This window comes from Hesperophylax consimilis, chromosome 17, assembly GCF_061612785.1.
Source record: "Hesperophylax consimilis isolate HC1 chromosome 17, BYU_Hcon_1.0, whole genome shotgun sequence".
NCBI lineage: Eukaryota > Metazoa > Arthropoda > Insecta > Trichoptera > Limnephilidae > Hesperophylax > Hesperophylax consimilis.
In genome coordinates, this window is record NC_142852.1 from 21,383,479 (window position 1) to 21,524,476 (window position 140,998).

Here is a 140,998-nt window from a genome sequence, read left to right on the forward strand (position 1 = left end):
TACCTTGTTACCCTTCTTTTTAACTTACTGAATTTATTATAAATAGGTATCTAACTAAATAAAGATTTTAACAATTAAGTATGGGTTTTATTTTTTAAATATTGAGTCCGGCCCGCTTACACACGCCAAATTTTATAAACGGCCCTTAAGAATATCCAGTTTGACACCCCTGTTCTAGAGAGATGGGAAGGCTGACAGAGATATTGAAAGAAGGGTAAATGCAGGTAACTCCACTAATGGAGGACTGAACGCAGTTGGCGCTAACAAAAAATTGTCCAAAGAAGCGAAGTTAGCAGTCCACAATGAAGTGCTGGTACCTACCCTGATGTATGGAAGTGAGGCATGGAACTGGCAAAGAAAGGATGAAAGTAGACTGAATGCTGTTGAAATGAGATCCCTGAGGCGTATGTGTGGTAAAACCATGTATGATCGTGTGAGGAATGTGGAGATCTGCAAAGAGTGCAAGGCTGATGTAAGCGTAATGAGTAAGATCAAGAAAGGGACGCTTAGATGGTTTGGGCATGTAGAGCGAATGAGCGAAGAAAGGAGTGTAAGGAGAATATACGATGCAAATGTGAATGGTAGCAGAAGTCGGGGACGCCCGAGGAAGACATGGCACGATCAAGTGAATCAGATACTAGAGTCGGGCCATGTCAAGAGTCAGAACAACAGAAGAGTATGTATGAGACGATGTATGAATGTGAATGAGGCAAGGAGTGTGTGCCAAGACCGAGTTGTTTGGCGGTCCGAAACGGCGTGATGGTTAGTTAGTTAGTTAGTTGGTTAAAAATTCTGGGACTAACTACCATATACATTCTTCATAGCCCAGAATACTTATGAAGGTAAATAATTATACGGAGTCAGTGAACATCTTTAATTTATTACTTAACAAATTCAGAGGATTTTACTGGGGCAGTTTAGTTATGTATCATAAATATGTATTTGTATGTGAGGCTGGGACAAACAAGCGTAATTACAATAATGTATCGCCAGATAACTCATTTAGCGTTGCCATTCGGCACAAACGGGACTTTTATATGAAACCGAATGCAGAGTAAATTACGCCACTCGCAACTTACAAAATTACGCTTGTTTTCCCTCATCGTAAAAGCCCCTAAAAATGATGTTAATAAATAAATTCATTTTATTCATATAATCGGCATATAACTTTTCTAACGTGAGTGATTTATCTATGTGTCTAACTAATCGACATGACAAGTCAAATCATACATTTTTCATTAAATAAAATGACTAAATTATTATTGATTAGACAAGTCAACTAGGTAAAGTCCATTTATATCGATTATATTATCAAAATAAACGTTTTTGACCTAAACCTTGTTTGACTCTTGACAGACCAAGATGCCAAACAAAACGTCTGTAACCAAGTGGGTCTTCCGATGACCCCATGCATTTTTCTGTCTTATGGGCTTCAAAACTATGAAATCCGAATTATTCAGTCAATTATTAATGGTAACTTATGTATTTGTCAAGTATTAATAAGGAGGATAATAATTTTTGGTACTACCTACTCCCCCACTTGGCTGCGTGATAGTTTACCTCCTGTGAATGATGTAAATATATTTATTTTACAGAAATAGAAGCTATGGAAGTCGATAAGCAGTTGCAGATGGAAGAGGCGCAGAAACAACAAATGATGCGTATCCTTCTAGAATCCTCGGAGCAGTGTCCAGAGAACTTTCTGGATGCTGAGCCACATCCGAGTAACCATACCTTGGTAACTTTTGCAAACCTTATTTACACCAAGAAAATCGCTAAAGAACTGGACGCGGCTTACGGAGAAAGGATTGTATTGTTGGGTAAGCTGGAAGGATGGAGAATTCTTATCACCGCCACCAATACAGCTAGATTAAATGGCTACTTTGGCGCGTCTTTTGTGAACACCAGCTCGCAGCAAGTAGTGGTGGCACATCGCGGGACTGATCCCTCGTGCTTTGGAGCTTTGTTCACAGACACAAAAGGAATCTTTGGCACGCAATACACTCCCTGTATGAATTCCGCTGTAACGTTTGTGGAATACATACGTCAAGCCATTAAATCAGCGAACGATCAACACAGGAGATACACGCTTGCGATCACGGGCCATTCCCTGGGGGCTTGGCTTTCCCAAATAACTACGTTTTCTGTCCACTATTTGGCCATTGATAATGGTCGCTTAGTAAAAAACTCCGATGACGGCATACACGCGAAGACCGTTGGCTTTGATAGTCCCGGTGCCCGTGATATGTTAGATCAAGTACTGGACGATTATTATGACAGATATGCAAAGGAAGTGTTGTTAGATGGACTCGATATTACTGCCTACTTGTCGGTACCCAACCTTATCAACACGTGCGGTGTACATCTGGGAGCGATTTATCACGTTTTTATTGACGTATCTTGCTTCTCCTGGATTAATTATACCATTTCATATACATTGGCAACTCACGCAATGACTAATTTTGTCGGTGTCTTTAAAGATGAAAATAAGAAATTTGGTGAAATTTTGGATTGGGCGAAAAATATAATAGAATATAAAAATCTTTTCGAAAAACGTGACGATAAAGATGAAAATGAATATCTTATTGAAAAAATTTATCGGCAAAATATATTAATGAATGAACCGGAAAAACCTGAAATTTCAAATTGTTCTTTTAGAGCTTTTTCAAAGGATGAATTGCGAATACTTAACATGTTATATGAGTTACAGAAACGGGAAAGCGAAATGATTATTCTGAATGAATTTGCCAAGAAGAATCTTAAATTATCGGAGATTAACACACTGTTTGCCAATTTTGAAATTGATCCTCGTAAGCGAATGATTACACACAAGCTTGGAGAATCGTTGGATGTATTCTGCAAGCGCTTGAAACAGCTGATGCGGTGGAAGAAAGCGCAGTTCACCCAGGCCGTGGAAAATCAAATTATGGTCTTATCGCATGCTGCAGATTTCATCTTCTACTCGGAGGGACAGTGTTATCTCGACTCTTTACCCAAGAGTTGCCTGGACTTCGAGGATTCTATGCGTTTCCGGGATTTCCTGGACTCCATTAAGGAACGAGTTCTCTTTGTAGTCTCACAGAATAAAGACAGCACATTCCAGATGACCAGACTTCGAAATATCCTTCATCAGATCCAAAGAAGCGCTGACTCCCGTGACTGCCACATCAAAAAATATATAAATGATAGACATTATACGTTTATAGACTGGACCCAGCTGCAAAAAAATTATAAAATTTACAAATGGCCCATTAATAAAGAATACTTGATAGTGGTAGACAGTACGTTTTCATCCTTTATTGATATACAAGACTGCGCCATGTTGATCGACCAAATATGTTCTAACTCGATTTTTAAACTTGTTTTTATAACTACACAAATCGCACACTCAAATCTTGTTGAAATTTTATTCGAATCAGTTCATTTAATTAAAACCATAAAATCAGACGGTATTGTTCAACTCGAGGATTTAACTCTCGACTCCCAAACGAAAATATTAGCACGAAATAATGTCATAATTACTGGGGATAAAGCGTATGGCTTCTCAGAGTTCTTAGAAGAGGACTTTTCTGGTGATAGTATTATCATCAATCAGATCTTAAGTTCAGAAGACTTGAAACATTTTGCGACTATCGAAAATTATACAATTAACATACAAGATACACGACCCACCCTCGCTGATTTACAGATGCCATTCTTTAAATTGCATATTAAAACTAGTAAGGCGTTTATTCTGAGTCGTATCGAGTTCGAGAACGTCCTCATGGTGATAAGCGGGTTGAGTCACGAGGAACTGGAGACTTGGGCTAGCTCTGATCAGCGATTACGGAACTCGTTGGGGAACAAAATTATCCTCGCCGATGGAGATACAGAATTCGCATTTAAAGAAACCTGCAAGAAGAACCTACATAAAATTGTTTACCTGCTTGGTATGTCCGGTGAGGAAATATACTGTAAACATATATTTGATGAAGGTTTCTATTTACCAAGGAAGTTTTTCCATCGAGTTTGTATCGACAACCAAGCGTTTGGTTCCATGCTTACTGAAGACCTATTTGTAATTTGCAATGAGGAAGAAAAGACATTACTCTCAGGATTGATAGAGAACCAAATGACTAGAGAAGCATTCTTTAAGAATGTACGGATTGCGGCCACTGTTAAAGAAGAAAAAGATATTATTCAGAATTCAATAGATAAAAATATTCATTTTATAAGATTTGATCAAAGCGAGAAAAACCATAAAGTAGAGTGGCGATATTCCCACGGGTCTATAGATGTGCTACGCCGTTGGGCGTCTACGGACTCTTTTGAGCCGATTACCGAACAAACCTTGAGCCAAACAGATCGCAGCTTGGTGATTCTATCTGACGAACCCGGGATGGGGAAATCTACAGCGCTAGCAATGTTGTCGAGAAACGTGACATCACCATTTATCATTCACATCGAAATAAAACAATTCAAACAACATATAGCTAGAATACCAGAGGTACTCACTGATCAAAACGTTGCAAGATTTTTACTAAGTGAGTGTTGTAGTCAGGCTGGTGGCAGTTCGGTTCACAAGTTATTGGAGCATTTTCTAGAAAGTACGAAGGAATCCAAACGAATCATTTTAATGATTGATGGATTTGATGAGCTGGATGATTTTGTCGATGATAAAGATTGTGCCATAGAAAAAATTACCAAACTTCTTATTTTTTTGAAAAATAAGTCAGCGGTTCAAATATTCTTAACAGTGCGAAAATATTTAAAAGAATCTTTAGAAAAGAAACTAAATTTATTCTCTACAAGTTTTGATGAAATCGTCGAAGAAAAACAGGTGGAGTTTTTAGTTAAGTTTTGGAAATCCTGTCTGCCCCTCGAGCTGAAAGGTCCTAGAGGAGAGAAACAGATGGAACCACTTAGAACACGTGCAAAGATACTGCTGCAACAAGCAAAGAGAGTGCTCCAAATAGATGTGAGTTCCTTCTTAGGAGTCCCTCTGCAACTGAGGATGATGGCTGAAGTCTTCAGGCCGCAAAGAAATACTTCAGCCTCATCTCAAGACCTTTCGTTATTTAAACAAATGGATGTTAATAGTACACCCAAACTGTATAAAAGATTTATTAAATTAAAATATGACGTTTATCTCCATGAAAAAACATTGCCAGGACCGGAGATGGATAAAATGACGGAAGAAGATATTTTGGATTGTATTAATAAAACACACGGCAAACTCGCTTTCAAAGGCTTCTTTAATGTCTTTTTTAATAATTTTTTCAAAGATATTCCGGATAAATCGCTGGATTCAATGAACAGACAAGGCTTGCTAGAATACAAGAAAAATAGTGGAGAATTTCAATTTGTTCACCGCACATATGCAGAATACTTCTGCGCGCAAGCAGTCGTCCAATGGCTGAAGAAACAAGGTCGCCCCTACAAATACCCGCTGTTAAAGGAAGTACTTCTGCCTGAAATTCTGCTCCTTCCCAACTTTAAGATAATACGCTTGTTTATGAATGACGCTTTACAAGATATTGATTTGAAAGAGCCCGTACAGAGAGAGAACGCTGAGCACATTAGTAAACTGTTGCTCGAACGCAGCATCGTGCTCGGGAATTCAAGACGTGAAACTGCTTTGCACATTGCGGTCCAAGAGGGGAACGAATATATTATCAAATTCCTCCTTTGCCGTATAAACACAGTTTCAGCAGATGCACAGGAAGCATTCGTCTCCTACATTATACAGTCCGACAATAATCATGAGACTGCGCTAAATGTGGTTGACGGATGCTTGTCAAATCAATATGTTGATAAGGGGTTATTCCAGGGCAGTATGAATTACAATTATTACGTAACACATAATCCGATAAAACGTAAGTCGGATGCAACAGAGTATAATACAGCAGTATTTAACAGAATCATGGAAAGCATTTTCTGGAGCATCGAGGCGTGTTCCGAAGATCTCAAGAAAAGGGTCGTCTTTGCAAGTTTACTGAACCGAGATTTGTTCAAATCACAAATTTCAAAGTTTTTACAGGAATCAGCCGATCAATCGAACGCAAAGCTGCTCCAGACAGTCACTAAAGTGCTATCAGAAGTGAGTGCGCAACTCTTCAAAGCCGTGGGAAATCAAGACTACATTCAGATAGAAACCTTATGCGATAAACTCAACCCGACTGAACTCCAGCACGTATTTCTGGTGAAGGATGTGCTGGCCAAGAAGCTAAATTACCCCACCGTCCTGCATTGGGCTGCGCACTGCGGTAATCTCAAAGTCGTTAAATTGCTCGAGAACAGGACCGTGGTCCCCTTCGCCCAGCTGATGGTCGAAACCGATGGCCAGTTCCGGACACCTCTGCATATTGCGGCTGGCCGTGGTGCTCTCGACGTCGTTCAGCACTTTGTAGATTGCGGGGCAGACATCAATGTGCGCGATTCTAACGACAAGTCCGCTCTCATGTATGCAGTGGAGAAGGGACACCATTCCATCCTGGAGTACCTCTTAGCCCATGAAGCTGACGTACGCGCGCTAGACAAAAGCGGACACTTTGCCCTGCTGATGGCTGCGGAACTTGGCAACTTACCGGTGGTGAAGTATCTCGTTGAGCACGAAGCCAACGTCAACTGTGTAGATAACACTGGCCAGTCGGCCCTGCAGGTAGCGGCGATGTCAGGCCATCTGCCGGTAGTCGAATATCTCGCAGAACACGGCGCCGTCATCGACCACCTGGGTAAAGCCCACCAGTCGGCGCTGCAAATAGCGGGGCAAATGGGCCATCTGGCAGTAGTCCAGTACCTTGTGGACAGCGGCGCAGAAGTGAACTATGTAAGTACAGTAGATTCATCAGCACCGCGCTCTATAACCAGCCCCCACTACACTGCCCTGCAATTGGCTGCAGCAAGAGGCAAACTGCCTGTAGTGGAATACCTCATGTCGCATGGAGCTTTGTTGGACTCTTTTGATTTCATGAGACGCACCGCGCTGTGTAGGGCGGCCGCGGAAGGTCACCTACAGACAGTACAACACCTCCTTCACATTGGCGCTGACGTCAACTTTGTGGATAAAAATGGTATCTCCGCATTGCACAGGGCTGCGGAAGAAGGCCAGGTAGCAATAGTTCAAATCCTTATCCAGCATGGCGCTTTAGTCAATGCTGTTGATAGAGACGAGTTGACTGCCCTTCACAAGGCAGCACAAAACGGTTACCTGGTGATAGTTCAACACCTCATCGACCATAGCGCTAACGTTAATGCCATTGATAAAAACGGGGCTTCTGTCCTACACAAAGCTGCGGAAGAAGGTTATCTGGCAACAGTCCAACTCCTCGTCCGGAGTGACGCCAGCATTGATGCCTTGGATGAAGATTTGCTCTCTCCCTTACACAGAGCTGCACGGGAAGGACACTATCGAACTGTAAAGTATCTTGTAGAAAATGGTGCTGATGTCAAATCAATTGCTAAAGATGGCTTGTCAGTATTATACAGAGCTGCACAAAAAGGGATAAAAGCATCAGAGGGAATTACTTTTGATAACGACAACACACACATCAATGAGCCTCTAGTATATTTTTCATTACCTTACAATCACTTTCTAGTAGTCGAATATCTAATTCAAAACGGAGCTGATATAAATTCCGGTAACAACAAGATGCAAATTCTCGCTTTGGCCGATGTTGAACGTAAAGCCAAAGAAGAGGAACTGTTGCCTGAATTGCACAGAGCTGCATCGATAGGTCATTTACCAACGGTAGAATATCTCATGACCCAACAAGATTTTGACATCGAACTAAAAGACGAAACTGGAAAAACTGCCCTTCATAAAGCAGCGGAATCAGGTCACATGTCGGTAATTCAGTTATTGATAGAGAAACGCGCTGATATCAACTCTGCAGACAATACTGGAATGACTGTGCTACAGCTAGCAACTTACGAAGGTAACTTTGAGACGGTTAAGTATCTGCTTGAACAAGGAGCAAACCTTCATAAGGAGAATAATGCCGGAGATACAGCTCTAAGTTTAGGGTCAAAGTTCCATTACTGGAACATAGTACGGCTGCTTGCTGATAATAATGCTGATGTAAACGCACAAGGCGGCATAGCTCTCTCCCGGGCTATAGAGCACGAAGAATGGGAGATAGTGGAGTACTTGGTAGAAAAAGGAGCGTCGGTCTACGAAGATCAAGTTAATGAAAATTTATACCAGTTTAAACTATTGCATCCTAATTATGAATTTAAAAACTAATTTGAAAATACTGAGAATGCAAACACAGTTGGTTTAGCACTGTGAAATAATTCTTTATTGTCAAAACCATAAAAGTTAACATTGATTTAAATTAAAAAAAATAACAATGTTGTTTTTTTCAAATAATTCTGGTATTCACCTTTCTAAGTTGTTCTAGTTGTTTATTTGATATTGTGGAGAGAAGGCAGATGAGTTATATATTCTATGGCAGGTTTCATAATCAAATGGAAGATCGGAGTCGAATTCAGACTTAGAAAAGATAAAATCATGCAAAAACTTTACCTATATTTTATAACTATTTATTTTATTTTATTGTTTCTAGTACAATCATGCAAAAACTATATAGTTTATAAATGTATAGTTTATAACTGTTTATTTTATTGTTTTTAGTATAATCATGCGAAAACTGTATTACTATTAACTGTCTTTACTTGTTTTATAACATTTTGTAATTCCTTAAATTGTTTATTTTTTTATATTTCTTTGTCATTTATAAATATATATTTGTAGGTACAAATACTAAACTTAATGAAACTTTATTAGTCTATAACATATGAATAATTCTGTTTATGCTTAAATGTAGGACTGTTTGTTTCCGAAATAGAATAAATAAATAAATTTTTTAAAATCCACGTATATAATACTTTTTATTGATTAATTTACATGAATTGATATGAAATAAAATCCTAAATTCAGATATTTTCAATACATTGTGCAATACATATTATATATTATATTAATAATAACAAACTTACTTGTCTTGTGTGTATTACCTACTTACATTATTGTACTCTTGTAACTACACTATATTTATATAAACTTATCGAACTCATTGTCCAAATTCCAATAATACCGTAACTATATACTTGAATTGTATCTACTTAACTACCTACCTATATCTGTTATATTTTTCTCAAGTTTATGTATTAGTTTAACCTATGTTCTGTAAAATATTCAACCGACGTACTTTGTACAATAAACTTTGCTTGCTTATGTTTATAAAATAATAACACCATAACAATAACCCTACACATTGTTATGTAAGTTCATACTCAATTTATTATGCTATGTAATTAAAATATTTTATAATGCTACTGAACAACAAAACCCATAACATGTATATGTAAAAGCCTTCTAGGCGTTAATAAAATAAAAATAAAAATAAAAATAAAAAAAATACTAAATTTTACGACATAAAAAATATTATTAAAAGATTAGTTGTGTCAGTCTATTTTCTAAAAATCTTCTTTTTTTCTTGAGGAGAAAATAATATACAATGAGGAGTCAACATTGACTGTAAAAATGTGACATTTTTCTTTCAAATTTTCTAGTTGTTCAATTATTATATCTAATATTAAAAATAATATATTTAATTAGTTTGTTTTTTTTTTCAAAATGTTATCATGTTTTTTTTCATAACTTTCTTATTTTTCATGTTCTTCTATATACCGTAAAATAGGGTAACTGTGATCAATTTTTAACTTTGAAATTAAAAAAAACATCTTTCTTTTAAAAATATTTGTCTGAAAGTTTTTTTTCATATTTTAAACTATATTGACACACTGCAAACGGGCGAAAATAGGTCCCGTTAAAGAAAATTGTATTTGAAAATAATAAGTTGATATATTTCAATGATTTTTTTTGAGCCATTTAGTAATGTTTTATGTAATAAATGTATATATTTTATTATATTATAAAAAAATTGGTTTTCTCTTTTATACAAATCTTTACAAAAAATAAGGATTTCCACATCCCCGGTGCCATAATTGTATGGAAGTTAATACCCATTCTACATGTTTAGTTTTAGTATGCTTTTGGTTAGCCCGTAGTTATTAGGAAACCAAACATCATTTTGCATTATAAATGCAGGTGACCAAGTTTTTCCCAGAAAGACAATACATTATTAAAATTTAGATATGTTGATCATGATTTCCTCATCTTCTAATTTGTTGGTTCCCACAAAATATAAAATAAATTAAGCAAAAAAGTATTTAGGTTTGTTATTTGTAGGTTTCGTTGGGGTTACTTCATAAATTTAATGATTTCCTCATCTTCATGTTTAGTTAGCCATAATTTGATGTCTTTTTTAAACTTCTCTATATCCATGATGTTTTTAATTTCAATAGGAAGTGCATTATATAATTTTATAGCATGGAAATAATGATTCTTCTGGCCGAAAGATGTATTTAATTTTTTAATATTTAGTAGATTTGAGGATTTCGTCCTTGTAGTGTAGGTGTGTTGTTCAGCAATGTGTTCATATTTTTCTTTATAATTGAGTAGTGCATTTTTTGAGTACAGTTATAAAATGCAGAACACGTTAAATTTTTTTTAAATTTCTTTTAATGGGGTCCTTATGGGTACTTTAAGGATTATTTTTATTATTACTTTTTGTGTTTTAACGAGCTGCTTCATGTGAAGTTTATGTTCCTTATTCTCTTTAGAATATTTATACTCGATTCAAAGGAAAAAATCCTAAAAAATGACAAACTGCATGATTAATGCCGGAATTATTACAATGACTGTTAAAGTGACGGTGATAAAATTGATATATTGTGTTTTTGGTAATTATTTCTACAAAATGTCAACGTAATCTATCGTTTTACTGTAATTCAATATATTAACTACTTATATGTGTTCTTTATATTATTATTGATAAATATAATTATATTAATAATATCCTTCCAAAATGGGAGAATTGTATGGCAATGTTTACAGATATACATATTTATAGTTGGGACCTGCACCAAAAAATTTGTAAACAATATTGATATAAAATTATCGGACGACTTATTCAAGTATGTCCGGCGTAAAGGAAGAACTACCCTTCCTGTCAGAAGTGCGTTAATAAACCAATTTTTTAAATTGTGCGTGTTTGGGCAGTCAAAAAAAATAAATAATGTGCTAATCAAAATCACCATTTGGTGTGAAACAACTTTGATCTACGATGAAGTTTATAGATAAACCGCGATGATAATAGTCACCCCGATTTAAATGTCACCCCATATTAGCGTACATATAAATGTTTTTATATACACACATTGTAACATACATGTTTTTTTGACGTAAATAAATGATTTAATTCTATTTTATTTCGTATTTTTACTAAAATCTGTCGTAGATCTCCCCAAGTGGAAAACTTTGGCCGGTGACTTAGCAGGAGTGCCCGGGTTTATGTGGTGAGGTTTTTCTAAGTCTTGGAAGCAGATGCATCAGCCCACAGCTGCGTGGCGGGCCGGATCAGGATAGGTCAGTTGAGAGGGACCATTTTACGTCTCACAGTTGGAGAGATGCTTTCACACTGACACCCAGAATCCTACCCACCTCTCATACCTTTTTTCTTCCTCTCCTTCTACTACTTAAAAATATCCTCCACACAGCACTCCCAAAGATGACAAGTTTTGAGGGAATTTATTTTTCTCCGAGACTTTTGGTGGTTTTTGTAGTTGTCGCATAAAATGATCAGTCATTAGCCAAGTGGTCAAAAGCTATTAGTCCCCACTGCAGCAATGCGGATCAATCCGCTAAATAAGTCCTCCATCATTGCACAAGCAACATTACCTCACTGTAATGTTTGGTAGTTCGAAGAATTCAAACATTGTCATATTATAACCTGCTAATGTTTGTCTTTCTTTAAAATAAATAGATTATATAAGAATTTAAGATTCATTTTGAGAAATTTTTGGAAAAAAGCAGTTTCGAATTGATGTTATGTAAAATTTTTGATATTTTTTTGAACACCATTATTAAAATAGAAAAATAAAAAAAAACAGTACGCTGCGATTTCGATGATTGGCTGTGTTCCATTCATTAATATTTTGTTTGGCGGCATTCTATTTTCGAAATAACTTACTTGTTTTTTACAAAATTATGTTTTTGTTAACTGTAATGTCTTACTAGACAATGCGTTTATATATTTATAAAAATAGTACATAATATACCGTAAGTAGTTTCCCCAGAATAGCTGCTTTTATTCTGAGAAATGATTTTTTTGAAATACCCTTAAGGCAATGCCATACGTAGTAATGCAAAATCATGTGTTTTTGGTTTGAAAATTTGGTCGCCTAGAAATGTTTCAGATGCTTAAATTAAATACTACGAGTAGAATACATCTTGGCATTTGAAACAATCGAGTATTTTTTAGATAAGTATTTTTATAAGCACAGAAAAAAATAATGTAAAGGCCTATGAAAACTGTTTTAAAGTTCAAAATCTCCTACTTACGAACCCATTTTCGGTTATGATTTTATTGTATAATGTGGCAAATTAAGTTATTTATAAAATGATCGAAAAAAAAATTTATATTTATGCCTGAACATCCACAAAATAAAATAAAAGGCACTTTTTGGCCATGTTTTTTTTCTTGCATAAATCAAAACAGGCGGATGGTGTTAAGCGGGAATTTAAACCTTATCGCCATCTACGTAAGGGTTGTTATTGATAACGGCTCAATTTAAAATATTACACGACGTAGTGCATCGCCTTAAGGATACGTTGGCACACAAGGCCGGAACCCTGCATTTGCAGTGTTGAAGAACTGTCACAAAGCACTTCAATTGCAGTGTTGACTTTACACATATATTGGATATTACTTCTACTGGGTTTGTTAAAACATAAAATGTCACTTTGTCAAGTAACCACTCGCTTGTCCCGGACTACAAAAGTGGACCTACACGGAAAACCTTTAAAAACAGCACGGTCCTATTTTTGGACTTGCGATATCGTGCAAAAACCGTACGGAGTTATTCTTCTATTTATTTTTTAGCATTTTATATATTATAGCTATAAATATTAAACTTTTTCTCTATGTAATCACGGAATTGGACTTTTTTAATTTAGATTTTAAAGTGATAACAATGAATTTTTACGCATAATTTGAACAATTCATCAAATTTCAAGTTAATTTTCGGGTTCTGTGAAAGTCCTATTCAAGTTCTGTTATTGTAGCATTATAGGTTGGTTGCTTGACAGAACTGAAATAATAACAGAACTGGAAAAAATCTTTCACAGAACTTGAAAATGAACGGTGATTTTTGAAAAATTGTTCAAATTCTTCTAAACAACTCATCTTAAGTGTCAATGTTTAGTGATGTTTTACGGTTATTTTTTAACGATTTGTCAGTACAAATAATATGTCAAATTGTTACTTATTCTTTTCCACTTCTATTACGGCAAAAATATGTTTGTATTTTGTGTAAAATATTAACGAATGTCTTCAGATATAAATGAACCTTGTTTCAGCGCGGTTAGTTGTTTGTTTACATAAAACATCAATAAGTTGATAATTATTCATCTTGTAGTATCAAGATTGTTTCAAAATAGTCTCCTTATTAATTTGATACCAAAAACATAAGAGTTTAATCACTTCCGAGGTCACACTATCAAAAATTACGGTGATCGTATAACTCATCAAAATCACAATTCACCTATAAAAAGTGTTATAAAGCTATGTGAAACAAAAACGAGATTAAATAGGTTTCATATGTAACTCCAAACGATCTAACGAAGTCCTCAACGATTCACAAATGACGTTGTCATTATTTTTAGCAATAAGCGCAAGATTTGAAATAATGCTGGTTTTGTTACAGATCCATTTAAATTAAACGCCATATTATATCCAACTACGTTCGTATCAGTTGAGATTCAAAAAATTGTTTTATAATCTCAAAATGGCAATATGGTGATGGCTAGTTCCATGATAACTCCTCAAAATGACACTTAAACACACCTTTAACCTTTCCCTTACTATGCTAAAAAAATCCACACGTTCCGGTGCTGTGTAGTCAATACACATCTCAAAATAAGATAACGATTTATATTTTGAAAAATATGAATATTCATAGTTAATCGCTTATGTTTATTATATTTTATATCAAAAGTGATAATAATTGTAATTTAATTGCTGAAAACATGAAAAAACCATCGGCAGATGCTAAACAAAGGTGCGAGGAGTCCATATCTAACGACTGGCTGCAGGTGCTGGATGGGCGCTGGACTCACACACACAGCTATGCGGTCGTAGGTATCGATGGTCTAAGTCAAAATACAACTGCGGACGTGTGGATTTCTCATGTTCCCCGCATAGCGAACTAAAGCGGGACATCAATAGCGTGTCATTTCCTCGCACACTCTTCGCGTAGCAGTGTCACACGGTTGATTGTATTGGTGTATTTGTTCTCGATTTTTAACAAAACACTCTGATTTTTAATTGAATTTGAAAACTATGTAAAATATTATTTTTTAATTCAGTGCATAAATGTATAACCGAGGAATACCTAAAATCTGAACCCAGAATTTATTATATTTATAGAGTTATTAAAGTTATTAGAAGCAATGTGTAGTAAATACATACCACAGATGGAACGGTTAAAAGTTTATATAAATTCATTAAAAGTGATGAAACAAAAACTAGGTTAAATAGATTACATATGTAATTAATGAATCACCTTTCAAAGGTGTGTGAATTGTCATTTTGAGGAGTTTTCGTACTCATCCCGACAGAATATATTGTTTGAAAATGCATTTTTTATTTACGTTTGTAAAAATCCCACCACTAACGTCAGCGCCCTTTATACTGTAAATTCGCAAAATACGTTAGGTTTTTGGCTTGAACATAGGAAAATTCGCATTATTTGTCTGAAAATTGCGAATTTCGAGTTACTGCAAACGCAAAACTTTCAAGTGTTTAATTATTGTAAATAAGTTATTATTTTTTAAAATAATGTATATTTATTTGTGTAATAAGATTTTTTATAAGAATACACTGTGTACAAAAATTGTGCTTGTTTCAATACGGTAAAATATATATTATTATAAATTTAAAAATATTTCTTAGTAATATTTAATGTAAAAAAAAACAAATCATTGGTTTCTTAAATATTTTCATATTTCTTCTACAGAATCTCATTTTGTTCCAAAATGCGACTCTTCATGTCATCGTAGGAAATTTGTTTCTGAAAAAATAAATAAATAAAATTAATAAATATTTAGGACGGGTTGTTTCGGAGAATTTGAACAATTCATCAAATTTCAACGTTCATTTTCAAGCTCTGTGAAAGATTTTTTAAAGTTCTGTTTTAATTTCAGTTTTGTCAAGCACTTAGCCTATGATGATATAATAACAGAACTTGAATAAGACTTTCACAGAACCCGGAAATGAATGTTGAAATTTGATGAATTGTTCAAATTCTCCGAAACAACCCGTCCTTAAAATGTGAACACAGCGGAATGCAAATTGGTTTGCCAAGATGAAAACTGAAAGTAACGTTAGGTACACATTTCTAATATACATGGTGTCCGGAAACGAGTGGTACAAGTAGAAAACTGGGGAATCTGCATCATAACGAGAACCTAACCTTTTTTTTCCATTTTATTTGAACCTAACCTAACCTAACCTAACCTTTCTTTTCCATTTTATTTGGCAACTAAAGGAATAAAAAAAAACTTTTAGTGTCATATCTACTGTCTATGCTTTGACGCATTTTAAAACATAGTAAAAAGCTGATATAGTGACTACATTTGTCCGAACAAATTCCGACTTCATTTGTGATTTTCTCGAAAACGAAAGCTCTGACCAAATAAAGTTGTACCAAAGAATCGACTTCAATTGAGCTATAGATTCATCAGTTTCCCATTTGTATCACTAGTTTCCGGACACCATGTATAATGTTATTGGTAGATACTTAGATGCTCGATCGTTTGTCTGGATTTGAAAAGATCACTTTTATAATTTGATCATTTTCTTAGCATGTGCATCAGTTCCAATTTTGAAAATGTTGGTCATACGCACAAGACAACAACATTGTTTAATTGATGGCCGTATTGCTTTTTTGCATTTGAAAGGTCAAAGGAAAATTTTTGTTCACAGGGTTCAATAATAATGATAAATAATAATCTTGAGTTAGCCAATATTTTTAAAAGACAGATGTCGCTGATGAAGCTGTTAAGCTTTGTAAAAATTACAATAGATGTCACTCACGTTCCACATGTCGGCGTCCCATTCGTCAAACATCCTCTTGAAGATGGTGGGTTCGTGTCCCTGCTTAACGTAGACCACAACCACGTTCTCCGGGGTGCGGTCTGAAGGGTCTGTTTTGAGGTATTCCTGAAAAAAAATATTATAGTTCGATTAATTTAATAAAAACATAATTAAATAACTGACTAACTTCTGTTAGGTTTTGATTCACTGCAATGTCTTTGTTATAGTTATTGTAGGTACCGCACAAACGTACCAACTGCTACCAACTGTCCCCAATAGGGTTATGTTGCGAGGCTGATAAGTAGAGGGGATAGGAAGGAGATGGAAAAGTGGAAGAGATGGGAAGACTATTCAGATGTGATCTCCAAAGATCGTTAAAGCCATTTCAAGCAACTTTTCGATTATGAACGGTGGTCTTTCAACTGAGAGTATTTGCCGCTCTGGAACGTGCCATAAATATAAATGCAAAAAATTTCCAAGATGCTATAGAGCAGAGGTTCCCAAAGTGGTCTTTATGGACTCCCAGAGGTGGATATCGGCTTGCTGGAGGTTCATGTCAGCGAGAAAAAAATTTGGGGGTAAACGAGATTCGGTACAAATGAGCGGCCCCCCATTTACATCAACTCATCAACGTTCAGGAGTTCCGTAAATGACACAATACACCTAACACAAATAACACAGTTTAAGTAATACTAATAATATACAGAGAAATTACTTATGTGATATTTGTCTATGTTTCTTTTCCTGTCAGAATTAATATATTGAAGCAAAACATTGCACATTGGAAGCTGCGAATTTTCTTAGTTCCCCAACATGTTTTTGAAAAACGTCCAGGGTAATGACGTTTTGGTCTATGTTCAACATTTAAATGTACTTCACACAGACTTTAAAACTAAGTTTGAGGACATTTTGACTGTGGAAATGGAATGTTGAAGAATCGGATATCATATGACAAGAAGAACTGACCGGAATAACCACTAACAAAGAACTGAAGGGGCAGTTCTAGCTACAGAAGAAATTGCTTGTCCTGATTCATTTTCATTTGGTGTAATACCTAAGAAGGGCGCACCTGTCTGCACAATGTAAAGACCCGGTTGTTGGGCAGGAAAGGGAGGGGAATATTCTTAAGAAAAAAAAAAATGATTATCACATGGGACGTTAATAGTTTTAGGAAAATTCAATATTCGGCAGGCAGAAAAATATTTGGCAAGTGGTCTACGGGGCAAAAAAGTTTGGGAACCTCTGCTATAGACCCACTGGCTTTGTTCAGTGTGGAAGTCACATAAAAATATCAAAAAGTATGTAAGTATTTAATTAATTTATTTGTAAAGGTACTTACGATGATGGCTGTCTGCACAGACTGTCTTTCCCTCTTGGTGGCTTGGTTTCCAAGCCAAGCGTAGATTTCCTCACCGGAATCCATCAGGAATGTGGCATCATCGTCCAGATCCTGGAAACATTTGTATATTCATCAGACTTCCAAAGCATGAATAACATTAATTTCATGATCATTACACTTTCGGAAGCAAGAAAAACTATAATTTCATCATCCTTACACTTTAAAATGAATGAAAAACATTAATTTTACCATCATTACACGTTCAGAAACATGAAAAACATTAATTTCACCATCATTACACGTTCAGAAACATGAAAAACATTAATTTCACTTTAAAATGCATGACAAACATTAATTTCATCATCATTACACTTTCAGAAACATGAAAAACACCAATTTTATCATCATTACACTATGAAAAATACATCAAATTTAAATTTAGTTGAAAAGTGAAATAAATCTAAAAAAAATCCATTTTACATTATTATGGACGGGTTGTTTCAGAGAATTTGACAAATTATTCAAATTTCAAAGTTAATTTTCAAGTTCTGTGAAAGATATTTTGAAGTTCTGTTATTATTTCAATTCTGTCAAGCAACTACTCCATAATGATATAATAACAGAACTTGAATAGGACTTTCACTGAACCTGAAAATGAATGTTGAAATTTGATGAATTGTTCATTGTATCTACTAAATAAAATTTGAATAAAGACGTTTTTTTGACATTATGTATATTGTTAAAATTATAACTTCATAATAGGACATCAAAAAACGTTTGCCAAATAAGTCAATGATTGGCTTATGAGTCACAAAATCAATGTAAGCTATCTAATAGGGTATTGTTAGTTGACTGCGTTTGTACCTCTTGTGTATAGCCTCCAATCTCCTGCAACTTGACTTGATTCCTGAAGTCCACATTGATTTGCACCAGATGTGGTTCTCTTCCTACCCTCAGACGCATCTTCTGTCTGGTTGCAGACGACTCCTTGACTTCGTCGGCCGGCCCTCCTGCAAAAAACAGATCACATTTTTATAATAGAGTCCTTATGTGAAAAAATAGCGTTATGTTTAAAAGTGAGTTTTGCAATACGGGCTGTTAAACATTTCATTCGACTGTGGTCAGCATAAATACATCGAAAGTCTAATTAATTTATATGTAATACGTTCATTCACCTAATAAATAACATGTTTTATGTATTTGAATCAATTAATTCATAAGTTTTGAGTACAATACACGTAAAAGAAAGAAGAAAAAAAACTGACATTTTGACATAAATCTATATTTTTCGTTGTACTACCAAAAATTTCCATAAAATTCACATGATGTTATTATACACGGTGTCCGGAAACTCGTAGTACAAGCGGGAAACTGGAGAATCTACACCACATGGGGAACCCAAAAAAACATAAAGTTTTTTGATTTGAGCATTTTCAAAAAAAAAAAAAAAAAACCAAAAAAAAATATTTTTCGGCTATTTTAGGGTTAAAGTTTTTTCTGGTGTTTAGGGTTGAATAACAGATGTTTTAACCCTGCAGAGCAGAAATATTTTATGATTACACCGGGTTAAATGAAGGGTGATTTCAAAATAATGCTTCAAATCCGAGTTTCTTCATTTGTTTTACTTTCAAATAGTTTTAATTAGTTGGGTACTTTGATCTTCAGTAATAATTTATAAGAATTTGATTAAAAAAAAAAAAAATTAAAAAAAAAAAAATCAACTTCAAACTCGATTTACTCGATAACGAAAGCTCAAATAAAAAAAAAATACACTACAAAATCGACTCCAAATGTGATGTAGATTCACCAGTTTCCCGCTTGTACTACGAGTTTCCGGACACCCTGTATAATCGAGTTTGCCTCAGTCATTTAGAATCCTCAATATCAAACATACATTGATCGTATTGAAAGTATCCAATCCAAATTTATTAAACACCCATCGTATCGCTTTAGCGATCATCGGTTTGACCCTACCGCTTTATATAAACGCAGAAAAATTTCTGATGCTCTATTCTTATACAAAATCGTGAACAGTCTTGTTGGTTCATCATATCTGCTAGAAAAGATTGCATTTCGTTGGCCTGAACACAAGACCAGATCGAAAGACTTATTTAGAACACCACACTGTAAAGCCAGATATGCGCAAAACTCTTTAATAGGACGTATCTGTAAAAGTCACAATGCCTCTAGAGATGTACACATTTTCAAATGTAACTTGAAAACATATAAAATGCAACTTACTAAACTGATAACTTAATTTTTTATTTTGTGGAATAATCCTATCATCTTTGTTTATTTTATTGTTTTTATTATAATCACGCGAAAACTGTATTACAACTAACTGTCTTTAACTCTTTGCACGCGGCCGTATCAACTGTTGTTACGGCAAAAAGTCTATACTCACACGCGGCTGTATCAACAGTTGATACGGCAACTTTGACGGCCGATATTCCAGCTCTCTTTCGTCATAAATGTATTTCTTGCTCACTTGGACATTTGTAGAACTATCACGATGCTGACATCTACAAGAATTTCTCAAAAATAAAATTGTATTTCATAAAAAAAGATCGATAATCAAGTGCGCCTCTTCGCGCCTTTTAGTACTTTAGTTTACATTTTTGTCAACGGATGGCGTTAGTACTAGTATGTCATTCACAACTTTTCATAACTAAGAATGATAAGTGATCATGGTGTCCCACTTGTGTCTATAAACACAGTGGCCTAAGTACACACACACCGAGAGTGGTTTATTTATGACGCCGAGTGAATGGCGGGACCACATTCAAAAGATACGGTACGTCTTTGTATGAAATTTTATGTTTTTGTTTTTATAAACATCTAAGAGTGTTGACACACGAGGATTTGTTTTCATATTGTGGAGAATAATCTGTTCTGTCTATATAGTCCAATAAATCATGCCAGAATGCTATAATTTGACATTTAATTGCATGCATAGGTATTTGAAAATATGTACCGCGTACGGGTATAGATAAAACGGAGCAAATTAACGCGTTCAAAAGGTTAATTGTTTTTATAACATTTTGTAATTCCTTATAATGTTTATTTTTTATATTTCTTTGTCATTTATAAATATATTGTACAGGTGCAAATATTGACAACGACTAGAATTAATGGAAAATTAATGGTCTAATATTGTAAATAATTGCTGTTTATGGTAAATATATAAATGACTGTTTGTTTCCTAAATAAAATAAATATATTAACAAAAAATACAATGCAGATAGAATGTTAACACCATAATCATGATAAATATGCAAAGCGCCGATCGCACAAAGCGTCAGTTTCAAATAAGTAATGGCGGAACTCTATCGGCCGTCATCATATTGCCAATTTGAGATTATAAATCAATTTTTTGAATCTCAACTGATGTGAAGGTAGTTGGATATAATATGGCGCGTAATTTGAATGAATCTGCACAAAAACAGCATTATTTCAATTCTTGGGTTTATTGCTAAGAATAATGACAACGTCATATGTGAATCGTTGAGGAGTTGAGATCGTTTAGAGATTTCTAAATTTTGATACAATATTTTGTTAACAACTCTTTTTAAAATTTTTATTATTATAAAATGTTTGACACAAGTTACGCTATATATAACCTTTCCCTTACTGTGCTAAAATAATCCACGCATTCCGGTGCCGTGTAGTCAATACACATCTCAAAATAAGCGATTTAATATCAGAAAAATATGAATATTCATATTTAATCGCTTGTGTTTATTATATTTTATATCAAAAGTGATAGTAATTGTAATTTAATTGCTAAAAACATGAAAAACCATCGGCAGATGCTAAAAAAACGTGCAAGGGGTCCACATCTAACGACGGTCCGCGACCAACTGTCTGGCGGCTAGCACACATACAGCTATGCGGTCTTAGGTATCGATGGTCCAAATAAAAATACAACTACGGATGTGTGGATATAGCGAACTAAAGCGGGACATCAATAGCGCGTCATTTCCTTGCACACTCTTCGCGTAGCATTGTCACACGGTTGATTGTATTGGTGTATTTGTTTCCGATTTTTAACCAAAATCTCTGATTTTTAATTGAATTTGAAAACTATGTAAAATATTATTTTTTAATTCAGTGCATAAATGTATAACGTAGGAATACCTAAAATCTGAACCCAGAATTTATTATATTTATAGAGTTATTAAAGTTATTAGAACCAATGTGTAGTAAATACCACAGATAGGGAAAGGTTAATAACTCTTTTTTAATATTACAAAATGTCTGACACGAGTAACGCTATATTTAAAGAGTTGACAAAGTAAGTGGGAACAACCTCACCAGGCTGGTAGCAGGTGACTGGCGTCGCTGAGGTATGCCTGCGTATGAATATCCGAGCAGATTTACGGCATTGTCGAGTATCAGATACTCGCGTATCCCTTATTATGCGAGCTATACAAATGGTTGATATTTTACCCAGCGCATTCCAGAACTCCTCGGTTTCCTCTCCTTCCTGTAGGGTTTCCACTTCGCGGTCACCAAACAGGTTTGTGGCAAAGTCTGCAATGGCATCCTTTTCATCCTCGGAAGAGTCCTGAAAATATGAATTGTTTACTTATTAAATTTACGGCAATTGACCTGTCATGTGATAGCCGAGTTGACAAAAGCAAAGGGTCCCCCCTGTGGCATCGCGGGTTCTGTTCTCTGCTGAATAAGTCCTCCACATTGCACAAGCAACATCTTCTGCTTATAATGATCAATCCAGTCTTTCTTCATAAATATATTTTTTCAATGGCAGTTCGTAACGGGGGTATGATCCCTACCAGATATTCCCGACACCCACTGCACTTCGAGTGTGCCAATGCTTGTCAGTTGATTCAAAATGGTGCAAATCCTCATCAAATTCAATAATGTAATGGAGTTTGAAACACTTTATTCACCGTTTTGCTGTAAACATAATAAATAAGAATAAAAGAAAAACACGAATTATGGAAGGATGGAACGCTTACCTTTCCGATCCATGCGTAGATTTGTTCCGGAGTTTCCAGAAGGAAGGCATCATCGTGCGTAAGACTGGAAGATTCTTCCAGAACTTGTTCTGCACGCATATCGTCCTGCTTCTCGCTGCCTTCAATCTAGAATTATTCAAACGTTTTACTATAAAAAAAGAAAGTGGATGACAAATGATGCCATTGAAATTGAGACAAATTGGGTGTGATATATAATGCCAATGGGACAAGTTGGAGATGCTATATGATGCCATTGGCATTGAAACAAATTTGGGGTACCACATGATGCCATTGGGAAGGTTCCATGATAACTCCTCAAAATGACAATTCAACACACCTTTAAAGGGTGATATAAAGTCACTAAAAGTGATGAAACAAAAACTAGGTTAAATAGTTACATATATGTAACCTACTTTTTGTTTTATCACTTTTCATAACTTATAATACTTTTTATAGGTTTGTGCACCCATTGGGATGAATAGCAAATGGTTAATCAGCGCCCTTTTGTCGCTTTTGAAATATGAAAGGTCCCTGTGATATGCCAATTCTAGATCCGTTTCAACTTTTGAACAAATACAACCATCATGTTGTTATACTTGTCAGCTGATAAAAATTTGTTCAAAAGCTGAAACAGACCTAGAATGAGCATTTAACTGGGACCTTTCTCAATTGCAAAAAATACTAAATGCTCACATTTACATATCTTCGCACATTTTCCTTTTTGACTCTTGGTGTGACCTGACTCAAGTATTGGGTACACTTGAACCAAGAAGAATCAAGAAACTACTCGATATGGACAGAAACTCGCTGAGGAAACTGGTAGGACTACTAACGGGACACTGCCATCTCAGGAGACACATGCAGATATTGGGAGTGGAAAACACCAATAGATGCAGGAAATGTGAAGAGGATGAAGAGACTGCAATTCACCTATGGTGCCAATGTCCTGCCCTGGTGGGAACTAGGCTCAGATACCTGGGGAGACATACAGTAGAACCAGAAGACATAGCCACATACCCAATGACAACCCTGGGGTACTTTATAAAAGGGACTGGGTTGTTGTTAAAGGAATGAGGTAAAATGGGAGATAGTACAATGGGCCTACGGCCTAAGTACTCATGGGAACTACGTGAAAACCGTGTACGCCCTAAGAAAAAAAAAAATTTACACTTGATTGTGCTATTACTTCCTCGGGCATCTTTGACGTATTCTACCATTCACTGGTATCATATATTCTCCTTGCACTCTTTTCTTCGTTTATCCGCATTCTTGCTGAGTAAACCGATTCATGTCTTGTCGATTTGTATTCTGCGTTTGTTTACTTCACAAAATGTCAAAATCGAATAAACATTTGGCGCTATTTGCAAAAGTTATAGCGTTTTCCAATAGGGTGATTACTTTTGCCCCACATGTCTTGTCGATTTGTATTCTGCGTTTGTTTACTTCACAAAATGTCAAAATCGAATAAACATCTGGCGCTATTTGCAAAAGTTATAGCGTTTTCCAATAGGGTGATTACTTTTGCCCCACATGTCTTGTCGATTTGTATTCTGCGTTTGTTTACTTCACAAATTTCAAAATGGAATTGACATTTGGCGCCATTTGCAAAATTTATAGCGTTTTCCAATAGGGTGATTACTTTTGCCCCACATGTCTTGTCGATTTGTATTCTGCGTTTGTGTACTTTACAAATGTCAAAACTGAATTGACATTTGGCGCCATTTGCAAAAGTTATAGCGTTTTCCAATAGGGTGATTACTTTTGCCTCACATGTCTTGTCGATTTGTATTCTGCGTTTGTGTACTTTACAAATGTCAAAACCGAATTGACATTTGGCGCCATTTGAAAAAGTTATAGCGTTTTCCAATAGGGTGATTACTTTTGCCACACCCTGTACATCTAAAACCGTCGCTTTCTGAATCTTACTCATTACGCTGGCATCAATCGTGCATTGATTGCAGATCTCCATATTTTTTTACCACACATACGCCTCAAGGATATCATTTCTACAGCATTCAGTCTACAACCCAACATCCCAACCTTACCTTGTACAGCCTGACTCCATCAGTATCGTAGGAATCCTTTTGGTTCAAACTCTTGAAACCCGAGCCATGACCTCCCAGATGAGTGACAAGACGACCTGAAAACAATAAATAATATACATTTATTTTAGGTTATGAAAATTTATCGTTTACATATACAAATAATTCAACACTCCTCACACACCAACACTAAACCAGTCTTTAATTCTGACATACACCAGCACAAAACACGATCACTAAATCAAATACATTTATCGTCATCTACTTACACAACCAAATTTGGAATTAACTCCTTACAATACATTGCACATAAGCAATATAACGCATTACCTAGTAATTTAAAACTTCCGGCAACGAACAAAAAAACATTGGCAAAAGCTCTTAAAAGCTATTTCCTCAGCAGTTTTATTAATGACTAACACAATCTTTCTCTGGAACTCCATAATAACATCTGCGTTTATTTATTTCAATGTATTTTATATATTTGCTTGTCCAAATATCAACATTTTGACGGCTTAAGTTCCGTCCGCAGCATGCTCTATTTAATATTTTGTAAATAATATGAAATTTCACTGAAGTAGAACAACCTAATTGGTTAGTCTAAAAATTTTACCGTTTAGATGAAAATTCTTACAAGATAAACAAAAAATCAACATGAAAATTTGAATATGATATTATGAACATATTTGCTACTAACCTTTGAAGATCTTAAGGAAGTGTTTAGTCTCCTCTCCTTGGGGAACCCTGATCTGTATTGCCGCACCTCCCAACTGCAAATATTCAATAATGTGTTAGAAGAACTGCACTAACGACTCGAGCAATTGGCGTCATAAATTTATCAATTTTAAATCAATCAACATATACAACTCCAATCAAAGTTTTTTTAAGTTGGCCTCTCAGAAGCTGGGCGTACTGTACAGGGCCCGCAGATACTTTAATAGTACACAACTGCTGACCCTGTACAAATCGCAAGTGCGCCCTACTGTCGAATTTGGCAGCCATCTCTGGTCCGTAGCCCCTAAATACCTGAAAAAAACCCTTGACTCTGTGCAAAAACGGGCGGTCCGTTTGATAGATTCCCCAATCTTAACAAACGGACTGCAATCTTTAGAGCACAGGCGTCAGGTAGGTATGCTGTCCTTGTTCTATCGGTATTACAATGGAAGACGCTCTGAGGAACTAGCGTCATTGATCCCTTCGGCACCGGTGCGTAGTCGGGATACACGCCAAACGCGCGCCCAACATTTGTACACGGTTGACATTTGTCACATGAGAACGGGTCGCTTCTACGATTCGTTCTTAATTTCAACAGCTCGGCTGTGGAACGAACTGCCGGCCTCTGTGTTTCCTCCCTCCTACAACATGGGACTCTTCAAGACCCATGTTCACTCCTTCCTCTCCACAAAAGACCCTCCACACAGCATCCCCAAAGATGACATAGGCCCTGAGGGAAATTATTTTCTTCAGGGCCTCCTGTGTGGAGTTAATATAAAAAAAAAAATATAAAAAATAAAAACGAATTTATGAACAGAACCTGCAGTTTGCACAACAAAAACCTTGCAAATATAGACATACATGCTGACATATTCACTGCTAGTTACTATCTTTATAGATGTTCATTATATCACATTTTAGGTATGAACAGCACAAAATCATTATTTAATTTCAGTTGCGAGTCAAAATTCCCTCATCTCTTTCCTCCCAAATCCCGCTACAACGCCAAAACCCTCTCCCTCTCTGTCCGTCCTGTATTCTTATAAACCCATATATTCTTGTATAATGCAATATATAAGTTTATTACATTTGTTCTACTTGTTATTTAGTTAGTTTGGCTTTTAAATTTGTTACTTAACTCTTTGCACGCGTCCGTATCAACTGTTGTTACGGCAAAAAGTCCATACTCACACGCGGCTGTATCAACAGTTGATACGGAAACTTTGAATGCCGATCTTTCGACATAAATTTATTTCCCGCTCACTTGAACATTCGTAGAATTATCACGATGCTGACATCTACAAGAATTTCTCAAAAATAAAATTGTATTTCATTAAAAAACATTGATAATCAAGTGAACCTCTTTGTGCCTTCGAGTGCTATAGTTTACAATTTTGTCAATGGATGGCGTTAGACTAATTTTTTTATTATATTAAGTGACATAAAATTTAAGTGTTCAGTTTTAGAAAAAGTTTTCATAACTAAAAAAGATAAGTGCTCATGGTGTCCCACTTGTGTCTATCACCTAAGTACACACACGCCGAGTGAATGGCGGGACCACATTCAAAAGATACGGTACGTCTTTGTATGAAATTTTATGTTTTTGTTTTTATAAACATCTAAGAGTGTTGACAAACAAGGATTTGTTTTCATATTGTGGAGAATAATCTATTCTGTCTATATAGTCCAATAAATCATGCCAGAATGCTATAATTTGACATTTAATTGCGTGCATAGGTATTTGAAAATATGTACCGCGTACGGGTAAATATAAAATGGAGCAAATTAACGCGTTCAAAAGGTTAATATTTTGTTGTATATTACAAATTCAACCATCTTTGAACATTTATAATTGGTCTGTTTCTTGTCCATCCTCCTTTGTATATTAAATTAATATTATGACTGTTTATGTTCCTTAAAATAAATAATTATATATTTTTACCATATTATTTAATTAATACAATTCCTCAAAAGATTAATAAGGAAACATCTAAAACTGTTTACTGCGGTTGAAAGTCAATAAATCCACCTAAATTTCAACATTTATTTCTTATTTTTAGGTTCTATAAATTTGGCACGTTATGGCAAGCAATGGCTCAAAGCCTTTTTGAAACTTGCCGCAATATGCCAAAAATCGCTAGAGTGGACAATCTAATAATCAACAAAAGATGGGTAATTCAGCATCATTCCAGTAATCAGTTTAATATCTGACCGTAATAAGTACTATAGGGAGTATAAGTGACTTACCTCGTTGTCCAAAGCTACGACTTGCATAGCAGCGGCGGCCTTTTCGTCGATGGTTGAATCCTTTCCCTAAAACAATCACAACAAATCCATTAGCAAGAAGAAAGGAAACTGAACTTGTTACACTTAGAACGGGTTGTTTTGGAGAATTTCAACGTTCTTTTTCGGGTTCTGTGAAAGTCCCATTCAAGTTCTGTTATTATATCATTATAGACTAGCTGCTTGACAAAACGTTTAATTATTGAAGACAATATTAGCGATTCTTAAATAAAAATTTGAAACAGAAAAAGATATGGTCACATCTAGGACTCGAACCCAGGAGACCCTTGCCTTGCCGGGGCACTGCTCTACCAACTGAGCTAATGGGACCCTATCTCCTTCGGTCATATTTAACTGTATCATACTTCGAATAAGAACTACCAACATTAATCTTCATTTTTCTCACTGTAAATTTTTATTGATAGCAAGATTCAACCCGAACTAAATGTATTCTAGACAGTGTCTTAGATAAATATATATAATTTTATTTTAATGTGCGACATCTATTGATTTAAAGTGTTTATTATCACTAGTAATACATAATTTAGATAAAGTAATGGTGTTTGAAAGAGAGAGTACGAAAACAGTGTGCAATATAGTTGTGAATGAGGAATACTTGGAGCAGGTGGATGAGTTTGTGTATTTAGGAAGTATGTTCTAGAGAGATGGGAAGGCTGACTGAGATATTGAAACAAGGGGAAATGCAGGTAACCCCATTAATGGAGGACTGAACGCAGTTGGCGCTAACAAAAAATTGTCCAAAGAAGCGAAGGTAGCAGTCCACAATGGAGTGCTGGTACCTACCCTGACGTATGGAAGTGAGGCATGGAACTGGCAAAGAAAGGATGAAAGTAGATTAAATGCTGTTGAAATGAGATCCCTGAGGCGTATGTGTGGTAAAACCATGTTTGATCGGGTGAGGAATGTGGAGATCCGCAAAGAGTGCAAGGCTGATGTAAGCGTAATGAGTAAGATTAAGAAAGGGACGCTTAGATGGTTTGGGCATATAGAGCGAATGAGCGAAGATAGGACTGTAAGGAGGATATATGATGCAAATGCGAATGGTAGCAGAAGTCGGGGACGCTCGAGGAAGACATGGCACGACTAAGTGAATCAGATACTCGAGTCGGGCCATGTCAAGAGTCAGAATAATAGAAGAATATATATAACTCACCAGCCAATAGTAAAGCACGTATCCGCTGCTGCCTTCCGGTGAGTCGTACTCGTATTTGATGACGTAGGAGTCTCCCTGGTAGAACTGGCCGAACTTGGCTCCGTTCTCATCGCTACGATCAGGCTCCGAGGAGTCACCAACTTCCACCAGCTCCATGTCCTCCACTCTGCAATCATAAACAAGGAAGTCAATCGCCCGCCACTATTTTTGTAATAACTTATCGGTTGTTTGCAAAATTATGTTTTTATAAATTGTGACGTTCTACCAGATAATGTGTCTATATATTTATAAAAAAAATTATACATCTATCCTACGTAGTTTTCCCAGAATAACTACTTACATTCAAGAATTTGTTTTTTTTCTCTTTAATGTTTAACCTTTCCTTATCTGTGGTGTGTATTTACTACACATTGCTTCTAATAACTTTAACAACTCTATAAATATAATAAATTCTGGGTTCAGATTTTAGGTATTCCTCCGTTATACATTTATGCACTGAATTAAAAAAATAAAATTTTACATAGTTTTCAAATTCAATTAAAAATCAGAGATTTTTATTAAAAATTGGAAACAAATACACCAATACAATCAACCGTGTGCCAATGCTACGCGAAGAGTGTGCGAGGAAGTGACACGCTATTGATGTCCCGCTTTAGTTCGCCATGCGGGGAACATGAGAAATCCACACGTCCGCAGTTGTATTTTGATTTAGACCATCGACACCTACGACCGCATAGCTGTGTGTGTGCCAGCCGCCAGCCGAGTGATTTATTTATGCGCAAGCTATTCGGTCGCGGACCGTCGTTAGATGTGGACCCCTCGCACGTTTTTTTAGCATCTGCCGATGGTTTTTTCATGTTTTCAGCAATTAAATTACAATTATTATCATTTTTCAAATAAAATATAATAAACCTAAGCGATTAGCTATGAATATTCATATTTTTCCGATATAAATTGCTTATTTTGAGATGTGTGTTGACTACACAGCACCGGAACGCGTGGATTTTTTTAGCACAGTTAAAGAAAGGTTAAATAAATAAAATATAATGTATTGATGATATGAGAATATTCCTGACATTTATTATTATAATTTACTAAATAATATTAAAATTATTCCTGCATGAAGCCTGCTTCAAAGAACTGTAATTTGATTTGAATTTAAAATTGGAACTGATTGTTTGAAGAATTCACATAAGCCATAGAGTGATATCTACACATAATCAGAAATCATTTTATTTTAATTCATTAATAATTCAGTATTTCTTTTGTTTAAATTTTTGAAAGATTTTTCAAGTTTTTGAACGGTGCTCATTCGAAAAGTAAATTTCTAATTTGTCACTGAAAAAATATAATCTATGCATACAAAAATTAATGTTGCTTTGTTATACCATTCATCTGATTTGGCTGAAAATTTCAAAGTTTGTTCTTATTAGTGCCAGGAGTGTTTAGAGCGTGTTTTGAATGGTAGAAAAAATCGGGGACGCTCGAGAAAGACTTATCTCTACATTAATATGAGATACGGAATGAATGTCGACATAATGTAGTTGTTTAACAGTAACAATGTGGATTTCATGCTCCTACATGAAGTGAACTGTAAAAATAGTTGGGGATGCCTGAAATGAATCAAATAATTGTTATAACATACATACACCCACAGTAACAACACGACAAAATACAAAATTCTACAGCAGCACACATAAGCGTAACTACATTGCCCACTCTCCGATACAACGACTTCACACCATGGGAAATCATTACTTGGGTGATGTTGACATATTCAATACCAACTTGGCAAGTTTTGTGGATCATTTAAAACATTTATTTCAACAATACTCCTAAACACATCATGTAAACCAACAAATAGCTGTAATTTTCTGTTTTTGTTTCTTGTGTTTGTATGACTTGTTGCATAGCTTTTATCAAATGTAATTTTATTCTTATTTTTTTATGTTTCAAAGTATCTGTCAAATTAAAATTATACTACCCACCATGTGAAAGCCCTCTGGGCGTTAAATAAATAAATAATGAGACGTAAGTGATTAACGAAGAAAGAGGTGGAAGGAGAATGTATAACTTGGAAGTTAAAGAGTTAGCGTACACCCGAAGACGAAAGGGCACGATCAAGTGCAAAAACTACTTATTATGTACAGTAAAATTATATTATTTCCACCTTATAAATGTACCCAGTTGTACTAGAAATCAAAACCTAAGAACTGTATAATTCTTCGAGCAACGCAAGGTAATAATAATAATAATTTGGCTAATTTTCGTGAGAAATCACCTCAAGGGCGCTGTACAAATATATTTCTTAAATAGTTAATACTAGAACTACTGACTTAAATCTAGTGACTTACCTCTAAGAGGTAGTTGTATTATTTATTTATTTATTTATTGTACACCCTAGTGGGCTTTTCGTTAAAAAAAAAATACAAGCATTTTGTATCAGAGTAAACACTTAAAAATTAATACAATAAAAAAGAATGTAAACATAATGGCAAAAATGAATCCTCACGCATATAATTGAATTTAAAAGATTCAACAAAACAAAATAGTAGAAGCGGAGAAGTTATATGGGTACATAGGTCTATTTGTGTCTAGAAGAATAAAAGTGATAGAATATACAACATTTATACTGATTAGTTTTCAAATGAAATATATCACCCAGAACAGAAAGACTGTGAAGTCTCGGAATCGGAGAATTTTGGTAAGCTAGTGTCCTGGTGTTATTGAAGTAAAAAGGTAAGAAATGTCGGCATGATTTTTTGGGAACATGGATATTGATACATTGAAGTAATTCGGGACAGTCAATTTTAAAATGTAGTATTCTTTGTAACAGTATTAAATCTGTGCTTATTCTTCTTTCTGAAAGTTTCAATAGAGACATTTTATCCAAGAGGTAATTGTAATTTATGTTTTGTATAGGAGGAATATGCAATTTATAATTTATAAACCTTAGAAACTTCCGTTGAATCTTTTCAATGTTATCTGAATGAATATTGAAAAATGGAGACCATAACGTAGAGTTATACTAAAGTTAACACGTAATACCCGGAGGTTCAAAATAAAACACATGCGGCGATGGTGGGTCCAGATTGACCCGGCTAAAATGATGAAATTAAAAGGCTTTTTAAACAAAGTCACAAACAAAAATCACAATACTAGAAATGTGCCCGAATGGTTGACAACATCTGCGCGGGACTGTGAGAGACAAAGACAGAAGGACAGAGCAAGAGATATGCCATTTCGTCGGCTGCTTGAATTCAACTAATAGAAATGGAATTTTTGCGTGTTTTTATACACAATTATTCTAATAACTTTTTTAAAACGTGTCCGATTTTAATCATTTTTGAGTCGAAATGTGGGTAAATATTTGATGAAAGAATAGACAAAAGGGAATTATCCTAAACGAGATATTTGCGGCAAAATCTTTTATTTAAAAAACACTGGGTCAAATCAGACCCATCACCGGAGTCGAGGTGTTAAATAAAGTAAATTTTCATAAAGTAAATTGACAATAAAGATCTTTCAGATGCACAAATCATAAAACCCTGTGATATTTCACGGGGTTTGTGCTTGTCATGACATAAAAACAAAATCTGTGTAACACTGACCTGAAGACGACGGCGTGACCATCTCCCCTGTCTGGCATGAATCCTCTGGCAGATCCGGACTTGGCCACTCGCTTAATCTTTGCAGCAGCCACCTCCTCGTTTGAAGCGTACATATCCTCGTCTGCAACAAGATGAAATACAACATATTTATGGAGACATCACGTATCCTTGCAAAAACAACTAAACACATTCCATCTTACTAATTAGATTCTTACGCCCACGTTCTGTGGTAAAGCCGTCCTTGAGCCTGATAATAAGTCGAGTTTTTGTGACAATATGAGACAGTCTGAGAATACGAGAAAACTCTTAAATGATAAATACCAAAAAATATGCTTTGGATAAATCGAAGGTTTTCCTATCGTTTTGTTTGAGTAGAATTAAAATAAAAATTGTTAATCTACTAAATAATGTATTTTTCATTAACGCATATAAGAAACATCTTTAAAAAAAATCTATTTTAACCGGTCAGCAACGTAAGCAGATATACACGATAAAATAACGATAGCAGTCAAGTACAATAAGCGTGTTTACACGTCAACGCGTGTGTTTCCACAAAAATCGTCATAACTCCGTTATTCTTCTAGTGACATCCCTAAAACAAAAAGTAGAATATTCGTATTGAATGAAGCTTCACATCTCTATTCAAAGTTATCCATAGAAACCCGTAAAAAGACCTACTCAGTGGAAGCAAATTTTACCCGCCAAATCGTAAAACGACGCCAAGAAAGCCGTTTGACGTGCCGACCCGCCTCGCAAGTTTAATTATTTTTTTTTAAATATATTTTGTATGAAATGGTCAAAAAGTGAAGTGACAGAATTGTTTATTGTACATTTGTACGATGAAATAAGTGTTTTTTTTTTACATTATCCGTGATTTTAGTATCGTTTTTACATAAAACATTACAGGTGAGTCATTTTTACAATTTTTTCATGTTTCCATTCTAAATTTAAATATTTACAAATGTTAATATTTATTTATGATACAACAATTTGAAAGCCTATTTTGTAACCTTTCTAAAACAGTTTTTACTATTCGGCTCCGTTCAGTAATGTTTCATTTATAGAGCTTTGATTGTGAGGCGGTAATAACACAACGTTTTCGTGAAATTGACATTTCGATAAAGACATTTTAGCTTCAAGTTCGCGAAAAGTCGGAGGGGTTAAGGATAGGATTATTTGTGACAGTTTACCTTGAATAACTTTTTTTTCTTTCTTATAAAATTATTCAAAAAGTAATGGTGTTCGAAAGAGAGAGTACGAAAACAGTGTGCAATATAGTTGTGAATGAGGAATATTTGGAGCAGGTGGAGGAGTTTGTGTATTTAGGAAGTATGTTCTAGAGAGATGGGAAGGCTGACAGAGATATTGAAACAAGGGGAAATGCAGGTAGCTCCATTCATGGAGGACTGAACGCAGTTGGCGCTAACAAAACATTGTCCAAAGAAGCGAAGTTACCAGTCCACAATGGAGTGCTGGTACCTACCCTGATGTATGGAAGTGAGGCATGGAACTGGCAGAGAAAGGATGAAAGTAGATTGAATGCTGTTGAAATGAGATCCCTTAGGCGATAAATAAATGTGGAGATCCGCAAAGAGTGCAAGGCTGATGTACGCTCAGATGGTTTGGGCATTTAGAGAGAATGAGCGAAGAAAGGAGTGTAAGGAGAATATACAATGCAAATGTGAATGGTAGCAGAAGTCGGGGACGCCCGAGGAAGACATGGCACGGTCAAGTGAATCAGATACTCTAGTCGGGCCATGTCAAGAGTCAGAATAATAGAAGAGTATGTATGAGACGAGTTGTTTGGCGGTCCGTCCTCTCTGCCTACCCCTGCGCTGTATTTGTAGTGATATAAGGCACACTAAGAATATACATATGTTAGGCTCGTGTATTCCTTAGGAAAGGAGTCTCACCACTTGCGGAACGGATTAGCCTGGAGTGAGAAGCTCCATGGTCCTTCCAGGAAGCGAAGTATTGCTTGAAAGCTGCGGGCTCAGTTCCTTGGGGCACCCGAGTCACGTGCACCTGAAAATACACAAACAAATCATTATTATTGGATAATTTTATATAATTGTTTTATGAGATATCGCGCCGGAGTCTCAATCACCTGGAGAGAGTGAGACGGCCGCATTTATAATTGGGATACAGGAAGGAGACGGAGAAGACGGTGGTGGTATCGAGCTATTCCGATCTGGTCAAAGATTCAAATTTAATGGCAACAGAAATGAACGATGGTGAAGATTAAGATGGGGAAGTATTGGACTGTTCAGATCTGGTCAACAAACATGCTGGCTAAAGCCATTTCAAGCTAAATTTTGATTCTGAGATTTCTGGTTTTTCACCATGGTGATACTGAGAGTATTTACCACCCAGAAAAGTGCTAGAAATATACTATATATTATTTGAAATAATTTTATTTTTGATTTTTGAACGGTCCTGTTCGACGCAGATTCTCGGTCCATTTCGACTTTTGATCAAATTGTGATCAGCTGCGAAGCATAGCGGACATGTTGTTAAGCTTTTCCGCATATCATATTTTGTACAAAAGCTGAAACGGACCGACAATCAGCGTTTTACATAGACCATTAAAATTTCACACCAAAAATACAGTGTGTTTTTAGGTTTTAGATATTATTTTTAATGACAAGAATCTAGTCTGATCTGATCTGATGCCAAGAAAACTTTTTTCTTCCTTTATTCAACCTTCAATTCATATAAATTCCCAAAATGCAGGGCAAACCATGGATGTAAACGCTCTGGTGCTTGAAAATCTTGGGCATTAAAACAAAAAAATATGATATTGTTATGTACTTACCCAATCTGGGTAGTTCTTCTTTTTCAAGTATTCCTGTGCTTTAGACATGACCTCTGCGCGTTCCTATAATTAAATTTTCAAATATTAAAAAAAGGTTGATAAACATAAAAGATGTCGTACCTCAGAAAAGGAATTTGAAACTGCCTTTTTGCTTACGACAGCAGTATATAGTTTTAAGAGTAAGGCGATGCACTACGTAGTAATGCAAAATCATGTGTTTTTGGTTTGAAAAATTGTGAAAAATGTTTCAGATGCTTTAATTAAATACTGCGAGTAGAATTTATCTTGGCCTTTGAAATAATCGAGTATTTTTTAGATAAGTCTTTTTATAAACCCAGAAAAAAATAATGTATAAGACCTATGAAAACTGCTTTAAAGTTCAAAATCTCCTACTTACGAACCCATTTTCATTTTCATTATTAAGAATAAACTGTCGATTTCCCGAAAATGAATAAATAATTAAATAAATGATACTTACCCTAGCGTTGCAAGATTTTCCAACCCAGACATAAATGCCACCGGTAACTGTGTCAAGAACAAAGCAATCCTAGAACAAATATAGTAAAATGTAGTTACAATATATTATCACATTTTACACAATAATAGGTCAATTTAAGAGGAAGCTACAAGCCAAAAATGTGTATATTCTTGGTATGCCTTATATGGCCACGAATATAGGCAAAAGGCATTAAATCGCTTGGCGAACGCAGTCTAAAAACGCTTGATTTCAAGCGCAAAAGTTGTTTTTATTTATTATGTGAACAATTTTATAAGAATTAAAAAAATCTATTCAAGCGAAACTGTCACAGATAATCTCAGCCATAATATGATATTTTTTTAAAGTTCTTTTTTATCTGTTCATACATTTCTATAGAAAAAATTTTTTTTTTACTAGTATATATTTATATTTTTTATTAAGTAATTTATCATTTTATTTTAATTGTACTCAAGGGAGCTATAGGAAATGCTTTAATATCTAAATCATATTTTTGGTATTCATAATGTACACCGATTCTTAATAAAGATTACTCGAAAATAGTGACTTAGCATTAACCTTTCCTTATCTGTGTTGTGTATTTACTACACATTGCTTCTAATAACTTAAATAACTCTATAAATATAATAAATTCTGGGTTCAGATTTTAGGTATTCCTTCGTTATACATTTATGCACTGAATTAAAAAATAAAATTCAATTAAAAATCAGAGATTTTTGTTAAAAATCTGAAACAAATACACAAATACAATCAAATGTGTGATACTGCTACGCAAAGAGTGTGCGAGGAAATGACACGCTATTGATGTCCCGCTTTAGTTTGCTATGCGGGAACATGAGAAATTCACACGTCCGCAGTTGTATTTTGATTTAGACCATCGATACCTGCGACCGCATAGCTGTGTGTGTGCTAGCACTGAAAGCCGCCAGCCAGTCGGTCGCGCACTTACGTTAGATGTGGACCCCTCGCACGATTTTTTAGCATCTGCCGGTGGTTTTTTCATGTTTTCAGCAATTAAATTACAATTATTATCACTTTTGATATAAAATATAATAAACATAAGCGATTAGCTATGAATATTCATATTTTTCCGATATTAAATTGCTTATTTTGAGATGTGTATTGACTACACAGCACCGGAACGCGTGGATTTTTTTTAGCACAGTAAGGGAAAGGTTAAGCTTCGCCTTAATTAAGAATTTAAAGAATTATTCAATAATTATCAGTAACTGGTAAAGATATATTCAGATTATAAGTACTTACATTCTCGTTGAGGTGATCCTGTCTGAACGGTTTCTGTGCGATGGGCTTGGCTTCAAGTGTGCCCGACTCGTCAGTGATGCGGTACAATGAAACGGTTTGCTCTTCTGTCCTCTCGAATTCCTGCAAAACAAATTATTAACAATAATTAGAGATGGCAAAATTTAGGATTAATTTTCAGATTTTTTAGCATTAACAATTGGAAATTTAGCGTTTTATAGCATTTTGAGGCATAATTTAGCGTTTTGTAGCAAAATAGAAAAAAATATATTTCCTGAATGTTTTTAACGCATATTTTAAGTTTTTTTGATAAAATATATGTTTAACCTTCATTTGCAAGTATTTCCATGTGAAAGATTATAAATCATTAATTTGAATATTATATTAATAAGGAAGGAAACTCTAAGTACGGGTCGAACACAAACACAACAAATGCAGATTGCGATTAACATCAATAGGCGTCATTTATTTCGCACAATTTGTGTAATGTCAAAAAGCAATTTTAGCCTTCAGTAAAAAATTATTAAATATTTACACATAAAATAGTAACAAAATCATAAAAAATCGTAATGTAAATATCGATTTTTTGAAATTCTCACATATTATTTTAATACCCGGTATTTTCGAGAAATTTGCGCGTATTTCGCTAAATAGAATAATTTAGCTAAAATACGGCCAAAATCACGTTTTTTGCGTTAATTCGCGAAATAGAAATCACTGGAAACACTTTCAAATGCCTTGAAACGCAAAGAAAACTTATAAATGCCCTATTTTCGAAACATAAATATTTTTTCACGTTTTTAGTTAAAACGAAATTTTGCCATCTCTAACAATAATTCATGTTCTTATTTCTATAAACCCATATTTTCTTTTTACGTACAATTATTATTTTTAGTTACTAGGTTTTATAAGTGGTAAGTAGTAAGTGATAAGTTGTTAGTTACCTGGTCATCTCCACCAGCGCTTTCCTCGGGAACTGTGTCCTTCGATCCGGATCCCAGAGCTGTGAAGAACTTGTCCAAGTCACGTTCACTCGAGAACTCATCTGGAACAATAAAACATACAAATTAATCACACAATAATACTTCCGCTTCTTCTTCTGGTGTTCTCTCCAGTGGCAGTCCATGAATTTTAAGTGAACCAAGACTAAAATTGTTCGAACATTCCCTCGTTCTCTCTGACTCTCTCAGTTCCCTCCAAAAACTTAAATCCAGTCCTCTTCTTCATCCTGATGATCACTTTGTAAGCCTTATTCGAGAGATGATAGACTCCATTCAAAGCTCTGGTAAAACTGTAACTCTGATTTGGATTCCTGGACATGTTGGTATCATGGGTAATGATATTGCGGATACCTTGGCAAAACAAGGAGCGTCCAACCCTGTTGTTACCCTCGTAAACCACATTCCCCTATCTGACATTTTTTCCATCATCAAAGATAGATCCCGCAATGTTTGGTCTGAGTATTGACACATTGCTAGTCAATCCAAGGGAGCCTGCTATGCCTCAATACAAAGGACTATTCCATCAAAACCGTGGTTTCAGCAATTACCTCATTTTTCCAAAAAAGAAATTTCTTCACTCATTTGAATGAGGATCGGACATTGTTCCGTTCCTTCCCATCTTTTTAAAATTCACGTCGTTGACTCCTCAGATTGTTCATTCTGTGGTCTAGAAGTGGGAACTTTAGATCACATATTTTTTGGTTGTCCCTCTCTAAACAAATATCCTCTCTTCTATCAAGCCTTATCTAAAATTGCCTCCCCTCCATTCAACATCTCATCTCTTCTAAGTCTGAACTCGACTCCAATTTTCATTATAATTTTGAAATTTGCCCATTTAAATAAAATTAATATTTAAATTCACCTTTCATTTCTCAATAATTTTAAATGATGGCCAAGAACACCCTTGAAGGGTGAAAGCCAGAAATAATGTTAAAAAAAAAAAAAAAAAAAAATGGTAAAATTGAAATCATTTTCAGCCACAACAACATCAATAAACTTTTATTTTTCAATCTTACCACTGTAACTCACGAAAAGTCTAGAACCTTCTCTGGATTCCTCTCCTATAAGAGGTTGGTTGTCATTAGTGGAATCTTCACCTGTAGGCTATAGCCTGGAATAACGGAGCAGTTTTATGCGCTTCATTAAAATTTTGAAATCTGTGTCTATATCTGCCGTATTTGGGTTACATCTTGTTTAGTGTGAAGAGATTGACTCACCGATGATTTCGATCCTGGCCCTGCCAGAGTGATCCTGGTCGCGGATCTGGTTGGCTGCAGAGATGGCCTTCAGTTTCTCCACGCGTTTGGCCGCCGGTCCCACGTACACGAAGATTTCATGATCCACGTCCAGGATGAAGCAATCTCCCTTGTTCATGGCTGCTACGGATGGTTCTACCTGCAAATACAATTTATCAGGTTGGTTATCGTGATGAATTCGAAGGATTCAATAGCTACTTTATGGTTACACCGGCAACGAACTTAAGAAGCCAATGGCCATTATTAACCGTGGAACTCCTACGAATATAACTGTAGTGATACGCCACTACTCGAGTCGGACGATGTCAAGTACTACTTAGTACACAGTGCCAAACGCTAAGGTACCTAGGCCGTCATAGAACATACTGGAAATTTCGGAAAGTTGCTCAGCGTTACGGGTGGCAATGTTTGTAGCCAAAGCAACTAGAATGTTCGGGAACGTTCCTAGGTGCAACTTGAATAGTGTTGGCACCTTAAATAAGCGACAGCGGGAAGGTACTCAGTCAGTCTACTACGCGCTACGTTTTGACACGCTAATCAAAATAACTTACTCCTTTCGCACGGAGATTACTTAAATAATCCCTGCTGTAATAAATCTATTGTAAAATATTACATGGTTTACTTTCAACACCGAACACATCTTCAACCTTCGCAACATAACTAAGTATTTTAAAGTGTGCAATATAGTAGTGAATGATAAATACTTAGAACAGGTAGATGAGTTTGTGTATTTTGGAAGTATGTTTACCAGAGATGGAAAAGCTGATATTGTGTAAATGCAGGAAAATAAAATATTTCTGAGATCTCTAACTGAGAGAGTATTGCTACTATCCGTGGCTCTATTCTGCTAATTTTCTCTTGGGTATGCTTGGAATGAACAATATCTACGAGTCAGAAGGCATGTACACATTGCTACATATTTTTTCACGCTGATTCGTGGTTGGTCTGAAATCTATCTCTGCTATCGTGGAGAGCATACATTTCTATGTTCCCAATGGTTATCTCCGTCACCCACAGTGTAGACTGTTCTATCTCCCCAGCAATCTTGCTGTTGGACAGAATCACTTCAGAATTGTTATATATTTAACATCAACAGCAGAGAATGATAAAACCTGATTTTATACATGTAATTGTTTTGTTCTCGGTCCACCGATCAATGTTATAGTCAAAAACGAATTAGAATTTTAATTAAGTAATGTTTTTAAAATAATAAAATGATTGAATTAATGGAGTACTGGTTGCCGTAGTTCAAAGAACAAAGAAGCAGGGCTAGCAGTCCATAATGAAGTGCTTATACCAACACTGGCAGAGGAAGGATAAAAGTAGATTAAATGCTAAAGAAATGAGATCCCTAAGGCGTATGTGCTGCAAAAACATGTTTAAACATTGATTTTTATGTGTGGAGATTTGGAAAGAATGCAATACTGAAGAAAGCGTAGTGGACAATATTAAGAAATAGACGATTAAATTCTTTAAACTGTGAACGAGGAGTGCCAGAAGATTACGTGGAAACATTGCACTTCAAATATGTTGACACTTCTTTCTGAAATTTAATCACAATTTAGTCTTCTTTTATGTCTACTATTCAACATATTCTGCACTTCACTGTACACGTACACCCAATGGCATTAGCTAAAAGTCGCTTACAATAATGCTTATCGCAAACTATTCCGCCTACCGAGATACTGCAGCGCTACGGAAATGTGAAAAAGGGACAAGTGCACTCTTTCAGAGCACTTCTACGCCACCACATGGTTAGCTTATGGCGCAGACTACGCCAATCAAATGACACTATCATCACTGCCATGGTTGCCTGGATGGGGTCCCTCTGATGGCCCGACAGGAGACGGGAGATGTTCAAATATCCTCCGTAAACGGCTGCTTGCAGATATTTTTCACTTCTATTCCGCATTGCCTATCTGTGTATTCTTATTAATCTTAATTAGTGGAGCGTTGGTACCAGTAAGACTAGAGATGGTTGTAGTCACAGTTATTATCGACCAATATCTTTTTATCTTCGTTGTCTTATTCTATTTTCATATTTTCATCGAGTGTTGTTAATATTACTGTCAGTGATTTGACAAGTTCATCCTAATATTAAAATAAATCAATGCATTTGACTTGCCTGTCGGACGCGGATGTTCTTCTTGCCCTTCACCTGGAACATTCTCTTGTCGGAGCCGGCGTTGGTCTCAACGTGTGTGAAGCCACTGGAGTGACCTCCGTCCAGATATCTGATGGCTGCAAAGAAAGAAACGTCCAATTAGAAACAGACCACAGACAAAAACAAGAAACGAAAGAAACCGATTGCTCCATAGACATCAAAATTGACGGACTTGCCCTAACATAAATCTGGGTGTCATTTCGATGAACTGGAGACAAGCCACGTGACCATATTTTTGACACCAGGAAGGTTCAAGAATGCTATGAATAAACTACGATATTAGTCGTACATTGAACGCCGAACAGCACACGTTTAAATAAAAAGACGCTGCACAGTAAAGTAAATTTACTAAAGTAAGGCTTGCAGGCAGTTTGTAGTCAACCAAACGCCCTCAAATTGGGTTGCAAAGCGACGCAAAAATGAGTGAGATGGGTAAATTACAATACATTTGTAAAAGTGTCTTAACTAAATAGTGTAACAAAATATCATATTTTGGAAACAAACCTGAACTTTTGTTTACTCGATTTGGGATTTGTATTAAAGTTTTTTTTCGCGGCAATTGTAAAAAGGACTTCGCCCGTATACTGTCAGATTCACTAACTAACTAACCATCAACCATCATGCCGTTTCCACGCAGGGGTAGGCAGAGATAATGGACTGCCAAACAACTCGATCTTGGCACACACTCCTTGTCTCATTCATACTTTTCTATTATTCTGACTCTTGACATGAGCAGACTCAAGTATCTGAGTCACTTGATCGTGCCATGTCTTCCTCGGGCGCCCCCAACTTCTGTTACCATTCGTATTTGCGTCATATATTCTCCTTACACTTCTTTCTTCGCTCATTCGCTCTCAATGCCAAAACCATTACGTATTACGCTTACATCAACATTGCACTCTTTGCGGATCTCCTTATTTCTCACCAAACTTGACATTGATTTAAACGTAAGACACACAAAAAAGATTCATAAAAAAATAGACTTATAAAATATTCTTACATGCCGTCTAAAGTCCCGAAAAGCCTTCTGGAAAAGGACAAAGGCAGAACTAGATGTTCCCCTCTGACCCCAACATACGAAAAAAGATGAAGTATTCTGACTGACCTGGCTTGAAGTACCCCAGGAACAGGGGGGACTCGTGCCCCTGGACCTCCCTGTGCTGCACGGGCCCTCCGCCCAGCTTGTCGTCAAGGGCTACGGTGAGGATGGCGGCAGCTCCGCTCTCATCTTGTGTAGTCTTGCTGCCCAACCAGTAATGGAGGTCCCAGGATAGTTTGCCGCGCGCATCTTCCTTGGACTGGAATCAGAAACAAATACGCTTATCAATGTGATTACCTGATCGCCGGTTCTGATAGTTACATTATCCAGGGCCAGTAAATTGGCTAATGTACAATTCCAGCTTAGATAAGAGAAATAAAATGAAGACACATTATTAGTTACTAAAGCGGAGACGGTATTAGGATAGTTCTCAATTTCTATATTCTATTTAACCTCATTCCTTTCAGATTGTTTGCAGGTGTCTTGAGGGTTCCTGTTTTTTTTTTATTTATCTATCAATATAAAGTTTTTTACGTGTATTTATCGACATCTGTCTCACTAGGGTACACCTGTGTCGAGACAGACGTATTCAGATACTTAAAGAATATTTACATGCATGACTAAATCTTAATCAAAATACAAATTACAAAGTTGTATACATTTTAAACTATGGAGTCAATAGATAGATAATAGAAAGAGTAGGTACAGGTACGACAATATTGTAAATATATATGTAATATAAATGCATGTAGTTGGAGGACGTAGTTACAAAGGGGTTTTTATAAAATTATTGATTCTAATATTTTATTTAGTATTTGAATTGCTGTTATTGTTTACGTGTAATTTGGTTTACAGATGTTTGCGATAGTGGGGCGCCCAATACTTGTTATCCATTTCTTTATTTCATGTTTGAATTTGGTTATTGACTCTGTTTGTCTAATCGTGGCTGGTAGTGTATTGTATAGTTTGCAAGCTGTGTATTTAAAATGATTTTGTCCAAAGGTGGTTCTAGCAAAAGGAGTTTGGAGAAGTTCTTTATTTTTGGCTCGGGTATTGTGTATCGTTTGAGTTGGTTTGTATAGTGTTTTGCTGTTTTGGTGTAAATTAATCAAGTGGATCTTGCAAAGAGCTGTTTTATGTCCATAACGTTGATAATATTGAAGATAGTATCAGTGTTGGTAGAAAGAGGAAGTTTGAGAATTATTTTTATAATTAATTTTTGTGCTTTAATAATAGGGTCGAGGGCACTAGAAGAAGTATTACCCCAAGCTAAAATTCCATATTCTATCTGTGATTGGCATAGTGAGAAATATACTGATTTTAAAAGTTTAACGTCAAGGAAATTACGTGTTTGTTTGAAAAAGTAAATAGATTTACGAATTTTGTTTGTAATGTTATAGACATGTTGTTTCCAATTTAGGCGTGTGTCAAAGGTTAGTCCTAGATATTTGATATTGATTGCTTGTTCTAGGTATGGACAGTCACAATTCCGGTCAAGGGGAGAATTTTTGCAAACCTGTATTTTTAGAGTTAGGTTTGACATTGGGATATTGGTGAGAATAAACTGTTTTGTTAAGACAGTTAAGACTAATTTGTTTTCCCGCCTATGGATCCCCTGGGGGAACCTGTAGCGGTAAGAGTTAACCCATCGGAAATCCAAGAAATTAAGGTAAAGTCTAAATATAGTGAGATGCGGCCCTGTACCACGGAGGCACTGTTCCCCTGAGCTTGGTGGCTAACACCTTGGATTTAAATAGCTATTGCAGGTTGCGTTTCCACTCGCTGAGCCATGGCTTCGCTACACTTCTCTACGCTGAGGAAATACGAAATACGGCAATGTTTACTTGTCGATTATTGCCGATCCATGACAAAACTGCACAAACAAAGCAGTATAACCTAGCCAATAAAAATTATGTATTACATATACTGTTTCATACACCTTTTAGCTATTCTGATTAGTAGTACAAGTTAGTATTTTTTTCACTTGATTTCAAAAGAATCCAGTACAAACTGTGCTGGATGGTGTTTAAATCCATCAATGAAATGGCCCCACCCTACATCTCTGAACTATGCGTCCCGGAAAACACTCCACTCTTAAATAGTCAACTCTTAGATCAGCAACATCATCAGCTGTAGGCAGACTGATGGAACCTAAGCGCAAGCCAAATACTAAGTTTGGTGATCGCGCTTCCGGAGTATCTAGGCAGAAGGCTTTGAATAAACTCCCCCCAGAACTAAGATCCATAACAAGTCCAACAGAATTCAGATCTAAACTAAAAACTTACCTTTTTAAGCTGTCATACCCTTAAATTAAATATACCATTCCTAAGAGAAAGTCCAGTTATATTCAATTTTTCAATTATGTCCTAAATCCTGTATCTAAATTTCGCTAATAAACAATTAGATAATGTTAATTAAGTGTTAATCTCAAGTGACCTACCAGGTAAGTATTGTACTGTATATTATCTCCATAAATAGGTAATAACATAGATCACTGTAGAGATGTATTATAAGTTTGAACAGCGCCCTTGAGGTGATTTTGCACAAAAACGGCGCTATACAAGTCATCCAATTATTATTATTATTATTATGTATTACCATTTACATTCGCGTCATATGTGTATACTCCTTTCTTCGTTCATTCGCTCTACATCGGCATACTAATTTTTATTTGTTACATCTGTGCTAACTTCAGAGTGATTCTTACTGCGCATTGATAAATGATTCTTATTCCATTCTTACTGATTCTTTTTGCACCTCAAACGAAACACTTTTTCTACTTTTATATAGATTTCATAAAAATTGTGATTTTATTATAATCTACACAAGTACGTAGGGTGAGTTTTAGCGGCTCGATATGCCGCTGGGAAAGAAATGCAGCCGCCCAATCTTGGAGGCGGGCGTGCCGATTGGTTAAAGGAAAAGAGGTTCTGGGAAGGAATAAGGTACAAGGGGTGAGTAGTCGAGAGAGTCCTGATGGAAAGGAAAGAGTCTCTCTCAACCGGCATCTTCCAATCCAGTCTGAGTCACAGCTGGTGAGCAGATGCCTCCGCTTCCAAGCCCTAGATAAACCTCACCTCATAAATCACGGCACCTCTGCAAACCTAAACGCAGCAAACCATTTCGAGTGAATTATGACATAGGTGCAGAGATGTGCGAAATGGGTACCCAAAACCATTTGAAATGCAAAATGGAAATGGGTCAAAACTTTTCCATTTGAAAATGCAAAATGGTTTTTAGAAAAGCATTTCAAATGCAAAATGCAAAATACCTATTTTCAAAATGCATTGAAAATACAACATGGTTTCTCAGGTCAAACAATTCAAATAATTGTAGAATGTTTAAACAATTTTGTCATTTAATAATGGACATCAATGTAGAACAAACATATTACATGATGGTAAATCCAAAAACACCACGACTACAGATTATGAAAGCACAAAAAATTTGCGCGGGACTAATATTGCCAATGTGAAAACATAGAAACTATATCTAACATTTAATATTACAGCGTCATGGCCCCATGTTCAGTATTTTTTGTAATGGTATCACTCAATTGCCAGGGCTCCTACCAGGGAGCAACTTGACAAATGTAAATTATCTCTCATAGCGAGGTTGAGGACCGACTGATATTTGGGGCTTATTTTTTTATTATTTTAATATAGATCATATGGGTTACATTAATACATACAAAAAAAGATTTAAAAAAAATACTGCATAGGTGTTGGTTATCCAATAAATGGTTCCCGGTTCCGCGGTACCCATTCCCACCTCCCAAATTCTTAACACACATATGCCTCAAGGATCTCATTTCTAGAGCATTCAGTTTACTTTAATCCTTCCTCTATCAGTTGCATGATTCGCTGCCATACAACAATACAAAGTACCAACACTCCATTGTTGACTGCTAGCTTTGCTTCTTTAGACAATTTGTCGGTAGCGCCAGCAGCATTCAGTCCTACATTAATGGAGTTTCCTGCATTTACCGAGTTAATTAACTCCATTAATGGAGTTTCGAATAACCCGACAATATTTTAAAATCTACTACTACCACCACAGTAAGCGGAGAATTTTGCTTCTGTTGTGATAGAGGACTTAGCCAGCCAAGGAATTGAACACACTACGCCTGGGTGGGACTCAAACGCTACGTCATCTCAGCCACTGACCGTAATATACCATATCTCGTCCACCTGCTCCAAGTATTCCTCATTCTCAACTCTGTAAACTTGCGTAAATTCATCATTGACTCATTCTTCATACATTCTAGGTTCATCACTACCACCACAGTAAGCGGAGAATGTTGCTTCTGTTGTGATTGAGGACTTAGCCAGCCACGGAGTTGAACACATCACGCCTGCGTGGGACTCAAACGCTATGTCAACTCAGCCACCGAGCGTAATATACCATATCTCGTCCACCTGCTCCAAGAATTCCTCATTCTCAACTCTGTAAACTTGCTTATATTCATCATTGACTCATTTTTTATACATTCTAGGTTCATCGCTACCACCACAGTAAGCGGAGAATGTTGCTTCTGTTGTGATGGAGGACTTAGCCAGCCACGGAATTGAACACATCACGCCTGGGTGGGACTCAAACGCTACGTCATCTCAGCCACTGACCGTAATATACCATATCTCGTCCACCTGCTCCAAGTATTCCTCATTCTCAACTCTGTAAACTTGCGTAAATTCATCATTGACTCATTCTTCATACATTCTAGGTTCATCACTACCACCACAGTAAGCGGAGAATGTTGCTTCTGTTGTGATTGAGGACTTAGCCAGCCACGGAATTGAACACATCACGCCTGCGTGGGACTCAAACGCTATGTCAACTCAGCCACCGAGCGTAATATACCATATCTCGTCCACCTGCTCCAAGAATTCCTCATTCTCAACTCTGTAAACTTGCTTATATTCATCATTGACTCATTTTTTATACATTCTAGGTTCATTCTAGACACGAGAGATTGTTGCAGATCTTCGTTACTGTTAGAAATCAACACCGCATCATCAGGCAATAAAACTAATAATGATGAATGACCAGTTAGGTTAGGTTAGGTTAGGTATACTCACGTTGAGGATGATATATGAATCACCGGAGTAGAACTTTCCTACTTCTGCCCTTGGCACCAAAACGGGTTCAAAGTCCTGGAAGAAATGAAAAACAGAATTAATATCACATTGTTTTAAATTCTACTTCAAAGCTCAAATAGACGGATTATTTTGACCAGCTCCAACGAAATTAACAAAATAATCTAAATTAAAAAACGTTTTGTTATCTGCCTTTTTAAATACATATACAGGTTTTCCAATAAGAGGTGTTATTTTGAATAGCCCGCTATTTCGGTAGATGTTACTTTTGAAGCTGTCATTTTTTAACATTTGACAAGTAGAAACTACGTCATTAATAAAAATGGAACGATACACGCTTCAACAACGCATTGAAACTATTAAAATTCACTTGAGCGAATCAAATGCAAATCATCTTGAGTGATGAGGCCCATTTCCACCTTGGTGGCTTTGTCAACAAGTAAAATTGTCGCATCTGGGGCTCGGAAAACCCAAGAGTTATTATTGAAAAGCCTCTCTATTCTCAACGTGTGACTGTTTGGTGCTGTTTATGGTCCGGCGGAGTCATTGGAACTTACTTTTTCGAAAATGAGGGTAGAGCAACAGTTACGGTGAATGGATTGCGCTATCGAGAGATGATTGATGATTTTTTATGGCCGGAATTAGATGGTATTGATCTGGACAACGTTTACTTTCAACAAGACGGCGCTACGTGCCACACAAGCAACGAAACCATTGATATTTTACGATTGAATATCAAAATAACACCTCTTATTGGAAAAACCGTTATTTGAATTTCACTTTTGCTTTCGGTAATAAATGAATGCAAATCTTGAAAGTGGAAATTAACCCACTTCTCTATATTTGATCGAGCTGAAACTCCGCAGATAAACTCGTTGTCGATGACAATGCATTCTTTCAACTTAAATTATTTTTTTATTGTAGTTGATTGGTTTCCGTTTCAGTCTGTATTTGGTGTCAGTATATTTCTATTTCTGATCTCCCTATGTTGTGTATACAGCTTTTCATTTGAGATTTAAATGTTATAAAATTGTTGTGAGTTTTGAATGAGAGTGGGATTTTATTGTACGATTTAGAACCATATGTTCTGAAATTTATAAAAAAATTCTGGTTCTGTTATTTTTAATATGTAATACGTATGTTTCACAGTGTTTCTTTAAATGATACTTTTTCATTTTTCGAGAGATATTTTACTCAATAGTCGTGTATTATTAATTATTTTCAAAACATTAGAAGAATTTTCACTGACTTGGTATTTCAATATAAATTTCTAAATGATTTAGTTTACAGTCCGTTATTGCTAGAATTGATAAGCTTCCGTATTCCACAATGTAATACTAGAAGTCAGGATTTATTTCAGTGCAGAAATTCTGGGACTAACTACCATATGTATTCCTCTTTGCGCAGAATACTAATGGAGGGAAAAAATTATACCAAGTCAGTGAACATCTTCAATTTATCTTTAAACAAATATAAAATATTGATAATGAAGCAATTCAGTTACGTACAATAAATAATGTATATTTCTTAATATTCACATGTAAAATTTTATTTTTTATCTTTCAAAAGGCTATTTTATACTTATGAGAGATAAGGATTTAAAATCTTTATTTCAAGTTTAATAATTGTTATTTTTGTTCCTAATACTTGATCTTCATTGTTGTTATTATTTAAATTTAAATTTGCGAATCTTTTGCGCGGTTTTATTTCGATTACTCTATAATAATGAATAACCATTTAATAAATAAAGATTCGAAATTTTAAAATTGGAAATTCATATGTCATACGGCATATATTCTGGTAATGTGTAATTTCTATCACCTGAGAAATTCTAAAAATATAGTACTATTGGATTCATATGCCTTATACTAATTTATAAATGTGGAAATTCTAACTATAAAATTGTAAATGTTCTCCAAAATGCCCTGGAAAGAATCTCAGACTTGTGATGTCCCGAAAGAAACCATTCATCTGTTCTGAATGCAATTACTAATGTTATCCAAATTGACCCTGGTAATAAATTACATCTTTGCGATTCTTTCAAGGATAAAGAAGCCATCCTGTCACTTTGAATGCAATCAACAATGTTCCCAAAATTTGTTTTGACAGCATCGTCATTCCACTGTAAGAATATTATGTACTAAATACACAATTTGGCTGTCCTGAAACGGGAATCCTTCCCAGTTGGACGGACAAAGGTTCATTTTGTTTGTAATTTATATATATATAAAAATAAAATAAATAAATAAAAGCCCCGAAAAAGGACATTAATTAATAAATAAATAAACATTTGCTTACGCCTATTAAATATAATTGTTTTTTTTTTTTTTCAATATTAACGCGCTACCTCTAAAGCAGCGTGCAATGCAACGTGTAAGGCAACACGAATCGTTAGGATGGTACATTACATTGCACGTTCATATTGCCGTCCAAATGACGAATTCAGTTGCATTGCATGATGCGAATACATTGCACACATCTGGACATGGTAAATGTTTCTTTCAACCCATCTTCTTGTATGGGTTGTACGGGTATGGAGCCTATATCGAACATGATGCTAATAAATCTTTAAGTCTGTATTATTTTTCTAATCTCTGTTTTTCTTTAGAATTACCTCCATCTTACGGATTTTAATAAAAGCTTCTTATCGAAGAATCTCACCAAATTGCACAATTCGATGAAATTAATTTACAGTTATGAAAAACGACCAATAGATGTCTCTACTACAATAGAGTTTAGCCTTTGAGAATAATATTTCGTTTTTTGCAATTTGCAATCATGAATCAAGACTTCACTCGTAAAGAATTAATAATCTGATAACGATTGCTCAATTTTACATAATCACATGAGTCAGAAATGGCTAATCGCAACCACATTGTTTACACAACACGTACATTCATTACGCTGTTGGCTGTCAGGTGTTTGCAATGTCAGGGCTGCGGTAAAAGGAAACGTAGATACCGCCTTCGTGCTGGCACCGGGTGTTTCGAACGTTACGTACAAGCAAGGGCGTAGCTATAGCATTCACATAGGTGGGTTCGAATGTATTTAACATTGTTTAGAGAGATGTTGCGAATAATATTATTTTTATTTTCCAGGGTAGTAATCTTCCAGTACAATTCTAAAAGTGTTTTTTTTCGACATTGGAATTACGTTTTTTGACATTAGACAGATAAATAATAATTCTTTTCAGTTTGCCTCAAATATTTACACTGGGATCCATTAATAAAATCCTAAAATTAGCCAAAATTAATAATTCATATTTCGCGCCGCTATCGTAAAATCGGTTTAACCTAGAAAATTATTTCTTATTTTTTTTATTATTATTAACTAGATAAAAGTGTAGTTACAGTTTTCTTACAAATTCTCCAAACAAAACGAAATATCGAGCTCTCAATTTTTCTACGATTGGGGGAAAAATCAAGTAAAAATGTGGTTAGCGTTTTTGACAACATTTCACACGTTTGATATTAAAATTTTATTATTTTGAAATAGTTATGTTTATTTTAAATGCATACACGGGAAATAAAATTGTATCTAGTTTCTAAAACTGTGTTTGTTTCAACGGAAAATTAAAAAAATAAGATACAGGATTTTCCAATAAGAGGTGTTATTTTGATATTCAATAGTAAAAGATCAATGGTTTCGTTGCTTGTGTGGCACGTAGCGCCGTCTTGTTGAAAGTAAACGTTGTTCAGATCAATACCATCTATTCCGGCCATAAAAAATCATCAATCATCTCTCGATAGCGCAATCCATTCACCGTAACTGTTGCTCCAGCCTCATTTTCGAAAAAGTAAGTTCCAATGACTCCGCCGGACCATAAACCGCACCAAACAGTCACACGTTGATAATAGAGAGGCTTTTCAATAATAACTCTTGGGTTTTCCAAGCCCCAGATGCGACAATTTTGCTTGTTGATGAAGCCACCGAGGTGGAAATGGGCCTCATCACTCAAGATGATTTGCATTTGAATACCTCAAGTGAATTTTAATAATTTCAATGCGTTGTTGAAGCGTGTATAGTTCCATTTTTATTAATGGCGTAGTTTCTACTTGTCAAATGTCAAAAAATGACAGCTTCAAAAGTAACATCTACCGAAATAGCGGGCTATTCAAAATAACACCTCTTATTGGAAAACCCTGTATATATTATATATAGCGCATTTGAAATACACAGAAAACATTGCATACTGAACAAACGTGATGAATACTGAAGGGTTAACGACACACAAAAAGATTATTACGGACATATATTAATAATTTTGCGCAATTAGATAACTACAGACATATATATATATATATATATATATATATATATATATATATATATCCCGCTACATTTGTTGCGTCCGACCCCTAAAAACTCCATAGCATTGTAGCGTCCACCGACTTACAGCGTCCGATATACGGACGCTGCAATGTTTTGACGTCAAAATTGGCCAGAACGATGCTTACCCCATGTAGAATCGTATGGCAAAAATTTTTGTGGAAGCAAAAAATCTCTCAGAATGTCTGAAAACGAATATTGAACGTTTGACATTTTGCCGACAGGTTCGCTACACGATGTATATATTGAGCAGTGTATGTTTTTATTCATTTCTACGATCTTGCCGCGTCCACGAAGTAATATAATTTTCGATACATAACGACGATCATGCTGCGTCTACGCATTACGTCAATAGTATTGCGTCCTCGAGACCGATTACGAGTAGATATTATTTTATATACATATCGACGGTCGTACTGCATCCACACATTACGTCGATAGTATTGCGTCCACGCATTACGTCGATAGTACTGCGTCCCCGTAGCAGCTCATGAGAATATACTATTTTTAACACAAAATGACAATCGTGCTTTTTCTTATTTTTTATTTGTGTTTATTCAGTTTTTTTTATTTGTACATTATTTTCTCTTACTTAGATCTTACAAAACTGATCAATCAGTTTAATTGTAAGAAATCTCTCACTTTTTCTATTTATTAGCTTATAACAATATATTTAATTTCAACTTGATGTCTTGGTACCACAATATTAATTGTTTTTATGTTTGACGGAGGTAGAACGATCTAATTTTCGTTTTTATTTTTGAATGACACGTCTCATTTTTAATATCTTCTGGTAATGAGTTAAACAATTCCGGAATTTTATGTCTTTTTGTTCTATCTCCGTATACATTTTGCGATATTTTAATAATAAACATTTGTGCTTCTCTATGCCTAGTAGGGTAGTTATGGTTTACAGGTTTTTTGAATTCTGTATTCCAGAATTCATCTAGCGTTAGTTGGTAATCTATCCTACTATGTATAGAGAGCACATTACACAAAGAAAACATTTTTTTATAATCGCCTACACATAATTGTATTTTTTTTTGCCTGATATCAATTTTAGGAAACGGATTTGTAATTGTTCTATTTTATTTAAGTACGTTTTATACGTTAATCCGTCACTATTTACTCCGTATCCTATAATTGATTCCGCTAATGCATTATATATACAGTATAATATATTTTTATTGACAAAGTTTTTAGGTGATAAAATTTCCCTAATATGGATCTTAATCTATTACATACATTTTCAATGTGATTTGACCAGTTAAAATTGACATCTATTGTAAGACCAAGGTATGTATATTGGTAAACTTTTTCTATCTTTGGGCATTTACATGGCAGAGATTGGTTTTTTGTGTAAAAACAATCGTATGAATGACTTTTTATATGCAGTTCTTTATCCTGACAACTTGCATATGGAGAGTGTATAAGCATATATTTTGTTTTTTTTGCGTTAATAATAATTCCATTGTCGTGGGACTATTTAATTATGTTATTTAGGTCTGTTTGTAAAAATTCCTCAATTTTCTGTAGATTTCTGTCAGCACATATGATGCAAGTATCATCTGCAAACATGTAACAGTTACAACGTTTTATTACGTTAGGTAAACTGTTTACTTGCATTAAATAACACGTAGGTCCCGATATCGACCCTGTTGCTACTCCAGTGTCTGTTAACATTTCATCACTGCTTCCATGCATCACGTCGATAGTATTGCGTCCCAGTGAACGATCACGAGTAGATATTATTTTGAATATACAACGACGGTCGATATAATTTTCGATACATAACGACGATCGTACTGCGTCTAGGCATTACGTCGATAGTATTGCGTCCCCATAGCCGATCACGCTGAAATACATAACGACGGTTTTGCTGCGTCCACGCATTACTTCGATAGTACTGCGTCCCCGTGGCCATTCGCGAGTGCATTGTTATGTATTATTTGAGCGTTTGGTTGAGTAAATCATCAGATTTGGCAACATTGTGTTAATTTACAACGATGCCGCTTGACACTCAGAACTAAGAAGCGTCCTGCGTGGTTTTTAATGCATAACGACGATCGTGCTGCGTCCACGCATTACTTCGATAGTACTGCGTCCCCGTGGCCATTCGCGAGTACATTGTTGTATATTATTTGAGCGTTTGGTTGAGTAAATCATCAGATTTGGCAACATTGGGTTAATTTGCAACGATGCCGCTTGACACTCAGAACTAAGAAGCATCCTGCGTGGTTTTTAATGCATAACGACGATCGTGCTGCGTTTACGCATTACGTTGGTAGTATTGCGTCCGTTAACGAATAGATATTATTTTTGATACATATCGATGGTAGTGCTGTATCCACGCATTACTTTTTTATTTTTTTTTTATTATTTTAATATAGATAATATGAGTTACATTAATACATACATATTTTGCAAAATATAATATTTAGGATCATAATTGGTCGTGTATACCTTATCAGAAAAGAGGAGCTCTTGCGCCTGATAAGGGAGCCACGATTCTTACTTAGATTCAATGTTATAATATTATGTTTTATGTAAAATGTATAATAATATATATATTTTTTTGTTAATATAAGTTTTTTTGGAAAAAAAGTTTGATTTTATTTATTCGTTCTTGTTGGTTCGTAATACAGCGCAATTCGGAAGGGAGATTATTGTAGTTTTTTATGTTTTCAAGATTGGCGTAATAAATCGACATTACATCGATATATATACATAATTACATCGGTGGCCGATCTAGATCAGGTATTATTTTTAATTAATGAAAACAATACTAGCGAAACTCAATCGAACATCTGAAACGGAAAAATCTGAAAAAGGCACTGTCACATTTGGGACTCGAACCCAGGACCTTTGGTTTTCCAGGCCGTGACTCTACCAACTGAGATAATGTGTCCCTATCCGATTCGGTCATATTTACTGTAATATACTTCGACTGAGAATTATCAACAGAGTGGAAGTTACTCCCAGTATCGCCCTGGTGTAAGACCACCATTCAGAATTGAAACTTTGCTCCAAGTGGCTTTAGCCGTGTTTAGTGACTATATCTGAATAGTCAGGTACTTTACCACCTTTCTCTTCCCCATCGCTTCCCCTTCTCCACTTACCTACAGTCTCACAATATACCTCAATTGGGGATGAGTCCCAACTCCTCCAGACTGGAGGACTTGTGAGGAATTCACTATAAAAATAAAACATAATCTTAATTTTTTGAACGCATATTTTTATTGGCTGCTATCTTTATGTATGATTGCAGGATTCAACTCGAACTAAATGCGTGAGCAGGTACCTAAGCGATTCCTTCAGAAACTTGATCAGGGTGCTTAGGGTGTGAACATCTTGGAATAATTATCGATAATAACATCAAATGGTAAAGTCAAATAAACTCCACAGTAGACAGATTGACAAAACTCATCTTTATATTTTTTAGACTTAGAAATACTGTATCATTAAAAATACATAAAGATATTTATTTTGCACTTGCACATTCTACACTACTACAATATATGGAATCGTGGCTTGTGGGGGGGATGCATATAAATCATGCCTACTTCCATTCGTGACAATTCAAAAAAATATTAATAAAACTTATCTTAAACAAGCCATATATCCAACAATACATATTTTCCAAGGTTTCCCAGTTCTCTTCCCAGAGATTATTATAACATGTGATTATTATAACAGGAGATTATTAAAACAGAAGATTATTATAACATAATGCTACATAATATATGTCATTACATTTTATGCAGTTTGGTACACGTTTAATACATTTTAATTGAGTTTTTATATTTATTTTGGTTACATTGAAGATAGAATCAGAGAGAATGTTATTATACATATGTTGAACATATTCTTTTAAGACAATAATTTTTATTTGAAATGGTTTAACAGTGTTTTTCTTTAAATAGATTACTTGAGCGTGTGTGCCGTGTAGGTACTTTTCAAATCTGTTTAATAAACTCCACATATTATGTTTTTGCTTATCATTCCTAGGTATTATTTATAAATAACCTGTTTTTATTACGTTTATTGTATTTTCTTGTAAGGTTATTAATAGTTTTTGTAATAATATTTGCAATATAAATATATGTAAAAATATATAGTTGTCTTCTCCTAAGCACAAGCATCTGATTTATCAGAAAAGTGATTGAAATATTATGTTGTAAATATTGTAACACTAAAGAGGTAAAGAAATATAAATAAAAATATTTTTATTTTTAACATAATGATAGTAATAAGTTTTAAAACTCATTAATTAAAATATTACAATTTGAGGTTGAAATAATTAAGATAAATATAAAAACAGATATTATTATATTGAATACGTAACGACGGAAGTGCTGCGTCGATGGAATTGTATCCTTGTGACCGATCACGAGTAGATATCATTTTGTATACATAACGACGGCCGTGCTGCGTCCACGCATTACGTCGATAGTATTGCGTCCCCATGGCTGTTTGCGAATTTGTACATTTTTATGTATTGTTTGAGCCCTTGGTGAAGCAAAACGCTAGATTTGGCAACATTTAGCTCATTTACAATGATGCCACGTAGAACTCAGAACTAAAAAGCGCCCTGCGCGGGTGGACATTTTTGTAAGATAGTTTACAGTAGACGGTAAATTGATGTCCCGACCTAAAAAGTTCCGACCGCCCTCTGCAATGAAGCGAACTGGGGCGTTATGAAATGATACATTTTTACTAAGGATATCGTTGCAAAAATGATGCACGCCTGCGCCCAGTAGGTACTTTAGTATACAAGATGCAACAAGCTATTCATTCAAACTTCTTACTACCAATAGACAGTTTGTTGTCATTTCTGGTGTGTTTCTGGATGCCAAAAAAATAAAACATATATATATATACATATATTTTTTTATATACCGCACAAAGCCTCAACCGCTCCCGTCTGGAACAGTGAGACTGTGGCATCCCCAATCTGAGTACTAGGGTGACGGTATTGGGGAGGGGAAGAAAATGGAGAAATGTAGAAAAGTACCTGGTCACCAAACACGGCAAAAGCTTAGAAATAACGTTTCCATTCGGAATGGTGGTCTCACACCCAGGCGATACTGAGAGTATATTTCACTCTGGAACGTGTTGCAAACACACTTTATATTATGTTTAATGTATTTATTGTGAAATAACACAAACAAATAAAAATTTATTTGCGCATGTCGGGTTTGCCTGTCAGATTACGTGTTTCGGATTGCGAGTCGAGAGTCTTACCTCTCAACCACAGATACTGTAATTAATTAATTAATTCACTATGAACATGAAAACTTCACTAGAAGAGTAAGAAATATTTTGTGTTGTTTATTTATTTGTTAATTTATTTATTACACCTAATAGACTTTTACATTCTACTTTAATAGTTGAGTATTGCAGTTATTATAAATTCGTCAAACTTAAAACAATAGAGAAAACAAAGTACAATGAAAAAAAAATGTTACAACAAAAGCGTATAATAAAATAAGATACATTGGTAAAAATGATAAGAAGTCTCACATAAGTAGATATTCAAAATAAACAAAAGATTGCAAAAATTAAAAATGTCTATTTGTCTCGATTTATAAAAGAATTAAAATAAACAATATTTATATTGATTATTTTTAAGGTGAAATATATCTCCCATATCAGAATACGTCATGCAATTCTAAGGGTTTTTATAATATAAGGGGCATAATAACGGCCTAAATGTGCCTTTTGAAACTCTCAAAACAAATCCAAGAGTCTTAAGGGCCTTATATACGGAAGACGTAAAAATGAAATCGACCTTCAAAATGCCATGTAACAAACAAATAATATACACTCGGACGCCAGAATAAATTATTCAGTATGGACGTGAAACCTTTATTAGAATAGTCAGCAATATACGGAAGACGTAACAATTGAATTGGAGTGAACGGACGTGAAACCTATATTAAAAGGAACCTTCAATATATAAAAAATATACACACGGACGTGAGTATGTACGTGACGCTAGAAATGTATGAAAGTGTAATAAACATCAAAACCTGCATTATTGTGAATATTAAAAAAATATGATATTAGCGATTACTGTGAGTAAAACATAGTGCAATATTCACAAAAACAATCTAAAAAAAAGAACTAGAAGTGCTGGACGCCCGAAGACGGATTTACGCACGGACGCAATAAATGTTGTGGGACCTATATATATATATATATATATATATATATATATATCCCGCTACATTTGTTGCGTCCGACCCCTAAAAACTCCATAGCATTGCAGCGTCCACCGACTTACAGCGTCCGATATACGGACGCTGCAATGTTTTGACCTCAAAATTGGCCAGAACGATGCTTACCCCATGTAGAATCGTATGGCAAAAATTTTTGTGGAAGCAAAAAATGTCTCAGAATGTCTGGAAACGAATATTGAACGTTTGACATTTTGCCGACAGGTTCGCTACACGATGTATATATCGAGCAGTGTATGTTTTTATTCATTTCTACGATCTTGCCGCGTCCACGAAGTAATATAATTTTCGATACATAACGACGATCATGCTGCGTCTACGCATTACATCGTTAGTATTGCGTCCTCAAGACCGATTACGAGTAGATATTATTTTATATACATAACGACGGTCGTGCTGCGTCCACGCATTACGTCGATAGTACTGCGTCCCCGTAGCCGCTCATGAGAATATACTATTTTTAACTCATAATGACAATCATTATGCTTCCATGCATCACGTCGATAGTATTGCGTCCCAGTGAACGATCACGAGTAGATATTATTTTGAATATACAACGACGGTCATGCTGCATCCACGCATTACTTTGATAGTATTGCGTCCCCCTGGCCGATCACGTTGAAATATTATTATGAATACATAACGACGGTCTTGCTGCGTCTACGCATTACGTCGATAGTACTGCGTCCTCGTGGCCATTCGGAGTACATTGTTAAATATTATTTGAGCGTTTGGTTGAGTAAATCATCAGATTTGGCAACGTTGGGTTAATTTACAACGATGCCGCTTGACACTAAGAACTAAGAAGCATCCTGCGTAGTTTTTAATGCATAACGACGATCGTGATGCGTTTACGCATTACGTTGGTAGTATTGCGTCCGTTGTTGTTTTTTTTAAAAGAAAAAGCGTTTTTTTTGGGAGCGAAACCCGGTCGGCACAAAGTACAAAAAATAAAAATGGTGTTTACAAAGTTATTGTTTTATTTTAAATTAAATATTGTTTTCAATTAAACAAACAATTTATAAGTTCCCGAATATTATCTGAATATAAAATAAATCTTATAGAATAAAATAAAAACCTCAAGATATGAATTGAAATCTAGCAAGAATATCGTAACACAAATTGTGAGGATTATTATTAATATATTCATAGAATTATAAATATATATTTTATCACACCTTCATAAATGCAATGAAAACTTTAACTTAAATTAAATCAACAAAAAATCAAAATATAGAAGAATACGTATGTGAAACATACAGCGAATGCACTAAAATCTAGAACAATATAATAAATCTACTAACAATCTTGCACTTAAACATAAGGAGTATAATTTGAAACATGGACGAACTTCTGGTATACCTATGTATTTAACATTATGTCCACAACCAGATTTTTCAATACTATCCGAGGCACACTCGCATGCAATACATAAAAATATACCAAGTATTCCAAACTACAAACAATATGTCACAAATTATCACAAAAATAAAAGTAGTGGAATTGTAGTCTATGCTAAAGAAAAATTTACTGATATCAATGTTAACGAAATACCAATCTGTAACGCAAACTGTTTGTCAATTAATGAATCTAAATAATTAGCCAATTAATATAATCGCATGTATCGAATACATAGCTCGTTATACCCTAATAATCCAGTAGGTACCCAAGCGATTCCTTCAGAAACTTGATCAGGGTGCTTAGGCTGTGAACATCTTGGAATAATTATCGATAATAACATCAAATGGAAAAGTCAAATAAACTCCACAGTAGACAGAATGAGAAAACTCATATTTATGTTTTTTAGACTTAGAAATACTGTATCATTAAAAATACTTAAAGTTATTTATTTTGCACTTGCACATTCTACACTACTACAATATGAAATCGTGGTTTGCGGGGGGGGGGTGCGTATAAATCATACCTACGTCCACTTGTGACAATTAAAAAAATATTAATAAAAATCATATTTAAAAAAGCCATATAACTATCCAACAATAAATGTTTTCCAAGGTTTCCCGGTTCCCCTTCTCACAAAAATTTACAAAAAATACTCGAACATTAAGAACTTCAATTACATAAAGATTTATTTGATAAAAATAATATTCCATAATTAATTTTGAGCTAAATAATTATTTATATTGGAGGACTAACCGTACCACTAGTTCGAACTACAACAGCAAAACATCATTATTTATTTAACGGTATAAAATTATTCAATAAATTACTCCTGGATATATCTGAGGAAAATTATGACAGTTACAAAAAAAAACAATTTAAAATTCTCTAATACCACCTAATAAATTTTCTTATTGTTTTAAATTATTTATTTTATTTCAGGGAAATCAACAGTTTACAATGTGGTTCATTTATACACGTGTAATTTACCTAACTGAGAAACCAATTGCAGATTTCCGCAATATTCTATTCTATTATGTATGTAAAAATTTAAAAACTAAACTTACAAGAACTAAACAATATTAAATTTATCGAAGAAAGCAAACACTTATTGGCTTGACATTATACAAAATGAAACAAATACTTTGTTTTAAACCACTTTATTTTTATTTATATTTCGTCGACCGGTTTGGATTGAACCCAAATATTGTATAAAATAAATATAAAGTGGTTTAAAACATTGTATTGTTTCATTTTGTAAAAAATATAACGTTATTCAAGAGGGAGATTATTATAACATGAGATTATTTTAACTGGAGATTATTATAACAGGAGATTATTAAAACAGAAGATTATTATAACGTAATACTACATAATATATGTCATTACATAATATAATAACATTTTATGCAGTTTGGTACACGTTTAATACATTTTTAATATAGTTTTTATATTTATTTTGGTTACATCGAAGATAGAATCAGAGAAAATGTTATTATACATATGTTGAACATATTCTTCTAAGACAAGCATTTTTATTTTACTAGATTACATGAGCGTGTGTGCCGTGTAGGTACTTTCAAATCAATTCTGCTTAATAAACTCCACATATTATGTTTCTGCTTATCATTCCTTGGTATTATTTATAACTAACCTGTTTTTATTACTTTTATTGTATTTTCTTGTAAGGCTATTAATAGTTTTTGTAATAAAATTTGCAATATAAATATGTAAAAATATATTGTTGTCCTCTCCTAAGCACAAGCATCTTACTTATCAGAAAAGTGATTTAAATATTATTTAATATTATGTTGTAAATATTGTAACACTAAAGATGTTAAGAAATAAAAATAAAAAAAATATTTTTATTTTGAACTTAATGGTATTAATAAGTTTAACTCATTAATTAAAATATTGCAATTTGAGGTTGAACTAATTAAGTTAAATATAAAAACAGATATTATTATATTGAATACGTAACGATAGAAGTTCTGCGTCGATGGTATTGTATCCTCGTGACCAATCACGAGTAGATATTATTTTGTATACATAACGACGGCCGTGCTGCGTCCACACATTTCGTCGATAGTATTGCGTCCCCATGGCCGTTGGCGAATTTGTACATTTTTATGTATTGTTTGAGTCCTTGGTGAAGCAAAACCCCAGATTTGGCAACATTCAGTTCATTTACAACGTTGCCACTTAGCACTCAGAACTAAAAAGCGCCTTGCGCGGGTGGACATTTTTGTAAGATGGTTTACAGTGGACGGTAAATTGATATCCCGACCTAAAAATGTCCGACCGCCCTCTGCAATGGAGCGAACTGGCGCGTTATGAAATGATACATTTTTACTAAGGATATCGTTGTAAAAAAAATTGTCACACGCCTGCGCCCAGTAGGTACGTTTGTATACAAGGTGCAACAAGATATTCATTAAAACTTCTCACTATCAATAGACAGTTTGTTGTCAGGTCTGGTGTGTTTCTGGATGTCAAAAAAATAAAACATAAATATATATATACATATATTTTTTTATATACCGCACAAGAGTCTCAACCGCTCCCGTCTGGAACAGCGAGACTGTGGCATCCTCAATCTGAGTACTAGGGTGAAGGTATTGGGGAGGGGAAGAAGATGAGGAAGAGAAATGTAGAAAAGTACCTGGCTATTTATATCTGGTCACCAAACACGGCAAAAGCTTGGAAATAACGTTTCCATTCGGAATGGTGGTCACACACCAGGGCGATACTGAGAGTATATTTCACTCTGGAACGTGCTGCAAACACACTTTATATTATGTTTAATGTATTAATTGTGAAATAACACAAACAAATAAAAATTTATTTGCGCACGCCGGGTTTGACCGTCAGATTACGGGCTTCGGATTGCGAGTCGAGAGTCTTATCTCTCAACCACAGATGCTGTAATTAATTAATTAATTCACTATGAACGTGAAAACTTTACTAGAAAAGTAAGAAATATTTTGTGTTGTTTATTTATTTGTTAATTTATTTATTACACCTAATAGACGTTTACATTCTATTTTAATAGTTGAGTATCGCAGTTATTATAAATTCTTCAAAATTAAAACAATAGAGAAAACAAAATAGAATGAAAAAAAAAATGTTACAACAAAAGCGTATAATAAAATAAGATACATTGGTAAAAATGATAAGAAGTCTCACATAAGTAGATATTCAAAATAAAGAAAAGATTGCAAAAATTATAGATGTCTATTTGTCTCGATATATAAAAGAATTAAAATAAACAATATTTATATTGATTATTTTTAAGGTGAAATATATCTCCCATATCAGAATAAGTCATGTAATCCTAAGGGGTTTAATAATATAAGGGGCATAACAACGGCCTAAATTTACCTTTTGAAACTCTCAAAACAAATCCGAGAGTCTTAAGGGCCGTATATACGGAAGACGTAAAAATTAAATCGACCTTCAAAACGCCATGTAACAAACAAATAATATACACTCGGACGCAAGAATATATTATTCAGTATGGACGTGAAACCTTTATTAGAATAGTCAGCAATATACGGCAGACGTAACAATTAAATTAGAGTGAACGGACGTGAAACCTATATTAAAAGGAACCTTCAATATACAAAAAATATACACCCGGACGTGAGTATGTACGTGACGCTAGAAATGTATGAGAGTGTAATAAACATCAAAACCTGCATTATTATGAATATTAAAAAAATATGATATTAGCGATTATCGTGAGTAAAACATAGTGCAATATTCACAAAAACAATCTAAAAAAAAGAACTAGAAGTGCTGGACGCCCAAAGACGGATTTACGCACGGACGCAATAAATGTTGTGGGACCTATATATATATATATATATATATATATATATATATAAGCTTATATACAGTATTCCGAGCACATATGACTGCGCACATCTAAATCTCTTGATATAATTCCACAATTTTGACAATTTGCAAACAAACAAAAAACTACCCCTGCTAACAGCCGATTCTCGACGCGTTTCAGCGTTTGATCAAAATTTGAAGCCGTCAAGCGTTACGGTCATCAAATTTGAACCAAAATTGACGGGCCGAGAAACGAACAGGAAATTATAAAAAAATATTAAATCAAGCTATAAAATTAATTTTAGACATCATAAACATTGAAATTGAGCGGGGGTAAATTAGAATCATGTAAATAGGTCGTCTAAACGTGGCCTAACCACAGTTTGGAAATGGCCTTGAATTCCGAAACAGCTGTCACAATAATATAAAAAAACTAAAATGCTTGCAGAAATTTATAACAACATTGCTAAATATGATTTACATTTATATACACGGTGTCCGGAAACTCGTAGTACAAGCGGGAAACTGGAGAATCTACACCACATGGGGAACCCAAAAAAACATAAAGTTTTTTGATTTGAGCATTTTAAAAAAAAAAAAAAAACCAAAAAAAAATATTTTTCGGCTATTTTAGGGTTAAAGTTTTTTCCGGTGTTTAGGGTTGAATAACAGATGTTTTAAGCCTGCAGAGCAGAAATATTTTATGATTACACCGGGTTAAATGAAGGGTGATTTCAAAATAATGCTTCAAATCCGAGTTTCTTCATTTGTTTTACTTTCAAATAGTTTTAATTAGTTGGGTACTTTGATCTTCAGTAATAATTTATAAGAATTTGATTAAAAAAAAAAAAAAAAAAAAAAAAAAAATCAACTTCAAACTCGATTTACTCGATAACGAAAGCTCAAATAAAAAAAAAAATATACTACAAAATCGACTCCAAATGTGATGTAGATTCACAAGTTTCCCGCTTGTACTACGAGTTTCCGGACACCCTGTATATAAGTTTTAAAATTAATACTAATATTTATAGACAATATAGACATACACAATCGTTGGCTTTCAAAGCCAAAATTGTGTTTATTCTTGGTATACCTTATATTTTAGGTAATAGGCATTAAAATCGCTTGACAAACTGAGTCTAGAAACGTTCGATTTCAAACACAAAACAGGTTTTTATTTATTTTGTAAATAATTTTATAACAAAGCAAAAAAGTTAATCAAGTGAAACTGTCACAGATAATCTAAGCTATAATACTGTATGTTTTAAAGTTTTTTCCTTTACGCGTTCATACATTTCTATTGAAAAAAAATATTTTTTAGTAGTTTACATTTATATTTTTATTGAGTAATTTATTATTTTATTTGTATTCTACTCAAGCGAAACGATAGGAAAACATTCAATTTATCTAAAGCATATTTTTTGGTATTCATAATATACACCAATTCGTTATAAAGATTAATCAAAATAGTGATTTAGCATTAAGCTTCGCCTTAAGATATATAATTTCGTAGTACATTATTTTGATGTATCTCATAAGGTTTAGCCAGCGTTAACAATGTAATTAAATGTATCAAAAATATTTTTTTACGACTTGTTTACAAAACATCGACTATTCACTACTTTCTATAAATATAATATGCATGTATTATATATGTAAACCTTCCGGAAGAAATTCTCTAAATGATAGTGAAAACTGTATCAAAATCCGTTGCGTAGTTTAGAAGAACTAAGCGCATAAACGAACAGATGCGGATAGCGACTTTATTTATAGTATTTAGAGATTATATATTTGTAGTCTCACTGTAGAAGACAGTGGATGACTGTTGATTCATTTCGCAAACACTACAAACCGGAAAAGAGGCAATCTACATTTTCGCATCAATGAATAGACTTCTGTTTGTGCGCTCAGTTCTTATAAACTGTGCAACGGATTTTGATAGGGTTTTCACTATCATTTAGAGAATTTCTTCCGGAAGGTTTATATATATAATACATGCGTATAATATTTATAGAAAGTAGAGAAAAATCGATGTTTTGTAATAAGTCGAAAAATTATATTCTCGGGCGCTTACATTGCTAAAGCTGGCTAAACCTTATGAGATACATCAAAATAATGTACTACGGAATTGTATATCTTTAAAAGGTCTACACAAAAGTCTAAGATGGTATATGTCTATCTCTTAAGGATAACCCCCAGTAACGCCGGGTACATGACAGCTAGTAGGTATAAAATATAATTTTAAAATGTGGTTCAAAAACCTTGAGGCAATATGATCGCTCAGATATATTAGGTACTAGATAAAATCCCCGGCGTTGTACTCGTTTTACACAGAGTTTTTCAAAATCAGATATGTGGGGTAATTTTCCATTTATTAGTGTGCAAAATTTCGGCAAGAAATATCAAAATTCTGCTTTGTGACGGGGAAAAAGTTTTTTTTTACGTTAAGCCCTTCCTTAAAAATCCCTTAAGGACCTGTGTGATCTTTGGGAATACTGTCTGGAGGGTCTTTTCAAAGAGAGGAAGGAGAACAGACCCGTTAGTAGGAAGGAGGAAACACAGAGGCTGGCAAATAATTTCACAGCCGAGCTGTTTGAGGTGTTTTTTTGGAAATCTCATGTAGTCAGTCAAATTTTTCTTTGATTTGAAGTGTGCAAAATTTCATCATTCTCGGAATAAAACTGTTGATTTATAAATTTTAAGAAGATAGCATAGTACTTAGCTAGTTTATTCAAAGATCTGTAAAAGCTCAAAGGTGTGATAGATCGTTTAGGTTAGGTTAGTTTGTGTTAGGTTTGTGTGAGTATATTTTAGGTTAGGTTAGGTTAGGTTAGTGTATTTTTATTAGGTTAGTTTAGGTTAGTTAAGTATATTTCAGGTTAGTTTATTTCATGTTAGTTAAGATTAGGTAAGGTTTGTTATATTTGTTTCAGGTTAGGTAAGGTTATATATGTTTGTTTCAAGTTGGTTTATTTCAAGTTGGTTTATTTCAGGTTGGTTTAGGTTAGATATGGTTAGTTTTATTTGTTTCAGGTTGGTTTATTTCAGGTTAGTTAAGATTAGGTAAGGTTAGTTATATTTTTTTCAGGTTAGGTAAGGTTATACATGTTTATTTCAAGTTGGTTTATTTCAGGTTGGTTTAGGTTGGGTATGGTTAGTTTTGTTTGTTTCATGTTAGTTTAGATTAGGTAAGGTGAGTTTTGTTTGTTTCAGATTAGTTAAGATTAGGTTATGTTAGTTTTGTTCGCTTCAAGTTAATTTGGGTTATGTAAGGTCAGTTTAGCAACTTTATAAATAGACAGTTTAAAAGGTTATACATATATACGTGCAGAAACATTAAAAAAACAGAAACATTATTATAGTAGCACCGGTAGGTAGCGAAACCTCTCGTATTTCCGCTAGCGATGGTGACCTTGTATTTACGACGCGAATCGCGCACAAGGTCATCGTATTGTTTTGTATTGAGATTTCAAACACAAACATCTCAACCGATTTCAAATAAGACTGATGTTGAAAACGTATAATTTCATAACTCTCGATTCCTGGGCCCCAGACGGGTTCGAATTTCTACAGTCACATAACATACCTTTATCCCTTGAATAAGTTTCAAGCTCTTAAAAATATAAATATGTTACTCGCTGAGTTTGGAGAATGGTTTTGAGTTACAAAATTTTTACGGCCTCCGTGGTTAGGTGGATACGATCTCTGGCTACGCATCCGGAGGTCGCGAGTTAAAATCCTTGCGTGCGCAAGAAAATTTTATTTGTTTAATTTATTTTTATACAATACCTCCACACAGGAATTTTACATACTTCATAATTAAGAATCTAAACTTGGTCAAAAATTGATTTAGACGGTATTTTTGAGACGATCTGAATAGATGAAATTTTAGCTCGCTTCGGAAACGCCCACGGTGTACTTCTAGTTATTACACTCTTCAGTGCGAGAATCTCATTAAAAAAACTCACATAGAATTTGTTTTGAAGCTTTTTTATACAAGACTTAATTTTGAATTTGAGGATAATATACTCAACTACACTGAATATTATATATTTTTAAAATCATAAAAATCTAGTACGGATGTCAGTTATTTTATTTATTTGAAAATAAATAAAATAAAAATGATGAAATCAATATTAATATTCAAAAATCTGTTTCAGAAAAAAATAAGAAAATACACAGATTTAGGAAATGAGATAAAAAGAATTTGGCATTCTCAGACTATAAAAATATTACCATTTGTTATATCGGCTACTGGCATTATACCTAGCTCTCTCATTCTAAATTTAGGCGTATTAGATCTGTGAAAGAATTTATCTATAAAAATGCAAAAATCAGTCATTTTAAATATATGTAGGATTACGAAAGATTTTTTAAATGTATATTGAGGGATCAGTAGGATTTATAGGCCCTGTTAGAAGTTCTACCGAGCCGAACCCTCTGATATGAAAATATCTGGAGTCGGTGAATTATTTTCCCATTTGATCTCTGGTGAGTTGACGTGTTGTTTTTTGTATTTTTTGTATTTATTATGCTTATATAATGCACTTGCATAATGTGGATTGACTAGATGATCATTTGTGGAAAAGTGTGTGGAAGGGTTTAGTTTTACCTGTGGGGAAGATTTAGCCCGGACATAAAGTCGGAAAATATAAAGTATATTTTAAAATCAAGTGTAGAATGTGCGTGCCGCTAAAAGTCAGAAACGAGTGCCGGTACGATCGAGGGAGTAATATGGTGTGGTAGCCCTCTATCCCCCATCCATAAAGAAGGTTCCCGTTTTTACCTAAAGGGCGTGCTTTTGAAGATATAAGGGCTGGAAGTTTCGCCCTATAGAAATTTCTAGAACAGTCCAAAACACTCGAGAGTATTCGAGAGCATTCCAAAACATTCCAGAACATCCCGGAACATTCTGAAATGTTCGAGAATATTCTGGAACGTTTGGGAACAATCCAGATCATAATGAACTAAAAACGGGATTGCAGGCCGTTTACTGATATATTTTGGTATCTCTACATTGTATAAAACAAAGTCACTATCCGCGTCTGTCTGTTTGGGCGCTTAGTTCTTCCAAACTATGCAACGGAGTTTGATAAGGTTTTTACTATCATTTAGAGAACTTCTTCTGGAAGGTTATATTTAAAACATGCATACTATATTTATTAAGGCGATGCACTACGTAGTAATGCAAAATCATGTGTTTTTGGTTTGAAAATTTGGTCGCCTAGAAATGTTTCAGATGCTTTAAGTAAATACTGCGAGTAGAATACATCTTGGCCTTTAAAATAATCGAGTATTTTTTAGATAAGTATTTTTATAAGCCCAGAAAAAATAATGTATAAGGCCTATGAAAACTGCTTTAAAGTTCAAAATCTCCTACTTACGAACCCATTTCGGTTATGGTTTTATTGTATAATGTGGCAAATTAAGTTATTTATAAAATGATCGAAAAACATTTAAATATTTGTGCCTGAACATCCACAAAATAAAATAAAAGGCACTTTTTGGCCATGTTGTTTTCTTGCATAAATCAAAACAGGTGGATGGTGTTAAGCGGGAATTTAAGCCTTATCGCCATCTACGTAAGGTGTGTTATTGATAGCGGCTCGATTAAAAACATTACACGACGTAGTGCATCGCCTTGTAGAGAAAAGTCTAGCAACACCGGGAACACGTCAGCTGGCATATGCATTTTGACAGGCTTAAATTTAAAGATGTAATTACAAACGAACGATTTACATTGGAACACAAATTTGTTATGTAAATATTTTAATTTCTATACAAAATAACGCTTTTTTAACTATGTTTATTTTTTTTATGGCATTACATTGTCAGCATAGTAAGTTGGGCAATATTATTATTTAACAAATGATGTTTTATTCACTTTGGTTGAATAATTTGGCCTCAAATTTAAAGTTATTTTTTAATGAAAAAGACCGCGAACTGTTTCTCTTAAGAACAGTCTAGAAGTATATAATCTTGACGGCTGTAGTAGACAAAATGTTTACGCCGTGGGTACTCTCTCGTGTAAACGGACCAGTAGATCAAAAGCAATTGATTGAAGTTGGAATAACTTTCATTTGCTCGTTGCTCGCCAGAGATATTTACGTCCGTCAAGTTGTTGCAAAATGAGCCTAGTGATACTACTAAAAAATACTGAAATACCGGCCCAAGCGCCCACAAAATAATGGCGTACTTGCGTAAACAGCAATTGCATAATATGGCAATGTTATCAATTTTTTGAGCTGTCAGATTAAGGCGTAGAGATGGTTAGTACCTAAAATGGTTTGTCACTGTTATTTCAGTTACCGGAGACCGATGTGGAACAGGCTCTTTATCCAGTTACTTTTGAAGAATGTTCCTAAAAAAATATGTGGGGTGACTAGAGTTATTCTGAGATGAGATGAGAGAAAATTTTTTGTTGTTTTTTCACAATTTTCGTGAAAAAACAACAAAACAATCATTTTCAATTTTTTAAATATTCTACAAGAACCAGTTTCAAAAATATTCTTACATCGACGGTTCAGGTGACAGCAAAGAAACCGGTTCCATTTAACCGGGACAGTAATATCTACCATCTCTACTCTAACGGGGGGGGCGAAAGATCGCATCCATCTTGTTTTGAATGATGTAATATACTTCGGTGTAATTATTTTATTTTTGTCATTGTAAACACAAACATTTGGATTGGGGTACGAAACATATATTCAATCAATTTCCTTTATATTGTGACAACGCCGAACTAAAAAAATGTCGTATTTTTGTTATGCTTGGACGAACGTTTTCTCCCAGTCTCCCGGGTTTAAAACTCGAGAAAGGCCTTCCAACTAGTTGATTCGACATTTAAGGTTATGTTTGTATTGACGTTTGGCGTTTGTTGACAAATTGCTTGTTTTATTGTTAAAATGGGATATTATATGACTGAGATAATAATATGATATTTAGAAAGATGTTACGAAATGATTTATAACTTATAATCCATTGAATATCGTGATACTGAGAAAGCAATATGCGTCGAGTGCGTAGAACAAGTGCGCACGGGAACATCGTATGCAATACGTTGCGTGCGTGGGCCCTAGTATGTAGTTTAGTCTTTTTCGGTAATTTTGAGATAATTTAGTATCAAAACATGCTTCATATATGTATTCATTACAAGCTTTTATAGTAGATAATTGTATATTTTAAAGACAACACAAAATGAGAAAATTAGTAGTTTTACAAAATATATTTTTTAACTGTGTTTTGCTTTCCTGTAAAGTTCTCAGTCCTCCGACTATAGAAATGTAATTTTACATAACACAGAATAAAAAATTATCAATCTACTTTTTGAAGTGAAACTTCTTTAGCCGCGTCATGCAATTTCGAGAACCGGAGTAAAACCAACTCATGACCGAAACGAAAATGCGGGACCGATTAAAGTTCATTTGATCTAGTGAAAGTTTTGAAGTAAGATATAAATGTTTTTTAGGTAATCTCGACAACTGGCGTTGGTGGTGTAATGGTCAGCGTAGTTGCATTCCAAGCAGTTGATCCGAGTTCGATTCTCGGCCATCGCATATTAATTTTTTTTTTTGGTTGAATGTTAATTTTATAACTCATTGTTTGTAGTCATTGTTCTTTGAAATTTTTAAATTTTTAATCCATTGTAATTTTAAACATTATTTATTTTTCATATTATTTTTTTCGTCATTTAAATTATATTTTGTACTGGGGTGACATCTATCGGCAGAATATTTTTTAATTTTAAATTATATAGTTTATGGGGGTGACATCTATCGGCAGAATATAAATATATATTTTTTAATCTATTTAATTATATTGATTACGGGGGTGACATCTATCGGCAGAATCTTTTAATGTTTTTTGTTTTTAACGCCTTTTTTTTTTCAATGGTTGACCATAATATCAATCCACTAAGTAATATTTTAGGCCTGTAGCATACTTGAAAAGTTAAAGAATGATATAAGATTGTTTATGATGTTAACGATAAAAAAATAAAAAAAACATAAAATAACCATAAAAAATGGGCCAACGGCACGCGGTGTTCCCAAGCGGTCACCCATCCAAGTACTGACCGCGCCCAATGTTGCTTAACTTTGGTGATCGGACGAGAACCGATGTGTTCAACATGGTATGGTCGTTGGCAAACGCTAAACAATATTAATTTCTATTCTACCTGCCAATAAATATATGAAAATTAGTATAAAAAAGCCCTAATAATACTGAAAACATTAGCAAGGTGTGTGCGACGTTGATAAAAATAATCATTACATACGCGCTTGAAAAAGATCGTAATTACATCCATAATTTTGAAGGAATTTTTTTTTTCAATGGTTGACCATAATATCAATCCACTAAGTAATATTTTAGGCCTGTAGCATACTTGAAAAGTTAAAGAATTTTATGATATTATTAATGATAGTAAAGATAAAAAAATAAAAAAAAACATGAAATTACCATAAAAAATGGGCCAACGGCACGCGGTGTTCCCAAGCGGTCACCCATCCAAGTACTGACCGCGCCCAATGTTGCTTAACTTCGGTGATCGGACGAGAACCGGTGTGTTCAACATGGTATGGTCGTTGGCAAACGCTAAACAATATTAATTTCTACTCTACCTGCCAATAAATATATGAAAATTAGTATAAAAAAGCCCTAATAATACTGAAAACATTAGCAAGGTGTATGCGACGTTGATAAAAATAATCATTACATACGCGCTTGAAAAAGATCGTAATTACATCCATAACTTTGCAGGAATTTTTTGAAGTGAAACTTCTTTACGCGCGTCATGCAATTTCGAGGACCGGAGTAAAACCGACTCATGACCGTGACGAAAAAACGGGATCATTTCGCTATAGGAGCCTAGCTAATATTATATACCTAGTTTAGGTCACTCTCCGAACTCAGCTTCGCGGTCTAGAGGCAGAGCGCACGACTGTGGTCGTGAAGAACCGAGGTTCGATCCCCGCTTTAACTAATTTTTTTTTCTTTTTTTATAACTTTTAATTTTTTTTATCACATGCTACTTATAAATATGTCAATAGACAGAAAAAAAGAGAGAATGAAATGAAAAGAGAGAGAGAGAAGAATATTAGAAGTTTCACTTCTGTCTTGCGTAGGCTTGACACACCCATTTTTTTTATCTTGAAAAATGCCTGTCTTTGTAAATGTCTTATCTATGGTTAACTATCTCGTCATCTGACGTTTATAAGTCAAGACCGGCGTCCCGGCTTTGTGCTTCTCTTGCATACTAGTTAACAAAGATAATGTATTGCGTTTAAATCCAGATCATTTGTTTGTAATTGATTGCTTAAAACCCTGTGCTAATAATAAACAATTGTTTATAGTTTTTATAGTAAATTATTGAACAAATGTTTAATATAATGGTCTGCCTTCGAAGTGTCATTCTGCGGATTCGAAATTCGTACAATATTACATTAAACTTGCAATTTAACCATCTGTTGTAGGTATTAACTGGAAGCTGTGATCAATTACAAAATATCTCATCGTAACCTTCAGCTAAAAGCAGTGGCATGGACCTGCCTAAATCAGATAGTGTTTCCATCAAGACGGAACAAAAGGGAGACGAATGTGACATACCGTATACTGACATAGTACCTATAGACATCCAGGATGTGAAGAAGGAATTTTTGGAGTACAGCGAAAATGTTGATCGTACGACAGGTATGAAGCGTATTTAAGGCGATGCACCACGTCGTGTTACATTTGCAATCGGGCCGCTAACAATAACCCTCCTTATGTAGATGTCGTTAAGGCGATGCACTACGTAGTAATGCAAAATCATGTGTTTTTGGTTTGAAAATTTGGTCGCCTAGAAATGTTTCAGATGGTTTAATTAAATACTGCGAGTAGAATACATCTTGGCCTTTAAAACAATCAAGTATTTTTTAGATAACTCTTTTTATAAGCCCAGAAAAAAAATAATGTATAAGGCCTATGAAAACTGCTTTAAAGTTCAAAATCTCCTACTTACGAACCCATTTTCGGTTATGATTTTATTGTATAATGTGGCAAATTAAGTTATTTATAAAATGATCGGAAAAAATACAAATATTTATGCCTGAACATCTACAAAATAAAATAAGTCACTTTTTGGCCATGTTTTTTTCTCCAATAAATCAAAACAGGCGGATGGTGTTAAGCGGAAATTTAAACATTATCGCCATCTACGTAAGGGGTGTTATTGATAGCGGCTCGATTTAAAATATTACACGACGTAGTGCATCGCCAAGGTTTAAATTCACGTTTAACACCATTTTACAATAATTTTCTAAAGAACTTAATTTGCCACATTATACAATGAAACCGTAATCGAAAAGGGGTTCGTAAGTAGAAGATTTTGAACATTAAAGCAGTTTTTATAGGCCTGATAATTGATTTGTTCTGGGCTTAAAAAATACTTGCTTATTTGTATCGCATATTTTTCGTGAGAGCGCTCAACAACTTCATTAATGCATTTAATTTATTCCTTTCACTTAGACTTGTAGAAAAAAAGATTGTTTTGAAGGCCGAGAGGAAGATGTACTCGTACTCTATTCGCAATATTTAATAAAAGCATCTAACATATTTTCAAACCAACAACACATGGTTTTGCATTGCTTCGTAGTGCTTCGCTTTAAAAAAAAATATGTACACTATTCGAGGAAGTTTAAAAAGTTCGCAAAACTGAACATAAATATAATGGTGAGGGTAATTTTTTCTGCCAATTTCGCGTGAGTTCTACCTTTTAATCGTGATACTGTTTGTAAGAAAAGGAGAGAAAGTTCTGGGAAGGAGGGTTTTGTAGGAATCTGGGTGTCAGTTTGCCCAGGAGTGACCTATCAATCCATCTTTCCCATTGCGGTGCAGAGCGTTGGGTCGAGAGACTCCTGCTGGAGAGGTCAAAGGGTTTCTCTTGACCAGCCTCTCCCGATCCGGCCTGCCGCGCAGCTGGTGGGCAGACGCATCCGCCGTCAATTCCTGGATAAACCTCACCCCTGCTAAGTTGCCAAACGTATCCAACCAATTAGCGACCTGTGCAAAGGTTTTGTTTATCCGATGCATGCTTCTCAAGAGGCCAGGCGTTAACTTCTTGGACAGCCTATCTCCTCTCTGTCCATGGTTTGTATTACTCTTTGAGCCTTGTTTGTTAATAATGAATTCAAATCACTAGAAAAAAAGCCAAACAGATCCCATTAAAACTACTGTCAAAACTAAACTGAGAGATATTACGCATTAAAAACGGTTGGCAATATAAGTTATATAATATAATACAAGTTTAAACCCTTTATGTCAGTCCTACAAACTTTTTGAACTTTCTGCGTATTAAGTTTGACACATGTTGCTAAAGGAGTTGAGAAGATTTTGAAATGTGTGTTTCCTAATTTTTTGAATTACGTATTTTGTCAGTATTATTTTATCGATTATGTATACTTCGACTTTAATTACTACAAATGTTAAACAAACCAACTCTATTATTTTTTTTATCTTTTCTCAACAGATCTCATTCAAGAACAGACATCTACTAGAAGGAAATTCAATCCGGCAACTCATAGAGATGATACCATAAAGAAAATGATTTCGGAACCATTATTGTGTTCGGAGTGCGAATATTCTTGTGCTCGTAAACAGGATTTAAAGACACACATGCTGACGCACTCTGGAAAAAAACATTTCACGTGTTCCGAATGCAATAATTCATATTCTTCGAAAACTAATCTAAATAGACACATGCCTACGCACTATGAAATAATTAAAGAGAAACCTTTCATTTGTTCCGAATGCAACTATTCATGTTCTTGGAAAAATAATTTAAAGATTCACATGCTTACACACACTAGAGATAAACCTTTCTCATGTACAGAATGTACGTATACGTGCGCTCATAAACAGAGCTTGAATGCCCACATGCTCAAACACTTCGGCAAAAAACCTTTTACATGTTCAGAATGCAATTACTCGTGTGTTCGTAAATATAATTTAACTAGACACCGGCTAAAGCATTCTGGAGAGAAACCATTCTCATGTTTTGAATGCAACTATTCATGCAGAACGATGACGCAAATGAAGGTTCACGTTCTGAAACATTCCGAGTAGAAAAAGTAACAAAATTTATAATTTTGCGTGACTTAAAAATTCTTATAGCCAGTTACAAAAAGTAATGTTTTAATAAAAGTGTAAACCACAAAGTCAATAAATTATTTATGATTTCAGATTCCTTTATATTTTTCCTCGTATATAAAAATCATTTTTTATCATAGTCTAAAAAAAATATTGTAGATAATATAGATTGCAGAACACGTAAAGGCGTGTATAGTAAATTAACAGTTGCTAAAAAAAATACTTACATAAACAATATAGTAGCAATACTAAAGAAGATAGTCTGTTCAAACAAATATGCAAGAGGTACCATTAGGTATAGTATTGTGATGGTACAATAGAACTAGAGGTTGATATAAAATAGAGTAAGTAGAAGACGATCTTCCATTGAACATAACAGTAAATTAAATAAAAATAGGAAATTAATTAAAAAACTTGAAGAATATTTTATAAACATGAAAGAATTTTTTTTTTTGAAAAACTAATAGGTTATTACGAAAATAAAATCAGCAGGCGCACGGCAACCCACGCCAAACTTTAGCATCGGTTCACTCGTCTGTAAGTGGTTTTCTCCACGGTTAGATAATGCCTTTGGATTATGAAATAGCTGACACGCGTTTTAATAATTACACCGCAGAACTTATTTACAAATAAGCAGTTTAATTTATAGAAAAAAAATATTATTAAATAGAATCACATTCATGCAAATTTCTGAAGAGAAACCATTCCCATGTTCTGAATGCACGTTCAGTTTTAGGCTTCAGACAATAACCGAGAAGGTACGCCTACGAGCTTATGTCACTGGCTAAAAGTTTTGTGAAAATTGGTGTTTGAGTGCGATCAACTGATTATACGCGAGTGGAAGATGCTTTCAGTATCGCCTTGGTGAACGAATAATATCATTCAGAATCGAAAAATTGCTTGAAATAGAACTTTCTACCACCGTCCTCTTTTCCACCTCCTTCTCCTCCCACTACCTTCAGCATGTGCTGAAAAAAATTAAATAAGTTTTAGCATTTTCCAGAAATCATCCCCCTCGCCTTGCGGCCTTAGATTGTTCTCGAATTGCTCCGTCCAGGGCTTTTTAAGTCCATGTTTTAAAGCGCGGTTAGATTGTACTACAATTATTTATGATAAGCACTAGAAATACAGCATGCTTCATTACTAAATCGTATTCTTATGTATTTACTCGTGGTTAAATTACAAAAACAATTTTGATAAGATTAAGGAATTAAGATTGCTCGATAGATTATAAGTTATTGGCGTTACGATGATAACAATCATCAAATAGGGGAATTACACATAATATCATATTAGTTAATAAAATATTGCAACATAATTTTTAACATCTTGTCACAAAACAAATATGAAATCATACAAAGAAACGTTTTGATTCTGATTGATCTCACCAGGGTGATACTGAGAGTACCACGAAGGTTGGTTAGGTTAGGTTAGGTGTAAGGTTATGTTAGGCTAAGTTATTTTAATATCTAGCTATTCAGATCTGGTCAACAAACTAAGCTAAAGCCATTTCGATTCTTAAAATTGGCAATTCGCCGTGCCGATATTGACAATATTGGGAGGATTATGTTAGTTTAGTTTTGGATAGGTTAGGTTAGGTAAAATAATGTCATGTTACATCAGTACAGTATAAGATGTATGTTCAAAATTGTACACGGCATTACGGATTAGTCACCCGAATTAACTTAATGTCATTGAATTTTATATACCTACGATAACTACTCATTCCAAAATTATGTTTAAATGTAACAATACCAAGACTTTTTTACATTAATCCCACAAAGGCGACCCTGGGGAAAATAATTTCATGAATAAAACTCAACCGATGAACCCGGGCACCCCTGCTAATTCACCAAATGTAGCGAACCACTGTTTTAACGAGTGGTTTAATATTGTATTTTATAAAGATAGACAAATATAATGATATCCTCACTGGGATCTCCCATGCAGAGGATTTCATTTAAATATTATTAAAATTTAGTAGTATGGATTATATAAAGTAATGTATTTTTGGTGACCTATGACATGTTTGTTGGTTATCCAATAAATGTTTCCCGGGGCGGCGGTACCAAAACTAGCCTCCCAAATAGTAAAACTGAAGACTGATCATTTCAAACACTCGCTTGTACCTAAATTACACGAAGTTAATAATAGATACGCAGATGTGGAGGATCTTTTCAACTGTACGAAATGTAGGTAAAGAAGGCTATAATATTATCAAATATTTTCAATCAATATTTATTTAAGCCAAAGTTTATTGAAAAAGTTTGCCTTTTCTCTTATTTATATCTCCTTCTGTAGGTTCTGTTAATTTTATTCTTTCTAATAAATAAATAAAATAATCAATTTTATTGGAACAATTTTTCTTTTAATAACTTTTAATGATTGCATCCATCAATGTACTATACATATCATTAAAGAAGAAGATGATACTAATAAATCTATTATAGTCATTTGGACTTTAGGTTACAAACCAATTCCTTGAAACTATGCTATCATTAAAAAAAAGATGGATGGCAAAAATGTGGGAAAAATGTTTGTTAATTCTGAATTTGAGAAAATAATAACTTATGTCTTAGGAGTGGATTAAGAGGTTGTCCCGATAAGAAATAGATCCTAAATTCGATTCCAGTTGAGATCGTAATATTAGTTTATTTTTCTGTGTCTTGTTCTGTTTCATGTTTTGTTTAAATTTGTTACAACTGGTTGTTTTGGATTTCATCAAATTTCAACCTTAATTTTCGGGTTTTTTGAAAGTCGTATTCAAGTTCTGTTATTATATCATTATAGGCTAGTTGCTTGACAGAACTGAAATAATAACAGAACATGAAAAAATCTTTCATATAACTTGATAATTAACTTTAAGAATTGTTCAAATTCTCTTAAACAACACGTTCTTAGTATTAACTTATTTTACAATGAAATAAAAAATCATTTAAAAGAGATTATTGCTTGTGAATTACTAGTGGTTTACTGTATCGAAAAATTATTACGGGGTAAGAGGGGACTGCGTGCAGCTGTTCCAAACTATTCCAACCATCGTGAACCACTATCATTGTGCACAATTACATTCAAATCTATTAATTTCTGTCCACCAAACAACAATAAAAAAATAATTCAAGAAAAGTTATCTTTCAAATTGGAATTTAAAACCGAGAGTCATTATTCTAATAAGATCATAGATAATAATAATTAAAGAAAAGATTTAAAACCCAAATAGACAAAACATGGTTCATAGATTTTAAATAGATAGGTAAGTTAATATAAAAACGACGAATCATAATTTTTATTTACTGTTTTGACGTATTCAATGATTGTTGAGACATTATGTAAACAACATTTACGAGCGAACAGATAATGCAAGGAGAAGATTGAAATAGAGGAAGCAGGGCCGCCGCTAGGGAGTGCGAGAGCAAAAAAAATGCTGTTATTAATTTTAAATACTTGAAAAATGTTTGCATAAAACTTTCGAATTTTATTGACGATTATTATTTTTTTGGTAAACTAATGTTTTTAAGACAAGATTTTTTTATGCATAGCACAAAGGGTAACAATTATTTTACAAGTAATAATTATTCGCCTGAAACACTCATCCACATTGAAAAATCTCCTGATAAAAGATACATGACGCCAACGGGACTCGAACCCGTGTCCCTTCGATTTCCGGTCGACAGCTCTGACCACTGAGCTGAGCTATGTTTACAAAAAAATAATAATTAATATTTGACAAGTTCAAGTATTTCACCTAAAAATGTAGACAATTTGTCTCGACGCCATCTAGTGAGAGAGTTAGCACTTACAATGCCTTTCTCATATAAAATAAAGTTGGTTGTTTTCAGGTGAAAAATGTAACAAGCAGAAATTGTTGAATGAAACACTAGTATATATTGAATAATTTCGCGGGTAGGAGATAAGCCGCCATAGCTCAGTGGTCAGAGCTGTCGACCGGAAATCGAAGGGACACGGGTTCGAGTCCCGTTGGCGTCATGTATCTTTTATCAGGAGATTTTTCAATGTGGATGAGTGTTTCAGGCGAATAATTATTGCTTGTAAAATAATTGTTTATTGACGATATTTGATCAGAAATTAATGCAAAGCATTACACGGAGAAAAATGAGTATTGCTTATGAGATTTATTTAAATCTTACAATATTATTACATTCCTAATAAATCGGAACACTTGTTTATGCATCTGCATTTGTCCTGATAAAATACAATGACGAAATGCGAAAATATTAGAATTTTAATTAAACATTGATGTTTTACTGAAAGTTTATTAGGAAATCTGCGAATTCATTTGTTAAAAACTTGTAATCCCGTTTTTAACTGGGTTACGAATAATTTTAAGAGATTCTTAATAAATTATCAATATTTTTAAAAACAGTAAGTTTTCTCCGTGTATAATTTAAGGCAGTGTAATGAGTAAGATTAAGAAAGGGAAGCTAAGAAGGTTTGGGAATGTAGAACAAATGAACGAAGAAAGTAGTGTAAGGAGAATATATAACGCAGAAGATATGAATCAAAGACTTGAGTGCTCATCTATTGTCGCCTCAAACTAACGCTACATAAACCATCTTAGCGTATTTCTAATATCACATGTATGAAGCAATGAGTATGTGTTAAGACTGAGCTGTTTACCGTTTGCCTTTTTGCCGTTCTAACCTTTCTACCTGCCCTTGTGGGGAAATGGCGTGATTGTTAGTTAATTAGTCAGTTTTATCTTTTCCAGAAAGATTTACGCAATACCTCAACGTACATGCAGGTTATGCAGTAATCTTTGGAGACCCGTACCCGGCGGGCGCTTGTAGCCGGCAACATGTTATCTCTATGATGCCAATTGGCTAAAAGTTATTGCCCATATTTCGAACGCTGATGATTACTGCCAGAGGCCGTGCGGTAGGTCATTTGAAAGAAATGTATGACTAATCTTTATTCATTGTGAAAAATGCCCATATATTATTATCTATATCAATTTGTAGGTAGGTGCGTCACGAGTACGCGACTCAAAATACATATTATGTTAATATGGTTAATTGGAAATAACTACACAATCATCAACATGTGATGTTTGGTAATAAGTTGGGTTTTCAAGCGATAGATGGCACCAGTCATAAAGCTTACTCCAGAGTCCGACAGATGTTGCTAGGTTGTAGCAATTGCCTGTGGGATATTATTGTCAGACAACAAGCTTCTAGAAGAGAGAATTACCAACCCTCGGGTAATGAACAGTGTAGCTAAATCCAGACTTATTTATTGTAACGTAAATAAACGCAATTATATTAAAACAACATTTTAATTTTCACAAGAGTTCCCAGCACTTAATCTGCAAGTAAAGCAGAGATATAAAAGATATTACGTTTTGATGTAGCTGTGCATAGTAAAATAAGAGTTTGAAGACGCCCGTCCGCAGCATCCAAAGATACTGAGTGCGAAGCTAACAGAATGGTGGTTCCGTGGTGCGAAACGACGTGACGTTTATTAATTCCATTTCAATTTAGACTTGTGATTCTATTTGTCAATGATCTTTTACGTTTTTTGTTTTGTTTAATGATTCATCTTTATTTTACATCGACAACAACATAAAGAATTATTCCGAACCTTTCCCAAACTGCAGTTGAAAGAAAACCATGAAAAGCGTGTAAAATGAAAAACCGACATATGTGCTATATTCATCGTGCTGTCTCCATCACGGCAATGACCTAAGCGTCCCTAAGCTTTCTTCGGTACCTATTTTTTACTTAGATGAAAGACATAGTGCCATCTCGTTTATTCTGTGGCGCGCATAGAGACAGAATACAGAAGTCGGGACATTCTTTAAATTGTCCCAGCGAATCGTATGGTCCTGTGAATGAAGCTTCCATTAGAGACAATAGGTGTCACTGCTTGTCACTCGCCGCTGCCGCTCGCAGACCTGCTATTTCGCGGTAAGTTGTTTTGATGCACATAATTTATTATTATTGTTGTGTTATAATTTTGGGGGGTCAAGCACCAATTGATCTAAGGGAAGAACCGCCCCTGATTAATGCATATATAATACTGAATGGGAATATTATGCATGTGGTTCCGGCCGTCTCCAAAATCGGCCGCCCCTGTGCAAATCACACAATGCACGCAAAATGCTGCGCACCTGGCTGTAAGTAATAAGGAGTATTTTTGACGGAATTCGTAGAAAAAAGTGCATCATCTTTTTATTTCTGAGAATTGAGATGATTTTGAAAACATTATCTGTATTCCAAAAATAAAATTCACAACATTAAGGCTGCGTAGTCATCGTTCTAAAAGAAGAAGAAGATGGTTTGAAAGAGAGATATGTAAATACAAATATTAGAGGGAGCGCGCTTTAATTAAAATAAAAAACGATTACAATTTTGCGAATCTTGTGTAAATGTCTAATAAAATACAACTCATAGAGCAAAAACTTCACGATAAATGCCTAAGTTGCATTTAAAGATACACTGTGAATTTTTCATAAGTATAAAATATTAAATAACAGAACAAAATATGTTTTCAATCATTTTGGGGGTACACTAAGGACGTGTTATTTTACAAAATTTGAACAATTCGTCAAATTTTCAAGTTCTGTGAAGGTTCTATTCAAGTTATGTTAATATTTTAGTTTAGTGAAACAGCTGGCAAATAATTATATAAGAACAGAACTTGAAAATCAACTTTGTAATTTGGTAAAATGTTAAAATTTTGTGAAACAACCCGCCCTTAGCTTTTTCTATTGTGGGAATTTCAAATAATTACCGTTTCGGCTCCACAAATTTATTGTATTTATATATATATATTTATTTTTTTCAAAAACAGTTTAAATTACATTTTTTTAGGAACTTATAAAAACTTTATGAGGAAGCCACTAGATAAAAATGTGTATATTCTTGGTATACCTTATATTGTAGGTAATAGGCATTAAAATCGTTTGACAAACGGAGTCTAGAAACGTTCAATTTCAAGCACAAAACTGGTTTTTATTTATTTTGTAAATAATTTTATAAGAAAGCAAAAAAGTTAATCAAGTGAAACTGTCACAGTTAATCTTAGCTATCATACTGTATTTTTTAAAAGTTGTTTTCTTTACGCGTTCATACATTTCTATTGAGAAAAAAAATTAGTAGCTTACATTTATACTTTCTATTGAGTAATTTATTTTTTAATTTGAATTCTACTCAAGCGAAACGATAGGAAAACCTTCAATTTATCTAAAGCATATTTTTTGGTATTCATAATGTACACCAATTCGTTATAAAGATTAATCAAAATAGTAATTTAGCATTAAGCTTCGCCTCAGCCTTGATGTCAGAATAGTGACATCAAGGCTGAGGCCGTCCCGTCTGTACCCGTCTTCAAGAGTATTTTTTTTTATTTTTAATTGCCGATAAGAGTAAAAGATTAATTAAAATGATGATGGAAAAAAAGTTTTCTTGTGTTCTCTATGTGTTCTAGATTCACCAGTTTGCTGCTTGTTAATATTTTTATTAAATTAATGTCATTACATAATGTCAAGTTGTTTCTCGGGTGTCTCTGACTTCTGACACCCTTCATTACTGTATATCACAATGATACTGTTAAAAAAAAACTACATTATATCGACTGTAATTTGACTTCGTATTTCATTACAGTGTAGAGATATTGCGTTAAGTATTATTAGTCGTCTCCGACTTCTGGCACCATTCAAACTCTCTCTAAATACTCCCTGCACTAATAAGAACAAACTTTGAAATTTTTATCGAAATCCGTCGACTACTTTTCGAGTTTTGTGAACACAAACTTACGTAGGCTGAATTTTTATATATATAGACTAGCTGACATGTACGCGGTGTTGCTCGATTTTTCTCTACTTTCTATAAATATAATATGAATGTATTATACAGGGTATATCGGCACGTACCCGACAAACTTTAACCAGCTATTCCTTAGCACATTTGGAGTAAAAAATCTTATGTGCACTTTGCTGTCCGGTAACGTTTTTTTTTAATAAAAAATTTTTTATTCATATTTTCACCACATGTCACCACTGTTTTATCCTTTGTCAAAGTTTGAAAACCCATCTGGCAAACATTTTATTCGAATTCCGTTGAATAATGCATGTGTGTACCTATATTGGCGCACTTTTACAATCACAACGAAATGGCACGGCACCATTCGTCTCATTTTTAACTATTATTATTTAGTGTGTGCGAAAGAACGAAGACGCTTTTTGACATACTTGCTTATAACAGCTGTTGAACACGAAACGCAATGCCAATGACAGTGATGTAGCTAGTAAAAAATGCTACCGGACAGCAAAGTGCCCATAACATTTTTTACTCCAAATGTGCTAAGGAATAGCTGGTTAAAGTTTGTCGGGTTAGTGCCGATACACCCTGTATATATAAACCTTCCGGAAGAAATTCTCTAAATGATACTGAAAACCCTATCAAATTTCGTTGCGTAGTTTAGAAGAACTAAGCGCACATACAGACAGACGCGGATTATGACTATTATGTTTTATACTATTTATAGATATCCAATAATATGGATTCAAGCTAGGTAGCTAGGTATTTCTTTAAATGCTACTATCTGGCTGGAATGTATTTATATATTTAGATCTTTAAACACATGGGAAGTTGACTGAACCAATGCATTGGGAAATTCTTGAAATATGTCAGTCAACGTATGTTTGTGATTATGTATTTGTGTAGGCACCTTTTTCAATTAACGATTAGTAGCCGTTTGGTACAAGGTTATGGTTTCCCACTGTGGCCTATGCGGGTTCAATCGCTTGCTAGCAAAGGTCAATCATTGCACAAGCAAAAATGTACCAGAAGTTTTTTTTTTAAATTTTATTTAGGGAACAAACAGAACAATATAAGCACCTCTCTAAATGGTATAAAAAAGTCACTCTCCGCGTCTGTCTGTTTGTGCGCATGGTTCTTATAAATTACGCAATGAATTTTGAAAGGTATTTTCACTATCATTTAGAGAATTTCTTCCGGAAGGTTTCTATATATAAAACATGTATATTATACTTATAGAAAGTAGAGAAAAGTCCATTATAATTTTCCCGTCTGGAATCCACATTACAATATTCATATACAAGCTATTGAAAGAACCATTCAATATAAATAATAATGGATTGATTAAATAAAGTAGGAGAAAATTATTAAAATAACGGAATGAATTAAATAAAGTAGGAGAAAATTATTAAAATAATGGAATGATTTAAATAAAGTAGGAGAAAATTATTAAAATAATGGAATGAATTAGATTAAGTAAAAGAGAATTATTCAAATAATGGAATGAATTAGATTAAGTAGAAGAGAATTATTAAAATAATGGAATGAATTAGATTAAGTAGAAGAGAATTATTCAAATAATGGAATGAATTAGATTAAGTAGAAGAGAATTATTCAAATAATGGATTGAATTGAATTATTCAAATAATGGAATGAATTAAATAAATTAGGAGAAAATTATAAGAGTCTATTGGAATTTCACTTTTGTTTACGATAATGAATGAATGCAAATCTTGGAAACGGAAATTGACCCACTTCCCGACATCAGATCGAGCTGAAACTCGGCGGATTGACTCGTTGTCGATGACAATGCATTCTATCAACGTTTGGTGTCAATCATTTACAAACACGCGGATATATACGCATATTTCTGATATCAGATTATATTTATTACGAAATAAATCTCGGTCCTACCCGATCGGCATTTGGCGAGGTGGTTAGAGTTTTCAACTCCGGTTCTTAGGTAGGAAGGTTCAATACGTAGTCAAACCAAGAAATGATTTCCCATAGTCTGAAACCGCTGTATCGGAGAATTATCAATTTAGTTTAAAGCGAAGCTTAATGCCAAATCACTACTTTGATCAATCTTTATAACGAAATGGTGTACACTATGAATATCAAAAAATATGATTTAGATAAATTGAAGGTTTTCCTATCGTTTCGCTTGAGTAGAATACAAATAAAAAAATGAATTACTCAATAAAAAATATAAATTAAAACTACTAAAAAAAAATTTGAACTTTGAAATGTATGAACGCGTAAAGGAAACAACTTTAAAAAATACAATATTATAGCTAAGATTATCTGTGACAGTTTCACTTCTTTTTTGTTTTCTTATAAAATTATTTACAAAATAAATAAAAACCATTTTTTTGCTTGAAATCGAACGTTTCTAGACTCCGTTTGTCAAGCGATTCTAATGCCTATTACCTACGATATAAGGTATACCAAGAATATACACATTTTTGGCTTGTAGATTCCTCTTAAAGTATTGTGTAGTGTTGTTCTTATGGGTATGTGTAAGTTTATAAGTAACCGGAGTTCGGAACAGTGTAATTTAGAGTTTAGTATATTAGCAAAGCCAGAACCTGGTCGATGCAATCGTCGACTGTCAGTTTACCGTTGATGGGATATAATTATTATCGTTCAAATGAATAAATTTAATTAATTTCGCAATAAAATTATCGCGAAATTTGAATTATTTATGTCACCTATAAAGCTTTGCAATAAAATAAATGTTTTTTATCTCAAAAATCATAAGCCCACATAATGCACAATTATTTATTCATGATAACGCATAATAAATCATTGGTATTTACTCATCGAAATGTTGCAAATGTTTCCAATTTAGGAGGCAGAGTTGGGTACCACAGCCCTGGGAACCATTGATTGGATAACCAACACCTCTGACATAGGTCACCACCCCAAGTGATTCGCTAATTTTGGTGATTTAGAAGAGGTTCCCGGGTGCATCAGGTGAGGTGTGTTCAGGATGCGCTTTTCCATCAGATGCGTGGAATGCCAGATCGGGAGAGGGCAGTTTGGGAACACAGTTTGAGTCCCAGTAATCCCTAGATTCCTAGCTAACCCTCGTACCGTTTACCTTTCCAGAAATTCCTCTCCTTCCTTTCATTTAAAAAGTCCTTCCACGCAGCATCTCAAAAAAATGACATAGGCCTATGAAAATGTGGGATTAATGGAAAAAAAAGTGGAACGAGACACCGGCATCTGTGTTTCCTCCTTCATATAATGTGTGCCTTTTCAATACCCGCATTTAAATGCCTACAACCCTTCACGACACACCCCAACCGGGAGAGGAAGCTACAAGCAAAAAATGTGAATATTCTTGGTATACCTTATATTGTAATTAATATGCATTAAAATCGCTTGACAAACGGAATTTACAAACGTTCGATTTCAAGCAGAAAACTGTTTTTTTATTTATTTTGTAAATAATTTTATAAGAAAGCAAAAAAATCAATCAAGTGAAACTGTCACAGATAATCTTAGCTATAATACAGTATTTTTAAAAGTTGTTTCCTTTACGCGTTCATACATTTCCATGGAAAAAAAATATTTTTTAGAAGTTTTCATTTATATTTTTTATTGAGTAATTTATTTTTTTATTTGTACTCTAACAAGCGAAGCGATAGGAAAACCTTCAATTTATCTGAAGCATATTTTTTGGTATTCATAATGTACACCAATTCGTTATAAAGATTGATCAAAATAGTAATTTAGCATTAAGTTTCCCCTTAATGGAAATTGCTGACATGTTGATGTTGGTTTCCTTTTAAATTTGACATTTCAATGGCATTTCTACAGAAGCCATTATTTGCGTAGACCCTGATGCCAGCCGCACCCTTTTAAATTTAAAAATAGTCTTCAAATAGGGATAAAAATTAGTCAGTTACATTGATTTTTAAATGACATAATATGTTTATGCGGTTAGATTAGATACGAAAGATGTATGCACAACGAACGTTATATTTAAACTAGTAGTTCTGTCAACAATTGCAGTAAACCTCCAAAAAATAATGATTTTAATTTTCTCTTCTCTAAATACAGGGTTTTCCAATAAGAGGTGTTATTTTGAATAGCCCGCTATTTCAGTAGATGTTACTTTTGAAGCTGTCATTTTTTGACATTTGACAAGAAAAAACTACGCCATTAATAAAAATGGAACGATAAACGCTTCAACAACGCATTGAAATTATTAAAATTCACTTGAGTGAATCAAATGCAAATCATCTTGAGTGATGAGGCCCATTTCCACCTCGGTGGCTTCGTCAACAAGCAAAATTGTCGCATCTGGGTCTCGGAAAACCCAAGAGTTATTGTTGAAAAGTCTCTCTATCCTTAACGTGTCACTGTTTGGTGCGGTTTATGGTCCGGCCGAGTCATTGGACCTTACTTTTTAGAAAATGAGGCTGGAGCAACAGTTACGGTGAATGGATTGCGCTATCGAGAGATGATTCATGATTTTTTATGGCCGGAATTGGATGGTATTGATTTGGACAACGTTTAATTTCAACAAGACGGCGCTACGTGCCACACAAGCAACGAAACCACTGATCTTTTACGATTGAATATCAAAATAACACCTAACACCTAACATCGCCTTGAGGCGATGCCATACGTAGTAATGCAAAATCATGTGTTGTTGGTTTGAAAATTTGGTCGCCTAGAAATGTTTCAGTTGCTTTAATTAAATACTGCGAGTAGAATACATCTTGGCCTTTGAAATAATCGTGTATTTTTTATACAAGTCTTTTTATAAGCCAAAAAAAAATAATGTAAAGGCCTATGAAAACTGCTTTAAAGTTCAAATCTCCTACTTACGAACCCATTTTCGGTTATGATTTTATTGTATAATGTGGCAAATTAAGTTATTTATAAAATGATCGAAAAAAATTAAATATTTATGCCTGAACATCCACAAAATAAAATAAAAGGCACTTTTTGGCAATGTTTTTTTCTTGCATAAATCAAAACAGGCGGATGGTGTTAAGCGGGAATTGAAACCTTATCGCCTTCTACGTAAGGGTTGTTATTGATAGCGGCTCAATTTAAAATATTACACGACGTGGTGCATCGCCTCAACATATTGTAATTGTTGGGTTATGTAATATAATGTGTATTTGTTGGGTTAGCTGGAAGAAATAGGATGTAACCTATAAGCTATACCCTTTGTACTGTGTATTTTTGTGCAATAAATATTTTTTTGAATTTTGAATTTGAATTTTGAAAATGCCCTGAGGATGCCCTGGCGTCTGAAAAGTGTAACAAAATTATTTTATATTCTTGTTATTTATGGCATACACCTGTCCAAAACACCTGTGAATTAATTACGTTGTTTTCTTCGTTAAATCTTTACGAACTAATCTTGATTAGCTTAATTGTACCGTCTACGTTTAATAATGGTGATCAAATAGATTTGTTAATATCTAAAATTAAAAGAACACATCTGGCATTGAATGTTTATTTACACATTTTTAAAATTATCTGTTTTATTACTTCGTTCGAGTTTCAGACCCATTTGTTTTATTAAGCCCACACGTTGGACCAAAGCTTTGGACCAACGTGTGAACACGGGTAGGCGCTAATATACTTTAATGTGTGCACGAAAACCGACAATAACCGGGTTGGCAGCCAACGGTTTTATGATAACTCATCTTTACCAGCGATGAAAAAACTAACCTAACCTGAGTAACCTATTTAGCCTAGTTGTTATCACTTTTTAAATGTGTGTTGAATTGTCATTTTGATGAGCGATTCGGTCAAAACGGTCAATATACACCAAGTGATCCTGTACTTGGTGTACTAGGTTGTTTAATACAAATGTAAAATTTTCATCAAATAACCAATCAGCCCAATTTTGTTTTTATTTTTGTTAGTTGAAAGATCCCCGTTAAGGCGATGCCATACGTAGTAATGCAAAATCATGTGTTTTTGGTTTGAAAATTTGGTCGCCTAGAAATGTTTCAGATGCTTTAATTAAATACTGCGAGTAGAATACATCTTAGAAGAATACAGTAGAATACAGCTTCTACGATTCGTTCTTAAGTTCAACAGCTCGGCTGTGGAACGAACTGCCGGCCTCTGTGTTTCCTCCCTCCTACAACATGGGACTCTTCAAGACCCATGTCCACTCCTTCCTCTCCAAAAAAGACCCTCCACACAGCATCCCCAAAGATGACATAGGCCCCGAGGGAAATTATTTTCTTCAGGGCCTCCTGTGTGGAGTAAATATAAAAAAAAATCTTGACCTTTGAAATAATCGAGTATTTTTTAGATAAGTCTTTTTATAAGCCCAGAAAAAAATAATGTAAAGGCCTATGAAAAATGCTTTAAAGTTCAAAATATCCTATTTACGAACCCATTTTCGGTTATGATTTTATTGTATAATGTGGCAAATTAAGTTATTTATAAAATGATCGAAAAAAAATTATATATTTATGCCTGAACATCCACAAAATAAAATAAAAGGCACTTTTTGGCCATGTTTTTTCCTTCTACGTAAGGGTTGTTATTGATAGCGGTACAATTTAAAATATTACACGACGTAGTGCATCGCCTTAAATTAACTGTACATAAAAACGACGCACATTGTGAATTTAGCACAGGGTATCTAGGCCCATTTCTGCTTTTGAACGAATTCTGATCAGTTAACAAGCTTAAGAGGAAGCTACAAGCCAAAAATGTGTATACTCTTGGTACACCTTATATCGTATGTAATAGGCATTAAAATCGCTTGACAAACGGAGTCTAAAAACGTTCGATTTCAAGCACAAAACTGGTTTTTATTTATTTTGTAAATAATTTTATAAGAAAGCAAAAAAGTAAATCAACTGAAACTGTCACCGATAATCTTAGCTATAATACTGTATTTTTTAAAAGTTGTTTCCTTCACGCGTTCATACATTTCTTTTGAAAAAAAATATTTTTTAGTAGTTTACATTTATATTTTTTATTGAGTAATTTATTTTTTTATTTGTATTCTATTCAAACGAAACGATAGGAAAACCTTCAATTTATCTAAAGCATATTTTTTGGTGTTCATAATGTACACCAATTCGTTATAAAGATTAATCAAAATAGTGATTTAGCACTAAGCTTCGCCTTAGACGCCAATCCTAGGTCCTTTTCAGTTTGTAAACAAATTTTGATTAGCAAAAAATCACAACAGCTGATCATAATTTGTACAAAAGTTATAACGCGCCTAGAATTGGTTTTAAATGAGACCTTTCATATTATGTCAAATAAACAAAATGGGGCTGATTTCGTAGCATTATTTAACGTCACAAATCGGCATTTAGAACAAATTTTAAATTCTCGTCACGTTTATTTTTTGATCTAATCGTCGACAATTATGACAGCTGATCGCAATTGCAATCGATAATCGCAGTTTTAGCAATTTTCGTCTAGGATGAATGAACACTGGATGACTTACCTCGATCCTCCAGATCTCAATTCCCTTGTGGGTGCCCGCCTCTGCGAATGCTGGGTGATCCATTCCTTTTTTCTTAGTGTCCTGAAACATATAAAAATGTTAGATTATGATAAAAGCAGAGACTAAAAAAAGGGGTACAGAAGTTGTAGGTAAATCTAAAAAAAATAATATGAATTGTTAATACATATTGCTAATGCGTAGTGAATATTACAAAAATCTGTAACTATCTAACTAACCATCACGCCGTTTCCCCGCAGGGGTAGGCAGAGGTCTTGACACACACTCCTTGTCTCATTCATACATACTCTTCTATTATTCTGACTATTGACATGGCCCGACTCAAGTATCTGATTCACTTGGTCGTGCCACGTATTCCTCGGGCGTCCCCGACTTCTGCTACCATTCACATTTGCGTCATATATTCTCCTTACACTCCTTTCTTGTCTCATTTGCTCTACATGCACAAACCATCTACGCGTACATCAGCCTTTCACTCTTTGCGGATCTCCACATTTCTCACAGGATTTTACCACACATACGCCTGAGGGATCTCATTTCATTATTTTTCTCTCTTGTAACATAAACGAATTGTCACTTTATTTGAGTACATTTGTCATGATACAATGAATTGTTTGCGATTTATTTTTTACCAAAAGAGCGTGCTTTTGAAGATATAAGGGCTGGAAGTTTTCACTCGAGAATTTTCTAGAACAGTCCAGAAAATTCGAGAGCATTGCACATCATTCCAGAACATCCCAGAACATTCTGGAATAGTCTGAAACGTAAGTGAACATCTCGGAACATAATGAACTATAAATGGGATTACAGGCCGTATCCTGATAAACTTTTATTAAATTCGTAATCGTGACAATACATTGGTATCACTAAATACAGGGTTTTCCAATAAGACGTGTTATTTTGATATTCAATCGTAAAAGATCAATGGTTTCGTTGCTTGTGTGGCACGTAGCGCCGTCTTGTTGAAAGAAAACGTTGTCCAGATCAATACTATCCAATTCCGGCCATAAAAAAATGCCCCAGATGCGACAATTTTACTTGTTGATGAAGCCACCGAGGTGGAAATGGGCCTCATCACTCAAGATGATTTGCATTTGATTCACTCAAGTGAATTTTAATAATTTCAATGCGTTGTTGAAGCGTGTATCGTTCCATTTCTATTAATGGCGTTGTTTCTACTTGTCAAATGTCAAAAAATGATAGCTTCAAAAGTAACATCTACCGAAATAGCGAGCTATTCAAAATAATACCTCTTATTGGAAAACCCTGTATATATTCATTGTTAGTAGGTAGTTATTGTAAAAATAATATATTTAGGTAAGTCGGTACGTTTTCTAATATAAATTAGGTTCTCTATGTACTACAAGCAACATTGATAAGCTGATAGTGGTTTTATCTGTTGTTCCAATCTGCCACAACGTAACTTATCTATATATCTTGAGTTGAACAAACAACCGTGATTTTATTTTATCTGCAAGTGTTCAAATATTGATAAAATGTAACGCAACATTGGGCTTTTACTGAGAATGAATGCAAAACAAAATTTAGATGGTTATTTATAAACTGGCTGACGTGTACCCGGCCTTGTTGGGGATTATCCTTAAGAGATAGACATATACCATTAAGTACTTTTCTGTAGACCTTTTTAAGATATACAATTCCGTAGTACATTATTTTGATGTATCTCATAAGGTTTAGCCAGCGTTAACAATGTAGTGCCCGAAAATATATGTTTAAGTCTTGATTATAAAACATCAACTTTTCTCTACTTTCTATAAATATAATATGCATGTATTATGTATGTAAACATTCCGAAAGAAATTTTCTAAATGATAGTGAAAACTCTATCGTAATCCGTTGCGTAGTTTAGAAGAACTAAGCGCACAAATATTTAGAGATTAGAGTTACGAAACGGAATATATTCAATTTCTATGATATACTAGTGAACCTCGAAATGCTTCCCTATTGCTAATGGCTTTCTCAGACGTCTCCGACTTTTTCCACCATTAACTACTCTATTCCACAATGTTACTGTTAAAAAATTACATTACATCGTCTTTAATTCAACTTCGTAGCTCATTCCGGTTTAGAGATATTGCATTAAGTATTCCTTTGGAGTCCCCGACATCTTATATCATTCAAACTACTATTTAAACACTCCTGACACTAATAAGAACAAATGTTTAAATTTTTAGCGATATTGATCGACTACTTTTCGAGTTTTTCGAGCGCAAACATACGCTGTTTGAAACTATAAATTACAACTACTTGATTAAAATTATTCAAATTTTCTGATAGAAGACTTTGTCCGACTTGACTTTTATTTTCAAAAAATAATGTAATTTTAGACAGCCCTGATTTACTGACCCTAATCACCTTCAACATACCAACTAGAACTGATAACTAAACTTCCTCAATATTTAAAAGAGTAAAAATTATGGCTTCTTCAAAACAGCACTTGAAACTTTTTTTATTTAATTTGATCACTTTATGTTTCTCACAAATTATACACTTAATATTACACTAAGCACTTATAACTTCACTTTACACTATTGTAAACATTTTTTATATAAACAGCTTAGACAAATTGTAATCTTGTTTTTCTTGACCACAGTTTGTTTCTTTCTAGGTACAATAATATAATGTATTTAAATATATTACCCACGCATTTAACGAATTTGTGTAAATTATGAATACCAAAAAATATGCTTCAGATAAATTGAAGGTTTTCCTATCGTTTCGCTTGAATAGAATTCAAATAAAAAAATAAATTACTCAATAAAAAATATAAATGTAAGCTACTAAAAAAATATTTCAACAGAAATGTATGAACGCGTAAAGGAAACAACTTTAAAAAATACAGTATTATAGCTAAGATTATCTGTGACAGTTTTACTTGATTAACTTTTTTGCTTTCTTATAAATTATTTTACAAAATAAATAAAAACCGGTTTTGTGCTTGAAATCGAACGTTTCTAGACTCCGTTTGTCAAGCGATTTTAATGCCTATTACCTACAATAATAAATGCCAAGAATATACACATTTTCGGCTTGTAGCTTTCTCTTAAATATTGTTAGCATAATACTATTCTTTTGCATTGAGTTGCTATATAATTTTAATAGTAAAATTACTTCATTATTACTATTCCACAAAATTATTATGTATATCAAATATTTGTAAAAGCCCGTATGCGCGTAGAGTATAAATAATAATGAATTAGTGCCCTAATTGCCCCACGGTCCTAAGGTACGGGTTTCCTGCCAGTGGACTAGATAAGTCCACCATCATTGCACAAGCAACGTGTCACACCAATTATGATAGGAAAAATTCAAATTTTGTCAAGTTATCAGTTACCCGGGTTTCGTTTTTCCATTTAAAACAATTTTGGCATTTTTTTTTTCTTAATAATCAAAAATTCCGCATTTGTGTGCGGATCTGTTTATCTGTGTTGGTTCAATGAACTCGGATTCGTTTTGACTGAGTCATTTTCAAAATTGGAACTAAGTCAAGAATTCAAAAAAATATTTTATTTTTAAAAGACAAGGTTTTTTCTGCTTAGCACAAAGGATAACAAATAATTTAATACTCAATATATTTGACGGGTTTAGAATAAGCCGACGCGACGTAGCGCAATTGGTAGAGCACCTGACCTACAATCAGAAGGCTGCAGGTTCAAATCCCGTCGGCGGCATTTATTTTTTCTCGGAAGAGTTTTTAAATTTATATAGTTATTTACGACTAATAATTATGGCTTTAAAATGATATGTTTTGTTTTTTTTTTATCTGAAACTGATGTTGAAGGATTCAGATTATCTGGTGATTTACGGGTCTAAGGTATTACATAGATAAAAACTGCAGTAATTTATTAAAAACAATGTTTTCAATATCTACGAAAATTATGCATTCTTTATATAAAAAGAAAAATTAAATATATTAATAATATATTTTATATATAGATTATAACTAACTCTCAAAACTTTAGATTTTTTTTTAAATCTATTAATTATTCGTTTAAAAATAATATAATATACACGGTGTCCGGAAACTCGTAGTACAAGCGGGAAACTGGAGAATCTACACCACATGGGGAACCCAAAAAAACATAAACTTTTTTGATTTGAGCATTTTCAAAAAAAAAAAAATACCAAAAAAAAATATTTTTCGGCTATTTTAGGGTTAAAGTTTTTTCTGGTGTTTAGGGTTGAATAACAGATGTTTTAACCCTGCAGAGCAGAAATATTTTATGATTACACCGGGTTAAATGAAGGGTGATTTCAAAATAATGCTTCAAATCCGAGTTTCTTCATTTGTTTTACTTTCAAATAGTTTTAATTAGTTGGGTACTTTGATCTTCAGTAATAATTTATAAGAATTTGATTAAAAAAAAAAAAAAAATCAACTTCAAACTCGATTTACTCGATAACGAAAGCTCAAATAAAAAAAAAATATACTACAAAATCGACTCCAAATGTGATGTAGATTCACCAGTTTCCCGCTTGTACTACGAGTTTCCGGACACCCTGTATATACCCAGGATCTCTCTCTTATCGGGAAAACGCTCTAACCACTGAGCTATAGAGACATATTTAGAGATTAGTTTCAATTTCGAAAAAACGTGCAAAAATCGTCAGTTTGAAAATATCAAAAAATAAAAATAAAAAACAAAAATTGAACTAGTGTCGCAAAAAATATTCAGTTTACTATTTCTGTACCTGCTAATATTTTTTTAGAAACCTCAGAAAACATTGGTTTTTTTCATTATGTAAGTCACGAGCTTACAAAATACGTGTTTATTGTAACATCGTAAAGATCGTAAGTTGTGCCTGCTGTTATGATTATTTTAGTCTTCGTCGATTTTTATAAACATTTCCAGTTTTATTAACAAAATCAATATTTTATGAGTAAAAATATTAAAACTTATTCGGAACGATTATATTTCATCATTTTAAGAAACGTGGAATGGTCCAAAACTCCTACGGTAACGTTGTGTTACATGGCGGCAAAACGAACGTAGTTATATTGCAAGGCATGGGGAAGGTTAAAATATCGAAAAACCGATGACATATTAAATATGTTACATGGCGGCAAAACGAACGTAGTTATATTGCAAAACATGGGGAAGGTTAAAATATCGAAAAACCGATGACACATTAAATAATATGTCATCGCCGGGTACACGTCTACCCGGTCTACACGTGTACACGTGTACCCGGCGTTACTGGGGGTTATCCTTAAGAGATAGACATATACTATACAGGACTTTTCTGTAGGCCTTTTTAAGACCTACAATTCCGTAGTAAATTATTTTGATGTATCTCATAAGGTTTAGCCAGTGTTAGCAATGTAAACTTCAGATTTTTTTTACGACTTGAATACAAAACATTGACTTTTCTCTACTTTCTATAAATATAATATGCATGTAATATATATGTAAATCTTCCAGAAGAAATTTTCTAAATGATAGTGAAAACCCTATCAAAATCGCTTGCGTAGTTTAGAAGAACTAAGCGCACAAACATACAGACGCGGATAGCGACTTTGTTGTTTACTATTTAGAGATTAGTCACGAATTAATGGTGCATTATTATGTATGTATTCCCTGTTTAAAAATCTTTTTAATTTAATTTTTCTACACCAGTAGAAAAATCAAACAAGTTGTTCCTTTGAGATAAAAAAAACTTACTAATTATTTTAGCATTAATTAAAAAAAAAAATGGTTTGTTTTGTGTTTGCTTTATTTGTTATCGAATCGCATCTATCACAAGGACAAAACGTTAACACGTTTTGACATAACAATGTTATAACTGATGCGGATTATACACGCTAGTGTTAATGTTGTCAATTACAAATTGTCGATCTATTGTTAATATATTAGGTTGTGTGTTACACTTGCGTTCATTATTACACGACGAAAACTTACTGACATGACATACTGTTAATATATTAAAAGTTTTCCTGTTTAAAATGGGACTGCGGGCCTGTAACGAATGAATTGAAAGAGTTGCTAACAAAGAATCAGTCAAAAGCGAATGTTTTGTTAGGACTACGGTAACACGTGTTCATAAAAATACTGAAAAGAACACGCGTTCTCGATACATTCTGTACGACAATATTTTGTAGGGAAGTTGGCATGCTTTCACCTTTTTAACAGGTTCATTTTTTTCCGTGTAAAAACACGTAAAAACCTATGTAAAAATCTATTTACCTGAATTACACACACAGAGTATGTATGAAAAGCAAAAAAAAAGTTAACGTTTCTAATACAAAAAAAATATATAATTTTCGATCTGATAATTTCCATTTTTTTAAACCTATTTTCCATTTATTTCGGCAGCCAAAGGGTTGATAAAAAATTGGAGCCAAGATTGCTCTTCGACATAAAAAAATAAATTCACTAAATAGCTGATATCCCTAGCGACCAATGATTTTCAAATGTGACTTGAAAAAATCCAATTTTTAATTCGATTTAATCGAAGACAAAAGCTCAAATAAAAAAGTGATCACAAAATCGACAAGTGTCAAATTTATTCCACCAATTTTACGCTAGTACTACGATTTTCCATACACCGTGTATAATCAGGTTGTTCGTAACAAAGGAATTTTTGTCGCTTAAAAAACATATTGTGACATCTTCCAATAAAGACGCAATCCGTGTCTGTCTGTTTGTGCGCTTAGTTCTTCTAAACTACGCAACGGATTTTGATAGGGTTTTCACTATCATTTAGACAATTTCTTCCGGAAGGTTTATATATATAATACATCCGCATTATACTTATGCAAAGTAGAGAAAAATCGATGTTTTGTAATAAAGTCGTAAAAAATATATTTTCGGGCGTTTACATTGCTAACACTGGCTAAACCTTATGAGATACATCAAAATAATGTACTACGGAATTGTATATCTTAAAAAGGCCTATAAAAAAGTCAAGGGTAGTATATGTCTATCTTGCCTATTTCCTAAGGGTAACCACCACCAACTCCAGGTACACTTCAGATAGCAATATGTAAAATTTCAGCTTGCGTGTGTTTATGCTCGCAAAACTCGAAAAGTAGTCGAGCGATATCTCTGAAATTTTCAAAGATTGTTCTTATTAGTGTCAGGAGCGTTTAGAGAGCAGTTTGAATGTAAAAGAAGTCGGACACGCCCGAGGAATAGCTTACGCAATATCTCTGCATTGCAATGAGATACAGAGTAGAATTAAAGTTGATGTAATGCAGTTTTTTAACAGTAATATTGTGGTATACAGTAGTTAATGGTGGAAAAAGTCGGAGATGCCTGACAAAGACTTATAATAAGACAATAGCGAAGCATTGCAGGGTAAATTTCGCGTATTTATTTTGCTAAAAATAGTCGATATATATTTTTTTATCTTTGCTATCTATATTATCTCTTAGCTATTTATCTGATGATAAATTCACAAAACGTGATAAAATAATATTATTTTATTGCTGTGATCGATTTTCTGTCCAATATAGATGTTAGGTACTCCGCCATTTTAGCATTGATAATACTGTGTACACAATATATTGTGTATCGATTTTTCGTTAATGCATGCGGGAATTCGAGTATGGGATTATAGATAATTATAATATTATTCAATGTGATGTGAGTTTGTTAATTTCGCAGAATCTCGTAACAAAATCGTTACAGGGTGTTATGTGACGTTATTTGGAGTAAAAAATGCAAACAATATTTTGGACTCCAATTTTTTTTTAAATTTAAAACCAAACAACAACAAAAATCTTCGACTTTACTTCACTGGTCACTTCGATGAGTAACAGATCAAACCTGTCCCTAATTGTCCAATATCTACTAATTTTATCGTATGAATAATGATTACCGCACAAAAGTCTCAACTGTTTGAAACCGTCTGAACCAAGTGAGACTATTTCATTCCCAACTGGGGTATTTTGTGAGGCTGAATGTGGTTGAGAGGAAGGAGATGGAAAACAGTAATGAGGGGAAGTACCTAGCTATTCAGATCTGGTCACAAACACATATAACAAGTTTTTAAGTTTCAAAAAAATATTATTATTTTTAAGATAATTTGTAATGCCGAAACGGTAATTATATGAAATTCCTTCGATAGAAATAAATCGCAAAGTAAACTCAAGAAATTATTAAAAACACGTTTTGTTCTGTTAGTTAGTGTCTTTAAGGCGAAGCTTGGTGCTAAATCACTATTTTGATTAATCTTTATAACGAATTGGTGTACATTATGAATACCAAAAATTAGGCTTTAGATAAATTGAAGGTTTTCCTATCGTTTCGCTTGAGTAGAATACAAATAAAAAATTAAATTACTCAATAAAAAATATAAATGTAAACTACTAAAAAAAATATGTTTTCAATAGAAATGTATGAACGCGTAAAGAAAACAACTTTTAAAAAATACAGTATTATAGCTAAGATTATCTGTGACAGTTTCACTTGATTATATTTTTTGCTTTCTTAAAAAATTATTTACAAAATAAATAAAAACTAGTTTTTTGCTTGAAATCGAACGTTTCTAGACTCCGTTTGTCAAGCGATTTTAATGCCTATTACCTACAATATAAGGTATACCAAGAATATATACATTTTTTGCTTGTAGCTTCCTCTTAAATGCGAAGGCATTTGACGAGAGATTTTTGCTCTATTTCAAACGAGGCGTGTTTTATTAAATTTTTCACAATTTTCGCTTGATTATTATCGTTTTTTTTAATATTAGCGTATTAACATATCTCCCTTTCAAACCATATTTGAACGCTTACTACGGGGCCTGTACCGTGACAAGTAAATGACAAACTCACGATTTATTTTCAGCAATTGTAGAGAATAGGTGATGATCTCACAGCTCTGAATGGGAGAGAATTATTGATTTTTCGTCTACGCAGTAAATAGTGTCTGGCGTTGAAATAGTCTAATTTCTTCGGAAATTCACTAATAATAACTAAACTAACTAACTATTCTTCTCGCCATTTCACCGCAGGGATATGCAGAGAGGATAGACAGCCACAAAACTCTGGCATCACACAACTTCTGTCATTTTGACTAGAGACTATATGACCTACGGGAAGAATGGAACATCAGTCTAAAAACGAAACAGTTTTGTTAAACTAACTAACCATCACGCCGTTTCCCCGCAGGGGTAGGCAGAGAGGATGGACCACCAAATAACTCGGTCTTGGCACACACTTCTTGCCTCATTTACATTCATACATCGTTTCATACATACACTTCTATTATTCTGACTCTTGACATGGCCCGACTCGAGTATCTGATTCACTTGATTGTGCCATGTCTTCCTCGGGCGTCCCCGACTTCTGCTACCATTCACACTTGTTACTCATTACGCTTACATCAGCCTTGCACTCTTTACGCCTCAGGGATCTCATTTTAAAAGCATTCCATCTGTTTTCATCCTTCTCTTCCAGTTCCATGCCTCACTTCCATACATCAGGGTAGGTACCAGTACTCCATTGTGGACTGCTAACTTCGCTTCTTTGGACAATGTTTAGTTAGCGCCAACTGCGTTCAGTCCTCCATTAATGGAGTTACCTGCATTTCCCCTTGTTTCAATATCTCTGTCAGCCTTTCCATCTCTCTAGAACATACTTCCTAAATACACAAACTCATCCACCTGCTCCAAGTATTCCTCATTCACAACTATATTGCACACTGTTTTCGTACTCTCTCTTTCAAACACCATTACTTTAGACTTACTTACATTCATCATTAACTCATTCTTCATACATACTTCGTTCATCCTAGACACGAGAGACTGTAGATCTTCCTAATCCCTATAATCCCATACATTCTGATGGCAACATGCTACGCTAGCGCCTCCTAGCGACATGAATTGTGCGCCGAAGGGTTTATTTCATACATTTTATTGGATTTTATAATATATATTAATTATACGTTAATAAATTATAGAATTTGATAGAATCGAAAAAACAGGTTGCATAAATATAAACTTACTGCTTTTTCGCACATACGTAAAAAAATATTTAAGCGGCTATTTACTCTGTTTTCGATGGATTAGAAAGATAATAAAATAAAATTGTTAAAAATTCATCACGTTTGTTCAGTTTGCAAAGTTTTCTGTGTATTTCAAATGCGCCATATAACGTTTTATTTTTTAATTTTCTGTAAAAATAAATACTGTTTTAGAAACAAGATAAAATTATCTCTCTGGTGTATGCATTTAAAATAAACATAACTATTTCTAAGCATTAAAATTGTAATATCAAACGTGAAAAATATTGTCAAAAACGCTAATTTAATTTTGTACTCCAATCATTATCGCTGACAGCCCTGAATTGTTAAGAGGAAGCTATAAGCTAAAAATGTGTATATTCTTGTTATACCTTATATCGTAGGTAATAGGCATTAAAATCGCTTGACTAACGGAGTCTAGAAACGTTCGATTTCAAGCAAAAAACTGGTTTTTATTTATTTTGTAAATAATTTTATAAAAAACCAAAAAAGTTAATTAAGTGAAAATGTCTTAGCCATAATAGTGTATTTTTTAAAACTTGTTTCCTTTACGCGTTCATACATTTCTAGCGAAAAACTATTTTTTTTAGTAGTTTGCATTTATATTTTTTATGAAGTAATTTATTTTTTTATTTGTATTCTACTCAAGCGAAGCGATAGGAAAACGTTCAATTTATCTAAAGCATATTTAGTACATACATTTCATATTTTTTGCTATTCATAATGTACACCAATTCGTTATAAAGATTAATCAAAATAGTGATTTGGCATTAAGCTTCGCCTTTATATTATAAGGTATTTGACTACAGTTGTGATTTACGATTATCGTGCTAGTTAACAAATTATGATTTAAGTTTATCGTGGTTTTGTTTAATTCAATACCTAATATAATAATTACTTTAAAACCTTATCTGTTGCTAATCTATTCTGATAAACAAATTCTCAATCGCAGGCAAAGATATGATTTACAAGCCTGTTAATTCCATTATTTGCGCAATTTAACACAAATATGTTTTAGCAGCGTATTTAATTATTATAAAAATCAAGCCGTACAAAACAAATAACACCGCTAACACCTAAGCCAAATCCTAATTGGATGGTAGCAACATTTATGTCGGAAATTAATTGCTGTAATTTTTTTTTAGTAAAATGTTTTTCATTAATTTTAGAATAATGTTTGTGAATTAGTATCTCCTCAAAAGAATGCATTGTCATCCACAAAGAGTATTTCTGCCAAGTTTCAGCTCAATCGGATGCCGGGAAGTGAGTTAATTTCCAAGGGTGGCAATATATACATTTCTCTTAAAACGGATGACATTATAGAAGTTAATATACGAAATAAATGTCGGTCCTACCCGATTGGCATTTGGCCAGGTTGTTAGCGTGGTAGACTCCAGTCTATGATAAGAAAGGTACAATCAATCAAAACAAAAAAAATAAAAATAAAAGTGATAAAAACATATGCGTTATAGTCAAAGACTAGAAGTATTAAATTACGTATTAATATTTACTTTCTTACTGATTAGATTCTTACACACCTGTTCAACGTTGGTGTGGTAAAGCCGGCCTTCAACTTCTGATAACGGGGGTTTGTTCGACGCTCACATTTTAATTATTATTGATGAACGTATTACTAAAATCTCAAATGTTTCTAGAGGGATCCCTACAGATGTAAGTTATTTTATTAGAATTAAAATATTTTATGTAAAACGTTTGAACAATTTATAAAATGTTTTTAAATATAAAATCAACGGTAAACACCAGATTTTATTTTTTTAGGCGATGTATTAGTAACTTCCCGAAAGATCCCTGTAGAAACATCTGAGATTTTGGTAATGCGTTCATCAGAAATAATTAAAAGTAACCCCACGGAAATATCGATTTTCTAGGCCTGCTAGGGCAAAGTCGACCGTGGGTGCGCCCATTACGCCGGGTAGCGCTTCCTATATAGTTTTTACACAAACTCATCACTTATGTCGTTAAAATTCCCACTCTATTTTAGAGATTTGATAGGACAAATTCAACAGCAGGTCTGTTCAATAAACCAGAGCCGGGCATTGTAAATTTTTGAGCAAATCATGCCAAATCACTATTTTGATTAATCTTTATAACGAATTGGTGTACATTATGAATACCCAAAAATATGCTTTAGATAAATTGAAGGTTTTCCTATCGCTTCGCTTGAGTAGAATACAAATTAAAAATTAAATAACTCAATAAAAAATATAAATGCAAACTACTAAAAAAATTATTTTTTCAATAGAAATGTATGAACACGTAAAGGAAACAACTTTTTAAAAATACAGTTTTATAGCTAAGATTATCTGTGACAGTTTCACTTGATTAAATTTTTTGCTTTCTTATAAAATTATTTACAAAATAAATGAAAACCAGATTTTTGCTTGAAATCGCACGTTTCTAGACTCCGTTTGTCAAGCGATTTTAATGCCTATTACCTACGATATAAGGTATACCAAGAATATACACATTTTTGGCTTTTATTTTCCTCTTAAGCGCCGCGTAATATTTACACCACGCTTTATTAGTAGGACTGCAAGTATTTTTTTAATACAGTATTATGTGGATTTCCAGAAATTATACATAGCATGACAATTATGTTAATAAAATAATTTAGAAGGAAAAATAGCTATATTTATGACGTAAACGGACACGGGACGATACATGCAAAATGGGCAAATGATATTTTTTATATACAAGGAAAAAATACCTTCTACTGAACTGGATAACGCAACCTTATACTGTCATTCTATCCAATTCAATTTAAGGCGATGCACTACTTCGTGTAATATTTTAAATTGAGCCGATATCAATAACAACCCTTACGTAGATGGCGATAAGGTTTAAATTCCCGCTTAGCACCATCCGGCTGTTTTGATTTATGCAAGAAAAAAACATGGCCAAAAAGTGCCTTTTATTTTATTTTGTGGATGTTCAGGCATAATTATTAAATTTTTTTCCGATCATTTTATTAATAAATTAATTTGCCACATTATACAATAAAATCATAACCGAAATGGGTTCGTAAGTAGGAGATTTTAAACTTTAAAGCAGTTTTCATATACATTATTTTTTTCTGGGCTTATAAAAAGACTTACTTATCTAAAAATTACTCGATTATTTCAAAGGCCAAGATGCATTCTACTCGCAGTATTTATTTAAAGCATCTGAAACATTTCTAGGCGAAACAAATTTTCAAACCAAAAACACATGATTTTGCATTACTACTTAGAGCATCGCCTTAATTTGGTAATTTCAAAAACAATAATTTAATAAACATTATTTACAAGTGAACATAAAATAATATGAAATACTCTACTCATAAAACATACATATTTCGGTTGTCTGTGATGTGAATTAGTTAATCTTGTGTGGATTCATTAATGTTCAATTAACTAAAATATGCTTTGATTTTAAGTGTCATTTTCAAAATTCGAACTGATTGTTTGAAGAATTCAAATAAGCAATACTGTAGGTTTTTTCGTTTTAATAAATTATTTAAAAATTCTACTTTATTTGAAATGAGTGTTTCTTTTGATTAAATTTTTGACAGAATTCCTTATTTTCAAGTTTGCCAACGGCGATAAATGATTATTTCTGGTCGTCTTTCTAATAAAAATGTAATTATTTCAGCTTCACAAATCCAATGTACAATTATAATATCCCGTGATTTTTCACAGGTTTGCGCTTAATAAACCTTCATCCAAACGACGCTCGTACGTACTTTATATTTTTAGTCCTACCGTAGGTAATATTTTTACTAAAATTTAAACTAATGAAGTAAAAAAAACTTTCACAAACTCTACGACAAAATCCCACTCTCATTCAAAATTCAAAACAATATTATAACATTTAAATCTTAAATAAAAAGCTGGATACAAAACATAAAGAGATTAGAAAAAGATAATATACTGACACTAAATACAGACTGACAACAAATTTCAGAAATAAAACACTACGTAATATATTTCAAATTACTTCTTATTATCCATAAGAACTACTAAATTTTAATCTCTAATATAAATTCTGTTTGTGCGCTTAGTTCTTCTAAAGTACGCAGCGGATTACGACAGGGTTTTCACTATCATTTAGAGAACATCTTCCCGAAGGTTTATATATATAACACAAGCATATTACATTTATAGAAATTAGAGAAAAGTCTCCGAGGAAACGTCTCTAGTTATATATAAATGAAATCCTCAGCACAGAAGATCCCAGTGGGTATATCATTATCTCTATTTGTTACAAAAGTAAGTAAGTAATTTTTCCGACTTTATGTCCGGGTTAAATCTTCCCCATAGGAAAAACTAAACCCTTCCACACACTTTTCCACAAATGATCATCTAGTCCAGGGGTCTCCAAACTACGGCCCGCGGGCCGTATCCGGCCCGCCAGTGTCTTCCATCCGGCCCGCGACATCTAATGACCAGTGTCATCAAGGACCCGTGACAGGCTAAGACCTTGCTCAGAAGGGGCGAAAACTTCGCGAACTTTTTCGTGCGAATAAATAAATATGCTCGTTGGCGAGGTACTTGGCACCAATACATTGCGTCCGCAAGTATCGCGCGAATATATCAAGAGGATTTTTTTGAAAAATCTTTATTTGATTCGTAATGATATCAAGGTCTGAGAAACGAGTATCAAAAAATATCTTCAAAGCTACGTTATCTAAAGCTATATTTTCATCCCTGAAAATTCTATTGTCTAACCCCCCCCCCCTCCCCTCCCTAGGACAGAAAATATGGGTGTCTAGAAATTAAAACGGTTTTGGCCCTCCGAACTCACTGGAGTAGTCAATGTGGCCCTGCGGCTGAGAAGTTTGGAGACCCCTGATCTAGTCAATCAACATTATGCAAGTGCATTATATAAGCAAAATAAATACAAAACAATACAAGAACAACACGTCAACTCACCAGAGATCAAATGGGAAAATAATTCACCGACTCCAGATATTTTCATATCAGAGGGTTCGGCTCGGTAGAACTTCTAACAGGGCCTATAAATCCTACTGATCCATCAATATAAATATTTTAAAAAACTTTCGTTATCCTACATGTATTCAAAATCGACTTTTGCATCTTTATATATAAATTTTTTGATAGATCTAACACGCCTAAATTTTTAATGAGAGAGCTAGGTATAATGCCAGTAGCCGAAATAACGAATGGTAATATTTTATAGTCTGAGAACTTAAAATACTTGTTAATGTTATTATTATTATTAATCAAAAAGTTTAGAAGTATCCCGTTTCTCAATAACTTCACAATAAACCAAGAAACAATAATTAATTTTTATCCAGTACCTACCTAAATAATAAAACAAATCAATATTGCACAAAGCTGTCGCTAAATGTTTGAAAAAAAACCATTAAATAATACAGTTAAATAACCATAAATAATGAATAATTTACCTTGGCGTTCAAAGCAACGGGTTTCTGTGCAGTCGCTGGTCTAGCGGGATTTCTTCCTCCGGTAGCGCAGTCAACACTCGATAACGACAACACGAAAACTGCGGCCGCAAGCGCCAAAAATCTGACAGGTGCTGTCATGGTTGCTTAGCGACGCCAAGATGGCGGACAAAGGTCAGCTGATCAATCTGAAATAACATTGTCATGTTTTAGTGTGCGTCTTGGATAGTTTAGTGGAAGCTTTGGATGTGTTATGTTAGATGGCAGTTATGTTGACCAATAATATTATCTGGCGGCATTGTTTATACCATCACTGAAGCACTTGTTGATGTTGTCATGGTTGCTAAAGACGTCAAGATGGCGGACATAGTCAGTTGATTATATGTGAAATAACATTGTCATGTTTTAGTGTGCGTCTTGGATAGTTTAGTGAAAGCTTTGGATGTGTTACGTTAGATGGCAGTTATGTTGACTAACTAACTAACTAAACATCACGCCTATGCAGGGGTAGGCAGAGAGGACGGACCGCCAAACAACTCGGTCTTGGCACAAACTTCTTGCCTCATTCACATTCATACATCGTCTCATACATACTCTTCTATTATTCTGACTCTTGACATGGCCCGACTCGAGTATCTGATTCGCATTTGCATCATATATTCTCCTTACACTCCTATCTTCGCTTATTCGCTCTACATGCCCAAACCATCTAAACGTCCCTTTCTTAATCTTACTCACTACCCTTACATCAGCCTTGTACTCTTTGCGAATCTCCATATTCCTCACACGATCAAACATAGTTTTAACACATACGCCTCAGGGATCTCATTTCAACAACATTCAATCTACTTTCATCCTTTCTTTGCCAGTTCCATGCCTCACTTCCATACATCAGTGTATGTACCAGCACTCCGTTGTGGACTGCTAACATCGCTTCTTTGGACAATTTTTTGTTTGTGCCAACTGTGTTCAGTCCAGAGATGTGCAAAATGGGTACCCAAAACCATTTGAAATGCAAAATGGAAATGGGTCAAAACTTTTCCATTTGAAAATGCAAAATGCAAAATGGTTTTTAGAAAAGCATTTTAAATGCAAAATGCAAAATACCTATTTTCAAAATGCATTGAAAACGCAAAATGGTTTCTCAGGTCAAACAATTAAAATAATTATAGAATTTTTAAACAATTTTGTCATTTAATAATGGACATCAATATAGAACAAACATATTACATGATGGTATATCCAAAAACACCACGACTACAGATTATGAAACCACAAAAAATTTGCGCGGGTCTAATGTTGCCAACGTAAAAACATAGAAACTGCTATCTAATATTTAATATTACAGCGTCATGGCCCCATGTTCAGTATTTGAATCAGTATTTTTTGTAATGGTATCACTAAATTGCAAGGGCTCCTACCAGGGAGCAACTTAACAGATGTAAATTATCTCTCATAGCGAGGTTGAGGACCGACTGATATTTGGGGCTTATGAAAAAAAGATGAGTGGAGATAGTAGGAAGAATGTTGCAAAAAAGCATTTAAAATGGAAAATGCATTGAGAAAAGCATTTAAAATGCAAAATGGTTTTTAGAAAAGCATTTAAAATGCAAAATGGAAAATACCCATTTTGCATTTCCATTTGAAATGGATTTATTTGAAATAAAGCACATCTCTGGTTCAGTCCTCCATTAACGGAATTGCCTGAATTTGCCCTTGTTTCAATATCTCTGTCAGCCTTCCCATCTCTCTAGAACAAACTTCCTAAATACACAAACTCATCCACCTGCTCCAAGTATGTTGACAAATGATATTACATAGCGGCATTGTTTATAATTTATAACATCACTTTCGCAGCTTGTGTTGTCATGGTTGCCAAAGACGTCGAGATGTCGGACAAAGTCAGCTGTATATGTGAAATAACAGTCATGTTTTAGTGTGCGTCTTGGATAGTTAAGTAGAAGCTTTGCAGATAATTTGTTAGATGGCAGTTGTGTTGTCGGAATTTTTTTTTATAGCATTATATTATTTTTAATCATATACTAGTGGACCCCGCAATCTTTTGCTATTGCTAATGTCTTTCTCGGTCGTCCCCACATGGCACGAAGACATGGCACGATCGAGTGAACCATATAAAGGGTTTTCCAATAAGAGGTATTATTTTGAATAGCCCGCTATTTCGGTAGATGTTACCTTTGAAGCTGTCATTTTTCGACATTTGGCAAGTAGAAACTACGCCATTAATAAAAATGGAACGATACACGCTTCAACAACGCATTGAAATTATTAAAATTCACTTGAGTGAATCAAATGCAAATCATCTTGAGTGTTGAGGCCCATTTCCACCTCGGTGGCTTCGTCAACAAGCAAAATTGTCGCATCTGGGGCTCGGAAAACCCAAGAGTTATTGTTGAAAAGCCTCTCTATCACCAACGTGTGACTGTTTGGTGCGGTTTATTGTCCGGCGGAGTCATTGGACCTTACTTTTTCGAAAATGAGGCTGGAGCAACAGTTACGGTGAATGACTAATCGAGAGATGATTAATGATTTTTTATGGCCGTAATTGGATGGTATTGATCTGGATAACATTTACTTTCAAGAAGACGGCGCTACGTGCCACACAAGCAACGGAACCATTGATCTTTTACGATTGAATATCAAAATAACACCTCTTATTGGAAAACCATGTACTTGAGTCGGGATATGTCAAAGGTCAGAATAATAGAAGAGTATATATGTAAGTCTATGTATGAAAGTGAATGAGGCAAGGAGTATGTAATAAGACAGAGTTGTTTGGCGGTTCGTCCTCTTTGCACTGCAAAAACGGCGTGATTATTACTGAGTTATGTTTTAGTGTGCGTCTTTGGAAGTTTGATGGCAGCTTTGAAGATGATAACTTAGATGTCAGTTGTGTCAACAAAAAAGGCGGTATTTTGTTTTATGGTGCATTTTGATGTGACGCTAAACGTCATCATCAGATTTTGTAGCTGACAGGATGCTGTCATGGGTGATTAGCAAAGCCAAGATGCTGGATAAAGTCAATAGATCTGTCATGAATTTTAATCTAAAAGTAATAATATGGTAGTTTGACGTATTTTTGTGTGCGTCTTTGGTTGTAGCTTTTAAGAAAGATTGTAAGATGGCGGTGGACACACTTGATCAATGGTTTTCATCGTAGAGTTTTATGTTTTGTGTACCTACTTCATTGCTAGTTTTTCTATGTTTTGTGTGCTTTATTGCTAGTTTTTTTAATGTTTTGTGTACTTCATTGCTAGTTTTTCTATGTTTTGTGTGGTTTATTGCTAGTTTTTCTATGTTTTGTGTGCTTTATTGCTAGTTTTTCTATGTTTTGTGTGATTTATTGCTAGTTTTTCTATGTTTTGTGTACTTCATTGCCAGTTTGCATGTTTTGTGTGGCGGTCCGTCCTCTCTGCCTACCTCTGCGGGGTAACGGCGTGATTAAAGAAAAAATACTTGATCACTCCAAAGTTCGTTTTATGAAGAGAAATATTAAATTAATTAAATAAATAAGTTGCATAAATCTGTTGTAGGTTTGTTACAGAGAGAAATTTGATAATGTGTTTACACTCGCGTGACCTTTCGTCTGATAATATCGTATTATTTTACAAAGGTCAACAAATTATTTCATTATAATGTTGAAATTTGTATTGCTTCAATTTAGTTATATAAATATAATCATTTGTTTGGATATGTAAACTAACTGAGCATCACGCCATTTTATCAGTTTATGTACGCAGAGAGGATATACCGCAAAACAACTCTGTATTAGCACACAATCCTTGCTTCATTTGAATTTAAAAAGACGCATACGCGAAGCGCCTTGAAGGCAAGTGAATTTTGCATCATTTTGATCACGCGTAACCCAACACGTCTGGAATGAATTCGTTCAGGAATACTAATTTACAACGTTAGCGCTACAACATTCATACTTGGACCGATACGTGTATTTTAAACCTAATTTGACGTAATGCGCCTCAAGTAAGTACTTGATTCACTTGATAGTGCCATTTGGGGGAAATGCTTTCCATGTAGATTTTAATGGAAACCAATGTCGCCAATTGGTGTAAATTTCATGATAATGGTGAAAAGGAGTTTTTCTGTTTATTTATATCCCTTTGAATTCAACTTTTAATCTTTTTTTTTTTCAATTTGAATGCAAATTTTGGAAGTGGAAATTAACCCGTTTCCCGTCATCCGATCGAGCTGTAACTCGGCAGATAGACTTGTTGTCGATGACAATGCATTTTATCATGTTGGTAGCAATCACGTACACAACGGATGACATTTCAGTAGTTAATATACTAGATTCTACCCGATAGGCATTTGTTAATGTTGGTAGAGACACTACAGGGTGTATCGGCACTAACCCGACAAACTTTAACCAGCTATTCCTTAGCACATTTGGAGTAAAAAATGTTATGTGCACTTTGCTGTCCGGTAACGTTTTTTTTAAATAAAAAATTAATTAAACATATTTTCACCACATGTCACCACTGTTTTATCCTTTGTCAAAATTTGAAAGCAACGTCGAAACTCGCGTGCCGCTGCGAACGAAGCCCGTATTACATAATCCAGTACCAGAAAATAAATATTTTATTTAACAATAATGATTATTCACATTTTTCGTATGCGAATCACTGATTGTCTTCTTGTATTGTACACATCAGTTTTATTTTTGTATCTAAATTGTTTCACCTCTGGAATGCTCTGGTTTCACCTCTTACGCGTTTCACGTATTAAATAGTCTAATTTTGAAACTAAGAAACTAATTAGTAGGTTTCCTGAATTCATAATCGAAGTCCAATAATTCTGAGCACTTTTAAAAACAATTTTCCTCACTTAGGTACTTATCAATAATAATAATTGGATTATTTGAACAGCGCCGTTGTTTTTTAAATCACCTTAAGTGCCCTGTCAAAGTGTTACTTGCTAGGCTATCCTACAACGTATATTTTTTAATAAATTTAGTTACTTACAACTTCACGGAATGTGATTTATGAATATTATTGCTTATGTTAAAAGCCTTCCAGAATTACCGGAACATAACGAGCAGCTTGACACACTTAAGTTTATTTCCACTAATTTGAAGGTACAAAGAATGTATAGTTTTAAAAACAATCCTGATGAATCAAAAAACGGTTCATATAAAACTGCTGCGCAACACACTCACACAAAGGAAAGCACTCACACAAACGTCATGACTGCATTGGACTGACCATCTGCAAATGAATGCTGCCAGATTGCTAAGTTATTTACATAATAATTATGAAATTTTATTTAAAACATCGCAAATTTTTTAAAAACTCGACAATAAATTACAACTATAATTTAAAAAAATATTCTTAACCCCACGCTTTTTCGTAATTGATTAATTAATTCAGAATTTAAACGTTGCTTGAAATGACTAGCCATATTTGGTGACCAGATCTGAATATCCAGGTACTTCCTCACCTTCCACTCCTTCCCTTAGCCATAAAACTTTCCCCAATTCAACATAAAAATTGTGTAGATATATCGAATGTAATGAAATGCATGATAATTATACCCCAAAATACTTACTTATTCAGGGAAATATACCCCTGAGTCATTTGTAATTCGTAATTGATTAATTAATTCAGAATTTAAACGTTGCTTGAAATGACTAGCCGTATTTGGTGACCAGATCTGATTATCCAGGTTCAGAATTTAAACGTTGCTTGAAATGACTAGCCGTATTTGGTGACCAGATCTGAATATCCAGGTTCAGAATTTAAACGTTGCTTGAAATGTCTAGCCGTATTTGGTGACCAGATCTGATTATACAGGTTCAGAATTTAAACGTTGCTTGAAATGACTAGCCGTATTTGGTGACCAGATCTGAATATCCAGGTACTTCCTCACCTTCCACTCCTTCCCTTAGCCATAAAACTTTCCCCAATTCAACATAAAAATTGTGTAGATATATCGGATGTAATGAAATGCATGATAATTAGACCCCAAAATACTTAATTATTCAGGGAAATAAACCCCTGAGTCATCAGTTGGAAATACCAACGACATTAAGTGAAATTTTAAACAATGCAATAATAGGAATTAGCAAATAATAATTTACGACACTTTACTCGGAAATCAATAAAGCCAGGATAATAAAAATAGAAAGTTATCACTTACGTCGTCTGTAAGTGGCTTCACCACAGTTTGATAATGCCGTCAGAAGGTGAAACAGCTGTCACGCGTAATAATAATTACAACTAGCAGAACTTGTTTATAAACACACTGTTTTTATAAATTTAATAATAAGACTGTTAAAAATTTAAAAAAATCTCTAAATTGAAATGGAGTTCTACAAACTAAACTTAAAATCAAATAAATTTATTGCGAAGGTTCAAAGTACTGTACTGTAATATTATATTAAATAATTCTTGGAAATATTTGAATAAATTTTTACGTGTTTAATTATTGTTTGAAGTCAGATTAAAGCGATTAAAAAACCCACCTGGCAATTCTTATTCGAGTTTCGTTGTATACTTACGTATTGGCGCGCTTTTACAATAACAATGGTATGGCATCATTCGTCTCATTTTTAACTATTATTATTTAGTGTGTAGGAAAGAGCGAAGATGGTTTTCGACACACTTGCTTATAATAGCCCACACGGGACTTGAGACAGAATACGTGTGAAAGAGATGACAGTAGCGCGGCGTTGCCAAGTACTTTACCCCTATACTGGGGGCAGTAACGGAGTGTGGAAATTTTATTTATTTTTTGTTTTTAAAAGAAAAAAAATGTTACCGTACAGCAAAGTGCCCATAACACTTTTTACTCCAAATGTGCTAAGGAATAGCTGGTTAAAGTTTGTCGGGTACGTGCCGATACACCCTGTATAATGCTGTTCGGAGTCGATATATTTTTATTTATTGATAAATGATTTAGAGAGTACATGTGGTTTTTTGTGATATTTCACCCTCCATGCTAGGGATGACCATGTGTTATGGCGGGTGAATTTTACAGTTTGCGGACATAGAATCTATACATTACTATAATATGAAAAAGAAAAATGATGTATAGCTAGTTTGGGTTGCAAAAAGAGGATGGAGAAGTTACAGAATTATAAGAAGATGAAAAATTTGAGAAATTATTAGTAAATAGATCACACTAATTAATTATGTACATACTATACCGCTAAGTTAGGGAATAAGGATATATTATGTTTTGTCTGAAAGGTGATTAAATTGATAGAGTGTAGAATGAATGGGTATTGTAGTTGTAATGCATTCCGTGTGTAAGGATCCATTTCTCAATTTGTTTTTTAAAGGAATGGGATTGACTCACAGTTTTCAGGGATAAGGTTAAAGATTTTAGGAGCTAGGAAGAAAAATTGTCTTTGAGCTGACGTGGTATGTAGTGAAGGTACTTTGTAGTGACCGTTGGTTATTGTTCTGGTGTTATAGTTGTGTTGTAAGAGAGTTTTGTTTTTATATTTGAACAGGAAATGTATGTAGGAAAATTTTAGGTGGAGTTGTCGTATGTTTAAGACCTTATACTCCATGAGAAGTCGAGTGGAGGAGTATCTACATAATAAATGAAGGTTAAATAATCAGTTAAAAAAAATTAAATTATTTGTGTTTTAAAACAGATGTATTATAGTATCAAAACTAAGTTTTTTATGAGTTGATTGATTTTTTTAGTCATTAGCAATAATAATGTATTCTTAGTTGTAAGTCACTAATTATATATTTTAGTTGTAAGTCACTAGTTATATATCTTAGTTGTAAACCACTAGTTATATATCTTAGTTGTAAACCACTAGTTATAAATCTTAGTTGTAAACCACTAGTTATAAATCTTAGTTGTAAACCACTAGTTATAAATCTTAGTTGTAAACCACTAGTTATAAATCTTAGTTGTAAACCACTAGTTATATATCTTAGTTGTAAACCACTAGTTATAAATCTTAGTTGTAAACCTTTATCAGATCACATATAATACTTGTAAGTTATTATATGTGATCAGTTAAAGGTTAAATAAATGAAGTTGTAAAGCGTCCTTCAGATAATTTATCCAAGAAAACGGCGCTATAGAATAATCCAATAATAATTATTTCCCAGCTTTACCGTGAGTTATTTTGAAAATCAAGAGTGTAGTATTTCATCGACCTCGGATTAAACCTATAGATTTGTATGAAATTCAAGTCACGCAGTCGCCCGTCACAGGCACTCTAAATAGATAGATATAATGAATATTGGGAGTAGGTACTGAAAAAAGATTTAGTCACAAAACACGGCCGAAGCCATTTCAAGCAACATACCAGTTGGACTACGACGTCTACAATCTGGTGTATATTATTATGTTGAAGGAAGTAATAAATGATAAGGAGATAAGTAGGGGAAGGTTTGTGAAGTATCTGGTACTATTCAGATCTGGTAACCAAAAGCAGGAATGTTGTTTTTCTTCGCTCATATAAGGCTTGCGGAATTTGCTACAATTGGAGTACCTAGGTATCAATTAATTGATTGACTTAACAGCACTGAACTTATAACTCCTAGTGTGTCAATAAATCCACCGTGGATTTGCTAGAAGCTCACAGTACTTGCTTTGTTAAATATATTTTATTCTTTTAGCAGAGAATAATGTAGTCTAATATTATTCTAGCTTGTCGTTTAGTCACTTGCAAACATGTTTATTTTATCTGCGAAAAAGCGAGTCAACAATACAATTCCAACTCAAATAATGTCATAATTCCGATTTCTAAAAGTTATAATAATGTATTTATTTACAGGAAAGCCTCATATGACTATTTTTATCATGAAAAACTATTTTTAATTGTACTTAACTATTTTTATTATAAAGAACTATTTTAATATTTAACTGTTTTTTTAAGAAGAACTATTTTAATATTTAACTGTTTTTTTATGAAGAACTATTTTTTTTATTAACTATTCTTAGTATGAAGAACTATTTTTATAATTATTTTTTTTTATAATGAAGAATTATTTTTATAATTATTCACTATTATTTATTATGAATAACCATTTTATTATTTACTTTTAATATTGTGAAGAACTATTTTGCTATCAACTATTTTTATTTAAAAAACTATTTTACAATAATTGACTATTTTTATTATAAATAACTATTTTTAATGAGGATATTTTTATTACAAACTATTGTTATTTAGAGAACTATTAATATGATTAACTATTTTTATTATGAAGAACAAATTTGCTGGAAAATATACAAACCTCATGAATTCTTTGTATGTCTTTATTAATTTTTTTTTCTCTTTACTTTAACTTATGTAAGTTAAAGGTAAACGTAATGTACGCTATAATCTACGCGTTCATAGATGAAGTAAATTTAATTATTTTATGAAAACACACTGTTTGCAAGTTATGTTTTAAAATATTAAAACGAATTATAAGTTTGCGCCCATATATACAAAATATGAATATGAATAAATAGTTTAAGTCCGTATAAAAACTAGATTCTTTGAAGAAAGGCATACAAATATAACAATATATATATACACCGATACAATATACCAATAATTACGTTTGCCAGGGATACCACACAGGATAGATATTAGAAAAATATATAAAAAGATTAACTGGTAAAACTTTACAATTTACAAAAACGTAATTTTGCAAAAAACAAGTAAGTTAAAACGAATGGTGTCAGCTGGTATTCGGCGGGCGATCATTCCATCCCTGGCTTTCAAAGGGTTAACTATATAATTGATTTGATAAAAATCCGACACAGTCACTAGACAATTTAGAAGAGTCAGAAGTAAGGAAAGATTGTGCCTACTTCTGGAAATTCACAAATCCACTGTTTTCTGTTGAGGTTCATCTAAGGAATTAATTGATTCACTCGGCTGTAATTAACTTTTACAGTCATCATTGCTTATTGCGACTAAATATGATTGAAGGTCAAACTATATCATTCTTACTGTGGGTACATTGCTATATTCAGTTTAATTATGCACGTAGCCTTTGTAGAGTGTACGTACTCGAATACATGGTGTTCGGAAACTAGTGGTACAAGCGGAAAACAGATGAATCTGAATTACATAGGCAATATATATTTTTTTTTAAATCAGGAATTAATGGGCAATTTTCGTAGGCTTGTCTACGCTTCCGCAAATCTGAAAATAACTAATTTAAAACTTTATTATTGATTACTTGAAAACGATAGCTCAAATAAATAAAAAAAAATACTAGAGTTTACTGCTTGAGCCATTAGTTTCCGAACGCGGCATAAAACTGTATGGAATTAGACTTATAATAATAATCATCTGCATTCTGATGCAAACCCTAATGTCAAGCAGAAATTCCTTGAAATTTGGTTCCATCACAAAACAGAACAGTTTAAAAAAATGAACCTAACGTAACCGTAACATAGCGTAACCCAACGTAACAATAACGTAACGTAACCGTAACCTAACCTAACCTAACCGTAACCTAACGTATCCTAACGTAACGAATCGTGACCTAACGTAACCTAACGTAACAGTAACCTAACGTAATAGTAACCTAACATAACCGTAACCTAACATAACAGTAAACTAACGTAATAGTAACCTAACATAACCGTAACCTAACGTAACCGTAACCTAACATAATAGTAACCTAACGTAATGGTAACCTAACGTAATAGTAACCTTACATAACCGTAACCTAACGTAACCGTAACCTAAGATAATAGTAACCTAACGTAACGGTAACCTAACATAACCGTAACCTAAGATAACAGTAACCTAACGTAACAGTAACCTAACATAACCGCAACCTGTAACATAACGTAACATTAACCTAACCTAACCTAACCTAACGTAACCGTAACATAACGTAACTCAACGTAACCTAACGTATCCTAACGTAACCTAACGTAATAGTAACCTAACGTAAAAGTAACCTATCATAACCGTAACCTAACGTAACAATAACATAACGTAACAGTAACCTAACATAACCGCAACCTAATTTAAATGTAACCTAACGTAATAGTAACCTAACCTAACGTTACCTAAAGTAACCTAACGTAACCTAACGTAATCTAACGTTACCTAATATTACCTTAATGAATGTAAACCAAATTGAATAATTATTATATTAACCTGAGCTTTATTTTACAAACCAACGCTGACCCATGAGAAATCACGGGATATTATATTATCCACTCTGCTGGATCCAGCAAATACCTGGATCCAGCGGGACTAAGATTGTTCAGTCCCGCATTTGCGGTTGCATTCCCTAGATATAAGGTATACCAAGAATATACACATTTTTGGCTTGTAGCTTCCTCTTAATATTTTTCATGACAAGCGGACGTGTTCCCGGCGTTACTTGTGGATATGCTTAGGAGATAGACATATGACATTGAAAAACTTTTTTGTAGGCCTTTTTAAGCTATACAATTCCGTAGTACCACAGACATAGGAATTAATCATATGTCTATGCGTAGTACATTATTTTGATGTATCTCATAAGGTTTAGCCAGCGTTGGCAATGTAGTGCCCGAAATATATTTCTTACGACTTGATTACCAAACATAGAATTTTCTCTATTTTCTATAAATATAATATATGTCAATTATATATGTCAACCTTCCGGAAGAAATTATCTAAATGGTGATAAAAACCTTATCAAAATCCGTTGCGTATTTTAGAAGAACTAAGCGCACAAACAGTGACTTTGATTTATACTGTTTAGTTGGAAAAGCAGAAAAAACGTAGTAAGTCTTGAAGTTTTATGAATCATTGCAATAAAAACGCTTCCTAGTTCGTCAGACAATAACACAAAGAATCTGCGATGGTCGTAAGTTTGAAATAATTATTCTATTCCGTTTATAAACGTATATTCTTGTAAAACAACTTAACGTAATATTCAATCCATTAAATATTTACAAATATTATTTTTTTTAATGGAAATTTTCTCTCAAAAACTTCGATATTCAAATGATTAAGGCGATGCACTACGTCGTGTAATATTTTAAATTGAGCCGTTATCAATAACAACCCTTACGTAGATAGCGATAAGGTTTAAATTCCAGCTTGACACCATCCGTTTTGATTTATGCAAAAAAAAACATGGCCAAAAAGTGCCTTTTATTTTATTTTGTGGATGTTCAGGCATAAATATTTAATTTTTTTTCGATCATTTTATGGATAACTTAATTTGTCACATTACACAATAAAACAATAACCGAAAATGGGTTCGTAAGTAGGAGATATTGAACTTTAAAGCAGTTTTCATAGGCCTTATACATTATTTTTTTCTGGGCTTATAAAAAACTTATCTAAAAAATACTCGATTATTTCAAAGGCCAAAATGTATTCTACTCGCAGTATTTAATTAAAGCATCTGAAACATTTCTAAGCGACCAAATTTTCAAACCGAAAACACATGATTTTGCATTACTACGTATGGCATCGCCTTAACATGTTATTACGGATTTTCTTGCAAAAATCATTGTTTTTGCAATTTTTTTTACTGCCAATAATTATATTGAGGATTTTTGCTTTTCATAGGTTATGTCTCTTTCAATTGATATATTTAATTATTTAATTTTGTAACTAGGTTTATTTTTTGATGTAAATATCGCATACGAGTCCCATCTGTTCCATTCTAATAGTGCCAACCGGAGCCAGTCAATACTATTGCATCCATAATTATTTGGGCATGTTTTGAGGTTGAAGGGTAATGGAATGGTTATTCAGATATGTTCACCAAACACGGCTAAAGTCATTTTAATCAACGTTTCTGAATTGTAGATAATATATATCTGTCCAAATTTTAGCTTTTTGAAAAATACGTATTTAACAAAACACGACTTATTTAAAACTAGTTGCCACGTACCTGGCCTTGCTGGGGGTTAACCTTATGATATAGACATTTACAACACTAGACTTTTCTGTAGAACTTTTTAAGATATACAATTCAGTAGTACATTATTTTGATGTATCTCATAAGGTTTAGCCAGCGTTAGCAATGTAATGCCCCAAAAAAAATATATTTTACGTCTTGATCATAAAACATCGACTTTTATTTACTTTCTATAAATATAATGTGCATGTTTTATATATGCAAACCTTCCGGAAAAAAATATCTAAATGATAGTAAAAATCCTATCAAAATCCGTTGCGTCGTTTAGAAGAACTAAGCGCACAAACATACGCGGATAGCGACTTTATAAATGTACCTACTCTCAATTCACTTGAGTATTGAATATTGTTTTCATTTGAGAAAAGATTTCTTCAGACTGTTAAACATTTTCAAATATAATAATGGATGCACAAGTTAGTGTAATAACACTAACTTGTGTTTTTTTTGCCCGTGGTCATGAAATATAACATGTACGCCTCTGGCCAAAGTTTTTTAAAAAATATATTGGGGTCGATGTATTGCAATGACCTGGCTAAAAACGTACAGAACTATTGTGAATTGAGAGTAGGTACATTTCATAAACTATTGGAGCAACTCCTATCCTTTTCTTATATTCCTCTATTTTTTTTCTTTACCTTCTGACTTATAACATGCTTTCCTGGAACACTTTTTTTCAAGTTTTTAAGCTAAATAAATAGAATAAAATAAAGTCGCTATCCGCGTCTGTATGTGCGCTTAGTTCTTCTAAACTAAGCAACGGATTTTGATAGAGTTTTTACTATCATTTAGATAATTTCTTCCGGAAGGATTTCATATATGAAACATGCATATTATATTTATAGAAAGTAGAGAAAAGTCGATGTTTTATGATCAAGTCGTAAAAATATTTTTTCTGGCACTACTACAGGAAGCTACAAGCCAAAAATGTTTATATTCTTGGATACCTTATATTGTAGGTAGGTAATAGGCATTCAAATCACTTGACAAACGGAGTCTAGAAACGTTCAATTTCAAGCACAAAACTATTTTACTGTATTTTAACTATAATACTGTATTTTTTAAAGTCGTTTCCTTTACGCGTTCATACATTTCTATTGAAAAAAATATTTTTTAGTAGTTTACATTCAAATTTTTTATTGAGTAATTTATTATTTTTATTTTTATTCTACTAAAGCGAAACGATAGGAAAACCTTTAATTTTTCTAAAGCATATTTTTTGGTATTCATAATGTACACCAATTCGTTATAAATATTAATCAAAATAGTGATTTAGCATTAAGCTTCACTTTAACGCTGGCTAAACCGAGAAAAAATGTACTATGGAATTGTATATCTTAAAAAGGAATAATCTTCCACATTACATCCGTCCCTACGAATGGATTCATATCTCTCTAGAAACATGTGAGATTTTAGTAATACGTTCATCAGAAATGAAATCATTAAAATGTGAGCGTTGAACAAACCCCCGTTAAAAACGATTACAAACAAAAAAAAACAAACATAAAAAATGTAATATTACATACTTCAAACCATCAAAATTAAATTTCTCAGTTTGGCTAAGTGATTTGTCGTCAATATTTTTTGCTAACTGTATATAAATGCTTTGTATTTCAAGGCTATTATCGTATATAAATCTCTAAATAAGTAGTTATCCGCTTATGTATGTTTGTGCGCTTAGTTCTTCTAAACTACGCAACGGATTTTGTTATTGTTTTCACTAACATTTAGATTATTTCTTCCGGAATGTTTACATATATAATACATGCATATTATATTTATAGAAAGTAGAGAAAAGTCCATGTTTTGTAATCAAGTCGTAAATTTTTTTTCGGAAGTTTACATTGCTAACGCTGGCTAAACCTTATGAGATACATCAAAATAATGTAAAGCGGAATTGTATATCTTAAAAAGGCCTACAAAAAAGTCTGCCATTATATATGTATATCTCCTAAGGATAACCCCCAGTAACGCCGGGTACAAGTAAACTAGTTAATATTTAAAAATTCAGCTTGCGTATGTTTGTGCTCGCAAAACTCGAAAAGTAGTCGACCGATATTGCTGAAAATTTCTGTGTTTGTTCTTATTAGTGCCAAGAATGTTTAGATAATAGTTTGAAGGTAGAAGAAGTGGGACACGCCCGAGGAATAGCAAACGCAATATCTCTACATTGTAATGAGATATGGAGTCGAATTAAAATCGATGTAATGTAGATTTTTATGAGTAACATTGTGATATACAGCAGTGAATTGTGAAAGAAGTCGGAAACGCCTGAAAAAGACATCAGTGCGAGCTCCACTAGTTTTAGATAAACTCGAAAACATCTCAATTTGACATTACATACTAATTAAATACATTTGTCAGACACCATTATACCTATATAAGATAAATAAATAAATCATAATATGTTATTAATACTCACAATAAATTATTGGTAGTTTTATCGACACACTTTTAACTATTTCAGTGGCACTGAGTCTAAACGACTAATGTAGACTGTTTATTGACGCTAAGAGAACACACGACTGGACAGCCGCTCGGACTACGAGAGAATAACTTCAATGGTAAACGGTTGTCGACGATTACGTAAACTTATTATAAAAACAAGTAAAAAAAATGGATTACCACAGGCTGTCAAACGGTGGGACGCTATAAGAAAAACATTAAAATTATATAATTGACCATAACCTTAGATGGATACCTCACATCAAACAAATCACAAATAAACTTCTCAAAACAATACACATTTTCCAAAACATAAGAAACATATATAAAATAAAACAATTGAAAACAATATATTTTGCACTTATTTTTAACTCAACAAGTCAAAATTAACAACCATACTAGTAAACCACTGCCGATTACATATGGAGTTCCACAAGGAAGCATACTAGGGCCCGTTCTTTTTACTATTTACATAAATGAACTTTGCAGCATGAAAATAGACGGTGAAATAGTTAGCTATGCTGATGACACAGTTTTACTTTTCAAATCTAAGGATTGGAATAATGTATATAACATAGCGAATTTGGGAATCTCGCAAGTGAAAACATGGCTAGACTCAAACATACTTACACTTAACATATCAAAGACAAAATTCACAACATACAGTATAAATAGCACGGGACAGCCAAAAAACAATACAAACACCATAAAAATACACGAATGTTTAAACACCAACATCTGCGATTGCCCTCCTCTAGAAAAAACAGAACAAATAAAGTATCTAGGAATCGTAATTGACCATAACCTTAGATGGATACCTCACATCAAACATATCACAAATAAACTTCTCAAAACAATCCACATTTTCCTTAACATAAGAAACATATATAAAATAAAACAATTGAAAACAATATATTTTGCACTCTGCCAATCAATAATAGAATATGGAATTATTGCTTGGGGAGGAGCAACAAACTCGGCTATCAATTACATAGAAACCGCACAGAAAACGATCTTAAAGGTAATACTAAAAAAACATAGACTGACATACAGACCAAATATTCAACAGCTGTGACGTACTAGATATACGCCAATTATACGTTAAAACACTACTAAACTACATTTTTGACAAAAAAAAATAAATTTCAACATACGCAAAATAACACTAACAGATCAGTTAGACAAGCGTACAAAGAAAACATAAAAACTCCGAGAGTAAATTCAAGCTTTGGACAATGACACTACCAATACCATGCTATACAAGCTTTCAACAGTGTAAAACTTGAAATTAAAACTGAGGAAAATAAAAATAAATTCACACACAAAATTAAAAAATGGATTAATGAACAAAAAAGACAATATTACCAAAATGTCATAGCATAAAATAAAAATAAAACCTACACGTAACACACAAAACCAATATAAACACACAAGATTATATTTTAAATGTATTATGTAGATTATATTTTCATATTATAAAATGAAGGCCTCAGTACGGGCAAGCCACCCAGTGAGGCCAACATTACTGGAAAACTTTGAAATGTAAAAAATATTGTACCAAATAAAAAAATAAATAAAAATTACTATGAATTATATATTATTTTACAATTTGTATAATGGCTTTAAGTAAACAATATCACCTCAAGGACAGAATTTCTATATGACTATTCTCATAAATCTATCTCCAAATTAATAACACGTCCTGCTACTTCTTGGTCAAAGAAACTATTTTTATCAGAAACCACTTATGTTTAATATTCTTCCAAATCATATTAAGTCAAATAATTCCTTAGTTATTAAATTCTGCAAGTATTTCATGGTTTTTGTTATTGTTACAGCTGTTTCGGCTTTCAAGGCCATTTTCAAACTGTGGTTTTAACCACGTTTAGACGACTTATTTATATGATTCTATTTAACCCCTTCCCAATTTAAAATGATTTTTTACCTGTTAAACCTATTTGACAATAGATTTCATATTTTGTGGGGGTATTATGAAATCTATTTTTCCCACATTAATTATATTTATTTATATATATATATAGATTTAAATCGATTTAAATGTTATTATATTGTTGTAAGTTTTGAATGAGAGTGGGATTTTTAAGTATATCTTAGTACTATAGTGCAGGAAGCTTTTTTGCCCAAATGTTGTGTGTTGTAATTGATTGTTGGATATGTTTTTGACCCCGAGATCTTGTGTTTCTAATATTTGTGTTTGTTGTTATTTCTTGTGTTTTGTATTTATTAATGTGTAGTGGTATGCCATTACTTGATTCGCAAGTCATTCTAGAAGTTTCGGCTTTTTCCAAACAAGCTTCTTGGAAGTTCTTTTATTTTTTAATTTTTGTTTGGCAATATCTTTATAGCAACCAAAATGTTCGAGAAGCTTCTTCACCTTATAAAAGTCAGTCAGCCATCAGTCGTTCAACAATTAGCAAGACTTCGCGAGTGACAGCCCGCGCTCCTCCGCTGCGCGCAGGGCGATAACACCGGCTTTGCACGGTTCAATCATGCACTCCATTGGGATAATCACAGCTCCCTGGCCAGCGTTACACCGGATCACAGCGCCCTGGTTCCAGCACATCTGACCAGCGCTACATCCACGCACCTAGACCACGCGGCATCGTCGCTGGTCTATGCATCTCCCGCACAACCGCCGACCAGTTCCACTGTACCTTCGGCTTCCCTGTTCAGTACTGGAGCACCCGGAAGACCCATGGTCTTCACCAGTACCTGATACGTCAACGAGTCCGGTCACCAGCAGCGGCGTCGACTCAAAGGCCCGCGCTTGACCAGCACTTCACCGCCTGCACCGGAGTCTTCATCATCAGTCCTCAAGTCATCTCATATACGGCAACCTAACTCAATAAAACACTGTGGCCTTCACAACATCTTTCATTTCGTTTCTCCTCACCAGATCCCCAAAAATTTAAAGGAGTATTGTTTTAGAATAGAATTGTTTATGTGCTATGATGTTAAGTTTCTTGAAGATTTCGTTAGTGTTAGTTCTTAGTTAATTTTGTCCCATCTGATCATACCGTATTAATTTATTTTATATATATAAATTACAAACAATACATAACAAAATGAACTTTTGTCTGTCCAACTGGGAAGGATTCCCGTTTTGGGATAGCCAAATTGTGTATTTAGTACATAATATTCTTACAATGGAATGGCGATGCTGTCAAAACAAATTTCGAGAACATTGTTGATTGCATTAGAAGTGACAGAATGGTTTCTTTATCCTTGAAAGAATCGCAAAAATGTAATTTATTACCAGGATCAATTCTGATAACATTAGTAATTGCATTCAGAACAGATGATTGTTTTCTTTTGAGACGTCACATCACATCACAAAGAACCATCCAACTTTTCCATTGCACAATAACAATTGTGCGAAGGTCATTTCGTCTAGCAAAACTCGACAGTTTGAGAAGCCCAGCTGTCCGCTGCTAGTAGATATATGGTGACCCCGACCAACCTAGCCAGATAATGGCAAAACCAAGATCGTGTTGACACAACTTATTATGTCAACATCGACGCTCGACACTCACATCGACATAGTGACACATTGACATTGTCAATAATCTGACCGTTAATAGCCGAGATGTCCAAAGCTACAGGTTCTTAATTCTATTAATTTTTTTCGATACTTCATAATAACTTAGTCAAGATTCTTTGGAACCGGTTGAGGAAATAAACGATGTATATTTTTGTATCAACCAGTAACATAACAACAATGCCCGCCTAATATATGATTTCCTTAACAAATGTTAGCAAAATAAGTAGTGTTAAAATAGACTATAGTAAAGGGTTTTCCAATAAGAGGTGTTATTTTGAATAGCCCGCTATTTCGGTAGATACTACTTTTGAAGCTGTCATTTTTTGAAATTCGACAAGTAGAAACTACGCCATTAATAAAAATGGAACAATACACGCATCAACAACGCATTGAAATTATTAAAATTCACTTGAGTGAATCAAATGCAAATCATCTTGAGTGATGAGGCCCATTTCCACCTCGGTGGCTTCGTCAACAAGCAAAATTGTCGCATCTGGGGCTCGGAAAACCCAAGAGTTATTGTTGAAAAGCCTTTCTATTCTCAATGTGTGACTGTTTGGTGCGGTATGGTCCGGCGGAGTCATTGGACCTTACTTTTTCGAAAATGAGGCTGGAGCAACAGTTACGGTGAATGGATTGCGCTATCGAGAGATGATTAATGATTTTTTTATGGCCGGAATTGGACGGTATTGATTTGGACAACGTTTACTTTCAACAAGACGGCGCTACGTACCACACAAGCAACGAAACCATCTTTTACGATTGAATATCAAAATAACACCTCTTATTGGAAAACCCTGTAGCTTTATGTATAGTAGACCTAGCGTCCAAAAATAATGTTTCTATTTTTCACATTTAATAAATCAAAACCAAAATTTTTCAAAATCAAACATTTGAAAGTAGGTAGTTACTTAAATATCATAGAATCACTGAATAACACTATGGATGGGTTGTTCATTTAATTAACGTTAATTTTCGGGTTCTGTGAAAGTCCTATTCAAGTTCTATTATTATATCATTATAGGCGAGTTTTATATAGTTGCGTTACGCGAACAACAGGGAATAAAATACCTCCACAGTTTAACAACAAAAATCCTGTAAAATCTAAAGAATAACATTTAAACCAACATATTAAACAAAAGATAGAATCAGTGGAGTGAATCAGTGAATTCCAAAAACAAATAATAGTCCCTTTAACAGCATAAAAACCTGGTACAATAATACTTAACCTAAAAGTTGAGCGGTCAACTGTAAGTCAACGACTATACCTTAAAAATAAAAGTGAAACCAGCGAATATAATATCACATGAATATAGTGTTAATTAGACATTAATCAAGTGATATCTTATGCGGAAAAAATATCACTTTAAACCGAATCTAATATAATAATAATATTATAATTAATCTACCTACTTAGTGCAGTTAACACCTGTCAAAATATCTCCCGATCTTTAGTTTAAATTGAAGTCATTTAACGTATAAAAAAAAAACTTTAATAGTGAATAATCAAAGTTTAATACATAAAAGAGTGAATTTCAAATAAACAATAATAAAAATTCAAAAACTTTACTCAACAAACCTAACGGTCTTCCGATATCTAATTTGTCAACACCATTGTTTTTCAGTTTAAAATAGTGCAAAAACAAAAAAAAAACAACAGTAGAAATGAACAAAACAGTGTTTCCCTGATAAATTCAACATAAATAAAATAAAATAACAATTAAAAACTTTATCTATCTACCCTAAAACTGATCAAGAACATTATCTAGTGTCAAATAGTGTTTCATATATTAAATAGATCGCAAAAAGTGATTCTCAAAGCAAAATCCATGTGATCTTAAATTATATTCTGATACATTCAACAACAATATAAAAAAGCGACACTTAAAAAAAAAATCATAAATCATTCGTTATAATTTAAATAATTATTTATAATTTGTCGTACTACACCATCTATCGACAAATGGACCAAGCGAAACCAGTCACCTACCGAGCAATATCCTTCAAAAACTAGAAGTAAACCAATAGATGTCACTACAGTGTTAATTTAATATATTTTTACTACTGTTATTAAATAAATCAATTACCATTATCAAATAAAATCAAGAAACCTCGCATAAAAGACAAATATACAGAAACCGAATAAATAAATACATTATTACAATAAACGTAAATAATAACAAAAATGGACTGCTATAGTTGCGATAATATTATTAGTCCAAACAAGAGCATAAAATGCAGCATATGCTTAAATGCATTTCATTACACCTGCATAAATAGCACCGCAGAAAAATTTAAAAAAATGTCAAAAACACTCAGAGACAACTGGAAATGCAAAGAATGTAAAACATTGGATCCTAAAACTCAATCACAATCCAATTACACTCCTTCTTCTAGTAAGAACTTTCGGCCTTCCGACTCAACACACACTGAAAACCCAGAAAATATGAATTACATTATAAATTACATCGACAAAAAATTCGATGAAATGAAAACAGTGATTTTAAACAAGATAGAAACGGAATCTGCGGACAATAAAAAATCGCTTCAATTTATAAGCGACCAATACGATACATTAATAAAATCTATTGAAAAAATTCCACAGTTAGAAAAAGAAATATCTGAAATAAAAAATGAACTAGAACAAAAAAACATAGAATTCAATAGTATTTTAGTAAAAACAACAGAAATGGAACAGGCGACACTGGAAGAGTATCTCGAAATATCAGGTATCCAAAATAATGATCATAAAATGACAAAAAACATAATAAAGGAAATAACTGCTGCGTGCGGAGTTCAAACTGAAGACACAGAAATTTCGAATATAAATCACATCCAAGATCGCCGACCAAACCACCCACCGAAAATAACTTTCAAATTAAATAACAAAAATAAAAGGGATGCCATACTATCATCAAGAAAAGGTCTCACCACGGAGGCAATACACCAGCCCGGAAAACAAAACATTTACATTGGAGAAGTAATGACGCCATATTACAAGCAACTAATGTGGAAATTAAAAAACCATGCAAAAATAATTAACTACAAATTTGTATGGTTTCGAAGAGGCCATCTATTAACCAGGAAGACCCCGGAAGGCAAAATTTTCAATATTAAACATTGTGATGACATTAACAAACTAACATAAACACAACTCCACACGTAAATACACTTCACATCATATACTTTCACAATTAATCACCAACATGGCGGATTACATGGAATATACAGACTCGGACAACCAACACTACTGTGTAAGTACAAACGATTTTAATATATGGACAAACATTACAAAAGAAAAAAATAGAATCAAAATATTACACCAAAACATTAGGTCAATTAATAAAAATTTTGATGAATTTACGATATACCTACAACAGCTTGATAATAATTTTGATATAATTGTGCTGACAGAATGCTGGTTGAACGATAAATATGTACCAAAAACAATAGAAAACTATAACACACACCACACAAAAAAACACAAAAATCAAAATGATGGCATAGTCATATACATCAATGATAAAATAAATACAATCGTCAAAGAAATACTCATAATAGACTCCAACTGCATACACATAGCATATGATAAAGAAACGTGTATTCTTGCGATGTACAGATCTCCATCCAAAAACGACATCACACATTTCCTAACTGCACTTAACAATACTTTAAAAGAAATCAACAAAAATAAAAATATCATCATCATTGGAGATCTAAACATAAACATCTTACAAAACGGACACCCACAAAACATAGAATACCTAACACTACTAGCACAGCATGGACTGGAGCCAACGATAAAGATTCCAACACGAGTCACACAAAACACAAAAACTTGTATAGATCATATAATGATCAAAACAAAACTAAAAACCAAAACCGTAGTACTTGAAAGCACTATCACAGATCACTACATGAATATGATAGCAATAGACACCGAAAACACAAAACCCAACCAAGACAAAATATTCACAAAAAAAATAATTAACTACTCAAACTTGAAAGAAAAACTCAAACAAATAGACTGGAGTACAATATACCAAATAGAGAACGTGGAGGAGGCCTGGGATAAATTTCATAACATGTTAGCACAAGAAATAAATAAAAACACTATCATAAAACAAGTAAAACTCACACACAAAGCTAAAAAAATTAAACTATGGATAACACAGGGAATATTAAACTGTATTCGTAAACGAGACAAAATTCACAAACAAATTAAATATACACCCTACGACATGGAACAACTTAACTACTATAAAAGATATAGAAACATCTGCACCAAAATTATTAGAGTGGCTAAGGAATTATATTATGGCGAAAAACTTAAAAAAGAAAAAAATAACCCAAAGGAATTATGGAAAATATTAAAAGAAGTCACATACACACAAAAATACAAACAGAAAAATACTATTGAAAATCTAAATATTAACTCCAAAAAATTAGATGTCAATACAAATACAGAAACTATAGCAAATCATGTGAATAACTTCTTTGCAAATATAGGAAAAGTTTTAGCGAACCGTAAATTGCATAACACAAACACACTAACACAAACAAATAGATCAAATATCAATAAAAAACCGACACAACACAGATTTACAATAAAAACAACCTCGGAAGAGGAAATTAACAAAATAATAAACACATTAAAAAACCGAATTGCTCCTGGATTAGATGAGATAACAACGGATTGCATTAAGATATTAAAAAATGAAATTTTGAAACCTATAACACACTTAATCAACCTTAGTATAACACACTCCTGCTTTCCTAGTACTCTTAAAAAAGGACTAGTTATCCCCATTTATAAATCCGGAGACAAAATGGAAATAACTAACTATAGACCAATCACTCTGTTAAACTCGCTATCAAAGATTTTCGAAAGAGTATTAAAAAACCAAATTATAAAATACCTTGAAGAAAACAAATTAATCTCGGATAACCAATATGGATTTAGAGACAAAATAGGCACAAAAGAAGCTTTAGCATGTACAGTAGATTATATACATAGCAACTTAGATCAAGGGTACAAATGCATAGCGATATATCTAGATTTAGCTAAAGCCTTTGACTCAATCTGCCACAATTCACTTTTTAAAAAATTAGAAAACATGGGTATCAAAGGCAAGGAACTTCAACTATTTAAAAGTTATATGAGTAACAGAACTCAACAAGTCAAAATTAACAACCATACTAGTAAACCACTGCCGATTACATATGGAGTTCCACAAGGAAGCATACTAGGGCCCGTTCTTTTTACTATTTACATAAATGAACTTTGCAGCATGAAAATAGACGGTGAAATAGTTAGCTATGCTGATGACACAGTTTTACTTTTCAAATCTAAGGATTGGAATAATGTATATAACATAGCGAATTTGGGAATCTCGCAAGTGAAAACATGGCTAGACTCAAACATACTTACACTTAACATATCAAAGACAAAATTCACAACATACAGTATAAATAGCACGGGACAGCCAAAAAACAATACAAACACCATAAAAATACACGAATGTTTAAACACCAACATCTGCGATTGCCCTCCTCTAGAAAAAACAGAACAAATAAAGTATCTAGGAATCGTAATTGACCATAACCTTAGATGGATACCTCACATCAAACATATCACAAATAAACTTCTCAAAACAATCCACATTTTCCTTAACATAAGAAACATATATAAAATAAAACAATTGAAAACAATATATTTTGCACTCTGCCAATCAATAATAGAATATGGAATTATTGCTTGGGGAGGAGCAACAAACTCGGCTATCAATTACATAGAAACCGCACAGAAAACGATCTTAAAGGTAATACTAAAAAAACATAGACTGACCGATACAGACCAAATATTCAACAGCTGTGACGTACTAGATATACGCCAATTATACGTTAAAACACTACTAAACTACATTTTTAACAAAAAAAATAAATTTCAACATACACAAAATAACACTAACAGACCAGTTAGACAAGCGTACAAAGAAAACATTAAAACTCCAACAGTAAATTCAACATTTGGACAAAGACACTACCAATACCATGCTATAAAAGCTTTCAACAGTCTAAAAATTGAAATTAAAATTGAGGAAAATAAAAATAAATTCACACACAAAATTACAAAATGGATTAAACAACAAAAAAGACAATATTACCAAAATGTCATAGCATAAAATAAAAATAAAACCTACACGTAACACACAAAACCAACATAAACACACATCACTCACAAACACACAAGATTATTTTCATTGTATTATTTTTTTAATTTTAAATGTATTATTATGTATTTTTATTTTTAATTTTAAATTTATTATTTTCTTTTCAAATTTACTATCTTCTCTTTAAATGTAATATGTAGATAAGATTTTCATATTATAAAATGAAGGCCTCAGCACGGGCAAGCCACCCAGTGAGGCCTACATTACTGGAAAACATAAATTGTAACAAAATAATGTACCAAATAATAAGTTGCTTGAAAGAACTAAAATAATAACAGAACTTGAAAAAATCTTTCACAGACCTTGAAAATTAACAATGAAATTTGAAGAATTGTTCAAATTCTCCGAAACAACCCGTCGTAAAAGTAATCCGTACGAATTTGAATGGAAACAAATATTCCATTTAGACCAACTTTTCAACTCATATAGACCTGACATCGTAGATCTCCAACCCACTTTGATCATTGTATTAGAAATTTGAGCCATATAAGGAATTATACAATTTGTGCAAAGAAACGTCACTATTTCAATGACAAATCATTTTCAAGCTTTAATCAGGCAGGTAGGTAACTACTGTAATATTGATTACTCCGATTTGATAGCAACAGACATGTAGATTTCCCGCTTGTATCACTAATTTCCAAACTCCATGTATAAGTCAATTTGAGTACAATTCTACTGTCTGGAATCCACAGTATAATATACTTGTACAAGCGGTTGAAAGAATACAAAACAAATTCTTACGTTTTATACATTTTAAAATGGGTATTCCAGCAATTATGTTGAACTACAACACTCTGTTAAGGCGATGCACTACGTAGTAATGCAAAATCATGTGTTTTTGGTTTGAAAATTTGGTCGCCTAGAAATGTTTCAGATGCTTTAATTAAATACTGCGAGTAGAATACATCTTGACCTTTGAAATAATCGAGTAATTTTTACATAAGTCTTTTTATAAGCTCAGAAAAAAAATAATTTAGGGTGCGCAGTTTACACCCGCGCTGTGCAAGCGAGTTTCCTACAGAGCATCGGACCATCCCAATATCCCAATAATGTATAAAGCCTATGAAAAATGCTTTAAAGTTCAAAATCTCCTACTTACGAACCCGTTTTCGGTTATGATTTTGTTGTATAATGTGGAAAATTAAGTTATTTATAAAATGATCGAAAAAAAATTTAAATATTTATGCCTGAACATCCACAAAATAAAATAAAACACACTTTTTGGCCATGTTTTTTTCTTGCATAAATCAAAACAAGCGGATGGTGTTAAGCGAGAATTTAAACCTTATCACCATCTACGTAAGGGTTGTTATTGATAGTGGCTCAATTTAAAATATTACACAACGTAGTGCATCGCCTAAAATTATACGAATATGCTCAAATTGTCAGACAGAAGAATTTTTACTGACTTGGTATTTCTATATAAAATTTTAAATGATTTAGTTGATAGTCCGGTATTGCTAGAATTGATAAGCTTTCGGATTCTACAACGTATACTAGAAGTCAGGATTTATTTCCGTGCAGAAATTCTGTGACTACCTACCATATGTGTTCCTCTTTGCCCAGAATACTAATGGAGGAAAACAATTAGGTATACCAAGTCATTGGATATTTTCAATTTATCTTTAAACAATTATAAAATGTTGTTAATGAAGCAATTCAGTTATGTATAATAAATAATATGTATTTCTTAATATACTCATGTAAAAGCCACAAAAAAGGGCGTTAATTAATAATTAAATAAATTACCTAACCTAAATTTACTAAACCTTACCTAACCTAAATTAACTTATCCTAGTCTTTTCTTAAATGGAGTAGGTATATTGTAAGACTGATGCATGTTATAAACAGGAAGACAATTACAATTTGGAAGGCGGGTATGGGTACCGTCGCCCCAAGAACCATTTGTTGGATAACCACACGTCACCCGAAGTGATTCTTGGGATACCTTTCTTTAAAAAAGACCATCGACACAGCATCCCAAAAGACGACAGGCCCTATATATTAATGGAAGATTGGAATAGATTGACAAGAGAATGGTTGTGAATAGGTACCTGCGATTTAGATTTATCTAATCTCTAAGCTATCCAATGTTTATAAGACATCGTTTTTATGCATAGCACAAAGGATGACAAATTATGTTAAGCAATAAATAGTCGCCCGAAATATACATCAGAAGATGTGGGTTCAATTCCCGTCGGCGGCATTTATTTTTACTCGGGAGATATTTTCAATTTGTATGGATATTTCATACTTTTAGGTTCTAAAAATTTGCACAAAATCGCTCAAAACGTTTTTGAAAACTTTCCATAATTTGGCAAAAATCGAGCCATTTCGATTTACACAATAATCGAGCTGCATAAAAACGTTATTTAATTATTATTAAATGGGTATGTCACGCATTATTCATTTAAAATGATATAAAATGATTGAACGCCAAGTTAGTTGGTACGAACGCCTACTGGAATATACACATCCGCTTCTATATCTCTTCCACTGAGGTTTTCATAATCTAATTGAAATGTATGACGTAGATTAATTGTATTTAATAATAATAATATTATATTTTACACGCAAAACACATCAATTGTCTCAACCAAACGTATGATGACAAATTTTCGTCAAACAAATGGTTAAATATTGGAGAGTTGAGCGCAGAAATAGAAGGATTTATGCTTGCCATTCAGTATAGAGTCAACATAGGAAGCATATAATCAAAGATACAAATCAAATCGTTGATTTATGTAGAAAATGTTTACTTTTCCGGAAACTATAGAACATATTATATCGGGATGTTCTGTATTAGCACCGTCCGAGTATACATTTAGGCACAATCAAGTTTTAAAAATAATTCACCAAAGTTTGGTAATTAAACATAACTTGATTGACTGCCGCAATATAGTACCATATTATGAATACGAACCAAATTCATTTTTAGAAAACGAATTTTATAAAATATATTTTGATAAAACTATACTAACGGACCGAACGATTAGTCATAATAGACCCGATATACATAGTTTTACATGACAAAATTAAAAAAATAACTTTTATCATTGATGTCGCTATTTCAAATTCCTGTAATATTCAAAAATCTGTTAATAATAAAAAAAAATACACAGATTTAGGAAATGATATAAAAAGAATTTGGCATTCTCAGAATATAAAAATATTACCATTCGTTATTTCGGCTACTGGCATTATACCTAGCTCTCTCATTCAAAATTTAGGCGTATTAGATCTATCACAAAAATTATATTTAAAGATGTAAAAGTCGGTCATTTTGAATTCATGTAGGATAACGAAAGATTTTTTAAATATTTATGTTGAGGGATCAGTAGGATTTATAGGTCCAGTTAGGAGTTCTACCGAGCCGAACCCTCTGATATGAAAATATCTGAGTCGGTGAATTATTTTCCCATTTGATCTCTGGTGAGTTGACGTGTTGTTGATCTTGTATTGTGTTGTATTTATTTTGCTTATATAATGCAATTGCATAATGTTGATTGACTAGATGATCATTTGTGGAAAAGTGTGTGGAAGGGTTTAGTTTTTCCTATGGGGAAGATTTAACCCGGACATAAAGTCGGAAATAAAATATAATTTTATTTCACATAAAAATCATACTACAAAACATGCGGAAACTTTGACTAGCCAACTAGGAATGGATACTGTTTTAAGCCAGTCAAATTGACAAGTTTAGTTCGTAACATAATTTAGCACTTAATATAAAATAAAACTGGTAAGGTAAATAAAATTCAGATGGTAGTAATAAAAAGATAGATCACCACAGGAGTTGTAAGGTAGACAAATGGGAAGGGAAGTATAAGTTCATAATCTAGTTGGGTGATTAGAAAATAATCAATAGCATTGATAAATAATGTATAGATTAATACAGAATAGACAATTGTGTTCAGATGTGATAAATATGTGTTTTTGTATTGTATGGACTTTAACAAATTATGTGATTTGGGAATGAGGAAAAAATAAAAGAGAGATGGATGAAGTATTTCGAGGAAGTCTTCGAAAGCGAAGTGAGTGACAGTGATTCCAGTGGCGAATCAGATACGAATGATGATGGAGTGAATGTTACCGAAATTAGCATAGGTGAGATAGAAAGCTCGATTAAATGTATGAACAATGGTAAGGCTGTCGGGTTCGAAAATATTGCTGCTGAATATTTTAAAGGAGGTAGCCGTATAATTCTCACATGGTTGTGCAAACTTTTTAACCAATGTTTAGAAGGGTTACACGCCTTTAGATTTAGCCCAGTCAATGAAGGTTTTGTGTCGGAACTAATTCCACGGAAGCTGAATTTTTTACAGATGTTAGAAGACCTTTAGACATGTATTTTTACAAAAGTCCCCGACTTTCCCCCTTGTGCTACCTTCCCCACCCCCTCTTGAATATATTTTTCAAAGCCTTTCGGAATACGCTAATATCTCCTTAATGGTTTTATAAAAACAAATTATTTATTTTTTATTTAGTTTTTAATTAGTTATTCTAAAAAATTGTATTCTTTTATTTTTGCGAAAAAAGCTATACAATCTCTACAATTTATTAGTAAAGGAAAAATATCAGTTTTTAAAATGGTATTTCAGAATATATTTGCACATAACTTTTTTCTGAGCCTGTTAACGAAAAAAAATAAATCAACAAAACTTGTAGACAATATTTTTAGCTATAAAATTATGTATATAATGATGGGTTTAAATTTATAATAAGGCACGTAGGCTGTTAATAAGGAGCACGGCGCGCGGCGGCTCGAACGCGCAACGGTTCGCGGCGCAGCGAGAAATTACAAAAACCTAAGGAAAGTAATGATTAATTCATGTGTTTGCTTGTTTTTTTATAACAAATTCATTTAACGTTGAAGAGTTTTATTGTTATTTACCAGTTTTAGTTCGGAGGGGAGGGGGGGAATATAAATATTTTCCGCTGCCCAATGAAGCGCTTTCATTATCCACCAACCGCCGTGCCCCGGTCTGGCTAAACAGTCATATTATGTGGTATGATTGTTTGTTACTTATTATTTAAATAAAGGTATGTGGGAAATTTATGGGAATCAGTTTACGCGTCCTCAACAGTAACCCACATGCTCCATGGACATGAATATTCTCGGGCAAACAGAGCCTACACTTTAACAGCAGCGTCTCTTGTCCACGTAATGAGAGAAGAATACCGAGATATTGATGGGAAATTAAGAAAAATAGAAAATATGTATCAAGATTTAGTTACGTGGAAAAAAGATATGGAGGAGGTTAATAATGATGACAATCTGAAAGAGACGATTCCATATACTGAAGCAAGTGAAGACAGGATTAAGGAATCATCGAGTAGGACTGCTAAGTTGTGGATTTACCTTCTACATTGCATCGACCTCATGCTTAGATTTATATTTGCAGAGAAGTCCGGGAATCGGAAAATGCACCTAAATACTATTGTTGATATGCTTCCATTTTTCTACCCGGCAGGACATTTACCATACGCAAAATCAGCACCTATGTACGTTCAAAGTATGTTGCAACTCGAATCAAGAATAACTAAAGAAGAATATAAACTATTCACTGAAAATGGGTACTTTACAATAAGAAGAAGTGACAGATATTGGTACGGTACGTGGACGGACATGATCATCGAGCAGTGTCTCATGCTACCAATGAAGTCAGTAGGAGGTTGACACTTGGGCGGGGAATTACTGACAGCGCTTTGTCAAAGTGGAAACTTGGAACCACTTACTGCGTGAAAGTGCAAGAGAGCATTGAAGAATTCATCGGTATAGAATTTAATTTTACTGAACTGTACATGTTGAATTGTGTTAACGCTTATGAGGTGGGCCTGGCAGCTATTCAAAAAATGAAAGGATTTAATTTTGGAGATATACGACTGAAAAGGAAAACATGGTGACTATCCAGCAATATTCAAATCCGCATTTTTTAGGACGAGACAAGTTGCAGTTAACCCCCAGCAGCTATTTAACAGAACACTGTGCATTAGTGATAGTCCTAGCAAGCTTTAGACCTACTTAGGATATGAATTGGCTTCAAGACCCTTTTTATTTTTGATGAAGTCTCCCTTCGTAAAGGAACAAAATCATGTATGGCGAAAGTATTTAGCGAAAGTATTCATGACGAAGTTGATTTGGAAAATTCTGCACTAGTCATCAATGGGGGATACCTCCTACACTCTGTTGTTTGGCAAACTTAAACTACTTACAGAGACATCATTAAATCATACTCACGTTTCGTCCATACTAAATTTGGCAAACATTCTATTGTCGTTTTCGATGGATACCCTGAAGGTCCAACTGTAAAATATGAAGAGCAAAGAGGAAGGTCGGCTAGCAACTCATCGTGTGAAATTGAATTAAACTTCACTAAACGTTATTTGACTAAGAAGTAAGCTTTCTTATCTAATAAGAAAACAACAAAAATAATGATTGAAGCACTGTGTGATGAATTTAGTGAATCTGGTTTGAAAACAGTCACGGCCGCAGGTGATACCGATATTGAAATCGTACTAACCAGCATCGAACAAATCAAAATCTTCTCAAAAGTGATTGTTGTTGGCAAGGATAGTGATCTTTTGGTATTACTTGTAAGTCTTGCTCCTGAAGGAAAATCTATTTCTTTCTGTAAAGATGTTGGTGGAAAGGTCCCTTCAAGAACTTTCTACATCATAGAGAAACCCATAATGTTAGATAAAGATATTCGAAAACACATGCTATTTACCCATGCCATTACGGGCTGTGATACGACCCCATTTTTATATGGTTTAGGAAAGATAAAAGCTGTTGACATGATGAAAAACAATCCCGAAGGAAAACGCGCAGCTGAGGCATTTCTGGAAAAAGATGCAACTGAAGAGAACTTGTTGCAAAATGGAGAAAAATTCGCTCTCGCCATGTATGGTCTTGGTAGCTACTCTAATTGAAACGAAGTTCGATACTATAAGTTTACCAGACTAACGATAAAATCAGCTTTTAAATCTAAATTTGACTTGGCAAAACTACCACCGACTTCAGAATCGTGTCATCAACATTTGTTGAGAGTTTATTTGCAAGTACAGTTTTGGTTAGGAAACAAACTAAACCCTATAAATTGGGGATGAAAGTATGAAAATGGTGGAAAGAAGACATTTTTGAAACCATTTTCTCCCGATGACCTTCTTTCTCTGGTGTCCTGTTCCTGCAAGTCTGGATGTGGAAATTACTGTGGCTGCAGAAAATCTGGATTTACCTGCTCTGCCATGTGCTACAACCGTAACGGATAATCATGTGTGAACACTCCCCAGTATGACCAATAAATGGAAGACTCTCTTGACTAGAAAATTATTTGATTATTTGCCTAATTTTGTCATAGATAATATTGATAAGTATGTAATATAATATACAAACCGTTTTGTCATTATAATATTTTTTGAGGTATATTTTAAGAAGCTTTTTTGAAAGTAAACCATTTTAGAACTATGCACTATTTTAAGTGATTTGTTGTTTCGGTATTTTATTGTTGATAGGTGCACATAATAAAACAAGTGAGAATTTCCACAAAAATTTTTTTAGAACTTCGCCATAACATAAGGTCTGCAATATTTTAATGTTGTGAAAGGTTAGTCCCACGCTTTTGTAGGTATTTTTGGCTTATTTCACATAACTTTATTTAAATAATAAGTTACAAACAATCATACCACATAATATGACTGTTTAGCCAGACCGGGGCACGGCGGTTGGTGGATAATGAAAGCGCTTTATTGGGCAGGGGAAAATATTTATATTACCCCCCTCCCCTCCGAACTAAAACTGGTAAATAACAATAAAACTCTTCAACGTTAGACGAATTTGTTATAAAAAAAGCAAACACATGAATTAATCATTACTTTCCTTAGGTTTTTGTAATTTCTCGCTGCGCCGCGAACCGTTGCGCGTTCGAGCCGCCGCGCGCCGTGCTCCTTATTAACAGCCTACGTGCCTTATTATAAATTTAAACCCATCATTATATACATAATTTTATAGCTAAAAATATTGTCTACAAGTTTTGTTGATTTATTTTTTTTCGTTAACAGGCTCAGAAAAAAGTTATGTGCAAATATATTCTGAAATACCATTTTAAAAACTGATATTTTTCCTTTACTAATAAATTGTAGAGATTGTATAGCTTTTTTCGAAAAAATAAAAGAATACAATTTTTTAGAATAATTAATTAGAAACTAAACAAAAAATGAATAATCTGATTTTATAAAACCATTAAGGAGATATTAGCGTATTCCGAAAGGCTTGGAAAATATATTCAAGAGGGGGTGGGGAAGGAAGCACAAGGGGGAAAGTTGGAAACTTTTGTAAAAATACATGTCTAAAGGTCTTCTAACATCTGTAAAAAATTCAGCTTCCGGGGAATTAGTTCCGACATTGGGTCTTTTTTTCCTTTCATTGACTGGGCTAATTGGAGAAGGGTTGTGATAATGCCATTATACAAAGGTAAAGGGTCACGTATGGAATGTGGGAATCATAGGGCTATTAGCCTGCTAAGTTCAGTTGGCAAGCTGTATGGTAGAATTTTGATTGAAAGAGTAAGAAAGGAAACAAAGGATAAAATATGGGATGTGCAAGGTGCTTTTATGCATCAGAATATACATAAAGGTATATTCTGATGTATATATAAATTTTTTATAATTTTTTTATAATGTGATTATCTATTGATCAACATATCTTTACTTTTGACCCTCCCTAAACCAATGAGCTAGTCGTTGATCAATTTGCGCAATACATTTGTACTTTTCGTTTAGGTCCTAAGTACGAGAATTGCCGTTGCCCAAGGGACGTCGAGGTTTTCATTGGGACTATTGGATTATTCCTTGAAAGTCGGGTGTCGTGAAGGTGGTCGATGGAAGGGAATTGCTGACGTTGTTTTTGTGCAAGTAATATAATCTTTCTAATATACAGTTGTCCAACATCGAGAACTTTTATTTTCGTGAATAATGCATCACTTTTGAGGATGACTCGTATTGGTTTATGTGCTTTAACCAGGGCGTCTAATATTGTTTTGGCACAGCCACTCTAACCTAGGGATGCATATACGAGTAAAGAATTACACATGGAATAGTATATTGATTTCAAATCTTTTACAGAGAGAATACTTCTGATGGTCATAAATAGGTGATGAAAAAGTTTTCTGACTTTTGAGGTAGTTGAGAAAATGTGTTCTTCCCATCTCAAATATTTGTCTATTGTGATTCCTAGATATTTTAATCCACGGATTCTAGGTTATTGCATTATTCGGTTCATTGCAAATGTGAATAGTAATATTCAGTATTTCCTTGGATTGTCCCGCTTGTGTTGAACTAAAACATTAATCAATTTGTTCGTGAACTCACCCGTGGAGACAGCCACATATGTATGTACATCCATATGTACATATATACATCCTAAATGTACCTGATAAAAGTATAAAAATGTTTTTTATTTCCTTCAACCCTCTTACAAGAATTTGTCACTGCAAACAAATTGTATAAACGGTACAATTATAAAGATCCAGACCTCAATCTGTAATGTTATAATAATCAATAAATCCTGCAATTTTGTTGAACAACTTTTGTAACCATACATTTTATGTAACATTTATTTTTATATTTTTTACATTTCACAGTTATCCAGTAATTTTTGCCTCACTATTAAATCACTACTTATAAAATAAAAAAATAATATACACTATACAAAATAATACATTTAAAATATAAGTTTTATGCAATTACATTTTGGTAATATTATCTTTTTTGTTCTTTAATCCATTTTGTAATTTTGTATATTTCTCTATTTATTTTT

The 140,998-nt window shown here is 33.7% G+C and overlaps 1 protein-coding gene, 1 long non-coding RNA gene and 2 other non-coding genes across 5 annotated transcripts; 1 reads left to right on the forward strand and 3 right to left on the reverse strand.

Moving 5' to 3' along the window:
* Positions 1-14,952: 14,952 nt before the first annotated feature.
* Positions 14,953-121,507, reverse strand: Gel (Gelsolin). The gene is made up of 23 exons (XM_089641594.1): positions 121,361-121,507; positions 106,061-106,245; positions 90,632-90,712; positions 47,457-47,531; positions 42,445-42,637; positions 41,301-41,416; positions 39,137-39,314; positions 37,863-37,963; positions 36,922-37,041; positions 35,641-35,709; positions 35,163-35,225; positions 34,261-34,372; positions 32,348-32,468; positions 28,737-28,902; positions 27,527-27,592; positions 25,263-25,335; positions 24,569-24,663; positions 22,524-22,649; positions 21,991-22,108; positions 18,406-18,551; positions 17,542-17,652; positions 16,203-16,328; positions 14,953-15,177 (listed from the first exon to the last, which is right to left on the reverse strand). The coding sequence occupies exons 2-23, from the start codon at positions 106,196-106,198 to the stop codon at positions 15,118-15,120; spliced, it is 2,454 nt and encodes an 817-aa protein (XP_089497720.1). The 5' UTR covers positions 106,199-106,245; positions 121,361-121,507; the 3' UTR covers positions 14,953-15,117.
* On the forward strand, positions 69,906-75,432 carry LOC149416217 (uncharacterized). Of its 2 annotated transcripts, none has more exons than XR_016303665.1 (3): positions 69,906-69,969; positions 72,748-72,964; positions 74,781-75,432. It is a non-coding gene; the product is annotated as an uncharacterized LOC149416217 (long non-coding RNA). The 2 variants fall into 2 exon arrangements; XR_016303666.1 differs by lacking the exon at positions 69,906-69,969 and adding an exon at positions 72,483-72,548.
* Positions 71,304-71,422, reverse strand: LOC149416218 (5S ribosomal RNA). The gene has a single exon (XR_016303746.1). It is a non-coding gene; the product is annotated as a 5S ribosomal RNA (ribosomal RNA).
* On the reverse strand, positions 71,746-71,864 carry LOC149416219 (5S ribosomal RNA). The gene has a single exon (XR_016303720.1). It is a non-coding gene; the product is annotated as a 5S ribosomal RNA (ribosomal RNA).
* Positions 121,508-140,998: the final 19,491 nt, after the last annotated feature.

Coding starts and splice junctions, on each gene's coding strand:
- Gel (XM_089641594.1), bottom strand. CDS start 106,198: ATGACAGCACCTGTCAGATTTTTGGCGCTTGCGGCCGCAGTTTTCGTG. Junction 35,710..36,921: donor AGGATCACCTCAACGAGAAT/GTAAGTACTTAT, acceptor TATTTGTTCTAG/GATTGCTTTGTTCTTGACAC. Junction 24,664..25,262: donor CTTCCTTAAGATCTTCAAAG/GTTAGTAGCAAA, acceptor TATTGTTTTCAG/GTCGTCTTGTCACTCATCTG.